General features: G+C 38.2%; 1 protein-coding gene across 3 annotated transcripts; it reads right to left on the bottom strand.

Annotated features, from left to right (window-relative positions):
* Positions 1-37,940: 37,940 nt before the first annotated feature.
* On the bottom strand, positions 37,941-90,643 carry ets1 (v-ets avian erythroblastosis virus E26 oncogene homolog 1). Of its 3 annotated transcripts, none has more exons than XM_028464612.1 (10): positions 90,544-90,643; positions 87,868-88,050; positions 81,989-82,136; positions 51,993-52,112; positions 51,210-51,410; positions 50,272-50,349; positions 47,855-48,100; positions 45,381-45,641; positions 39,231-39,349; positions 37,941-38,306 (listed from the first exon to the last, which is right to left on the bottom strand). In XM_028464612.1, exons 2-10 carry the CDS (start codon positions 87,934-87,936, stop codon positions 38,091-38,093), a joined length of 1,458 nt encoding a protein of 485 aa, XP_028320413.1. In that variant the 5' UTR covers positions 87,937-88,050; positions 90,544-90,643; the 3' UTR covers positions 37,941-38,090. The 3 variants fall into 3 exon arrangements, with proteins under 3 accessions (XP_028320413.1, XP_028320414.1, XP_028320415.1); XM_028464613.1 differs by having other exon boundaries at positions 87,868-87,966; positions 90,544-90,606; XM_028464614.1 differs by lacking the exons at positions 81,989-82,136; positions 87,868-88,050; positions 90,544-90,643 and adding an exon at positions 66,417-66,782.
* Positions 90,644-110,580: the final 19,937 nt, after the last annotated feature.

A 110,580-nucleotide genomic window follows, 5' to 3' on the forward strand; every position in this document is an offset into this window, starting at 1 on the left:
TAACTTCGGCGTTCCCTGGTGTCTTTCAGAAAACAATTAAAGAGTTACAAAGAGCTTATAAATTGTACTTTTAGCCAAAAATGCTGAATTCATGTTGGGTGTGGGATACATATGTATGTGTATATACGTATATATGCATATGTGTGTATCCTTAAAATGAAGAGTCCGTCCTTAAGACTGCTCTACTGTAAAGTGTCTTGAGATACCATTGGTTATGATTTGGCGCTATACAAATAAAAGATTGATTGATTGATTGATTGATTGATTGATTTATGTCACAATGTTTACGATAAGAAACATACCCATTTAGGTTCTAAGTACAGTACAAATGTCATTATACGTGTTCAGTTGGCGATTTTGGGGTAAATTCTTCATGTGTGTGTAAGTTTGGATTGGTTGTGTTCATTTTTGATTGTTGTGTTTGCATAGTGTATAGTTTTTAATGAGGTGTTATTTGTTACTGTTATTCCTGTTTAGTTTATTACTTTCGAAAACGGTTTTCGAAAGTATGTTGGTCAGTTGTTTGTTTGTGTGTGTGCGTGTGTGCGTGTGTGCGTGTATGTGTGTGTGTGTGCGTGTTTGTTTTTTTGTTTGTGTGTTTGTACACAATGACTTGAAAAGTTATCAACGGATTATTGTGACGTTTTTAGGAAATGTTGATGATAGGATGAGGAACAGCTGATTAAATTTTGGTGATGTTCTGACAACCATAAGAAAATATATAGATATATGTCCCATTTATTTTCCCATCCACACTGTGGAACTCCTGTTAAACATTGTTGTAGAACATAGATGACGTCATCAACAGTGATGTCATCAGTGTACGATCGTGTACACAAACAGACTGACCAATATACTTCCGAAAACCGTTTTCATTTTGGAACAGTGTCTCCGTGGAGACGTACGGATCCAATCGGTCGTTTTGGAAAGTCTGCGCTAAACGAGCGCGTGTTCATTTGTTTGCCTTTTAGTCGGTAATATAATATGTGTTAGTTTTCTCTCTGTCTTTTTTACTAATGGTTTCCTGTCTGTTTCTACACTCCATGCTTTGTCAGTATGTCAGGCTGCATCCCAGTACCCACACTATGCCCTACGGATTTCTACAGAGGTCACACATGGTTTAACACTAGAAGTCCTACAGAGGTGTCAAATGAACTTTTTACCTATAAAACCCAGAGAGGTGTCATTTGACCCAAAGAGAACACAAAAATTATTTATTTTTAATGACAGTTTGGTGTGAGAAATGTGCAAAAGAACAACTGTGATTTGTTTTCAATGGTTTTTATTTGTGTAAAAAAAAAAAACAAAATAAATAAAAATAATGATAATAACAAAGCAACTGTGCAGATATTTAGAAGAATCTCCTTCATCCTCTTATTGAGACTCGTGACATACTTGGCACTGCCACGGTATCTCTCTCCTACATTTGCCACATGTGTATTTGTGGCAATGAACACATCGCACAGTTGCGCGATTGCTCTTGCAGCAATGGTTGATCTGACACTTAGCCCTTTTCCCAGGGCCAGGTGTAGGCGGTTGTTGTTGGCGCAGTTGCTCTTTGAGTGCCTTCTTTTCACTCACATGAGAGTTAGCCAACTCTCTTGCTAGCTGAACCAGGAAGTCCACCCGTCTCTCCTGCACCCCGGTGCATGCTTGATAAAGCAGATGTGCATTGAGTGCCACCATGTCGATCATGTTGTAGAACACGGCGACTGGCCATCGCCGTGTTCCTGTGCGCACACTGTACTCCCGCACCATCTGGTCCATCACATCCACTCCGCACTTTGTGGTGTTGTATTGGGTGATGGTGTTTGGCTTCCTTTTGATGGTTTCCTCAGTCTCAACCACGCTGTGCATGCTGCTGAGAATGTAGACGGTCTTTTTTTGTTTGGGCGCATACACCGTCAGCGTGGCACCAGTGGTGGAAAACACCTAAAAAAGAAGAAATTGTTGTTATTATAGCGGTTTTAAACACAATGACACACTCAGAGGTGTTGATGGAATAAAAAAGACCAACAACATACCTGAGTGGTGAATTCCTTGCAGTCCATCTTTCTAGTTGACTGAGGAATTTCCCGGCGAATCTTGTTGACTGTCCCGAGGATGGTGGTTTTCCGGCTGAGCAGTCGTCGTGCAAGTGTCAGTGATGTAAAGAAATTGTCCGTGGTGACCGTCCTGCCTTTGTCCATAAATGGTTCCATCAGCTTCATCACCACACTCTCAGAAAGTCTCTCCTCACTGGGACGACTGGGGTCCTTTCCAAGATTTGGGAGGACATTGCAGATGTACTTTGTTTTCAAATCACAAGCCACCCAAAACTTTATGCCAAATTTGTCGGGTTTTGTTGCAATGTACTGCAGGAAACAGCAGCGAGTCTTCGATGGGAAAAGCTGTTCATCAATTGTGATGTGTCGACCAGGGTTGTAGCATGTGATGCAGTTGGTAACAAACAATCCCCACACATCCGAAATTGCAGCAAACTTATCTGTCTGCACTCGCTCACTGCGCGTAAACATGTCATCAAATCGTAGGTGACGCATGATGTCTTGGAAACGGTTTCGTGACATAATTCCAGTGATAAGTGGGTTTCCCAGGCATGCTGACCAGCTATCACGCAGAGATGGAACCTTGGTCACCCCCCTCAAAATAATAACAGAAATAAATGCCATTAGTTCATGGAGGATCATGAACCAGTCCGTCTGCTCCGTTTGCCGTGCATGCTGAATAGTCCATTCTTGAATGGGACGGAGCATGCCAACAGTAATGAAACAGAGGAAGCTCTGAAGGCGACTCCTGATTCTTCTTCTGGCCTTTGCTGTTGGCTCTCCATCTGCAGCGTACGGTTCCATTGAAGTGAAACGGAGAATTGTACCCACATGTTCTTCATGCCACACTGTGCCCTCTTTCGCCGTCTCTGTGGGCTCACTCTCCAACCAAGCTCTCTTTTCCAGATGAGGAGCAGTCTCGTCATCTGCAATTTGAACAAATTCAAATTATTCTTTTCTTCGGTTTTAAATAAAAATAAAGTCAGGAAATGAAAATAGGATGTTTGGGAAATCTAACCTGAAGACAGCTCAGAGTCCGAATCCGAATTTGGCTGAAGGTTTATGTCCTCCCCATCTGAGTCACAAGGGTTTGCATTGTTCAGGATCAATTCCAACGCTTCTTGAGTGGTAAATCTTCTCTGCATTTTGAGTAGAATAAGTGTGGAGTGTCAGCAGGTGGAAGCAGCCAGCTATTTATTCCCCACAGCACAAAAGGCTGCATGACAACAGGGTATTCCAGGGGTGTCCAATTCCGGTCCTTGAGGGCCACTAATCAGCACACCTTATTCAAATGATCATCCAGCTCTGCAGAAGCCTGATAATCATTTGAATCAGGTGTGTTGGAAGAGGTGACTCTGTTTCTTTCAATGTTTGTAGTCTGTGTTTTTTCTCCCCCAGCATCAAGCAGAACGAGTTAATAAACGGGGCATTGTGACTTTAGCTTCCAGGGCACTTCCCCCTAACATTCCAGACTTCCATTGTTAGAGTCAGGCTCTCCCCCCTGCTGATTTCTCAGGTGATTCATTTACAAATGAATAGATGCAAATTGGAGCCATCAGAGTCGTCAGTTTGGTCCTAGAGTTCATTTGACCCTGCTCTGGGACTTCTGGGGGGATATAGAAATCCCTGGGACTTCTAGTGTTAAGTGCACTTTGGATGTATAGTATGTAAGGGAACAAGTGCGCTGAAAGGGTAGAATTGGGACAGTTTGCGGTTACGTCATATACTTGAATCAGGACATCAACAGTTGTCATCATATCTCTGAAAGACAATAAAATCATTAAACTAACATAGTCATATCCTTGTGTGGAAGCATTTCAGTGGCCTGTAAAAAGTTGGTCATTTTCTCACCTGAACTGAATAAAATGAAATGCCATTTTGTCTTGTCCCTGTGAAAGATTAGAAATTGTATCAGCCATTTCATATATGTTTCATATTTTCACTTTTAGAAGTAATTTGGGGAAATGTACGGAACATAACTACATGTACCACAGTAACACAGAAATTTAATAAATGATACCTTACTTCCATCCATCCATCCATCTTCAAACCCGCCGTTTGGCTCGCGGGGGTCTGACGGTGCCAATATCCGGCTTGATACCTTACTTAGGCAAGGCAATTTTTTTTGTGTAGCGCATTTCATAAGGCAACTCAATGTGCTTTACATGATCAAAAAGTGCAGCAGAAAACATTTAACAGCTTCAAAATCAATAAGAACATTAACATCAGCAGTAAAAACATTTAAAATCATCAGTGACACATTTAAAATAATCAACAAACACATGACATCAACAACATGGCCAAAAATCTCCCTCTCAATCATACGCAGTAGAGAAAAAGAGTGACTTTAACTTTGATTTAAAAATGTTCACATAATATACTGACTTCAGCTCTGTAGCATAACAACTAAAAGCAGCATCACCATGTTTACTGTGAACTCTGGGCTCCACTATCTGACCTGTCCATCTGAGAGACCTGCTGGGTTTATACCTGACTAACATCTCACTGATGGATTCTGGACCAAACCCATTCACAGAATGTTGAAAAGACATTTTTTTTTGCCATTTTTGCTTCCAACGGGGTTTATTGTGAGTTTGTCTACCGTCAATTAAAAAAAAAAAAAAAAATGGAACGTCCCACGACAAAAAGACTCATCAAAGTCCACTTGTATGCACGCTTCACATAGGTGTGCATGAAGGGTGCATAGTGGGCGGGGCTAAAGCACACTCCGTAAGAGTGGGACACCCTATGCTCTCGCACCCTTCAGCGCGCAACCGAGGGCCGCAAGAGCGCAAGTGTGGGTACTGGGAGGCAGCCTGAGTGCGAGGACTTGAGTAGTCCCTCTCATCCCTCATGTTTCCACTCAGGTGTTCTTCATCAACTAATGATCCCCCACCACTGCTTAAGGAGCATCTTTAAATATGAATGGGCTGCTGTATTATCTCTAATTGTTCAATACCCACATGGTCCTATGTGTGTTCTTTGGTTTCTCTTGTCAGTTGATGAGTTTTTTGTTTGAACTTTGACTTAAATCAGTTTGTAGCTGTATTTTATTTATTTTTTTACTAAAAATGGACTTCTCTGAGAGCTACTCCCGCCTTCGTCTCACTCCTCTGAACGGGTTCTCTCGTCAACTGAACGACACTCTTACCTTGACTGAACATTTGTGGGGTGGGAAAAGACAAGCAGATGGCACATTGTGATAGTCATCCCCATGTTTTGTCTGGCTTGGCAGAGGATTTCCTCTGGGAAGTGTCTGACTATTGATGTGATGATGCTCCATTGAAACAGGGTGGAGTTCCCGTGCTCAACAGCTTCACAGGCAGCAGGTTAACACGCCCGTACACTGGGAGTGTGAATGCTTTGATAAGATTTTTATTGAAATTAATTTGAGGAATAAAATTGAGACTTCGAAAGGATCATTAGTACTAGATAAAGTGTTTTTGTGTGAGCGCCCAGAGGTGTTTTGAATTATGTTCTCTGGGATTGTTTTGTTTCTTGCTTATGTGTCCCATGACCCTTGACGTTCTACTATCTCAGCCAGACAGGCACACTCCATTTACACTGGTCAGTCAGTGGCCTTGTCCTCCTATTGTCTTCCATCCCACTCGTGACCCCCACACACACAACACTGCAGGGGTCTATTCCTATTTATAACGAGGAGGGCTTCCTCCTCTTGTGTTGCTGTTTGTCAGTACTTCCTCCTTTCATTCACTTACGTCTTCTCTACTTCCTGTTTGTGCAGCAGACAAATTATCATCCCAGAGGTGGTTAAATAAATGTGCCTAATTACTCAGAGTCAATGGGTGTGGTCAAATCTCTAGTGTGTGGAAAGAATCTAAATATATCCTGTGGGCAGCTCAGTCTTACATGCGAAACAGAAGCTATGTCATTTTATTTGTTTTTTGTTAATTGTTTAGAAGATTTATTTCACACATAATGTTCTGTGATAGGATGGTAATGTGTGCAGGGTAACCTTAACAGTCTGGAGTCCAGGGTATAATTGGCCTTTTATATCTCACCATAGAAACTGTTTGGCTTGCATTGTTTAGTATCATTTCTTTAGCACAACTTCAGCTCAATGAATTGACTGTTAATTGATTATTTTCACATACTGTATAAACACAATGGACTTTAAATCACACAAAAACACCAAATCAGAGTAGAGGAAAAAAAAGGGGTTTTTTTGTTACTGTGAAAACCACAAATATGTTTAACAAACCGATTTCATGACTGGGAATGCATGTATAGAGTGTAATTATCAAAAACTTATGAACAAGTTTACAAAAAGAAAATTCAATAATTTACATAAAAAGCAGGAAATGCATCAGGCGTTTTTTCACAATTCACCCAAAACAACTGTTTACAAAATATCACAATCAGATTCCAAAAAAATGATTTGTGGAGAATATTGTTATTACTATATTGAGTTACTATACTCAAATTAACCTTGATGTGACCCAGACTATGCAAAAAGGCTTCAAATCACTGCTTTTTTGAATATAGATTAAATAGTAAATTATTTACCTACGTTGAAGCCTTTTTTTTGCACCACCCAGTCTGACAATACCTGATCTAAAGGAAAGGGTTCAGGATAAACAAAAAAACAATGTAATCAGTGTGTCTCATATTCTTTCAATATCTATATTTTAATGTTTTATATATTGCTGTAAGTTATATGAATAAATAAATACGTTTTAAAGGCAAAATTACAGCCTTAAAAATGTGTACATTTATAATATTAAACTCAATTCAAATGAAAGATGTGTTAAGTGATTCATCTTCTATTAGAAAAAAATAAATGAAAACATCTGGATCGGAGGAAAAAATTAGTAAAACTGTTTTTAGATCTAGTTCATTGGATCCATATCTCTAACCTTATCGGTTCATAGCTAATACTCATGTATTGGCGATCTCCTCATTACCTGTGCAGATCCATTTCACCAATGTCTATATTTTTATCATTCTACCTCTTCCCAAACATTTCCCAGTCCCACAGGACCTATTATTTATCAGTTTATGAGCATTCAGGCCAGTGGCGTGCTTACCTCGCTGATTACACTACAATATGTGTTCCACTTCAGATGTAGAGTCCCAAGTGAGATCTTTTTATAGTTTTAAAGAAACCAACTATCCCCTGTGGACTCATCTGTGCATATGACATACTTTTCTCTATATTTAATCTGTCTTGTTTTGTCTTTTCTGTTTATTAGGGAACTTTCAACACGAATAAATCAACGTTCATACGAAGGAAAGTTTCTTTGGTCGAATTGAGGCAAACCGGGTAAAATTAAGATCACTTAAACCTCCTGTTTGGAGACACTTTTATTTTCACAAAAATCAATGATACGCTTAATTCTGCAGTTCAGTACCAAGAAACCACCAGCACAACAATTAGCTGGTGTGTGGCCACTCCAAGTAAATGGTCAACCATTCATGCATACTTGACTTTGTTGCTCTATCTATGGCAGGAAATGATGCAAATGGTGACCTGGAGAAGCACAAACATTGTATAAAGGGAGTCTCGTGAGAGTCTGGATCACAATGGATCAAAATGAAATCAGAAACAATAGAACACAAGTTACTGACAAAACTCACTGCCTTGACCAGATGCAATTGTGAGAAAAAAAGTGCCGCAGTTTGATTATTTGGCCTGTAAAGCAGTTGGAACCATGACTACAGCCCACCTGGATATTACAAAGCCTCATCATACAGGGATAGGAGGCTGAACTCATAGGCTCTTATCTCATTCCGACATCTGTTTGCACTAGGTCTTCCAGATGTTTCCTGCTTGACTTCTGCTAATTCTTAGCGAGTCCAAGGGCCGGCACACTTGTCTGTCCTCCCTGCCCACTGCTGGTGCTAGACCTTTGGGTCCCATCAAATCTGTTTACCTCAGGCCCCACACTGATAGTAATTTGGCGACAAGGCCAAATCACACTCCAAATATGATAATCCGTTAGGGGGAGAGGGCGAGGCCAGTTATTTTTAATGCAGGGCAAGTGCTCTGGCCTTCAGAAAATGCCATTAGGCCACTTTTTAATCTGTGAACCTTCCGATCCAAAAGACAGCTGTATCTGCGCTTAATGTATTTGCTGTGATAAAGTGCAGCAACAATAGTCATTCAAATCAGTCAAGTGGAAAGAATGTCTACGTGACTTCTCTCACGCTCTCTCGCTTAATTCAATAGCAACTAATATCAATTGTTTAGTATGAGGAGTTATGTGGAAAGCTGCTAATCTCTACTGTACACATTATTAGACTGCAATTAAAGACAAAGACCACAGCACTACTTGTAAATGGCCATGTGATGGACTGGTAAATGTTCTACCATGGCCTTGCACCCTGCATCGTGACTAGGGTAGTATTTGATACCTTTGGAACTCTAGAGGACAACTTGGGTGCCGCGCAAGATTGTTGACAGGTCAAACTGTACACAGTTATTTTTGCAACTACTGTAAAGCCATCAGTTCCTCCAACATTCATGGGCAAAGTAATGACTGTGAAACTAAACCCCAAACCACTTATTTTTCTGGTGAAAACAAATGTATTTGATAAGAAGCAGTGTTGTTGAGTTATCATTGTCAAACTCTTGATTATTTAGTCATAGTGTTTCAATATGGCGTGTTATGTTGTAAACATGTTAGATGGGTTGAAACTCAGCTATTCCAATCGTTTTTTTGCTATTGGCTGAAATGGAGGCAGATGATGTTTTGGAGACAGCTTTTGTCACGAAACACCACTGTTAGCCCCGGCCCTTAGCACCTGTCGACTAACTGTTGGGCTCAGCTTTCAGAGAGTAACTGGGTGTGTCTTAACTGCTCCAAAGCAATGCCTATACTCAAGGCATTTTTTAAAGAAAGTGTCTATTCGTACGATGGCGTACGGACAGCCCCCGGTGCTAATGGTACGTTTACCACGTACATGGCGTCTTAGATTTAGTGTTAGGGTTAGGGTTAGTCTCAGTCACGTGACCTAAACTGGCCAATGAGAGGGGCTGGGTCCAGATAGAATGTCGGTATATTGATGTAGCAGTTGTACAAATAGCCACAGCCTTTTTTAAATTTCCAGTAATTATTTGGATGTGTTGTTTTTAAGCTTGGAGTAGTATTCAAATCTCAAACCTTACCTATCCTTTACTTTGTGGTAAACATTGTATTAACATTCATGAATGTTAACTTTTATGAATAAGAAATCACTTTTTCTGGAAATGGTCACAAATATATATATTTTTGATACCTTTCATATTAGGACAATCATCAAATTCATTTAGGCACCATTTCAAAACTTCCAGAATTCATTATAATTATCGAATTTTTTAATCAGATCAGTGCAGGTACTGTATTTCAGTGTTTTCCTGCAGCTTGATAAAACCAAGACAGACTCCAAGTAACTATATCATCTCTGACAGATGTGGAGATGGAGGATCTCTGATCCTTCTCTTCCTGATGTGCTTTGCTTCACAATTCTTTATCTTTGCCCTTCATCCAGCTGTAATTCTTTTTCACTCTGCTTTCTCCTGCTCTCTTTCTCTCTCTCTCATCTACTTTTTAGTATCATCTTGGATGCTTTTCAGGGTGAGAAAAAACTCAGGAGTAACTGGGATTATTTTATTGTTTTAAGAAATGCATTGAAGGCAGTTGAAGTTTCTCTATTTCATACTATCTGTATTACTCCTGTGTAGCTTTGCTTTGTTAAAAATGAAATGTCTACAGTCCATAATTGGGAGAAAACACTGTAATCATGCATATCAAACTTTTATTTTGAGGAGCTTGTTCAGAATTTATAAGTGGCCAGAGACAAACATCACAGTTATCAAACCAACTATCACAAGCAATCTTTATAAAATGGGATGTGTTGCTTTAGTGTGGTCAAGATTTAAGTCATTGTGGAAAACCATGTGAATCTGCAATAATGTTTCAGATATTTTGACGTCCCCAAAAACGGATCTTTTACTGTACTCACAATTGACAACAGGCTAAGATAAACACTGGCTTTCAGGCAGTAGGATCTCTTTAATATCCTTCTACATTTTGGATGAGTTATAAGGTTATTTATAGCGTGTCCTGCGTGTGATGCTCTCCAGATCCTTTGGCTCAATGCTTTGCAGAGTGCCCTGCAGATGGTTCTTTTATTCATCTCATCAAGTTTTTTTCCCTCTATTTTCTCTCGCTTCTCTGTCATAAAATCTACTGAGTCTGTTGTCTTTTTTGGGGGGGAGAATGAAAAAGGAAATCCATCAGAGCTGCTGTAGTGCACCTTACCTCTGGGCTCATAAATTGTGAGTGCCTCAAAGTAGCAGGAAGTGAAGGCCTAATAGGGTGTATCCTCCAGGTTTCCTGTTAGGTTAACCCATTGGGCCTGGAGTATTCTGCTCGGCCAGCAAAATCACAAGACATGACCCCCTGCTGCCCCAACACTTAAAAAGAATGAGCCCGTAATGCAGTTAAGCTGTTTGATCACCAGGGAATATTTTTTTTTTAACTTCCTGGTGATCTGTCACTGTACTTCTTACACTATTTTTTACCCTAATACATTTTTTTGGGGAAAATCCTGGGCTTTCTCCATTTCAAAACCAGATTTTGAAGATAACTACAAATGCTGAATGAATAATGCATTCCAGGCAAATGAGAATGGACAGACAGTGGGGTGATAAGAATTATAAGTATAATTATTAGCATAATAAATGTTTTTGATGAAAAAACATGTTTATTTCCCCTCCATTTTTGTCCATATTAAAGACAGTGGTGTGTAACTTTACACATATAGTAATAAAAATAATCTAATTAAGAAAAACAAGCTTCTGAACAAGCTGGAATCATCAGTTTCAGGTGCTCCTCATCAACTTCAGGCAATGTGCAGACAAACATAGAAACAGAGGGCAGGAGACACAAATGAGTAAATCTTAACCAAATCAGGAGTACCAGACTCCCGTTCTCAAAACAAAAATTCTCAAAACTTTCAACTTGTTTCTTTATCTTTAAGAGTGGTTTCAAAAAATACAGATCCCCAATGGTACATTTAATATTGAATGTTTCCCAAAGCATCACTGACACTGGGTTTTTAACTACACGCTGCTTTAGGACTTGGGGGGACACATTATTCATTGTTTTCCCAAATGGTACAAAGTTTGGATTGTAGCAGTATTTGCTGTTATACAATAGGTTTTTTGTAGGATTGTTTACAAAATATGAGATGGGACATTTTTCCATGTATTTCACATTAATGTAGCTTTATTATGTAACAAGTTTAAACCTGTTTCTAGCCATCACATGCAAAAATCTGCTGAAAACATTTTGGTTTTGATTCCGACTTAAAGGCACACCGCGGACTTTGTGACCTAAAGAGTTGACCCTTATGAGTTATTTTAAATGATTCCTCAGGCCAATATACAGCGCTTGACAGTATCAATGCTCCAAACGGGGCTTCCCTCTCTAAATACCGACCATGTAAGTTTGGAGAGACGGACCGTCTTTGGCCAGGTCTGGACAATGGCTCGGATATACTCATTGGGCTAATAAGGCTTTTGCTAGTATTTTTCCGCCTGTTTGACTCCTGGTCATGGCTGAGGCAAGCAAAATGTTTAAAACTGCCTCTGAGGAGGCTAAAAAGTCACCACCGAGACCCCGCCCCCTCCTCCAACCAACCTTCCGCCAGGCGTCGGACTCCATCCCATGGCGGCAAGGCCAGGGAGTAGGGAGGGAACGTTACCGACGCTGCAAGGAGGGCCAAGCGCAGGGCCTCTAGTGGCGGGAAGAGGAGAGCGGCGGCAGCCACGCTTCGCACCCCAGCCCGACCGACCCAACTCTTAACCCTTAGAGCCAATCCTTATCCCGAAATTACAGGTCAACTACTGTCTGCATACACAATCAAAAGGAGGCTGGCCCGTCTGCCTGTTTGTTGATTTTTGCGACAGTGCTGCAATGCTTGTGGCCACTAGGGGCACTTGACGTGAAAGTTACAGGTCTAGCGCCCCTAGTGGCCAAAAGTTACACAGTGTGCCTTTAAGGGAATCACAAACTTATACTCTATACTGTTAGGGTGCTTTCACACATATAGTCCGGTAGACTCAGTGCGGTTCAGGCGGTGAATCTGCAACATTGTTGCATTTTAATTTCGTCCAGACCGCTTTCACACATTTTGCCAAGCACACCAAACTTTCTGAATGTCACGCAGGCTAAACCGTCGGTCGCCTATTGGACAGAATATTTCAGAGTTCATAGACTTCTGTCAGAAAAAATCCATTTTCCAAAGGAAATCCTCAAACCCCCCTAGAAAAGTAATTGATAATGGTTATAAAAACTGTAACCCATAAACACAATGAGTAGGGGTGTCCAAATCCGATGTCGGTCCGATATCAGCCAGAAAACGAATATCGGATTTTATCGGACTGCATTTAAAATTTCCGATAAATATTATATTATATTTATTCAGTTGTAGAATACTGTAGATATTATGTTGACGGTTAAAATGTATGTAATCAATTGGTTCATAATAAGTTTTTCTCATACCTACTGTTGCTGACTATTGTTCTCTGTTTGAGTAACATCACTGGATCAAGCCTTTTCTAACATTCCACACTGCAAAATAAGTAATACAAGTATGTATGATTTGGGATGATATCGTTTCGAATCAATATTGGTATCGGTCAATACTCAAGGCTGAAATATCGTTATCGTATCGGAAGTAAAAAAAAATTGTATCGGGACATCCCTAACCATGAGTGTGGAAATGTTTGTGATGTGTATGTCTGTGTGTTGCCGCAGGATGGAGGAGCACTGGGTGTGTGAGTGTGTGAGTGTTTGCGTTGCTCGTTGCCGTGACGTCAGTTTGCGTGACTGCTTTGTGCCACTACCATGTCACTGACAATTGCGCCGTCATATCCTATACAGTATATGATTCCTCTTCCTATGTTTTCCAAAGAAAATGTGTGAGGTATGTGTGAAAGCACCCTTGGGGATTCCAAAGAGCATTGTTATTTTGACATATGTAAAATACTAGTTTGGTGTTTTTAACCATGGTGCAGATGTCTAAGCAGGAACTTACCCAATCCACCTTTACTCTGGAGGTGCCACTAGAACGTAACTTCCTGTGGGATGCTAGTAAGCAGGTAGCAAGTGTCAAATACATTGAAAAAATGTCCATTTGTGGTCATGCTAAATGTTTAATCTCATCTATTGATGAATGACATAACAATGAATAAGAAGAGGTGAGCAACCCTGACCTTCTGATCAATAGGTTGGGGGTTTGATTCCAAGGCTATACCTGTATGTGAGTCCAATTATCCTGATATTGAAAAACATTAGGACATATTCAGAGTTAAAATGCTAAATAAATAAATTCCATTTGCCATTTATCTGTTGATTATACAATAGGTGTAACTTATCAAGGGCTCTTATTGTGAAATGACAGAAGGGGAAGTTGGTGTGGTAAATGTAGCAATTGACTTTGTATATGTATATTTGAATTCATCAATATCATACCTATTAGCACTCAGGAAGTAAAAGTCCAAAAATGAAGGTAAAATACCTAGTTCCTTACATTTTTTCAAAACAGTTGTGTGTGTTTCCAACAGACGACCAAAAAATTAGACTGGATTTTCATTATAATAATATCCGACTTTAAATGGCGAAGACGGAGTGAAAGTATAGGCAATGGAGGGAGAATAAAAGAGACAGAGAACAAATAAATGTCCCATCTGGATCCAATTCCACCTGCATGGGCTCAGATAAATATAGAGGCTGGGTGACCTCCACATCTTCAACCGACACTCTTCTTCTTCAAGAAAATAAAAGGGTGTGGGGGTGATATGTGGATCCATCTACATCCTTGATACTGATCCCTACCTCTCCTCTTCATTTCATTGGACTATCATTGCTCAATGGGTTACAGGTGTATTGTTAAAGCAGCTTGGCACCACATTTTCATTCATCACCAGCTGCTGCATTGGGTTCGGTCAGATCGGAGTTCGCCACGGTTTCATCACTGAATTGAGTTGGGCCTTTGAACTGCCGAGGTCATGCGCCTTGCGCTTCTCTCCACAGATAAAACGCTCAGATAAGACATGTTGAAAGGCTATGTTTCCAATTTGACTCGTGCCACCCTTATCCTTCTCAGCCTCTCCCTCCACATCTCTCCCCCTATCTCCCTCACTTTGTCTGTCTCCCTGTCGGCCTCGGCGCATGTGTCTGACAAATGATTGATTTTTCTGAGGAGAGGAAGGGAATAAAGAAAGTGGGAAACACAAGAGGAGAATTGATGAATTATCTCTTTATTCATCCATAGGTAAATAAAAAAACATGTCTGTGCTATGAGAGGCATAGATCCAAACCCTGACACTCACAGATGCTGCATATTTGTGTCTTACTGCCTCTGTATAGCATAGTCATAGAGTCTATGCTATATGGATAGATTAAAAAAAAATACTAAAGCCCATAATATGCGAAGGAACTAGCTCAAAGTACTAATGTCTTAATAAACAACATGAGAGGAATAAAAGCATATTTTACTATAAACTTTGGTCAATCAACTATGACTTTTTTGAGATAGCTTGATATCAATGTTAAACAGTAAAAGAAGTCTGTTTAATATCATTGTATCATCATTAATCATAAACCGTTTCTTAGTTCTTTCCATTTCCAGAGTTGAGAGTAATAGATTACAAGTACTCACGTTACTGTACTTCAGTTGCTTTTATGGGTGCTTGTACTTTTTAAGTATATTTCTAAATCAGTAATTTTACTAGTACTTGAGAATGTTTTAAAAGAAGTAAAGTAATTAATTACATTTACGTTACTAAGTAAATTACCGTATATTTTGAGATTTTTTTTTTTTTTTTTTTTTTTTCTGTTACGGAATTGTACATTTTGACAAACCTTTTATTTTATACAGATGTCTTTGTGAAAAATATATTTGGTTTCCAATTGTGCAAGATCTCATCTCCTCCTTTTTGAGTTTATACAGAGATTTATTAACAAAAATAAAAGTGTGGGGTAACTTTTACTTTGAGTACTATTTAATTGAGCTACTTTTTACTTGTACTTTAGTATTTCATGTATGACTTGTACTTGAGTAGGATATATCAGTACTCTTTACACCTCTGTCCATTTCTCACACAGCCTCAGATCCAGCTGTTTAATCTCCACACTCAACACTCCGCCCCTTCAACAGCCGCTTTCAGCTCTATAGTTTTAACTCTGTAACTCACTTTTGTAAACATGAACTTGTGGATGCAATGACTGCATTTCATGCAATTCTGCCAATATTGTTTGAATTACATTTTAAGGTGTAAAATATTCAAATTGTCTGAGAATTGAGTTATGTCAGCACTCTGAAAAGCCCAGGCGGTTCTCTTCTCACGCTCACAATTCACATATACACAAAGTTAAACATGTCTGCGCACACGAAGAAGTAGATTTATGCCAAGTGGAAAGGCCTGCCTTCGAGGACAGTCGCGTTTAATTTTAGTGTTTTTTCTTTTTTTTTTTTTTTTTTTTCAATGAACACAAACAGATACTATAGCCTCAAACTGTTCTTGCTTTCCTGACATTTTGGAATCATGGTTTGTTTGCAGTCTGGGTGGAAGTGTTGTAGGAGGTTGATATAAATTAGCTATTTTCTGCAAGCTCTTTGGAAATGCATGTCTGGATGTGAGGTACTGAAGGTTGGGGAGGCAGTAAACTCTGCCAAAAGAAATAAAATATGTTCTCTGATAACTACTGAGGAGTCTTGAGGTGTAGCTGCACCACGCTAACCATGAGAAGGGACAAATGTTATCCCAGTAGTAGTACATTATTAAGCGAATACAATTCTCGGCTGGCCTAAACACATTCAGAATCACAGACCTTTGTTTAATTTAATTTCAATATTTAGTAGTTTTTCCTTCAAAATAGTGCATTATTTTCTTTTCTCTTTGTTGTTATGTTTTAGGTGGTGCATATTTATAAAAAGGTTTTTATCCAATCTCTTTTTAACATTTACATATCTTGGCAAGTTTACAAACATCTGCTGAAGGTCTAGAGATTAAACAGTTTAAATCTTTGTAGGTTGTCATAACCTGGTTAAGAGATTATACCAAATGAGGGAAAGGGCACAGAGTTTGCAGATTATGAAGTGTGGATGTCAGTTGAATCTGTCATGCAAAGCTGGGTGAGTGCAATGCAATAACAGAACCAAAAACCAGACGTAGGAAGGAAGGTGAAGAGGAGCATGTCACAAGCAGACATATCAGAGGCAGGAACATGCTAGTAAAGAGCAGGACCAAGCTGACCAACAATCACCAACTAGATGGTGCCCAGTTACTGGCCCAGGTGATCCACATCTGGCTGGACTTCACAATCAAGCCTTCCTCTGGCCTCTTAAAGAGACAGGCAGAAGAATACATGGGCCATCAAGTCAGGACACATATATCGATGTTCACTCCATACTAGGCAAAGGAACACGAGACAATCCTTTAACATGACCAGTGACGTGCAGTCAGGGTAGACAAGGTAGGCAGTGCCTACCCAAGGGTGAATTGATATTTTGATTTTTTGTTTTAATTATAATATAATTATAAATTATTTTTTTTTCAATTTCCGACAGCCTACAGTACCTATAAGTTTGAAAGTGTCCGCATTCGCTAAACATCACTATTTCCTAACCGCTGTAAGGCAGGAGAAGGCCACACCCCTTTTGAAAAGCCCATTGCTGCTCTGCCTCTATTCCCACAGCGTGTTTTTATGTGTTTGCGCATGCACAGTCAGTTCCCCAAAATGAAAACCATTTACGTAAAAAGGCAGCTCTCTATGCTGCCTTTGGACGTAACCGCGCTATGCTAAATACTATACGTAAGTTCACAGAGCATTAGTGAATTGATATCACGTGGCCTGCTATGTTCTCTTGCTAGTGGGCGGGATTACACAACAGTCAGGATGACAGCACTAGAGATGATAAAGAAACTTCTTTTTGATGAAAAACGACAGCTTTTAAAAGATGGGAGACCAACACCTGAGCTATCAGACCTTCAGCAAAGGTAAGGTCAGATTATTGTTTGTATTTTCTACAGTGAATGGTAGGATTGGCTTTATGGATGCCCCTCACTGAGGCTGTTCTGAGTTGTTGTTGTTGACATTGTCTCCATGTTTCTGTGTTTCCAACACAAACAACAGATGAGCTGCCGTGTCATGAGATATATCTTGTTGGAGGCTATGTTAAATAATTGTTTATGTTTCTTTAATGGTGTTTTATGACGTTTACTTTGTTAGATGGCTAAATGCTTGTTCATGTGGATCTTGTTGGATTTTTCTTTCTTATTATTAATTTTATAATTTGAGAAGCGCATTGAGATGACTGTTGTAAATCGTGCTATACAAATAAAGTTGAATTGAATTGAATTGAACTGAATTAACACTTGTCAGTAGAAACATATGAAATTGTCATGGGTGTTGATATTGGTGGTCTCGATTTGGAACACCCTGCCTACCCTACCCTCGTGCTCACAGCACCTCACTGACCATGACTGATGGTTAGATGATATACCTGTAGAAACAATGACCATCTCAGCAGTCTCTGATTAGGACACTACAGGGACTGAAGAAATGTCAGATGGTTTTGGTCAGTTCAGTACGCCAACAGGAGAGACTTCAAAGTCTGATGGAACAGTTCCAACCATTAGGGTTGACACCTGGTTGAGCATAAAAGAGGAAAATTTGATCCTTGGTCAGATTGTATGACCTTAAAAATGACAAACACTGAAATAAACTGTGTCAAAGAGTTTACTTTGGATCTTAGAGTTATCGACAACTGAGGGAATGCAGCAGGTCACCTGCTACTCTGACACATTACTTGCTATTTGACTCAGCAAGTGGCAGACCCTTAGCAAAATGTAGCTTATTCAAGTGGACTACAAGTATACTTTATAACTGAGGCAGTGAACTTGTAGTGTACTTTTTATATACTATATTTTATATACTTATGAGAAGTATACTTAGCGCATACTGAAAAGTATGAAGAATAGTCTAAGACTAAGTACATTAATACTTATACTAAAGCTTATACTAGTACTACAAGTATACTAAAACTGAGGCAGTATTGAAAGTGTATTTTTGTAAACTTAAAATGACTTTATAAAGTATACTTTAATAAACTAAAATGTGGACTAGACGTATATACTTAGTACACTAGTAGTATATAGATGAGTGTACTTGTTATATACATGAAAGTGTACTTTTATAAACTTAAAATGTTCCAATTTAGTCCAAAGCAGTATTGAATTACTATATGTTCTAGTACGCTACAAGTACATGGTCCATAGTATGCTTGCTATACTTATACTCAAGGATACTTAATGAAATGAACTTCAAGTATACTACTTTTTGCTAAGGGGAGGCCCAACACAGCCGACAATAAAATTCTGAAATGGGTTCCTAGAAAAAGCTGAAGAGGTGCAAGTAACACATGGCATGTCTTAATATATGTGGACAAATCCCACTTTACATGCAGCCAAAGGAGAAAAAACTTCAAGATGTTGAGTTTCACTCATCGCAAAGTGTCTTTATCATCATGGGCAACATTTAAAACAAATCATAAGACAATGCCTTCTTACAGGCAGCACAAGCTGAGACACATCATCACCAACAAAGTCACCATACTGCACAATCCACTTTTTATAAATGAAAACATCATGCAAAAAAAAAAACTCCTGGCAGCACTCTCCGCCTCTGTAGTGGATAAAACCTGATGAAATCTGTTCACACAGCAGCTCTTCAGAAGAAACAGACAGAAAACGGTACATTTAACATCATTCTGCACGTCTCAAAGAACGCATCCTCCACTTAGCTATTGCACGTGTAACTGTGCTAGCTGTACCTGCAGTCAGCTGACTCATAGGTTTCCCCAGGAGAAATATTACTTGGATAAAGTGTGACAACGGGTGATGGAAGAGCTTTACCCCAACACAATTCCCTGCCAGTCCATTTTCACCCCAATAGAAACCTCACCATTGGCCAGTTGACAATCTAAAGCTGCCATATGTAGTGGAATTGACAGAGTTAAACCTAAGCCATGACTCAAAATAAAGTTCACTGTATCACTCTCGTTGTCGTATCCTTAAAATCTTTAGAGAGACTTTCACAACCAACAGAGCCAACCACAGCACGTGTCTGAACTGTACACCTCCTGATTTAGATTTTGGAAACACTCCCAGTGTTCAGCTAGCGACTGATCATTCTCAGTCCTCTGATTGGATGGTCACCAAGAATACCAGTCTGGGGTTTTGAATGACGTCCATATTTAATAGGATGTGATTAGCACTACAGGTTGTTCTGCTATTTGTAATGCATCGACACAATATTTGGAGCTACAGTGTTTGAAAAGGTGACTTGCTGTCAGGCATTGAAGCATGTCGGGACGATCACAGGCAAAGATGCTTTCCAAAACCTTTGCTGAGACCATAGCTGACCCACAAATTAATGAATTATGGAAACTTTCTTTCACAATGGGAGAAAAATGATCCTTCATCCTTCATTGCTGTAATAGTTAATGAAACGTGTGTAATTTGGAGGGCATCTTCTTGATTTTTATATGAAGAATAAACTGAGGGTGGGTTTGCAAAACGAACCACAAAAGACCTGGTTTGTTATAAAACAATCGGATAATAAATAATTAATACAAGTTTAATCAGGGAATCAGGAAAAGCAACGTGCAGAAAAGAACTTGGAGATAACTGTCCTCCTTGGACCACACAGGCATTTGGAATATGTGCAGTTTTTGCGATTTTGAAAATCTGTATAAAATAATTTAAAGGATCTGTAATAACAAATACCAACCTTTGGCAAGCCTTGCATGAAGTGTTTGTGTGTGTGTGTGTGTGTGTGTGTGTGTGTGTGTGTGTGTGTGTGTGTGTGTGTGTGTGTGTGTGTGTGTGTGTGTGTGTGTGTGTGTGTGTGTGTGTGTGTGTGCGTGTGTGTGTGTGTGGAAGTGGGGGTGGTAAGGGGTCATTGTCAAATCAGCAGAGCGTGTCCTCTTGGCCATTCCATTGTGTACTTGTGTGTGTCCGTGAGTTGAAATACATGTGCACGGTGATATGCATGTGTGACCACGCCAACTCTAATGCACTATGTTTACAACTCTCAAGCACGTTGCTAATGGTTGCCTTGTCAATGACCCTCAAAACAGACCTCCTCTCCCTCCGTCCTCCTCCTGCTCGCCAGGCCTTATCTCAGCTGCCACTGACGCCCACTCAATCTCATCCACTAACAGGGAGGGATGACTGAGGGTGCAAAAAAAAAGTGCTGTTACTGCTGTAGGTGCTCTTCACATGAGCAGAATTCACCTTAACTCCCCTTTAAAATTTGACATCACGTTTTTTCCTCATGAGATTGTGTTCCACACCTTGTACCTAAACTGGTATGTCAAACTCATTTTAGTTAAAGGGCCAAATACGGACCACCTTAATCTCAAGTGGGCGGCAGATTTTAGATTTTGACATTAATCTGCCCTAGTTTAGATTTCGACATCTAAATAAAATTGGACAGTATGTAAGACACAGACAATATCCAAGCATTAAGTGACAGATTTCAGTCCCTGCAGGATCTCCACTTACATTTCCTCAATTTTGTGACCAATGTGTACATAATTTGGGGAAATTTTGTGGAATCATTTGAGGAAAATGGAAGATTTTTGTTCAAATCTAGAGTTCTTTTAACAATTTGAGATTAAAAATGGTTGCCATCATGTGATATAAGCATGAGGAAAATTGAGCCCTGTAAATAATGTGGAGTTTAATTGAATTTGTGTATTTTGAGGGGCTGAATTAGTTGGTAGTTTACAGAATGGTTAATGGTTTTCTTTGCCATTTTAATTTTCTCCTGCTGGCCAAACTGGATGCTCTGAACGGCCGGATTTGGCCCCCTGGCCTTGGGTTTGACATACGTAATGAATAGATGTCACAATGAAAGTCACAATGAAAGGTCCATTACTTTGTACAGGCTGCTTTCAGCAAGATACCTAATCTTTATGTGAGAGAAAAGGATCAGGTTTTGTTATTGGTGAACTATTAGTTTCACTGTAAACTGATACTAAATGCATTAGTTGAGCTATAACATTTTTATTCCTAACTTTCAACAGGTTTGAATATTCTCTAACGAAACCAGGAAAATGCAGATAATTTTTTTTTTTTTACATAGTATTGAAATACAGTATCACACACACAGAGTATTTAAAACTCAATTAGGTGTGGTTTTGAAACAAACTAAATGCGGAAGTGTGTTAAATAAGATCGGGGTAAAAACAGATTGTCAGGAAGTAGTCATAAGTGATAACCCCAGTATTATTGGATTATTTCCAAACAAAACAGAATGTTCTCAGCTCTGACAGCAAATAAAATGTTTTGTTTTTTTTTTTCTAACGCTGCCCTTAAAACAGAATTACGTAGCTTGATTATCAAAGGTTTAAAGTGGAGAAAGACTAAAATGTTCAAACTTGTGTCAAATCAAGAATCACAACGTATTTATTTATAATCTTAATCAATGTCTAAAATCATCATCAATGTTACATTTTGAGTCAATTTTGATTTAATAATATTCAATTGTATTCTTACAAAACCAAGTGTGCAGGTTCTTTTGAAACAGTGTCTTTTACGAATATTTAATTATATGTATTGAGTTGTGTAGAATTTTAAAGGACTCCAAAATTGTCTTTTCTCTACAGTGATTTAATCTGTTTAAATATAATTGACCTTATTCCAGTTGGTGCTGCTATAGATCTGATTGATGATCTGATTTCCAGTTTGACGAGCTAGCTCTCTGTAAGCCAAAGGTAGTCGTCTATTCAGGCAGCTTTGTCAGCAATTATTCTCATTATATTACTTCTCTTTAATGACCCCTTTGAGTGCATGCCCCTATTGAGTGTCTAATCTAGAAACGAGGGAGGAAATGTCGCTTTAATGAATTTAATAGGTTCTTGTGGCTCGACTATGTTGCATAGGTTTACACAGCTGTTGAAAAAATAAATGCAATACTTTTAACAAAGTCAAACTAGATACAAAGATAAAATGATGAACTATTGGCTTTAAATGTATGTTTAAAGTATTCACGTTACTGTAATTGAGTTGCTTTTATTGGTACTTGTACTTTTTTGAGTGTATTTCTAAATCAGTCATTTTACTTGTACTTAAGTATGTTTTAAAAGAAGAAAAGTCATTCATTGCATTTCAACACCCAAATGTTACTGAGTAAAGTATTGTTTTTTTCTTTGTTTTAAAATGATTAAGGGACATTGTGAAACAATAAAAAATGAAATGACAACAATCAAATGCATCACATCATAACCGACCAATCAGATTAACAGTAATGCACTGCACCAGAAGAGCATTGAATGCTGGTTATTTTCTCTGTTTTAGAGTTAATAAATGTAGCTATATTAGCTTATGAATTTTTTTTTAAGTTTTATTTTGAATCAAATTCAGTTATTTATTTAAAAAAAATTGTACATTTTGACAAATGTTTTATTTTATACAGATGCCTTTGTGGGAAAGTTAATTAAGTTCCAATTGGGGAATATTTGGTCTTTTTAAGTTTATACATGAGATGTTTATTACCAAAAATAAACTTGGTGAACGTAACTATTAACTTTTATTTTGAGTACTATTTAATTGAGCCACTTTTTACTTGTACTTAAGTATTTCATGTATGACTTACTTATATGTATATTATTTATACAATTTCAATCAAGTAACAGTACTTCTACTTGAGTAGGATATATCAGTACTCTTTACACCTCCATCAATTTCCCAATATTGTTCAGTTTGACTAAAGCCATTTGAAAGATTCTCCTTCCACCTTGGTCTTCTTTAGAAACATGTTTGTATTTCTATACATTCGCATTAACTTCAATACCATCTCTGCACAGTGTGCATCTCATGCTTCATCTGTCGCTCTCTCTTTGTTGGGTCAGTGATGAGATGGTGAGAACAGTGGGCTGAGGTCTTTCCCAGCCACAGCCCTGAAGATTGCTCTAGAGCAAGGAATCCACCTCTCGCCCCAGCCCTTCTCCCCCCCCCATCCCCCCACTTGGCCCCCTTCCCACCAGCCCCCAGTGACGTGGGAAAAGCCTGGGAGGGTGTCCCACTGAGCGTGCTCCGACAGCCGTCCCAGGCTCCACAACTATCAACTGCAGCCCCCTCAAGTCACTCGATCACCAGTGAGGCCATGGCTGAGTTTTACAGTTTATAGTTTATTCGTCACAAGGGTTTCCTTTAAGACAAACAGACATCGCTTCACACGCTGAGGTGGGAATCGCTGTAATTATTGTTTACAGTAAGTTTTGTTGAGAAAAAATGTAAAGAGCACTGATATGTTCTACTCAAGGAGAAGTGCTAGTATTTGTACTCAAGTACAAGTTCAGGTAATCCATACACAAAATACTCAAGAACAAGTAAAAAGTAGCTGAATGAAATAGTACTCAGTAAAAGTTACTAGATACTTTCACCCCTCATGTTTATTTTTTTGTACTAAATCTTACCACAATTCCCTTGCATACAGTAAACATCTCATGCATACACTGAAAAAAGAAGAGACCAAATCTTGCACATTTGGAACTTGTATTTATTTTCCACAAAATAAAAGGCTTCTGAAAATGTACAATTCTTTTTTAAAATACAATAACACCAATTAAATCAATTCTAAATTAAAAAAAAAAAAAATGACCAGGCTCTAAGTAGAATAGCTACATTTATGAACTCTAAAAATGTGGGTACCAACATAAATAGGTAAAAACCCCAAAATGAACCAAAGAAAGTGGCGTTGATCAGAAATGGCACAACTAAGAACAAATGTATTATGTTCAATGAGACCATGAAACAGAAATAAAAAAAATATCACAAAAAATAATAATTTACTCAGTAACGGTTCAGTGTAGAAATGTAACAAATAATTTTACCTCTTTTAAAACATACTTAAGTACAAATAAAATTACCTATTTAAAAATATACTCAAAAAAGTAGAAATACCCATAAAAGCAACTCCATTACTTTCACCTCTGATGGGGGCCTATTTAAAGGGATACATTTTTCATTGAACAATAGTCCCAATCTGAGCAAATGAACACTTTAGATAATAATAATAATAATAATAATAATAATAATAATAATAATAATAATAATAATAATAATAATAATAATAATAATAATAATATTTTAACATAACAAAATGGTAGTATTGCTATTTCAAGACAAAAATGTAATCACGGTAAAAGTTAAAAAAAAAAAAAAAAAAAAAACCTCTGTGAGATGGCTACTATTTTGTTTCAATGGTTTTCACTAGGTAGTTGTTTAAAGCAAAATTTAATGAAAATGTGTTGATGCAAACTATAATCTTAAAGTTTAACCACTCCTTTGTATTTCAATAAATGCCTCAGAAAGAGCCTTAAGGCTAATGTCTCGTATCAGCTCATGGCTGAGATTGGAGGGCTGCAGCACATCGACAGTGAGCACTAATGAATACATGGTGACTTGGAGAGTAAATCCCAGGCTAGTTGCCTTTGTTACTGATAAAAACCAGGAGAGTCTGCAGAGTGTCAAATCCTGTAACAAGCCCAGATCATGCACATGCTTCGATAAAGCTAATTTTGACTCACACAGAAATTGCCTGGACAAACCCACTTCGCTCAATAATAAACCTTCTTCTTTCTTTTACACCCTATGAAGAATGTTATTGTCAAGGAAAAGATGGCACAGCATCCAATATCCACTGTTACAGAGTGTTTTTGGTAGAAGAGATCGGTCACATGTGCACAGTAATCCTAAAACACAGTAAGAGTCAAAAATGTAGGTTTCTACCGTACATGTATACATTCACACACCCTGGCTGAGCATTTTACTGTACTCATTCATTAGAGCGCTTTGCTCCCTCTGCTTCTGCCTTGCTTTCCTTATTATAGTCCTTTTTATTGTTATGTTTTTGTGTTGATTGACTCATAGAAGGACTATGTGGTTCCAGACAACCATGAGTGTACTTTATATTGCTTCTGAATCACTAAAGGGAGCTGTTTGTAGGCTATTAATAAAAAGGAGCACAGTTGTATTTTTCATCTTGTGAGGCTGGTTGAATGGAAGGTAGGGAAGGCAGGCTAAGCAAGGATATCCTTAGTGTGTGTATATGTAATAAGAAGAGGATCTGGTCGGTGGCCGTGAGAGAGCGAACATTTTGGCACTTCATCTTATGACTTCAGTCCCTCCACGACGAGAAAACACATACAGCTTTAATGATGAAAAATAACACTTGCAGGGATAGAGTAACTATGTCGTTCAGTGGCTTAGAACGTGTAAATGTCCTGATGCTGGTTATGCTCTCTAGTTTCCTGAATAGCACATTTTGGTAGATTAATATCTATTCAGCTTGTTGTTCGTTCACAGCAGCGTCTCATCGGTAGGGAATGTAAGGGTTGCAACACTTCTATTTTCTATCTCCCCCACCAGTCTACCCACAGCTCTTTTACACCTAAAATATGTGACAAAACAGGGTTAATTATGTCAGTCAATACAATTTTATCATAGTTTTTGTTTAAAAGGAAAGAAAAGGCAAATTCATCTGCGAAGCAAATTTCTTACACAAGCCAATTAGATGTGCTTTACATCATTAAAAGTAGGGGTGTCCCGATCCGATATCGATATTAGCCTGTAAACAAATATCGGATATCGGATTCAAATTTCTGGATTTTCCAATTTTTATTTATTTTTTTGTTTTTTTTTTTTTTAAGTATGTATGATTCATGCTAATATCGGATCGATATCGGTATCGGCCGATACGCAAGGCTGCAATGTTGGTATCATATCGGAAATGAAAAAGTTGTATTGGGACATCCCTACAAAAAAAATTAAAAACACAAGTGCCAAATCTTTGCCAGATATTAGCAATGATCCTGATCATGGTAAAATGATTATTCACACACTATAGGCTTGGAAGAAATGTTAGTTTTGGCCTGTTTTTGTAGCAAAATCTGGTAATGGCAAGGAATGTAGGACTTCCTACAGAAGAAGAAGAAGAAGAAAAGAAGAAGAAGAAGAAGAAGAAGAAGAAGAAGAAGAAGAAGAAGAAGAAGAAGAAGAAGAAGAAGAAGAAGAAGAAGAAGAAGAAGAGGAAGAGAGAAGCAGAATAACAACAGGTTGTCCTAATAATAATAGTATATTTGCAATGGCATTTCAAAGATTGACTGGTTCCCTGTGATCCAGGATTACTTTTGTGAAACAGGCAGTGCTCCTCAGCTGTAAATTAGGCTTTACACAGCAGGAGCAGCATTAAGCCAATTGATGTTCAGGGTCAAAGACCAACAGTAGCATCCACTACAGTATATTCAATGCAGATGATCTCCAGTGAAAGTATTTTTTTGCTTTCAAAATGGATATACAGTATGTTCTGCAGAAGAACTTTGATATTTAGAACGTAATAATCTATAGATGTTAGTGATTTTGTCTGTCTTTTTCTTCTAAAAATGGAAACAGATTAGGTTTTTCTAAAGACTGTTCTGCAATTAAGTCCAGCTGAAGCACAAAACGGTTTGTAATAACATCTAAAATGGACTTGACCAGCCTCATAACCGCCAAATGTTTTTCTCCCATGACAGTTTAGCCGTTGGGAAGACTATTAAGCCATTTGCTGCTGGAGACAACATAGAGAGCCGCACTATTAGCAAGCTTGTTCAAAGATCTGGACTGACTGCTGCTTTCTTTGTGTGTTTCTCTTTGGCTTTAGTGAATCACCGTGCTTACTTCTGAATATGTGTGGAAAGTACCTGCTATAATAAGCAGGCTTTTCAGCCGTTTGTTGACTTGTTGTGGTTGAAAGTCACGCAAACGGCAACTTAAGAATTGGCCACACAGAAGTGCCAAGCAGTGAAAGAGAGAAAGTCAGATGAAACGGGAAAAACTAACAGCAGTGGTCAAGAAGTATGACCTTTAGCACTAGTTTCTCATGAGTCGGGTGCTGAAGTCAGCAAGTTAGTTGGACATTCAAGGCGTTTATGTGTCTGTGTGAGCAAAGAGAAGAGAAGAAAAAAAAAGAAGTATATGCAGTTTATGCTTGGTAATGAAATACGGTTTGCTGTCAAGTGTCAACATATGCTGCATATGCATGTGATTTTTGATCCTAGAGTTCAAAACAATATGTTGAAACATTAAATCCATTTAAACTTGAATAAATAACTAACAGAAAGGATTTGATTGGTTGCATGTAGTGTGTGAGTTACCATGGATGCATCTGTGTGCTTGTGTGCGTGTGTGTGTGTGTGTGTGTGTGCGTGTGTGTGTGTGTGTGTGTGTGTATCTAACCTACAGAGCGGACAAAGAAAAGTGGTCTTTTCACTAACAGTGATTGGAAGCAGATGTTGGCGAAAGCTAACACACTGCAGAGAGTGTTTCGGAAAATTCTCAGGACTCAACCTTCCCATTCTGGGCCCTGGCCCATGCGGCCAATCATCACGCGGCACCCACTAGTATTCAAGATGAAAGAAGCACCCCTATTGGATGAAGATACATATGTGGGTGTTGGTGCAGATGGCCTGGGAAAGTTGCTGAATCCCACTTGACAGCGAGCAAAAGAAAAGCAAAAACATTTGCTTGTTCAACTGGACAGTGACCAAAGCCTGTTCAAATCCAGCTGAACTCTCTCTGCCTCTTGGTGCTTGTACAAGATGATAATGTTCTAAAGGCTCCAGCTATGCATGTAGACACTATAAATTTCATAAATACATTGGCTTTCAAAAGACTATTCTGCTGCCTCACAAAAAGAAGCCTAAGAAATTGACTTTTCAAGAGCGCTGACCTCGGGACTTGTTTTATTTTCAGCCGGATTCTTTCATCGAGTTTGAAGACATTTGAAATTAATTCACACATGCATCTTCACCTTTGTCATTCTCCACCTCTCGTCTCTGAGACTCTTCCCACCCTTAACCACTCCTTTGCTTCCATTCACCCTCTAACCTTCAGCCTCCAGCATTCAACTTTCCATTCCGTCCCTCATCTTTCTTTCTCTCTATCACCAAAGTAACTCCCTCTCTCCGGCCCTTTATCATCAGCACTTTGATACAGTCACACTCTGGTTCACATAGAGCCTCACCTGCACACAATGCTGCGTCGCTTTCTTTTATTGTGCCAGGCTATTGCCTATTCACTGCAACAGCACAGCACAAATCAATCATCTTTCCTAATGGAAAGTCCACATTAACATGAGAGGACACTTCATTTCCGTCCCAGAATGCCAGGTCGACTGGTACTGGAGCTTTAGCCAATGTAGATCCAGGGGCCAGGAGGCTCCTTCATTTCAGGTTAGATAGCAAGGTGATGCCGGTAGGTGCAAGGGTTGCTCTGGAAGTCAATGGTGTAATAACTGAGGATGTGACAATGGCAATAAAAATGCAAATTACAAGCCAAGACCGGGGATGGCCCGTGTCTGCCCTTATAAGCCAGGATAATACAGTCACTGCACCACCAAGACATGAGGTTCAACACATCTCAGACACAACAATGCAACGGAGATGAGAAAAGCGGGGGCAGGAGAGGTAAAGTGTGTGCACGTGTGTACGATAAGACTTTCAAAAAGTGAAAAACAACACTTTTTCCACCATTATCAATTGTTCAGGTCCTGAATATATTACCATTCTCCCAATGAGTCTTTCAAAAAGAATTGTCTACAAAAACGCCACAATGTACGTGGAAGAGTAGAAAATAAGTAATCAGCTCATTCCGTTAAGAGTTACCACTCAATTATAGTTCATTTATAATGAAACAGCATATCTTACTCGCTGCACAAAATGATTTTATTTATGAAATTATACTTTGTACAGTACCTCAGTAAACTACTAGACATTTCTAAAAGATTAAAGCTGATATCTGGAAAAATATATGTTTATGTATGATTCTTTTGAAATGCAAAAAATACCTTACTGGTCTTTTACTATGGTCCACTGCTGGTGGTCATTCATATACATTAATGTATATAAGTCCCTCCTTCGTCCTATAGACCCCTATACACATGGAAACGTGCGCCGTGATCGCACAGCCAATAAGCTTCAACTTCCTGTTTTTGAGACTGTCAATCAAAGTGAATGCAGAACTTAACCAAAGTAGCATTTCATTTGTAAAATTAGACTGTTATGGTATATTCACAGAACGAGAGTCTTTCCTGGCTCAATCAATTATTATTTACCCTAAATTAATCCAAAATGTTTTCATCCACAGTATGATACCCAAACAATCCTATAGTAAGTGTGGAAAAAAATATCAAAGTCATCAAGGTACTTATAAAATGATAATTATTTAAGTTGGTGCTTTATAAAGTCATATAATGCAAACAGAAGAAACCTTCCCAGCCTGAATTTATCCTCCTCAACCTAATAATTTGAATGCCACTAGAAGTCAAGAGAAAGTTTTACTACCTTTTATAACAAAACTTGTCAGATGAGCCGGATTTTAAAAGACTTGGTGGATATCTCTTTTGAAAATCCCTTGACACCATTGAAGCATACATTGACCTGTGAAGGACAATAGGACAAGAGAATGTGTCTTAAACTGAGCCATCAGAGTCCTCGGGGACACATTTGTCTTATTTCACAACTCTTCTGCGTAATGGAACCAGTGATTTGGCCTCTTGTGCGTCACAGAGGTTCACTTTTGATAAAAAAGGTCATTCATTTTGGTACGAGAACATACTTATCAGCCTGTTCTAACTCAAACAGAATGTCTATTAGATCCTAAATCTTTAAAGCACAGCCTGTTACAGGTAGAGTCAAAGATGCCGTTGGCAGTAATGACATCTGGCCTGTGCATTCAGTTCAATTAAGTTCTCTATCTTTACTGACATTTATTCAAATGTGAATTTTTAACCATGTCCCTCAATGTCGCAGTGTGTGCAGCCTGTCCTATATTCTCTTTCTCTCTTCTCCTCCTCTTTTGACTTAAAGGTCCCATATCATGCTATTTTTCACCCATCTTCATTTGTTCTAAAAAGCCCAAAAACATAGTATTTGAGGTTTATTTTCCCAAACTGATCTGTTTTTAGCCTCTAAAAAGTCACTTTCTGAGCAACTCCACACAAACACACTTGCTGCATATTCATGAGTGGGCGTGTCTATAGACGGGACACTGACTTCCTCATCCCTGCACGGTGACCTATTTTACTAGCTACTAAAACCATTTTTAACCAATCGTATAACATGTAGCATTTGTAAAATGTTGAAAAAAAAAAAAAATACTATATAAAATACTATATGTATACATATATTTATATATATATATATATATATATATATATATATATATATATATATATATATATATATATATATATGTATACATATATTTATATACATATATTATATATATATATATATATATATATATATATATATATATATATATTATAGAACATACCACAACCCATACACCAAATCTGCAGGACTTAAACAAATTCGTCACAATGTTTCAGTGGCAATAAACATTTAATGATGGTTAATTTAATACTAAAACATTATGAGGTGTAGCAATATGTAATTCTACTAAGTATTAACTACATCTGTCATCTGTATTTGTCTTTGTGAGTTTGAACCCTGGAAATTAAATCAGATTTTTAGACAAAGTTTATTGGTGACTAGATTCTTGAGGGCACCTCACATGGTCCAGGCCGGCTACCTGGTGCTCGCGGGCACCGTGTTGGTGACCCCTGGTGTACACAGTACCTTGTGTTCAATTCTTATGTGTGGTTTAAATGTCTCTCAAACCACGTTTTACTTTTTTATACAACCTACACTAGTATCACCCCAAAGTCATTTCCTGACTATGCTGATAAGACAGATTTGAAGCAACACAAAGACAGACAAAACATTAATAGATACCAACAAAAAGCTGTTAAAGGAATTAAAAATTAACATTTTTGCGCAGATGCCAACTAGGTAAGTAAAAACCTGTGCCAAACCAATTTCATAATGGTTTGGCACGGGTTTTGACGCCTTTTTGCTATGATGGTTATTAGGACTTTAAACAAGTTAAAGCAGACAGCGTGCACCTTTGAAAAGCATTGAGTAAAGAAAGAGGTTTTTGTTATTCGCCTTTATCATGGAAATAAGTTCTAATAACTTGGTGCAAGGCTGGGTGAATCTGACACGTATTTTAGACCTCAATCCATTAATACAAATTTTCCAGTAAGGCAGGATTTGTTATTATTAGACTATTAGAGCCTTGTGACACATGGATACATTAAACAAACTCTAGTTTGCTTCAAGAGGCACTCTTGTCATTTCACTCCATTAATATAACATGTTTGTCATTAGCACTCCTCATTAGAACACACATTATGTTTGATGATTGTGGGAAGATAAGTGGCTGACACAATATACTGTGCAATGCAACACTAAATCTCTTCTCTGACAGCCCTTGAAGGTTGGTTTTAAAAGACTAGTAGACTAGCAGGATAGAAGTATGCACTAAAGCAAAGTACTAAAAACCATAAATACACATACATGTTTGGTTGCACCACAATACTGGATAGAGTGCTTGAATAGAGAGCTCTGCAGTTAATGGTGCAAGCGTTGCCAGCTCAGGTCCCATTTACAGCATGGCAGTAGGGTATCTTAAAGAGAACATTAGCCATATTTATTATTAGAGAAAAACCTTGCCATGGGGATTTTTTTAATATGTGATAGTATTTTATTTAAAACTCACCGGTACAAAAACCTCTACTACTGTAGCTGTCTACTAAGAGACATCTTGATATACTTCTTAATACACTAATCTTTCATGTCATACCACCAATTACCAAATGGATGAGACATATACAACCCTTAAAATAGATATTGCTGTTTAAAATCTGCCAAATCAGCCACAGAGCAATTTTTTAAAGGCGTTTAAACATGAATAGGTAATCTTTATCAGAGCAGGAAGACATTATAATTTAAATGCAACAGTAAGCTGTTAAAATGTTTATATGTTCACTTTTTATTCATAAGTTTCAATAATCAGTCCCCCCACATGAGCGCATGTCGTATATAATAATGAGATACAGTAAGGACGTTTTGTATCCGTGCTTAGTTATGGAAAAAAGCTGGCAAATTTGAGCTGTATGGTGTTAATGGGATTTTACTTTTCCTTTTGTTGGAACATGCACAGTCTGGTGAAGTATTTTAAAACCTGCTGAGCGATTGCATCTGCTCTGGATCATAAGTCCAGGCAGAGGGAGGGAGGTGGAACAGGAGAGGAACCACCTGGGTAACCTCAGACTGCCCTTTTGCCAGAAACGCTACGGACTGATCCAACGGGATAACACGGCTCGAGTTTGAAAGAAGACAGCTCTATCAGGCCTGTAAAGACTTTTGTAATGTCTAATGTGAGTAAGCTAGCACCTTTTGTGCATGTATACATACCTATCTTAGTGAGGATTGGAAATCTAAAAGAGCACAACCAACTTTCCACTTCTCATGACCATTGTTGGGATATATGAAGCACCGAGTGAACACAATGGCTTGAAAGTTAACAATTAGTCAGGAAAACCTATTTGATTCGACTAGATGACAAGGTCTAAATGTCACTAAAACTGGTACCGCTAACAAAACGTCACCAAGTCGGAGGAGAAGTGCTAAACTTGCATTAAGTTAAGATATATTAGGCAAGTATAACACAAGTACATTCAATGCAAAACACCAATAAAAACCTGATATGTGTTCTTGTGGATATTTTAGATGGGCCTACATGTTTATTCATTTCGTCTAGCTGGACCAAAGTGCTGTGATGTGAGGAGCAGACGGCTACAAGTCTGCATGGAATTCACATCTACATACATTGGAATTTATATGAGGGGCTACAAGCACATGAATGAGCCCTAAAGTGTCAGTTACATTTTCTGTCACCTAATCAGAGGACCCTTGTTACAACTACAACACACCAAAGGTCACATACAGTATATTCAGCATACCATTGAAGCAGCAACATAACTTGACTATTGGAGTATGTCTCTAATATAGAGAACTGTACACTGAGTAAGGAGTTATAAACCAATATGTAGAAATACAGTATATTGATTCCGTTTGACAGACTTATAATTTATGACCCCAGCTCTGTGGATGACCTTGACTGCTCATTTTCAGTCACACTAAACTTTACTTGCCTACGTCATGCTTATACAGAATAAAATAAACAGATTTTGTGTCTGATAAAATTATTACCCAACAGAAAATTTGTGCTCAGCCTAGAAGATGCTGCTAGCTTAAAACCTGCACTGGTTAATGGAAAAATATGTTTAGACAATCATGCAGGAATGAGTCTAAATGAAAAGTTGTTGATTTTGCAACTGTTCAAGCCAGCGCAGATAGAGTGAAACTTTGTAAAGTTCTGGCACATTTGGAGCACCTGTGTCCCCCTCACAGAACGATTCCCCCAATGATCTCCTCAGCTTTTTGTCTGTTGGGGTGAGCTCCGCCCTTTTCCCACTTGTTGCAGAGACACTCTTCCTATGGAGAACAATACGACCATTTCTTTTTCACCTCAGCCACAGTCAACGCAATGATCTTCTGCCTTTCTGACATTTGTGTGCCACAGTGCCCACCAAATTACACTCACCTGCATGTGTTCACCTCAACAATGAACACCTCCACCTCACATTAAAGGTCCCATATCTTTCTATTTTTCACCATCATCTTCCATTTGAGGTTTATTTTCTCAACTCGCCTGTTTTCCAGAGTTTTAGCCTCTGAAAAGTCACTTTCTGAGCAACTTTACACAAACAGGTTGATTTGTGGCCTACTTATGCATATGCACGAGTGGGCGTGTCTATAGACGGGACACTGACTTCATCCTCCCCGCACGGTGACTTAGGATCAGAGGACGGCCCGCCCTCCTCCCACCCACTCTGTAGCAGAGCTCATGCTGCTTTATAAACACGAGACAGAGCGTGGGGGCGGGGCATTCACCGGTACATACATAAACTGTAGAAAATACATACATAGCACTGCGTGAAGGATGCTGACATGCTCAAAATTGTAGGCGTGTCTGTTTACATGTCAATCATGGCTGAGAGCTTCCTAGAGGTACGGCTTCTCCAGCTCAGTGCTGAGTCTAATTAGTCATCAAAGTGGGAACGCGTCATCAAATTGGAGCGAGGTGTTTGGGCTCACCCTGCAGAAAGAAAGGAGCAAATCACCCTCTAACTAACGACCAAGGGAATCAATGAAAAAAACTATTTGGGCATGTGTATGAAGCCCAAATAGAACTTTTATCATGTTTAACGCACAGAAATGTCGATTTAGCTTAACATGGGCCCTTTAAGTGAAATGTACGCGCCTCTATTCATGGCTGAGCAGAGGCTGGAATGTCGCTTATACACACATACGACGATGCACACATGCGAAAAGAACGTCTGCGCACACGCAGAGACAGACAGGACTGCACACACTTAGCTTGATAAACCCTCTGATTAGACCATAATCTGCTCTTTATAGAAGCACAGAGTCAAAAATGTCAACGCTGAAGAGTGGAGTTCCTGATTAGAACCGTCAATCAATGCTCACTGAGGGATGTGATTAAAGGAAACCCTCCTCCCAGCTTTCATAGCAGGGGCGGGGCCAACAGTGAAAGTTCATGACGCGTGGCAATCCAAATAATCCGTCTCAGCCAATATGCAAAATTTAAAGACTTTTACTAAAATGTTAAAAGTTGGACTAGAATCAATCAACAGCACTACTTAATACCTAAATATATATTTATTCAGTTTGGGGCTTAGTTACTCTTTAAAGTTGGTTGTGATTTATAAACGGAAACAGGCATAGGACATTTATAAATCTGAAAGTGTTTTTTGTGCATGCATTTCCTGTGTTTCAGTGTATGCCACCTGAAGTGATCTTAGCCTCCACTTCTTGGTGTACATCGTCAGTCATACGGACCAAGAAAGGAAGTATTTTTATTTAGTTTTTGAGTGTCTCTGAAATGGAGGCCTTGTTGTATTTCTTTGGTGCCCCTATATTTATTATATTTCCTCTTCTTTGCTAACCTCACTCTGGCGTCTTTCATTGAGCGTACTGGTTTTCATGTACCGTTCCCATCTTGTATTCCAGTATCTGTAATCACTATTCATGTACTGTGGATTAACATCTAGGTCTAAAAGTTCAGAAAAGTGCAGTGCAAGGAAGAGCTAAGCTAGTGTGCACAACCATACTGAGCGTATGGACAAATGAACAATTTCTCTACTATTCGCTAGAACGACTTCCAAGTCCGTTCAAAATAGTCTTAATTAGTCAAAAGCCAAATAAGTCTCACAATAATGGGAATTTGATCACATTCTCAAGATCAATTTCCCTGTATTGAGTATAGATTGCTTTACATTATGACTCTAATAAGGTGGTTTGGGCCCACTACTCCACAAAGCTCCAACACGATTGGTAACATTGCAGCAGGTGCAGCTATGTGACCATTTTCATATCAGCATATATAGCCACAGAATAAAGTAATACACAAAAGCAACACGACACACATTGCTGAATTTTTCACATATATTTATAACATTTTGAAGTACATTAAGTACATTTTAGAAATAGAAGCTACAGTTTATAAAAACCTTTCCAGCAGAAATCATTGATGGGCCAGCATCAGCCTTTTGTTCCTCTAGCAGACAGGTCCATTTTCTATATAAAAAAACAACTGAGAATTACAAAACCATAACGAACAAAAAAAAAACGAAAAAAAAAAAAAAAAAACAACTCAGACGCTACATTTTTTGTCCCACGCTACCTTAAAATTCCCATGAAAGCACCAGCTGTCTGCATTGCTTGCCATTTATAAAATATAAATTATTGAAAAATATTCAAATGTTTGTGAACTTAATACAATAAAAAAAAAAAAAATCTCATAACAAAAATAACGACACTATATAATATAGAAAAAAAAAAAAACGACAGTGAAATAGTTTTCCTTCTAAATCCATTAGGAGATATGCATATGCCTCAAAATATTGGTCTATATACACTTGCCTGACAAGGATTCATTAACGCATAAAACCTGCAGTAGATTGTAGTCTCTGACATTTACCAACAATATGGTTTCCTGAAAAAATAATAATAAAGGTGAACATTTTAACTCATATAATCAAACAAAACTGTGATGGGGAATTCGAAACTGGGAGGATTGCTTTAACAGTAAACAAATAAAAATAATTAAAAAAAACAAAACTGTTTGGAATCAGCATAAAAAGTAGAAATGTATATGACCATACAGTGCAGCTTATAACTAATCCATTTATTCAAGATCTAGTTCTCTATTTTTAATTAGGAATATTTAGAACAGTCAGTGTTCAGCCACTACAATTTTGATATCGGTCACACGAACATATACAGCATCTATTTCCTGCGCTCTCAAACCTAAATTAGTAAAAGGCATTTATCTTTGTCTTGAAGCTGTGTGCTTTTCAAATGATAGAACATTGGAAAAAGAGAACACTTTTTGAAAAAAAAAAAAAAAAAAAAAACACTAAAGAGGTTCATGGTTCCCGTCTTCAACCGCTGTGGACACCCGGAACACTGCAGTTAAAGACCTCACATGACTTTTGGTTATTATTCCTGCTTTTTCACTCCTTTTGTTTGTGTAATCTGGCTCTCAATAAAGCGATATGAAATACAATCTGTACAAATAGACATCTCAAAAGCTATTTTCATTCAAATGGGTAACATTCAGCCACTGTAAACAATAATATTGTATTCTACTTTGGCATTTCCCATAAGGCCAGTGTACAGCCACTGTTCCCGGTGCTGGGAGGAAAGTGCTGCCAATGTGCCTACAAGTAACCAAGAAGTCAATATTTTAAGATCAAACTTCACAAATACAGGAGGAATTGTATTTGGGGAAATGTGTTTTCGGAGAAAAGTAGCACACAAACCTCTAAAGAATTCACCTCCGCTCACCTCACATTCCTCTTTTCCCCATCAAACCTATAAGATTTCTCTCAGTCACCTTCCAATAAACAATCCAACAGTCCTTACTTTTCTCGTTCCTTCCCTCTACCAACACAGCATTCTGGAGCTGCTTTTATTCCAATAAATTGTGCTACATAAAGGCAAAAAAAAACAACAAAAAAAAAAACAGTCAATATTGAGCTTTTGTCCTGTTACACCATTTACCAAATAACTTGAGCCTCATTAGGGGAGACAGAACTATACTGTACTCGAGCATTTATAACTCAATGACAGTGAACTGACAAATGATGCTTCTTAATCAGCCCATTAAACAACTCTTCTCACCAATTAATCCTGAATTTCCCCAACATAGATAGTCAACAGTTTGCTAATACTGGTAGAGTTGGCAAAAAACGCATGATTTGCAGCCACAACACACATCTGGAACAAAAGCGTCAAGCAAGACGAGTCAGTTTCAAAAGCCAACGACTTCTATCACTTCTGTCGTTGAGAAACTCTTGGTATGAGTAATCTCAGTCCTCACGCCTTCGTGTGCGTTCGTTGCTTCGTCTGATTACGAATCACCACGTTTCAGCAAAAGGCTCCAGGAGTACAAAACAGCACGTCACAAATGCATAAATCCATCTGTGACTTCTTCATTGAAAGCATTACGTTGATATTTTGAGTTTTTCTAATTATGATCATAAAAACTGGCTTCATTTAAAAAAAAAAAAAAAAAAAAAAAAAATGGACCATGTTCTCTTTTATCAGCTCAATTAGATTTTTCTACCTTTTGGCAAAGAACCTGTCTGAAGTTGAACCTTTGAAATAAACTCCGCCCGATTACACTTAATTTGCCTTTGCATCGGAAAATAATATAAAATATGTATCCCACCCACACACACACACACACTGACTCATGCACACATCTCAAATGCAACAGGGTATGAATACTGGTTTTCTTGGCTTCTAGTCGGAAAGACAGGAGCACAGTGGTGACAAAGACTGCATTTGTTTAATAATTAAAAACATTTTTGGTCCCCAAAATAATGGTTTACCAACTCTATCAAACAGTTAAGACCACTTCATGAGCCTCCGTCCACGTGGCTCCTAAACCTTTGTCCCTTTCCACCTCAGTCCTTGATTTCACTCGTCCGTGTCGGGCTTTACGTCTAACATTGCGTGCAGCTCCTCAGGAGTGTAGCCCAGCAGGCTTTTTAAGTCACAGACAAAACGGTAGACGTAGCGTTTTCCAGATGTTTTATGGATGATGTTCTTGTCGTAGTAGTAACGCAAGCCACGACTCAGCTTCTCGTAATTCATCTTGGGCTTGTTTTTTCTTTTGCCCCACCTCCGAGCAACCTGAAACAGCACAGGAATTGAAAAAAATATCAGTTACATGCACATTACTCCAGTTTGAATATTATACACATTATAACTAATGTTTAGAGCAGACATTTGCAACCTAATTTTGTGCGCACCCCCCAAAAAAAAATTGTAATTCATGAACTTGGAGGTTCTGAGAATAACATAATGCAAAAAACTCCAGAAACACAGAACACGATGGCGAAATGCACAAAGTGTCAAGAAAAGTACAAAAAGTAACAAAAAAATGACAAAGACACACTAAACAATCATTTAAACACACAAAATGACTACAAAAACTATAACATACTGTATACAAAAGGACTTCAATAACACAAAATGACAACAAGAATAGAAAAATATAACAAAAACACACATAACGACTTGTAAAACACACAAAAAGGCAACTAAAATTTGCCATATTGATAAGAAGATCTACAAAATCAATTAAAAAACGTATAAAATGTCTAAAATACCAAGAAAACCCACACAAAAAACTACAAGGACAAAACCCTTTGTTTTTTCCTGTATTAATAGATTGGTCATTCTTCTAAATGCTGACACAAATGTTGATAATGTGGCCCTCGGATCAGACAATCACATTTTTGTGGCCCCCACTGTGATAGAAGTTGCCCATCTCTGGTTTAGAGTGATTGCAATCAATTGAAAAATTAATGCAGAAAAACTTAAAGTATTGTTCTAATATAATATTCCTATTGACTTGATATTTAACTTTTAAAAAAAGAAAACAAAAAACAGAAATGTAACTAAATAAAACAACGATAAGAACTAGAATCAAGACAAAAGCATCTTTTAAAATGTGACCACTTTCTCCCCAATAGAGACATTTTGCTCATCTGGCTAACTACTTAGGACCTCCCAGTGTGTGTGCTGGTGACCAGCGAGGTCACGACCTCTCACCTCATCTGGGTCAGAAAGCTTAAACTCCCAGCCGTCGCCCGTCCAGCTGATGAAGGACTGGCAGGACTTGTCGGTCAGCAGCTCCAGGAGAAATTGCCACAGCTGGATGGGGCCGCTGCCTGCGGAGCAGATGGAGAAGAGAGACACGAGGTGTTCATTTATAGAAAGCGTGTTTACAATGCTCTGACATATTGTTTCTATGTGCATGTGAATGTGGTGGGTGTAGGGTTTTACTGCGTGAGCTCAGAGGGAAGAGATTCAGTTCACAGAAATGTCTTTAATCAGTTCAAGATCCTGAATTGTTCAAATAATCTGGTAATATTCAATGACTGAATGGCTATTATTAAACACAACCTGTGTTTGCACAGTATAACAAAACAAAAAGCCTCATTAACTTCAGTCCGTGGGACTCTAACTGTTTGTGACGAAGGAGAAAGAAGTCTTTTGTGCAATAAAAAAAGAGGTTTTAAATGCTCATTCTATGGATTTATTATTATTTCAAAGTTTGAATTAATGCTCTAATCTGCGTACAACCAAAAATACTGCAGTGGAACCTAATGGCCCCAAAATACAACGGCCCCATTCATCATGTTTTCCGCTGTCTGCCCTTTTGCAGTCGTTCTGTACGAGTTTCAGACTGATGAAATCATTTTATTAAAATAAGTCACAATGCTGTAGACTAGCGTCAGTAGAGTACATTTAGGGCATTAGTACAGACTGTGCTTCTAAAGCAAAGGCAGGGACGATGCATTACAAACAACCTGCTTAAAGATGTTTTCAATAGCGTTACAAGTGTTTAATAAGAGGTGAAAGCAAAGAGAATTACTGTAGTGTCCACGTGTGTGTGTGTGTGCGTGTGTGTGTGCTACATTCTCTGCAGCACGCTTTAATCTTGTGGTTTTTCTAGCACATACACAAACCCACTCATTTCTGAGGCTTGCGCGTTGAACTCACACCTGCCTCAGCAACACATCGTCTCAGCAGAGCCCGAGCTACGTAAAGTCAGCGCTCTCGAGAGCTTTCACAAAAAAAAAAAAAAAAAAAAAAAAAAAAACAAACGCTCAATTACACAAGGCGAACTGAAGCTTTGATGGGAAACATTTGTGTGGGCAGAACATTAAAAATGTTATTTCACAGCCCTAAAAAAAAAAAACGTATGCTAAGGTTTAAGGAGGGGCATCATAACCGAACCCCGCTCAACGTTTGGAAACTAGTCTCTCTTTCGGATTGAAAGCTTCGGCACGCATTCCAAAGGTCTGCTACTGCTAATAGCAAGCACATATGAGGGTCACACACCCAACCACCCCCACCCCCCAAGCCCCGCTCTCATGCCAAACTGAGGCACACTCTAAAAGAAACATCTTACAATGTTCATGCACAATGGATTTCATTGAAATAGCACAGTTTCAGGAAAACAACTGATTACAAGTACTCACGTGACTGTAATTAAGTTGCTTTTATGGATACTTGTAGTTTTTCAAGTATATTTATAAATCAGTAATTTCACTTGTATAGTATGTTTTAAAAGTGAAATAATTCATTACATTTCTACACGCAAACAGTACTGAGTAAATTATTATTTCTTTGTTTTGAAATGATCAACAGACGTTGTGAAACATATTTTCTTAGTCTTGTCGTTTCTGATCAACGCTATTTTCTATGGTTCTTGTTAGAGTTTCTACCTCTTAAGTCATTACCCACATGGCACATTTGGCAAGGCACTGTTTTAGAGTTCATACATTTAGTTACTGTATACTTAGAGCCTGATCATTTTTTATTTTTTTTTTATAATTATTTTTGAATTAAATTCATTGGTGTTATTTACATGCACATTTTCACAAACATTTTATTTCATACAGATGACTTTGGAAAATAAATTCAGTTCCAATTTTGCAAGATTAGTTCTCTTCCTTTTGAAGTTTATACATGAGATGTTTACTGTATACGTGGCTGGATTTATTACCAACAATTAACGTGGAGGTGAAAGTAACTTTTACTTGGTAACGCTTTATAAAAACTATTTGTTACACGTGGTGAATAGATCATTAATAAACTGTTAGTTAATCAGTTGTAAATTGCTTGTTGAATATTTGCTAACAGTTTAAGGATTTATAACTGTGCCTTATCGATCACCAATAGTTCACTGACAAGCTGTTCGTTAACAATTTACAAACTGTATGTCAATGATTTATCACCATACCTTATAAATTAGTAATAGATCATGAATAAGCTATTAGTAAATACGTTATTGGGAAGTTATTCTAAAGTCTATTGGTAATAATGTACTGTATATAAGGTTTTAACTGACACTTAACAACTCATTAGAAAGTAGTTTACTCATCGCTTATTCATGATATATTACTACGATAATATATTAGGTATAGTTATAAATCATTAACATACAGTTAACATGTAATTCATTAATAACGACTTGTAAGTGATCTATTGGCCATCTAATTGCATAGTGTATATATATATATATAGTTATAAATTGCTTGTTGAATATTTGCTGACAGTTTATTAATGATCTATTAACTACTTATAATAGATAGTTATTATAAAGTGTTCCCTTTTTACTTTGAGTATTATTTAATTGAGCTACTTTTTACTTATTTAGTATTTTATGTATAATTTACTTGTACTTGTGTACAATTTCAGTACTTCTACCTGAGTAGAATATATCAGTACTCTTTACACCTCTGCATTAAATATTTGATCCATGTCAGACATAAGAAATTAATATTTAGATTTGAAAATGCTATTTTCAACCAATATCTTGCACTTTACGGCAACTTAAGTTATTAAATATTTTCTTAGCTCACTACACTTTACCCACAGTGTGTTTGCATCATGGAAAAAAAATAAAAAAAATATATATATATATAGCGAGGGCGCTTGCAGTGAGGTTCCCCGATAGTGCAATGAGGTGTGAAGTTGAAAGTCTCACAGGAAACCACAGCCATGAAAACTGGAGCCCTTCAGTTATTTCTTTGCAGCGTTATCAGGCGTTCTTTCTTCAACACACGTCATCTCATAATGAGACTACAAGGCAACGTCGATAGGACACATTACTTGCATTTCAGAGTGTCCTTCAACCGGTTTATTTCCATTTTTTTTCCCCTGAGGTGTCCAGGTAGGTGCATAGATAAGATGCACAGACAAAAGAACATCACTACCTCAATACTCAGCAAATCTTTTAGTATCTTAGGTACGGGCAAAAAAGAAGCAGCTCTGGATTTCCTTCACCTTTGGTAAAGGAATAAGAGTAACTATGGTGTCTTTCATCTTCCCCTTAAGGGCTTAAAGGAGAGCTTTTCTCCTCAGTGAGAATACAGTAAATTACTATGCATTAGGTTTCCCTGCTTTCACACAGGCTCTTTGGAGTACCGTCATGTCGTAAAAATGGATCCATGCATGTCATCAGCCCAGATTGAAGTAGTAAATGGAGTCAAATGGATTGAAAGAGGAGCCTGTGCTCCCAAAGCTTGGATTTACATTACAATCCAAACATGAATGGTACAAGATATGAACACCATGTTCGTCTCTAGATCTCTTACATACCGTACATACCATCTGCATTTTGATTATTTTCAGCCTAAACAAGCTGCAGGGATCACCCGAGCCCCTAATGGTCCAAGAGTGGCTTTTATACTGTGTCCTTCTACGCGTTATTTAATTATACTTACATTGAAACATCTTCCCAACATCAATACAAATGAATTTCCTTTCATTCTGCGAGGGGCGTTTGCACTTATAGCCCTACAGAAGAAAGGCTCACTCAGACTGAGGCGCTCACTCATGCCTGTAGACTTCACTGGGAATCCAATGCTTTTAAAAACTGTTTAGCTCTGTGTTGGCAGGTAAAAGTAGGAGGTTTTATGTGTTTTTGTTGTTGTTTTTTAACTTAAAAATTAAAAAAGAAAAACCATAAATGCCAGTATTTTACTATCCTTTGGTTTAAGACAATAACTTTAAAAGCCATAAAATATATATCTTTTAACATCGACATTTTGGGACTGTCTATAATGTTATATGAAACAAGTAGTCGTTGCTTTGTGGTCATACCAGCCTGTCATTGCCTGATCTTGAAAGCTAAGCAGGTCTGGGCCTGGTTAGTAGGTGGATGGATGGTATCTGTCATTGTGTCCTTGAGCAAGGCACTTCACCCACATTGCCTAGTATGAATGTAGTGTGTGAGTGAGTGTTTGTGGTGGTTGGAGGGGCCGATGACGCACTACGGCAGCCTCGCTTCCGTCAGTCTGCCCCAGGGCAGCTGTGGCTACAATAGTAGCTTACCACCACTAAGTGTGGAGTGAAAGAATAATCCCTTAATTCTGTAAAGCGACTATGAGTGTCCAAAAAAGCGCCATATAAAATTGATGTATTATTAATGGATGATTCGAAAAACCCACAGGAATAACAGGGCATGTTGAGATATCATTATTGCAAGTCAGCAGTTTCTTTTCCCCCACTATTAGAGAAAGGGAACATGAGCTGGCCTTAGAACGGTTAATTTTACACTTAGTAGTTGCACTAGTAATTCTATCCCATTCTATTCTTTCATTACTTTCCTTAAGACCTCTTGTGGAACCAGCTTCCCATTTGTGTTGGGGTCGGCGAGCACTATCTGTGCATTTAACAATAGGGATAAAACTTCTCAACTTGATTAGTTGTATAGTGAGGTTAGATGATCCTGAACCATTTTCTCCAATTATGCTGATATTTGCCCTTCCTGTCTCCTTCCTCTGCTTTGTTTATGGAATAGAGAGAGAGAAGGAGTCGACAACCTGAACTGCCATGGAAAAGGGGGGGGGGGGGGTGCTGGGTGGTGTTTTTCCATCAACCACTCCTCCTTGTGCGATAGCTTCCTCATCATTTGCACTTTAAGTACTGGTAGATGATGTTTAGGCAGAACAGGGACTGTTTCTGTGTGCCAATCATTTCTTTCTTCTCTGCCCAGCCATTAAAATATGAGTTTAAATAGCCCTAACCACATCCCTCTGTCAACTAGCATAATTGGGTTTCTCCTCTTTATATTGCATTCTGTCTATCGCTGCATAAATCTGGCATTGGAACGAGTGGTTCCTGATCTGTGGTTCTTTTCTATTCCAAAGAATAATAACAAAACAGTAGGTCCAAATGTATAGGGGACCCCCATTTTTTCTTTCTTTTTTTTAGAAAAATCGCAATGAAATGCCCAATCCGGATCTGATCCAAGATGAAATAACTCTAACATAACTCAGTCAGATTTCACAAAGATCAATTAAAACCAAAATATGAAGATTTGAATTTTCTCCAATGATAAGAGATAGGGATTTCTCGATTAGTTTATTGTTCTGGATCCCTTACAAAATGTAATGAGATATTTTATGGCGTAAGGTCTAAATCCACTATTGATGTAATCCTGCCGACAGAAATGAAGAAAATTTAAATTTGGTTAAATATCTGAATGCAGGCAATCAATCAAATAATGAATTACTAGAGCCACTTTAATGATATCTGTAAAAACTCAGTAGAGTTGGGCAAATAATCGATTTAATCGAATTTGTAGATAAAAACGATTTTTATTTGGCAAATTCGAGTTTAAAAAATATATATGTATTATTTTTCCCACCACAGTTTTTTCGGACTTTTTCGCATTCCGATGTGAGCCAGCCCCCTCTTTGTTTACCCTTTGAGTAGGCTGTGTGTGTGCCACAGGCATGTTTAATTTTTTAATCGCACTATGCTGAGATGCTAAGGGAAGAGTTAGTTATTTTTTTAAATTGTAATATTATATATTATAAAATATATAGTAATCTGATTTCTTAATCAGAAAATTGAAGCTACTGTGAAGTTGCTGTTGCACTTTTGCTTAAACCTGGGTTAAAGCTTGAAATTGTTGAATGATAGAGCAACATTTACTTTTGATTTTGGGATTGTTCTATGCCTTTTAACTCTTGAGGGCAATCACAGCAATGAAGTTGCACCTTTGACAATATATCTGATGTCTGCTGTCATTTTTAAGTGCATTTAAAAAAAAAAAAAAAAAAAAAAAATCGAAACTCAAATTTTTCTTTTAAAAATCAGATATTTTTTTCAGGAAAAAAATCGCCCAACCCTATCACTCAGTGAATCCAACTGTATACATCATGCCCTCTGACAACTCACCTGTGTATCCAGCCAGTGCTGCTGCTGGGATGACTGGTTTATCTTTGCTGAGGTCCGAGCGTTCCCTCACATAGTCTTTGAAGGTGCCCTTATGCTTGTGGCCATGCAGGGCGGTGGGGTAGTCCTCGGAGTCAAAGCTGTCGTACGACGGTACTCGCTGCAGACTGCTGAATGAAGACTGGCTGCTCCATGACTGGGTTAGTCGATCACAGCTCTCAAAGCTCTCAATGCTCTCAAAGGAGTCCTGGCCACCGAGCTTCCCTGAGAGAGGATGATGGGAGGATACGGTAAGAGGAGGGATTGTTGTACATCTTTAATACAACCTGATTTCCTGACCAGTAAAAACTGGATTCAAAAATTCTCTACAACAAATTTTTGTTCTGCATCTTTTCACACGTCCGTCTATCTCGGGGGTGTCAAACTCACCTTTGACCTTAAGTGGGCCACATATTTTTTTGTGGGGAAAAAAGAGCGAATTCAACATGAATTTGCCCTGGTTTGGTCATGTAAATGGTAAATTACATATAAATGATAATATCAGTCCCTACAGGAACTTCACTTAAATTTCCCTGATTTTGGGAATATTTTGAGGAAAATTTGCCAGATTTTGGAAAAATTGAGGGTTCCTTCAACAATTTGAAATTAAAAATGAATTTAAGAACTGGAAAACTGAGCCCTGCAAATATTGTGGATTTAATTCAATTTTTTGTATTTGGAGGGACTGAGATATCGCCAACTGAATTAGTTAGTAATTCATGAAAGGTTTAATGTTTTTTTTCTATCATTTTCACTTTCTTGAGAGGGCAGAATTTGATGCTCTAAAGCAGTGTTTCTCAAATGCAGGTACGTGTACCCCTAGAGGCATGCAATGGCACTACAGGGGGTACTTGAAAAAGAGAGAGAGTGGAAAATTAACCTATAAAGTGTTAGTCTTGGTCCCCCCAGGCAAGATATGACCTGAAAATCTATTCAGAAGCCACTAAATCAGTGTTTTTCAACCTTGGGGTCGGGACCCCATGTGGGGTCGCCTGGAGTTTGCCTGAAATTTTTCAAAAATTAAAATAGATTTTTGAATTTTTTTTATTTTATTTTTTATTTTAGATTAAAGCCACACAAAACAATTGTATTTTGATACTTTCACTTTGTGAATCTAGTTCAACTAAAATGCAGTAAAAATGTTCTATTTGAGCTCAAACATGATCAAAAACTAATTCTAGAAAAAAAAAATGTCTTCGGAGTCGCCAGGAATTCTTGATATCAAAATGGGGTGATGATCCAAAAAAGGTTGGGAACCACCGTACTAAATACTGTTTCATTCACTTATTTACAAAATGAGATTCTTTAAAATGTGGGTTATGACTCGTTCATTCCATCATTATGCTCTATAGTTGTTTTTAAATAGTTTTAAAAGCGTCGGGCAAAGGGGGTACTTAGATTCAGAAAAAAAGAGTAAGCGGTATTTGAGACAAAAAGGTTTGAGAACCACTGATCTAAAGGCTCCTTGAGTTTGTCACGTGGTTTATCTCATGCCATGGGGCACTTTCACCACCACACTTTTGCATTAAAAACAGAGAGCGATCTTATATTGATTAGTTATTTTTGGTCTCGCCTAACACAGGAGCAGTCTTTCAGTGGTGAGTCATTATCAGGTGACAGCCAATGTCGTACCTCTACATTTTTAGCTTGTGTAAATGATGCAACACATGGATATCAGTTGTGCTACTGAATACTTTCCCACATTAGGAGAGCAAAACGCTGGAGGAAAAAAAAAAGCGTGGAATGCAAGTTGCAATGTGATTGAACATACAACCTTGAAAGCAGATGCCAAAAGCCCCGTGGAAGAAAGCTTCCATAATGTCCATGGCGCATGCTGTTTACTTGTTCAGCTGGACATTTGGGAGACTAAATCCCAAGTTTTAAAACTTTATACGTAAACTGTGCTGCTAATTCTACTATAAACTATCACTGGGAGAGAAAAAAAACAAAAAAACAAGCTTGTGCATTTGGAAAAGCAAACATTTTCATGAGAAAACTCCCAACTTGCTGAAGAAGGATGACACCTCTATCTCGCTAACAAGAACGTACACGAGAAGTCGTTAAAGGAGGCCAATAGAAACGAAAAGAAAAGACTACACCACATGAATTGTTTTACATAAGGGACCGGCGGTAAGAAGAGAACATGCTGTGGCTTTGGTTTCTGTATTGCTCTACAAAAACAATACTGTTGGCTTGTTTTCCTAACCTAGTCTAGCGTATATACGACAGGCTCGTTTTAACCACAGACCAAGCAGAAAGCTTGCTTTTCTTCTCCAAATATCATGCACAAAGATGTGGCACAAGATTCTAGTAGCTTCAGCAAAATTGCATGCAGCGACACCCACACAAACCGTCAACATCTACACACACACGCCTTCATAGGGCAGTGAACTCCCTTAATGTGTATATTTTTTTATAGTTCGCATATGAGCCCTCACCTCTGCTGAGGCGTCCAACACACATGTTGTCGGGGGACACCACCTCCTGCTTGATGGAGAAGTATTCACCCTGCATGGCGCCCAGGGCCGTGTCTCGAAGAATGGCAGGAGGGTATTCACTCTCATACTTAAGTGTCAGCAGTTCCTCTGAGCTGATGGAATGAAGCGTTTGATAGGATTCTGTGATGAAGCCTGGTTCTGTGAACTCAGACGGAGGCACGCACTGGGCATGCTCAACACCGTAGCCTGTAGGAACCAAGGGCAAGGAGTGGAGACAAGCAAGAGCAAAAAAAGAAAATCAATATTAGAGGAGTGCAGACATTATTCCACCAATTGGTGACATGTTGGCAAATTGTTAGTGCATAAGTCAACAAGGCTTTAAAGCTGATAGCCCTGATAGTTTGTAAATAGATAAAATCATAGTGTATGCCTCATAGATCCATGAATCAAAGATCCTTTACTCCAAGAGAAAGGAAAAATGTCGAAATTGTATCTTGAAAGTTTGTTTTTGTCTTTAAATGTGAATTGAACTGAATGAAATGTATTACCATTGTTGGTATTTTGCTTTGTGTTCTTGTATGTATTAGTTATTGATTAGTTTTTTTTTTTTGTATTCTGTTTAGTACTTAGTGGGGCGGATTCACTAAATGTTTAGGGGCGACCGTGGCTCAGGTGGTAGAGGGTCGTCTTCTGATCGAGAGGTTGGGGGTTCGATCCCAGTACCTGACTATGTGTCGAAGTGTCCTTGGGCAAGACACTGAACCCTAAGTTGCTCCCAGTGGTTGACTAGCGCCTTGCATGGCAGTCCTGTCCCATTGGTGTGTGAATGTGAGAGTGAGTGTCTGAATGAGCTGATATGTAAAGCGCTTTGGGACTGCTTCAGTGTGGTTATAAAGCACTATATAAATCAAGTCCATTTACCATTAAAACGTGTGTAAACATCACTCCACGCGCTAATAAGAGGTACAAACACCAGGGAATCAGGACTGCGCGTGTTGAGCGCATCACGATGCGCCCACAATCCATTTAGCGCGTTTCCCTCTGATGAATATGTAAAGTAGGCGTATCTCTTAAGGGGTGCATAAAATGGGAGGGGGAAATGCAAATAAATTTTTGCAGCCGGCGCAATGCAAATCATCACACCTTGAACGGTTTGTGTTGACTGTTTTTGCACTGGAAAATAGTACGACTCACACTCAGATCATAGCTGCACTGAATGTTGACAGAAAACACAGCGGAGAAGAAAAAGCTCCAGTTAACCTTTTGAGTATAAGAAAATAATTAAAATTTCACTTCTTCAGATGTCATTTTGTGCTTCTGTGCACTCATCTCTCCACAGTGAACGAGTCAAATATTCATTTAAATAGGTCGGCCTCAACCACGTCTATGCTCAACTATTAGTGGCGCAATCTTAGTGAACTCTCCACAGCAGGTGAGGAAACAGTGCCACCAAAGGACTTAAGGACGCACCTGGTTTACCACCTTTTATTTCAGATCTTAGTGAATCCGCCCCAAAGACATGTTTTGTTCCTTTTGTTTTTTGTTTTCTTGTCCCTGCTCGAAAAATTCTAATAAATGAAATGAAATGAATGAAATCTCCCCTGTAAACAGACTGTTTTTTTATATTTCCAGGCATTGCAAGTCCACCACCTCATATTTCTATACTAAATTTATATTTGAGAAGGTTTAAGTATTGGATACAGTTATTTGATATTTATTGTGTGATTTGTATTTGAAGCATAATAATTCCAAAAAAAAAAAAAAAAAAAAAATAGAATTTTATTTTGTTTTTACCCAAGTTTTTTTTTTTTTTTTTTTTAAGATTATAGGCATCCCCATATTAATTCCAGGCGACCCCACATGGGGTCCCGACCCCAAGGTTGAAAAACACTGCCTTAAACAAACTAGAACAAAAAGGTGTCAAGAGAATCAGTGTCTTGCTTTTCTGGTGAAAAAAGACAAAGAATTACAAAATGAAGGAAAAACACTTCTTTGCGTTCGTTTACAAGACTCAACATCCCACAATGCAATGCGTGAAAATGTAAACAAAAGGGCATTTACAACCTTTTTTCTTTCTTTGTGAAGTAAATGATGTTTAATTTGTTGATCTTTGAGGCAAAAATTATCAGGGGTAGCAGCTTTAACTAGGCAAGAACAATCTCAACCATCTTATACAAAACAATTAGGGTGCCAATGACAAAGATAAATACCATAGATAGGTTACCCTATTTATTTATCAGTTTCAATATAGACAAAAAGCCCTACAACAACTATAAAATAACATTTTTAAAAAAGCTGTTTTTCTCCAGGCCATTTTTCATCCTGTTTTAGCTGCGACACGGAGCTCCTGGCTTCTATTTTCATTCATCAGTTACACTTTGTGTCCTCAGAGGTAGTGGAAAGTGATAAGTACTTACTGACAAAATACTCTGAGGTATAGCGGGATTCCTGGAAGTTGGAGGTCAGTCCATTGATGGGATAATGCTTTGTATCCTCTTCATGAAAAATAGATAGAGTGAACGTCAGTGACCTTGTCATTGATTTTGTGTATCATGTAACTGCATACAGCATTATCAAAAATTAATGAATGCTGCTAAATTGTTTCTTCCTGTTAAGCTCCTGTTTCTCAAGATGATGCAGACAGAATCCGTAATTCAAATATTAGTTTAGTTCAGTTTATTTGAAGAATTTGCAATCATGTTTTTTTCTTTTTACAAAACAAGTTACATTATTACACGATAATGAAAGCTCAAAAGAAGCAGGCCGAAGCAATAAAGGTTATAGGTGCCTAAACCATATTAATTATCATTACAAACATACAAAAAGCAACACATATTGTATATAAATACATTATATTGGTGTTTAGATTTATATTAATTCCTTTCTGACAATTACTGATACCCATCATCACTGATAATCACAGTACTTAATGTCTTCACATTTTTTTCAACTATTTACTTATTATTACTGCAATTATATTATAATCAAAGCTATAATCCTCGACATAATCGTTATCATCACTTTTGTTATTGTTTCTATATTCATTATTATTACCATACTAATGCTATACCTATCCCAATTAATGATAATCAACATTATTATTATTATATATTTTACATTTATTGCCTCACTAGTTCCTTGTCATTACCATATCCACTGCAGTGACTGTTCTTATAGATATTTGTATATATTTATAAACATATTTTTTATGTGTACCCTCACTTGTGTGAGGCATTACAAAGCCATGTGTTATATATTAATATTGTTTTTTTTTTTTTTTTTTTTCCGCAATGACTTATAATTACCAAAAATCAGATCTGCAAAATGTACGTTTCCTAAATATTTGTAGCCTCACCTTTCTGAAGCATTTCTAAATGCTCCCAGAGGATGTCACCCACAAAATCTGGTGCCAAATCCAGGAATCGGTCCTTTCCCATGGCGCACAGACTCGCTCCATTCATTGCAAATTTGTCAAAGTCGACATTCTTCAGGCTGAACTCATTGACCGTCCAAGTTAGCCACTCTGCCACATGGGTTTCCGTCCACTGCCTGGGATCTGAGAAGGATCGCAATTAGTGATGGGCACATCTGAGCTGCCGACACATTTACTCCAATAATCAAGCGACATTAAAGGAAGAGGTTCCCCTTTTTCTGCTAATGTCAGCTTTCACGTAGCAATCAACCAAATCCAGAGAGGCAGCAGTAGCGATTGTAAACAGAAGTGATAAGCAGAATCGTTGTTGTTAGCAGATATGGTGTGACTACAGACAGACTGACAGGCCTCCTGTTTGCAAGCAGCAGAGTGAACCATCCTTGTGGTTGCTTGATTTAACAGCACTAACTCCTTATTTTACAGTCCGTCTGTCTCTTCTTCTGAATGCTGCAGGCAGCCAGTCTGCCTGGCCTGAAATGCATGTAATGTAAAGCCATTTGTGAAATAACTGTGTCTCCTGTTCACCCGGCCTTTTTTTTTTTAAAAGAGATATCTTCCCGTAAAGGGTGCAGTTTGGGAGGCCGAAGAACGTGCATGTGATGTGATGCGATGAGGTGCATTGGTGAACACGTACTCTGCGGACCAGATTCTATCACCCTCGATGACGAGGCCAACAAATAAAAAAGCAGAATCTGCCAATTGTACCTTTGGGAATACCCAGCCGCTGCTGTTCCTTGGTGAAGCCGCTGAAAGTAGCCTTTAACGCTTGGGACATCATTTCTTTACTTCCTGGAGTTAGTAGTGGGACATCTCCACATTCTGGATCTGTCAATCAAAAACAAACAAACAAAAAAAAAAGGTAAATATCAACAAGTATTTTGAGTGCTGCAATCATTCACAAATGATACTATTTCAGTAGTCACTGAACCTGACACAGAGGTGGTGGGAGAAACAAGCCAATATGCTTGAGATAAGACACTTTTCAAAGAAATTCCACACAAAATGAAGCATCAGAGGAATATGGGACAGAAATGGGACGATATATGGAGCAACAATGTATTGTAATATCGAAACGTCACAATATCTATTGTCTGAAAATGTTGACATGCTAATAATGTATCTTGAAAAACAAATATTAAATTTGGGCTGTGTAAATCACCTGAGCTTAATGTTTTAAAATAACTTATTTAAAGTTCACGCACATACATACATACATACATACATACATACATACATACATACGAACACAACCATCAACCAAGAAGAAATTAAGAAAGTCATCATGATTAGGGTTGAGCAATATGGACCAAAACGCATATCTCGATATTTATATATATAATCTCAATAATTTTAATTCAAATGAAGTCTGACCATAAAGACGATTTAAATTTGCTGATGAAAAATGCCACAGCTGCACATTATGTGCCACTTTTGGCTATTTCTCCAATCGGGACAGCACGTGTGAGTGAGTTCTGTAGTGTGGCTTGTTTAGGGGAAGGTCTGGGTTAGGATGCACTCAGAAATCCATCTAACTGTGCTTTTCATGCCTTAATGAGAAGTAGCAAAAGCAGTCACTCTTAAAAAAGTATTTTGATACAAAACATTTAATAAAAAAAAAATATATATATGGATATAGGTTTTATTGTAATTTTCTATTTAGCCAAAATAGAAAACTTGATATATCTTGAATGTTGATGTATCGCCCAGCCTAATCATGACAGGATTTGGTTTTATTTACTTGCATGAATTGTCAGTTTGTTGTTTATTTAAAAAAAGTATATTCCTTAAAATTCCATTGAAAAGGTTATAGCACGTACTGTAAGTATGCCCAGAAATAAAGTTAAATAAATGCATGGTTATTCACCAAACGGCAATTTTTTTGGTCTTTTTTTCCCTTTTCCAAAAGATTGCATAATTATCAAGAAGCCATCATTTCATGAACTCTGTCTATCGCCCCACCTCTATTAAATAATAATAAACATGGTGTACAAAGACAGTGTCAGACTCTCAGGCTAAATCTGTCACAGCTTTCACCTTAACAGCAGCCACCCGCTCTCCCACACATGGCTGGTATTCAGGGAGGGAGAGAAGCGCCTGGTGCCCATCAATGACACCGTGACCTCATGCAGCCCCCCAACCATGCAGCCCCTACACAGTGGACCCACTGTCACGAGGGCGGGCATGGGGTCAAATATTCTGACAGGTCAAGGGTCAAAGGATGGGGTGATGATGTCACCAGGCCTGCAAGCGGGCGGCTCGGAGAGCCGGGGGTGGGCCGTCTCAAGAGTTTCACTTGGACACACAGGGGTTACTGTTCTTTGCTCACAGCCAGTGGGCAACCAGTGGGGAACAGAGCTCCCTTTGATGGGTTTAAACAGTGCCTGATGACTCGTACTCATCTAATTAAAATGACCAGACTGCACAAGTCTGGGATGAGAGGGTGAAGCATGGGAGAAGGGGTGAGACCCCAAGGCCACTGATGCTATATCAGTCCGAAGCACAACAATGACTTTTAAATTGACACAAAGAGCCACACAGTCTTCCAAATATCATAGATTTCAACCATACAACAAAGGCTAAAATCTAAATATATCAGATGAGGGGCAGTTTAACATAAAGCCATTATTTGCAGGAGGAATGCAATAACATTACGGAAAAACCATAGGAAAAGTTATCTCCACCACAATGGAGCATCTTCCTTTCATTAACTTGGATTGAAATACAACAATCAATCCTTGTTTTGTTTTGCAGTATGCCTCTGGTTGGTTCACAGTTAAACCGTCTCCCCACAATAAAAAACGATAAAAATACAGATGAGACACAAAGCCTTGCTTCAGGTTCAGTTACTTATGAGGACAATCTGTCTCACTCCTCTTGCAGCAGTACCGTTCGCCTGGACCAGATGTTCTGGCATCTCTGCCAGTTGGTGGTTTTATCTGCCAGCAGCACACTAGGGTAACATAGACTTTATGCTTGTTTTCAACACTTGCTGACGCTGCGACCTTGTTAGGAATGTAAAGCAGCTGTCCTTCTTTTTGCCCATGCAACCACTGTCTGGCTTTTGGTAAAATGAGGTCTTGTCAGAGTTTTCTTTTTTGGTTGTTTTTTTTTTTTTTTTTTGTCTTTTTACTCAAAAAAAGTGTAAAACTAAGCATATTACTTATCTATGGGGTTGGTTAGACCTTGGATAAAACTGTAGATTAGTCTGTGATAAAGGTGACGAAATAACTAAACCGTTTTTAATACATTAAAAGCAAGACTGAAGACATAGTGTGAGGTAACAGGATTACACAGAATACTATGAAGCACAACATACAGATTTTTGGAATTATGATAAAATAAATATAATTAAAATAGGATAAAAGTGTCTTTCTGTAAATGTACCCTTGACAGCAAGGTTATGCAAGTTTCTACTGGGCTGCTTTCTCTTTTAAATACTGTTTCAGTAGTGAAAACATTAATGCTGCCTTCACACTGAGAAGGGACAGTGGCTCTGATCTGTGCTTTGATGTGAAGGCAAAGGCAAAACGAGGCTGTTTATTTGAGCTGGATCAAGTGGAGTTGGCATGTACTTTCCAACCGTTTAAGTCCCTCCCTTGACGTTGCTTTCATCTAACCAAGCACCAGCATGTTCTTGCCCATTGACACTTGAAACAACTTCTGCACTAAAAACTTCAAAGACAGTCCACACCTGAGAGCATGAGCATCAACTACCAATTTCAAATCTTGATTACCGTATAAAGTCAATATATTTGGTAAGCTGCATTTGATCAAAACTTGTGGATAATATCATGTACCAAAAAACAAATAAGTTTTCCAAGTCATTCCCTTCGCAGGGTTTTTTTTTTTTTTCATTGTGGTGAAATTTTAAATACACAACAGAGGCTAATGCTATGCTGACAGGCAAATGCAAAACGCAAAGTGATGATAGAGCCATCTCCCTGGCGAGTGATCCATTTGAAAGTTATCTGCGGCAGTGCTAATGCACAATGTGCATCCATTAGACAGAGAGGCAAACTTGCTTCTAGACAATCTCTAGTAAATGATGAAGTCCTGATATGATTTTAATGCCTGTGAGTCCCATTAGATGCACACTGGTCAGTCTGCAATGAGAGTTAGAGCATCCTTAAGTCACCACTTTCCACATTAGACAGCATGGGTCTATCCATAAACTGAGTCCTATCCACTTAGCTCAAGAAATGTGGGGGTGGGAGTAAATCACAGGCGACTTTGGGGCAATTACATTTCACTGACGTGACGCAGTCGAAAATGGGAGCGTCTGCTTTAGAAAGTAGATACTGAAAGTAATTTATATTAATGGTGTTAAAAGAGCAATAAGTTAATCTTTCCTAAGACTTACAGCAAAAATGAGACTCATGGATAGTTCAGTCTAAAGATACAGTAGAAAAGTATTGATGTGCCACTCCCTTTTAGATACATGAGGAATGGATACGCTGCCGAGTGATCTCACAATATGAACTCCAGATGATTCTGAAAAAGAAAGCCGTGCACCTCAACCACGATTAAGCCGTGACCAGCCCATTTGGTAATTCTGGCTGTAAATCACACATTTAAAAAACATGTATACACATGAACTTAATTAAGAGCCGTTCCTGCCTGAGCATTAAAATGTAGCTGTGAAATAAAGGACTTTTTGTGCTGGACTGGAACTAGCACGGCTGTGCAGGGAATTTTAGAAGAGAAAGCTAATGGCAGCATCATTGATGGGTTAGGGATAGGTAAAATGAGAATGGGGTGAGTCACCAGCTTGTAACACGAGCCCATCACAGGAGGAAAGAGCCTTGAGGGAAAAGGGGGGGCAAAAACAGTGAAGGAGACAGACAACTGAATGGGAGGTTTCTTCGTCTCCAGAGTGACATCACAGTGGGATTAGTGCCATCTTCCAGCCTCTGGCAGAGACTCCGTTCATTCATAAAGCTTGGGCTGCTGCCTTCATTCAGAATGATGCAATGATCCAAGCAGAGCAGGCAAACAGACCCCACAAATAGAGACAATATGCTTTCTATCATGTCATTGAGCTATGAATAGCCATATAGACTTTAAAGTGGGGCAGGACAAAACAGTTTACAAAAACAAAGAACGAGAAGAAGATAATAGAAGCCATAATGTAGAAAACTTTAGCTCTAAAAGAATTGACCTGAAATTGACTCTATAAGTTATGGTAACTTGGATTTGAAACATATTACTCTATTGTAGGGATGTCTTGATATAACTCATTTCCGATATGATACCGATATTGCAGCTTTGCGTATCGGCCAATACAGACATTGTAAAAAAAAAAAAAAAAAATAGTAAGTATGATTATACATACTTTTTATCTTTAATAAAACAATAATGATTACTTATTTTGTAGAGTGGAATGTTACTCAAACAGAGAATAGTCTAAACTGACCCATTTATTATTAACCAATTTGTCACAAAAATTTTAACCTTCAACATAATATCTATAGTATTCTACAATTGAATAAATATAAAATGAATTGGGGGGAAAAATAAAATATATCGGAGAATTCAGAAAATTGAATCCAATATCCGATACTCGTTTTCAGGCTAATATCGGACAACCCTACTCTATTGTCCTGTTTGGAAGTGCTGTCACTAAGTGCCAGGCGTTCATAGGACTTTATCTTATCTTACAAATCTTAAATAACAGATGAAATTTTCATAGCTGTAACTTTAATCATAAATGATAATATATTGCTTATATGTAGGCTACTGTTTCAAATCTAAGAAGCTGAGGGAACACTCATGGACACGTTGTTGGGCAGTAAATGTCTGACTAAGGATCCTGGTGGACTGGTCATACTGGGACAGTTAATTTCCGAGGTCTTGTTTCAGACATGAGTATGTTTGTTAAAACCTTTATGTTTGTTTCATAATGTCGTTTCTCATCACCACTTTTAATATTTGCCACAGTTTGTGAACAGATCAGATGGATTCGTTTAGTGCTACCTGTTGGAAGTAGAAACAGAAATGAGTCTGTCCTGTCTGGAATACTATTTTTTTTGCCGAGAGTCATTTATTGCATATTTTTAATCACTGCTCTCTCCCCATCTCTTTCTTAACTTTCTCTGATGTCATTGTCTGAGTCTCCCTTCTCCAGCTCTGTCATCCTCTTCTTTTACTTTATCTTTATAATGTGATCTTTCTTTTCTTTCTTCCATTTTCTCATGTGATGCTCTCCCTTAAGTCTCTGCTCTGAGTCACAATGTTTACCTCTGGTAATGCACAAACTTGATTGTTTGAGCCGTGTCACGTGGGACGACATGAATCGCATGCAATCAGTTTGGGCGTTTTCTTGTCAGCTAGAACATTACTGTAAAGCTGCAATAGTTGTGCAGGCAAAAAAATAGAAGTGCTACATTAAGATATAATTCGTAACTTCTGTTTTTCTGTAGACCCAGATCCAGACCCACAATGGGCGCCGTGCAGCCCTGGACCCAGAATGGGGTCTGCCATTTGTGACCTCGGCTTTAATGCCTTTCCGAACAAAAAGAGACTCCAAAGAAATGAACGCTGGTCCACATACAGTGAACTAATTAGGGTTGGTGTAAAATCTGTTCATGCAATAAAACTCGGCTTTGAATATTGATGGCTTTACGTTCATTTTATAGCAAAACTTTAAAGTTTTGAGCTATATCTAAAATATAACTCAATAAATACAAGTCTAATTGTCCTCTTGCAGAAAACAACTACAACTTTTATTAATTTATTGTTCTTTTTTATTTAAATATACACAAATAATGGCATTTCAAGACTTATCATGAACAATGGAATAACGTAAAAACTAGCAGTTTAATAAATTTAAAAACAGGGCGTACAGTATCTCCTGTTGCAAATTGTGGGTCTAGGAGAGGGTACACAACCACCAATAAAAAAATATACACTTCCTGGGAATTCCTGATGTACCTATTATTAAAGCTGAGGTCTAAGGAAAGTATATAGGAGGACTTGATTGCAAGCTAACATCCTGCCATTGGGTCTTTAATGCAGATTAGCCACTCCACGACAGAACAGGCGTGACAGTGGTATCTACAAGAGCCTTTGATGGAAATTCATATCTAGAACTCTGGTCTAGGAACGCAGGGTCATAAACTCAGCCAGTATGAAGGGGGTCCATTCAGTGGCAGAGGGTGATAAAGTGGTTACTGAGGACTGTGGCAAAGCAAGAGCAGGAGGGTGGGGTGGCAGTCTGGTTTTTGAGAGGGCTGCTTGTTCAGTCACTCAAGTTGTTTGGATTTCAATAGCAATGTCAAGAAGCAAGAATAGAATTTTTGGCAATGGGATGAAGCCAAACCTGACCTACACCCAGCATGGTCTCTAGAGCATGTAAGCACACAACACATCAACTAGAGGCAATCCCAGCATCACTGTTAACTCCGCTGAACAGCGAGGTTTTCTTTTTTCTGTCAGACTTCTACCACTGACTTCTGGCTGCCCTCCTGACACACGATCCTGCGGTAGTGTAAGCTGCTTGAACAGGACAAGGCTGCTGACATTTGTCTTCAGCCATGAAAAGAGAGTTACCCAACAACATTTCCAACACAGACACACTGGTAACTGCAGTAGAATTACTCTCCAGCTTCAGCACCAGATACTATTATGTTCCCTGAATGTCATTAACAGAGCTAAAAGCTTGATGAGAATTCCTGTTGAATGGAATTTGGCTCGCATTACATTGCATATCTAACAACATACATTTGTCTATGATCTTTGACGTTATAAAGTGATTTGGGTTTGGCTCTGCCTCAAAAATTTGAAATTGAGCAACAGACAGTACTGTACTTTTCCTAGAGCCACTTATTTCACAACTTAGAAGTTATTTATTGTCTTCAGAAGGCAGAAAAATGTTTTAAGTTTATATAGTGTGTGAACAACAAATAGAAAGAGGACGGTTCTAAAAATAATTATATCTTGAAACATTCCGTGGTTGACAAAGAAACTAAATGACTTTGATCACCTTGTTTCTGAGCCAATAGCATGGTTGGAAAAATAGAGAGAACCAGGCAGTAAAAAACTCCGCTTGTGAGTACAGGTGGTGCTAGTTTAGCCATTTCCAGGCTTACTGTCCTCCCAGGATTCCTCCCAGTTGTAAACAGACATGGGATGTTCTGGGAGAGCTGTTTAGGCCTTAAACCAAACACACGACACGCCTGACAAACAGTTTACTCTCCGTGTTGCATGTTTTCCACAAAACATGCCGCCTGCCCCATTCTAGTCCAAACTGATACATTCCACAATCAGTTCTGTGGTATGAGTGTGAATTATGCGACACTGTACAAGTTCATGCATCTGCGTGATGTAGCAGATTGAAAATAGGCCAATTATAACTACAGATATGAGATGGTTGCATGTTTGAATGCAAGCTGTTGTTGCCCGACTGGTGTTTCTCAAATAAATTCTCCCTTGAACACGGTGTTTTATGTTGCATGCCTCACATTCCATCTCTGTTTTACAATTACTAATGTGCTTCTCAAAGCTTTCTGGTTTCAACTAATGGGACCCAAAAAAGAAAAGAAAAAAACCTGTGGTCCGAGTAACAAAAATGATTTCAGCACTTGATGATAAATTGCTTTTCTATTTTAGCCCTAGCTAAGAGTCAATGACCAATAAAGCTATAAAACATCTGGCTACATCTCAGTCCCTCTCTTTATTTTTCCAAGCATGAGTTTTATGAAGCCAATGTACTTGAAATTGCCTGACTATTGTATATAAAGAGTTAAATAAAGATCAGCATGAAAACGGAGTACTTTAGGATCATTCCAATAACGCTTTGATTGTGTGAACTCAAAAATGTGTTCTTGTTTTTTTTTTTTCCCCCCTCCAAATCTTTAGAGACACACACTCATACTGACGAGTCGTGACTCATTCCATCAAAGAATGACGTGACATTTGGGGATATCACACAGCTTTGTTTAATGTAGTGACCGGTCATGATTAAAGCACTGGCCATACCCAATAAAATTCCTCCCAAATGCCTCAATGCTCATTCATATTAACTACTCATGCAATGCTTTATCTGGAATTGTTTTTTTTTAAAACATCATCTCGTACAGCAAAACCTGAGAAAAAAAACTGTCAAGGAAGGAAAATCTAGATTTTTCGCAACCCGTGACTCCCCATGTTTAAGTATAAATTCATCCACCCATAGTCTATCCCAACATATCTTGTGTTGGGTCGAGTTTTGCTTGAAATACCAAGATCAGTGAGGAAATGTAGCTGTTATAGTTCCATCAGAAGAATGACCAACACAGACTTACAGTATACATCCATGCTCAAAATGGGGCTTCTTTTTGTCTTTCAATGATGCCAACCTTATAATGAGCACAACATCACAAACTAGCAACTAACCATTTAAACATATACCATCTCTGTCAATCTTTGCTTTGGAAGAACAGGTGGTATGCAGTGAATGTGGACAGACGAGGGAGTAGTTAGAAAATCGGCTGAACAAAATCACTCAAATAACCACATTCTGGACAGCTAAACATCCAATCGGGAAAAAAACCTTGTGCCCTGCGGTACAGTGGAATGATGTTCAAGACAGGCGTGTTACTAAACCAGCCCATGTTCTATTTATTAAAAAGGAAAACCATTTTTAAATATGGAAGATTGAAAAACATAGTAAGCCCCACAGATAAGATAGATTTGGTGATTAAATTAGAGTGTTGGGAGTAACATTACAAAAGTAACAAGTTACTGTGATAAATTCCTTTTTTAAGTAACGCAGTAATATAAGGCATTACTGAAACGAAAACCAGCAATATATTACTAGTTACAATCTAAGTAACGCAAGTTACATAGAGACTTTAATGAATTCCACTGATATTCCAATGAAAAAGAAAAACAAAAAGTCAAAAAAGTGTTGAAGACACCACTGTAAATTCTACCCATTTCTACGGTGTAGAAGAAGAAACCTGCAGAGCGGACTGTTGCAAATCAACGCATGGCCATGGAAACGAACTACACATTTGTAAAGTAAAATTACTCTCACAATTTCAAATTTATTCATTCATACCTAACGATATCTGAACATTAAAGCTTTCTTTTGTGTTTTTTGCTCAATAGATACATTTTTGTTTGTATATTTTTATTCAAAAGGAAAAGGAAAGTGTTTTGTGGTGTCATATTTGTAGACATTAATCTGTAATGGTATCAATGTAATAGGATTAGTATTTTAAAATGGCTTCACACCACATAAATGTGTGACAGTAACTTTAAGTAGTGTAACATTTTGGAGGTAATATTGTAATACAAATATGTTACATATTTATGCTTATAATTAGTAATGTAAAATCAAATGTATTACAATTTTAGAGTAACCTGCCCAACACTGATGCCATTTTAGTGAGCAATCAAGCCAGTTAAGGTGCTGACTAGGGGTGTGTATTGCCTGGCATCTGGCGATACGATTCGTACGCCGATACATAGGCAACGATGCGATATATTCAGATATTAAGGAATAGGACGATAATTGCAATTTTTCTGCCTGTGGATTTTAAACCAACTTTGATTTTAGTGCAACATGACTGAGATATATACCTCAAACAACAAATAAATGCAGAAAGTTAATACTTTCTTTTTTGATTTTCTTGAAAAAAACAAGCTGGTCAAAACGCCCAGGTTTCAGCGCACGTCTTTGTGCAGTTACAATGTCTCCTGCAGTGGAAAAGACTTTCCTGGTTAAAAAAAAAAAATATATATATATATATATATATATATATATATATATATATATATATATATTTTTTTTTTAAATCGATATGTATGCATTTTGAATCGATCCGAGAATCGCACGACATATCACTGAATCTATTTTTTATTTTATTTTTTTTCCCAACACCCCTAGTGCTGACAGACAAACACTAGTGGTTTCCAGTAACATGCACATGGCTAAGATCTTTTGTTTTGTCCGTGTATACATGCAGGAAAGAAAACAAGTTATTTACTAGCTCTGTCTGACTCCACCTCGGTAGGTGCTGCTTTATTATTCTTTTTTACAAAATATTTTGACCTAAAGAGTAAGATTTGTCTCTGATCTCTGTGCATTAGCTGTAGCAGCACAAAATAAGGTTTCCTTGTTCGTATTAAAGTGTGTCATGTATTTTTTTGTCTGCTATCAAGCTCCCTTGTGGCGACAGTGGAGAATGAACAGAACTCTGTGTCTGACTGAAGTCAAGCTAAAGTGCGTACCTTCACTAATAGCTTGATCGTCAATCGCATTACGTTAATCAAGCTGTAGATAGTCTGATTCCAGCTGAGCTAAGCTCTTGACATCCATTTAAAAATCCAGTTACTATCTGACTTAGCCATTTATTCGGTTTTCTTAAGTTGCACATAACCGCACTGATAATCGCACTGTGGCGTGAGAAGCAGCAGGTGTCCGGTATCATGACTCAGGGATTACAAGCTTGGAATGAGAGTAGACTCAGTATCCACCACATCAAGGTGTCATGAGAGGAACTCATGTGACAAACGGAAAGTGTGGAAGCAGGGGAAGAAAGGGAAAGGAAAGGCACAAAAATGTGAGTGGGTGGGTGTAGGATTGAAAAGAAAGGTCTGCTACATAAAACACTTGATGATTTTCTGGTCAGTGAAGTAACATGCTCTTTTGGTTATTATGATTGTTTAAACCCTTGTGAGTAAAATGTGAAGTTCTATCGATCTGGATAATAGGAAAGGCACAACAATACCTTTTATCTATATATTTTATGACACATTTACAGCCATCATATTGACCACACCTTGCAAGTTCCTCTCAGAAAACCCTCTCTCATCATGTGCTAACCATTTAACAGCCTGCTGTGCTTAAAAGCGGTACACCTTACTTTATGACTAAGCTTTACAAGGGCAGATAAAAAAAACATGTAGTGGCCAGGGACGTGTCAGGAAACTTCCTACGTTGTTCAGGGATTGAATGGGCAAACCTTCAAAATGCTAGGCGAGATATGAATGAAATGCTAACCGAGTAGGAGAACATTAATGTTATCTCAGTGCATCATTGAGCACAGCAGAGTGAACAAGATGATAGAGAAACCATCAGAAATATTCAGCAAGTCCGTAGAAATGTCCAAGCATCAAAAGAAGAGCCATTGGCCAGGCCTTTTGGCATGATAAGATACACAAGTCTGTGAACGGAAAATGTAGGTTTTGATCTCAGATATCCCAAGTTTGTCAGAATAAAACCTGACCTGTTTGAAATGCTTGGCCCGATTCAGTAAAAGACCACATCAAAAAGAGCCTGGATCACCCAAACAGTGTTTGCACAGCTGCTAAGCAGCCAAACACTCAAACATTGGCATATATTACATTACGCTACTGAGGTCCTGCTGACAAACACACTAATGCAGCACCTTGAAGCTAATGTAACACACCTCAGTACTGACACGTGTCAGCCCCCTAAAATTATGAATTAAATCACAGATCCGCTCCTAAGTGTCATACATGTGGCATGATGCATACATGGCTGGCATGGAGAAATAATCCTTTTAAGGCCTCTTTGTAGAAACATCAGACATGCCAGTTACAACAAACTTCTGTGTTTTGATCAGATAAACATGAGCCTCCCTTCAAGATCTTCCATGCCTGCCACCCAGCAGGGCATGCTCACAAACATTCCTGTCAGTCACTGAACCCCAACCAGCAGGCCTGACAAAACAGATGAGGGAAGAATCAGGGGAACAGCTTACTCACGTCGCAAACAAACTTGCATCTGTAAATAATTGACAACTTCGTTAGGTATTAAATGTATAATCTTGCTTTGACTTACGGTAACACTCCCTATGGTAAAAACATGACTCTCTGGGGGGGACTTTTGTTATGGCTAGATAACTTTTTCAATAATAACAGACTACAGTATGGGTTACCTCGGCATGTGAATTGCCAGGAGCTGACTTCTGTAAGACCGAAGAGCCGAATGGCGACCCGGTGAAACATTAGAAGCTTTGTTTGGGTGCACCTATGACCCTGGTGGAGTGTGAGCACTTACAAAGGCATTACCTCAGCTGGAGAGTGAGGCCAGCCCCCCCTCCTCTCAAGTAAATTGACAGGGCATCGACTTCCCTTACAGAACATAAAGAAATACAGTAAGGTGGGGTAAGGATGATTAAACTTGTTCAATGAGGAAGGACTTACTTTCTACACTATATACACAGTAAACTGGGCATGTAGGAGCAAAGCTGAACAACCATGTTCATTAAAACAGCTGCCATTTTTCAAGAACCATCCAGCTTGACCCAGTCCAACAGCTGGCTTTGAAACATCTTCCAATCTCCTCGACCAACTTCAAAGAAGAACTCTTCTCTGTTATGTCTTTTTGAGATCAGCAACTGTCGCTGTATGTTTTAAGTATGTATGAGAGTAAGAGGGGGCCACAGGCTAAACAAATGACCCTAAAGCATCTAACAAAGCAAAAAAAACGGCCAGCGTTGTGAAAGACTTTTTCAGGATAGTGCCATCATCAGCACAGTGTGAGTTTATGCTTGTATGAATGTATGATCTGCTGTTATAGACAGCAGGGAGAACAAGGTGAGTCTCCACTATTATTGGGTCAAACAGGGCAGCGAGCATCAGATTTCCCTGATGCATATATGCAAATTGCCACTTTTCTGATAAGATCAGCATCAGCTCAGCTGTGAACGCACAAGAGGATTAGTTAATGTAATGAGCTGCAAAATGCAAATTATTACAAAGTGCCCTCGTGTGAGTGGAACGAATGCAAACCCTGAGTCAGATTTTAAACAAAATGGAACAGCTTAGAGTAGTATCTCCAAAAGGGAAGCATCATCTTTATACGGGTCCACCTTACCTCTGGAAAACTAGTTTTAGCTACTGTGAGGAGGGGGTGGGGAGAGAAAGGAGACTGGGATTGGGATTGGAGGAGTGATTAGTAAAGAGGGGATTGATATATTGCGATATTGGAACGTCACAGTATCTACAGTCCATGATACAAGTGCTGTCGCGATATCTTGAGAAACTGCATGAGACAAAGCCGTTGCCAATAGATCTCAATTGATGCCAGAAAATGTAGAAATGTTAACATTTTTGCAAAAAAGATGTCTATAAATTAAATCTGGACTGTGTAGAGATTATAATTAAGTATAGTTCATGCACAGATGGTGATATATATTTAAGAATGTCATTGTGATGACACGGTTTGGGTTTAATTTTAGACTGGCATGAATTGTGACTCTCAGATTGGGCGTTTTATTTGCAGAGCGGCACTTTAAACTTCAAAAGTTGTGAAAATAAGATGCTTTCCTTATATGAGAACTCGTAGAAATGCATCAAAGCAATCACCTCTGAGGCAGACTGGCAGATGACAGTCGAAACATGTCAGGAGATAAACAAAAAAATCCTGAAAAACCTTTTATTTATATATATATATATATATATATTTTTTTTTTTATTTATTTATTTTTTTTTTTTTGTTACTCCAGATACCCAGAGTAAGTATGCCCACAGTTAAAGTCGTATAAAAGCATGTTTATTTTCTTTTTTTTTTATCTTATCCAAAATATTGTTACTGAGCCCATTATTATCGTCCATATCGCATCGTGAGCTCTGTCTATCATCCCACCGCTAGCGATTAGGCATTCTCTATAACACCAGCTGGTTAGAGAGCTTTAGTTGGTGTAGCTTAGAAAGCAGATAAGTTATGAAACATTAGATGATGATAGTGTGCTGGAGTAGGTCAAATATTAAGAAATAACTTTCCAAATGTATGGGAAAAAGTTAAACCCATTTCCAAAAGAAGACCTAATCATAACTTTAACGTTAAAGAAAGAAAGGGGGGGAAAATGTGTGTATGAAAGTATTGGACTCCAGGTCAGCGTGTGAAACACTGTGTAGTAATAATTCAGAGATGTACAGTACAGTCTACAGCAATGACAGCATTTTTTTCTCTGTGTGTTTCCCAAAATTGAGCAACCAACAGCGTTTTCTGACTACGGTGCGTTCAGGACGTCACGTATTTCACAGCAACTGTAATAATTACAGCCGCGCTCACAATCAACGTAAAAACCGAGAGCTTTCCAAATGTGACACGGAGACGTTAAGCAGTGACTCGCGTTTACTGTCAACTTCTATCAGACGACTTGTTTCACTCACCGTCCATCTTCTCAGCCTTTATGATGGTTAACGTCGGTTTCATATCGACGGCTGCCGTCATGATCATCAGATCAGCGTGATTTTTTAAACGCACCGTCCTTTCCTTCTTTTAATTCTATCAGCTTCCAAAAAAAAAAAAACCAATGGGAGAGGAAAATGAAGGCGTGAATGGCTCTTCTTTCAGCGTCCCGTTCAGAGTAAGTATTACTATTCGTTGTCTCACACTAGGATAAAAGACATATATGTTCCTAATCTTTCTGTTTCCCTCTCTTCGCACACACATACACACTCCCCTTTTCCTCGTTCTTTCACACACACTCATACACACACTCACTCCTTCCTCTCTCTAGCGCCGCGTTTATGGGCGTAGCGCTGCCGGATTGTGGCGTCAGCAGAAGGGGCGGAGCTAAGGCCTGATTTGCCACTTGATTCACAATTCAATTACACGCGCCCTCTCCTTCTCTTTCGCCACACCCTTTTACACATACGCACGCACGCCTACGCTACCTCCTTCGTCTTTGAACACTGTACTCCCTCAGGTCATTACATATTCCCATAAATTGCATCATCAAAGTTTCTGTAGTTAAGAAAAAAAAAAACAAAAAGTTGGTGGATTGACTATTTATAAGAGTAACATGATATACAAAGTTTACATGAAGAGATGATATAGGATAAAGGGCTCACGATAATATGGGACCATACCTTTAGAAAGGTAAAAAAAAAAAAACAGTACACACATTTATTTGACTGACTCTTGGCAAACATCCATGTACTCAGGGCAGGACCTTTTCAATCCAGGTGAAAGTATTTTAAAAAGCAAATAGCTTAAGGCCAATGTTTCCTATTTACGGTGCAAAAGGTGCCACTTAAAACACAAAAACAGAGACTGATAATTCATGCCAGACCCAAATCATGTCATCATCATGAGATTCTTCAAAAACATATTCCTATATGTGCATGAACTTTGCATAACAAGTATTATATTATGTAAAACATCAAACTAGAACTGTCAACACAGCCTTGTATTTTTTCAACTTGTCAAAAAAAAAAAACCTTAAACTTCTCAAAGACATAACAGCCATAGATTTATATGCTTTACTGAGGCAGGGGTGGCGAACTCCAGTCCTCGAGGGTCGGATTCCTGAGACTTTTAGATGTGTCCCTGCTCCAACACACCTGAATCAAATGAATGGCTCGTTATCATGCTTCTGCAGAGCTTGATGACATCACATTGGTTTCAACCAGGTGTGTTGGAGCAGGGAAACATCTAAAAGTCTCAGGAATCCGCCTCTCGAGGACTGGAGTTCACCACCCCTGCTTTACTGTGTAGCTTTAATTTGATATAAGATATTTTTTTATTTATGTGTGTGTGTGTGTGTGTGTGTGTGTGTGTGTGTGTGTGTGTGTTTGTTTGTTTCTTCATTTTCTTATCAATATCTATTTAGCTAGGTTAGGACTCCTTGCTGTGGTCACTTTTCATTGTTGAAATTCCCCATTGTTTCTTTTTGTATTTGCTCAACCTAACACCAGTCTCTATTTTGTTTTAATTTGATATCAAAGTTTGTCTGTATTGTTTTGTATTAAAACAAAGTTCAATAAGAAATAAAATATATACAGTATATAAAAAAAAAAAACAAGTCCACACTGCCCAAATTTTAGATATAGACATGTTTATATTATATTCTTTTTTTAACAATATTATCATTTCTACATCTTCTGGGAGAATTTGAGACTTTTGAACATTGACTATGTCTTCTGCAGTTGAAAAGACACGCTCACTTTGGACAAATGTAGCAGAGATGGAAAGTATGCATCACTTTCGTGATATCAAGTTGCACGACATATCATCCCACCCTTTTACTGTTTATCAGTGAATTACTAAACCTATTTGAGCAGTTGTAGCATGTCACTCCTCATGCCATTCGGATTTTTTTTAATTTTTTTACATAGAATAAGAGAGAAAGGAAATGCATGGACCTTACTGCATCTTTTGGATAAAATTCCATCAAATGTATTTTAAAGTAGTTAATAATTCAAGAAGAAAAATTGCTTGAAAAAAATGCTGACGTGAGTTAAACCAGAGTCTGGTTTTATTTTTTTGCTGGTCCAGACTTCCTCTTAACTCCCAAGTCACCCTAATAAACACCTCAAAGTATTTCCTGTTGACCCTTTGGTGATGATTTAAAAACAACCAACTTGGACACACCAGACTTTAGGAGAAAAATATATGTGGAGCATGTAAACCATGCATATGAACATAATGCCTAAACTAATTCCAAAATGAAGTCATAGACTTAGTTGTTCAATCATGAAAAATGAAGACCTTTTGTTTCCCAGAAATCAAACCAATAATTAGTTCTGCTGCAAAGAGGAAACAAAGACACAGAAAAGGCTTTTTAGCCACAGTAAGACTCTGAAAGCTATTTCCATTAAGAACCTTCCCCCATGCCAAGCAAATAGCAATAACATGTAAAATGACTATTACTTTTAACAAAAGCAAAAGAAGTGAAAGCAAAGTGTGTGTCTGTGTCAATTAAAATCCCTGCTTATTCATTTTATTAATGGTTCCAGCTTTCCATCTTCAAACCTCATAATAAGCATCCAGTCATATGACGCACTCGGTGATGAACTACTATATGATACTTCTGCATGTGCTGTGCGTATTTATGGCTAAATGAGATGATCCAGCTGGAGACTGGGGAGCCAAGAATATTGATCACACATAGATTTTTAAACCGGTGGTACTCCACCAGCTCCATTAGCAGCCCCGGATCAGGTTTCACTGGCCTGATAGGAGCTGGAGCTGGGAGGAGGAATGGTGGGTTCTGTGGTGAGAGGCTTTGTCTCATCGAGGACCGAGTGGGGTGATGGAGGAGAACAGGGGAGAAGGGTGCAGCACCTCTCACTTCATCTCAGCCAGTCGCTCAGTCAGCTTCTGTGACTGAACGTCTTTGTTTTCCATTAATGAACTCCCTTGTATCTGTCCTTAAAAAGGATGGCCGGGGTTCTTTTGTGCCTTAGGGTAGTCATTTAGGATTTAATGGTGTTGCTGACTAACGTCATGTTGAGCGCAGCTTTAGCCTTTTTTGGTTTGTTTCATTTTTTCTGTCTTTGCTTCAATCAATTATGGATCAATAAATGGCTTGGATGTTGTATTTTTCATGACCAAAGGAAACAATCAAAATCTCACTATAAATCTTAACTTTAAACTATTACATTATTTGAAGGGAAAACATAGCAATTAAACCAAAATTCAATGAATGTTAATAAAAAGTAGAATGTAATCAAAGAAGCACAAAGGCAAGGGAATGACTGGCTGCTAAAAGTGTTTAAAGTTTAGCAGTTTAGGTTGCTCTTGGAAAAAAAAATGGCAAATAAATGTGTCAAAAAAAAAAGGGAAAACCAGGCAAGAGAGGAAAGACATTCTAAAAAGCCTATATTTTAATGGTCAATTAATGAAAAAGCCAATATGTCTCAACCAAGCATGGTCTTTGTCAGGGCTAACAAACATTTGTGCTTGCTGTCACACCTACATAAAGGCATCCGCCAATTAAAATTAGTCATATGAAGCAAGCAAGGTGAGAGCCCTCCCACCAGGCTCACTAGTATCATGTATTGGCCACTCCCACACCTTTTTATGGGAGCCAATCACAGACAATGAAAGGGTGCGATAATCTATTTAACCACATTAAAAGGATCTTGAGAGTAGCCATCCAATGGGATTATATAGACTTGTTAAAACATGGTTTACTTTTAAACAATATTTAGTTTGTCCTTACAAGATGGAAGAGTGTGAAGTGAATGACTAAATTAAAACGAGCCACTGTAATTATTTAACAAAATCTAAAGATGTCAATGACATTCATTGTCTGACGTAAAAACAGACAAATATTACCATGTAGCATGTTTATAGAAAGATGGTTGGGTGACAATCAAATGACTATAGGTTTTACCGAAAGCACAGTGTTAACTTTGGTTAAACTCTAGAAACAACTAAAAAGTTGTCTTGTGCTACTTTAACCTTTAATCTTTTACCAAACGTGAGCAGTCACTAAAAGTAATGTATGGGATTTAAAGGATCAACTCTAATCTTGCCAGCCTGCTTTGTGACCCTACAATGTGAATGTCCTCAAGAGCTTTCAGCCGGCCGCTAATCTTTACCAGCGTTATGAATATACACTGAAGTCTGAATTGTGGAAAGACTCTGAAGTAGGATCACTAGGCATACAACAGCCTTTTAAGAGAAGGTTTTACTACTACATTTTGTCCAAAGTGACCAAAGTACAAAATATATTTTAAAAGTACTGTCATGCAAAAGAATCCTAGAGGGGTTAAAATGCTCTAGGATTCATTTGTCTCGTTATGACGGTATGAACAACACGCAAATGAAGTCTAGAGCGAATCAGGTAGGATAATTCTAGAGCAATTGATTTGGCCGCACTCGGAGCGTTTCCAACCAAAGTCTAGAGCAATTCAACTGCACTGTGAACACAAATGCTCTTGGCTCAAACAGAACACAGGAAGTCTCAAATATGACGTGGAGTGCACAGCATTGTGAAAGGGGCAAGATACCGGCTAGGGCACAAAACAAAACATCAAAGCCACCAAATGCACGGCAATTTGTTGCTGCTCCATTGTTCAATGCGTTGAAAGAAAAGTCGCAGAAGGCAGAATTTTCTTGGCTCTTACACACTCGCTTTGACCAACAGATGAGAGCCTATTCTTCTATTTCTGTTTGTCTGCCCAGAGAAGTCTCTGCTCCACTAACACCGCTCCCAAGCAACTAGTTCATGCAACTGCATCAAAGGCTGTTTGGAGCAGATCAAAAAGTGTGTTGTAAACACAAACCGAGCCAAATCAGGGTGATAAAATTATCAGCTGTTCTCCTCCCATTCGGAACAAGTCTGGGACTATAGCGGTATGAAAGCAACATAAGTGAACAGGCAGAAACACAGTGTGATATTCAAATGAGTATACAGGTATTGGGTGATGTGGAGAGATGTTACACGTCCTTGTTTCTCATTGGTGGTTTCTGGCCTCTACAATGGTGTCAATGGACACTTGATTACTGATGTGGATACCAAAAAGAAGAGATGAAACAAACTTTCTAAAATGACAATCAGTGTCAATGTGCATGGGCCTTTGATTGTCTTTCCTTGCAATGCACCTTAAATAAGCTAGTAAAAGCTCCAGAGCCCCTTGAAGGACAGGTGTAAAAATACATATTTTAATGGGTATATTGTATAAACAATTCACCGCACAAACACCGATTAAGTAACCTGGCAAGAGCCAGATTGATGTGTAGCCCTCCCTCTAACTTAAGTTCTCCACATCGATCTGGGTCTGGCGAATCCTTTAAGAACCAGGGAGGGACAGGAACAGAATGCCTGAAGCTGATTGGGCGAAGCGCCTGTCCACCATGATTTGTTTTAGTCAATCACATGGTAACAAATTATGATTATAGAGACGCTGCTACAACAACAACAAGGCTCCGCTGGTGAAAACGTTCTTTGGGGATAGTAATGCTGCGGTCATTATGTCGTTGAGTGACTTTTGCCGTTTTTGCGACACGAGTATGCCAGTTAAGGGCATGTTAACCATCCTCCTGCGTCGACATCTTTCTATTTTGATTTGGAGCTATGCTAATAGCGTAACCAAGCTAGTTCCTCTCCCCGCAACTGCGCATGCACCAGTTTTGCTTTGGCGCTTCTGCCTTCGTCACACCCGGATATCCCGCCCTAAACCACAACACTGCCTCATTATTTGGTTCGGTTTCAAAAGGCAAAGGTGCGGACAGCACAAGATGGATTCTGGTGTTTGTGAACACCAGGAGAATCCATCTTGCAGGCAAGGTTACTCATTAAGTGCTTGACAATGTAAATCATGCACATTAATGTTAATTGGAAATCAAACAAATGTTGGTTTGGTTCTCATTATTTTCGGACTGTTGGCTAGTTTCGCTCTTGTGGCAAGAAAGCAACGTCTGCTAATGCAGTTTTCTATCTATTCACTGCCTTCCACGTCATGTCGTTTGTCTCTCATTGGCACATCTGTGTTGTCTGCTCGTCTATAATCCTGAGATTTAACCTTCGCACCTGCTACTTTTCACAGAGTTAACAGAAAGGTTATTTGATTTGAAGGAAACTGTACAGCTGGAGAGAGTGCTATTGTCGTTGATGTTGGCAGACAAAAGCCTTGATTTGAGTATGATAAATAGTGGTTATTTTTGCTCTCAAGTGTACACAAGTCAGTAAAAACCATGTGATCTATGTCAAGCAATATGATGTGTTGGGTTTGGTATGTTGTGTGAATAGTGAGAAATGCGGCTAATAATCAATCAGTCTCTAATTTGCAGGCACTCAGACATACACACACGCGCACACACAGAGGGAGAGAGAACAGACAGTCCAACAGTAAAACAGTGGGGTCCTCTGTCTAGCTGCTCAGTCTGCGCTCTATCAGTGGTGGATGCTGTGTGAAGGTGCCACAGGCTGGATGGCCTCCTGCTGAGATCACAGGCTTTGCTGGGACAGGAGTGCTGTATCCCTGAAAGTGTCTCTGTGTCTGTGCTCATGCATGTGGGCTGGTGCACTTGTCTACACCTCACGGCTTCGCATTACATTCCAGTGTCTCTTCCGCGTGCATGTTTGTGTGTCTGTGTGTGTGCATGCGCTCCCAGCTCGCTAAACTGTGTGCATGTAAGTGCAATGAAAGTAACAGGGCTTTCCTGAACAAAGGCTCAGCTCTTTTCTGAACAATTAGTTTCGCTAAAAAGGACATCTCTTCCTCCATTAGCGGCACCACGTGCCCCCCATCACTCCATTGTGAAGATAATTCAATTATCCCCACCCCCTCAGTCTCCATGCCTCCCAGATCGCCCTCATCTCTCTCTCTCTCTCTCTCTCTCTTTCTCAGTAAAGCTCTGCTACAGTCCTTAAAGCACAAAACATGTTTGTCTCCTGTTTTGATTTATCCCTTGAACATATAATGACTTTATTTGGATGATATTTTTGTCATTTACAATGAGATTCATTACTGCACAATGAAACAAATCAAAATTTTAACAGCTCAGGGAGATCACTCACACTTTAAAGGCTTGAAAGAAATTTCCATCCCCATTATTAACAATATAGTAGGTCCACCCCGCAACCCTAGAAAAGGATGAATAGATAGTAGATCCAACATTGGGAATCCTCATTTTTTCACAAAAATCACATACAAATGTGCAATCTGGATCAATCCGGATAAAACTCCATGAGGCTGACAATAAAGACTGGTCGATTACGAATCGCGATATGGATTTTTGAAATTTTGTCAATTGATTTTCACATTTTTGAATTTTTTTTAAACTGATCCAGAATCAGTATTTTTGATCCAATTCCCTCTTATACCTTCCATGGTCTAAGCCAGATATTGTCAACTGGTGGATCAGGACCCAAAAGTGGGTCGCAGACCTGTACTGGGTGGGTCGCAGACAGCTGGTCAAAAATAAACAATGTTTCTCCTGTTGGACTTGTCTTTTATTTTGAAAGAAACTTTTCTTTTGACAGGAATGCTGTGAAATGCATGTTGCACAGGAAAATAACTGTTTTTGAAAACTAAATTTGGTCGGTTGAATTCTAAATAAAAGTGGGTTGCGATTGAATGACCGTGGCAAAATGCCGGTCCCAGGATGAGACCTTGAGAACCCTTGGTCTAAGTTCTATCTTTGGTTAAAATTGTGTCAAAATGTGTCAAAATGTGTTATGTACTTTTGAAATAATCCTGCTACTAGACAAATACATAAATAAACACCAGTGAACAACATATTACTTCCTTGACAAAGGTGATGATTTTAGCATGCTTGACTGAACTATAAACACATACAGTATAATGACACATACAAATATGACTACTCCATCCACACATACCATTGTTATTGTAAAGTCATTCAGGTTTATAGTCCGTGGATATTGCTAAGCTTTCAATACAAGCACAATAACAATAGGTGCTGTCTCTTAGGATTTATTAAAGCTCCACCTTTCCTGATGAGCTGGCATCTGTTGCGTCATCATCTGTCATTGATTGCATGTCTTTGAGAACTTTGTGTTCCCCAGCTGATATAACAATTCTTTATTAGTCACCCATTCTTTGAAGAGGAACTTACAACTTATGCTTCCTGGAAGTAAAGCCAGCAGACCTCAGACTAGGGGACATTTGGCAATCACGTGTGACAAGTTTTAGAAGAGAACATTTTCTGATGATGAAGAAATAAACTGCTTGAGTAAAATAACAGGCCAGCTTTTTAACAAGGTGCACAGCAGGAAACTGTAAGTGACGGAAAACTTTTACACAACTCTTAAAGGACACACCCTAAACAAAGGCCAAAAACATATTTGACACTTTAGATAGAGTAGAGTGGTAAATAGTTTCACACTTCTAAAAATACAACCTACAAATATAGGGTGCAGTAGTTAATTATTCCATCTTTCCACTGTTTATAGACTGAAAGCCTTTAGCCTTATTGCCGTGCATCATACCACATAGTTCAAACATAGGACCCCTCTATAGTGTAGCCCATTCCTCCACAGTTGTCTGTCGCTTTTCCGTATTACCACTCTTGTTTTGTTTTATTGTTGGAGGGGGGAAGTGTGTGCCGGACTGATTAGCATCACTGTTTCCTCTTTTCCCATAACCCCCCAGACCCCCGCAGGCTGCCTGTTTACTTTTAGAAATAAAAAATGGGCCTGCGCCCGTGAGGACGTGCCCCTCATCAGAGCTCTAACCATCTCAGAACCCCCTCCACTTGTCTCCTTTCCTCCCACCCTCCAAGTCCCAGTCCTGTGACTTATCCCTCTCCTTATCCGTCTTCTCTCCTAAACTGTATTCCACCCACTCTCGTCTGCTTTCCACCCCTCCTCTTCTAACTGTCCAGCTGTCAAATCACATCAAATAAAACCCAGGCCAACGGTCCCTGAGTGCCAGATCACAGTTGTGTCTGTGTGGACTAAATGGGAGTGTATGTTTGAATGTACTGGGAACTCGTGGGTGCCTGGGAGTGGAGGTGTATGCACGTTAGTGTGTATGAACATATATATGTGTGTGTGTGCGTGGGCTTTATTGAATGGAAGGATGCAGTAACACAACACGCACCAGGGTGCAGGGTGTGAATTTAATGAATGAATATACAGAAACCCCCTCCCTCACAACACACACACACACACTTGCATGTAGCAGGTTTTCATAATGGGAGTTTACAACAGGTCCTGTGCTGTGAGGGTTGGATTGTGAAGACTTGACCTAAGTCAGTGTAAACACTGCCATAGCATGGCTGTTGTCAGGAAGCAGTGTGTGTGACATTAGGCTTTGGGCCAAACATGCGATGGTCCTTTAACATCCAACATCCTCGCCTCACATCTGCTCTGTACTCTTTCATTCTCACACAGGCACATTTTATTTTCTTAAACAGCCGAGACGCTTACAGTGGGAAAAAGTCACTTTCAGCTGCAGCGTCCTAGCGTACCCACTTTAAAAGGTAAATAATATATATCATCCCGTAAGTCCTGGACAGTGTGTTTTGTTTCTGAGACTAGACAGATAGGAATGAAAATAACGGGCCACCTGTTAGGTAAGTTAACACTGTGTCAACGACAATACCAATGTGTTAGAGACAATTGCATTAGCAGTTTAATTTATGTTAGTTAGAACAGTGTTCCTTAAAGGGGACATATCATGGTTTTAAATCCTTTCTTTTTACATATAAATCATACAGTTGTGGTCTATATAAAGCGGAACTGCAATGCTTGGGTCTGAATTCCTCATTAATATAGCTCCACAGACCCCTTTTCTACCCCTTTTCTGATGTGCTTCTAAGAGCAACTCGTTTTGGTGCGGTCTCTTTAAATGCAAATGAGATACTTCATACCCCGCCCCCTCTCCAGATTGCAGAGGTGACACTCAGTTCAACTCCACCCTGTTCAGCCATTTTTGTAGTTTGATAGAAGAGATACGATTATGTAGCGGCGCAGAAACTTTTTATTCAGAGGTTATTTACAAAATGTCAACAACGGAAGACTTGTCCATCCAGCCTTACATGTTACAGCCAGAGTCTGACCCGGTGGAGCGAGATGAAAATGAAGATGATGAACCTGCAGAACCCTATCAAGTGAGCTAACACAAGCACCGAGCTAACGCTAGCGCCAAGCTAACGTCACGAAATGCATTTTAATACAGTCTTTTACGGAGACAAAAATGGCAAAATGAAATGACTAATAAGACTTTAGACTTAAATTAAATCACGTAGGCCATATCATCAAGGATCTAAAACGAGCACACAGCGCTAACATATGAAGACGGTGCAACTGCTAATGTTAACAAAACAATGACAGGGACGTCTTATCATCACACTTTTTAGCGTTATTTACAGCTTACCGAAGTGCTCTGTTCGTCGTCTCCAAAGACAGAAGGAATTGAACCCTCAATCAGACAAAGTTTTTCGGCAAATCCTTTATACTGGCGAAGCAGTCATCCTTGAAGTGCTTCGCGCACACAAAAATGACCTTACCCACAGATGACGGTACATTTCCGTGAAAAGTAAAACTCAACCAGACACTTCGAAAAGGTTCTGATGCTGGGAGACGGTGTAATGAAGCGTGTAGGTTACTACATCCAACAACCAAACATTTTGACTTATCCTCTCGTAACTTCGGCATCCTTGAGCTTGGACTACAAAATAAAAGCGAGAAATAAAAATGGTAGATTGCTCAAAGTGTTGGACCTGGAGTTGATGTACTAATTTGCCAGTTCCACTGCAAATACTGTGACGTTATTGTTCAAAAAATGTAACAGAGAATAGAAAAATCGAAACAGATTGAAAAATATGACCAAAACAGAATATAAAGATATCTACGGAGCACCTGAAGAGACTAATTTGATTTTTTTCTGTACTTCTAAACACTCTAAATATACAACAAAATGCATTTAAGGGCTAAAAATGTGGATTTAGCATGATATGTCCCCTTTAAATGGGGGTATGCAATGACACTACAGGAGGTCCTTGAGAGAGAGAAATAGGAAAATTAACAAACGAAAACATTACAAATATTGGATTTTAGAATGTTTATTTTTGGTTAAAAATGATTAACATAATAAAGATTGTGAAAATGATCTTGATTAAAACAAGAACTGAAAATACAAATGTCAGTCTTGGTCCCACATGCGAGAGATGACCAAATATTGTAAAAACTACAGGAATAAATTCAGACAAGAGGCACTAAATACTGTTTTATTCCACTTATTTACAATGGGATTCTTTAAAATCTCTCATTCATTCCATCATTACGCTCTATAGTTGTTTTTTCACAGCATTCTGAGCAAAATATTGTAGTCGGACAAAAGTAATACTTGGATTCAGATATAAGAGAAATGTGGAACTACTGCCCAAAAAAATGTTTGAGAACCACTGAGTGCAAAGATGAAGATTTTTTTTTATTATTTATTTATTTATTTTTATTCATTGTTTACATTTTTCTACTTAATTCCCTCTTTAGATATTTATTCAAGCACATTTGAACAATTGGTAGTTGATATCAAGAATGAAAATGACAATATGCAGGTCATTATTATTATTTTTTTTATGATACATATACATGACTCTTGTAATATCTAACATTTTTAATGGTGTACCTACACATCAAGATTCATACATACATTATATTAGGACTACATTAGACATTAATTATGTTGTGACAGGTGGGACGCGTGAGAAGACCCACTTACTTGTTATCATACACTTTACTGTATTGTGGGGAGGACTTGGAAAATTCCAGTATTAAATATGGCAAAGAATTCATCCACTACGGTAGACTTAACAGAAATTAGTGAAAGTGAAGCACTGTGAAAGAAAGAACAGGTTGTGCTGATTTTCATACAAGTCTATGGAGCATATAAGAAGCCTACCTTAAATGTCAGCTTAAACGTTTAATAACAAATTATATTGTATGTTAAATGACTATAACATTGTACAAGAAAACAAAAAGTCTATTTTTGTTTTTGAAATAGAACAAACATTTACATTAAATAGAAAAAACTAAAACCTTCCAAAAACACCTAATCCTTAAAATGTGTACATTTTTTTCAGCATTTGTCTTACTTTTTAATTCTGTACACATCCAATCATACATTTTAAAACTCAAAGAGTTAAGGTTTTTCAGCTGAGTTCTAGACTCATAATACAAAATGCTAGTAGCACAAAAACCTCAGTAGCCCTCTATGACACCCGGGGCATGAGCTAAATGACTCTAACAACATCTCCAGGTGGCTTGAATGTTCTTAGATCTGAAGTCTGTGTGGATTCAAGACATGGACGAGAGAAGAAGAGGTCAGCACTCGGTCATTATTTTCCACTCAGCGAAGTTTATGTCAGAGGTTTAATGCTGGGAGAAAAGAGGGCTCCAGAGGAGTGTTTCTCTGGCAACAAACATCAGCAAATCCCATCAGATTCTGACACACACACACACACACACACACACACACACACACACACACACACACACACACACACACACACACACACACACACACACACACACACACACACTCCTATTCTCCAGAGGCCAAACCAAGGGTTTGGGAAAAAGATGGCCGCCCTTTGGCCCCTGTCTTGCTCCCTGCATCCAGCTCAGGGAGGTGACGGAAGAAATCAAGTGCCCTCAGCCACCCTACTCCACTCATGCAGCGTATGTCTGTCGTTGCATCGATCACTCTTGAGGACTAGAAGAGGCCAGAGTCAAACAGGGAGGGACTCAATGGAAGGAATGTTCGAGTTTGAAGTAAAACTATTTTGGGTGAGGGTAAGCATATGAGTAAGTATGGAATGGTAAGCTGAGAGCAAAGACACAGGTCTTGATAACAGTTGAATAGAAAACAATGAGAAAATGCAAGTAGGACCTATCTGGTAAAGCAGTGGTACCCAACCATCACAATGCACCTTGAAATGTCCAACACCCCCTTGTAACTTAAAGAGGAAGAAAGGAAAGTTGCTCAAATGTAAATTACGGCATTTAATGTCTTTAATGCTGCGGTCACACCGGATGCGTCACGAAATGTTCGTACGTCCAGATTACATACAAAGTCAATGGATAGATGTATCCCAGATGCAAAATCTTTCCTGTGCGGTCCGATCTGCACATCAAGAGCACAGAAAGCGCGCTCCCGATTTAACGCATATCCGCACATCCGCAAGAGTTGAAAATATTGAACTCCTGCGACTGTTTCGCATGACGGAAACCAATCATAGTCTTTGTTGACGATGACGTCAACACGAACACCGGTCTGTTCACCCATTCAACCATGGAGTCGAAGCTGTGTGTGACCACCTCTAGCTGTATGACACGACCTTTATAACTGGGACCAGACTAGGAAGGATTTGGCGTGGAGGAGAATCAGCGAGGTGGTGGTAGTAGCAGGTAAAAGTTCTCTCTGTAGTTTTCATCTTTGAAAGTCAGCATTGAGCTAGGATAGCATTAGCCGCTAATCACACAGGCTTTTTTGGTTTATGTTTGTGAGAGGAGAAAAAGGAGCCCAGCTCCTCGCTTCAGCAGGCAGTGAAACTCACAGAGTTCGATGTGTCGCTGGTGGGCGGTGCTTCGCTTCTGACGTGCATATGAAGCGAATGGTGAAATTTTTTGATCCCGCGATACATGTGGAACGTTTCGTGCGGCAGATCCGTCTGGTGCCGCCGAAGATACATTCGGTGTGAATGCAGCATACCAATATAACTCCGCCTTTCCTGAACGCTGCCACGGCAAGGTAGATGCCAATTTTGTAATTGGGGGAGTAGATTGGACCAACACCAGGCCGTAATTTTTTATTTTATTTTTTTTAAATGAATAAATTATGTATAAATGTTTTATATATTCTAAAGTAGTTTTATTTTGGGAAAAAAATCCACTTTAACTTTTGTGCTTACATCTCCTTTACGTGACTAAACTTGATAAATAGGGATGAACGATTCACTCAACTCCCGATACGATTCGATTCACAATACTGGGTTCACGATACGATTCTCTCACGATTTATTTTACAAAATGGGACTGTCGACAATTTTTTTTTTTTGGGAAAAAAACTAGAAAATACGGTACTATTTTCCTTTTATTTTTCATTGTCAAAAGAATTCCTCGATAAACTATTCAAAACAATGCAATTTAACTAAAAATAAATCTTGAATGAAATAAATAAAGGAATAATACAAATGAAAATGAAGCCTATTAATTTAAATTCTGGTTCTATAATAAACTATGCAAAACTGCATAATAGTTCTTTTTCTTTTTAAAAGTGCAACTGAAAATGTATTTTTTGCCTTAACAATTGGACTTTAAAAAAAAAAAAACCGTGATTGCAATAATTTACGTCATATTTGTTTGGACCAGCAGAGGGCGCTGGTAACACAGTGGTCGGTTGGCATGCAGATATCTTGCAGTGAAGAAGAGAAGCTATGCTAGCAGACAGAGCTAATAGAAAAACGTGACTTTTACAGATATTCAAGTAATATTACAGATATTCTTTCGGTGCTAAAGGAGTAATGAATCATTTATTAACATATTTAAGAGTAGAAGGCGGCTAGAAAGAAAGTATTAGCAGACTCCGCCCGCCGCCTACACTCTGCTGGTCAAAAAAAGTACTGCGATTCAATTTTCAGAAAATCGATATCAACCGTGATACCTATGAATCGATTTTTAACTGCCTTACGATTAATCGTTACATCCCTATTGATAAAGCACACAAAAAGTAGGGGACCTTGTCTCGTGTGCAGCTAGTGCAGAAAAAAAGCAATAATTTGGCCTCCATGTCAGTAGGTGGCAGTAGATAGCCCAATACAGGTTTGGAGCATGCAGGCCTTGAGTTTGACACGCCATCTAACAGGGTTTCAGAGTGCTGGAGTTTAGACCCAAGACATATTTCATTCCACCTCTCAGAAAACCAGTGGCTCACACACTTTCTATCCTTTAGTCATTTTAAAGAGTGAGCCTATCATTATGGGCAATACAATTCACTGACTTCACAAACCATTGGTATCCCTTTCTTGTTTAAAAAAAAGGTGAAAAACACTGTACTTTAGTTATTCATCAGAACAGTGTAGACGTGTTTGTTTGGGTTTAAAGTGTTTCACAGATTTTATGCTTTGTTGCAAAATATGTGTTCAATGTTTTAAGCATGAATTGTTTCAAACGTGCGGTGAACACTGGCAAGAAACATGTAACTACACAAACTAAGACAGGTTCAGACTTAAAGTGTGAATTTAATGAAATAAAATTAAAGTTACAAAATTGAAGTAAAAAAGTTAATAAAGTCATCACGCAAGAAAATATTTGTGTGCATGTCTGCAAGTGTTCCTTTTGGCAACACTTTTGATGCTAAATATTTGCAAGATGATTCTTACTGTCGAAATATTTTTGGACACATGAGGTAAATACACAGCAAGGATGTCCAGGTTAAGTTTTAATCTCAGGGATTGTTTCAGTATGGTTAAAATCCAACCATGCCAACGTCTACAGTTTAGAACAATATATTTGAGATTGAGCAGTCCATCTTACCTGTAGCACACATCTCATGTCCATCAGGGACTTCCTGCAGAGGAATGTCGTGACAGATTAAGGGCTGTGAAGGGCAGTACTGCTGCTGAGGGTGAACTACACCTGGGAGCTGCACTTGAGGACCCACAGCTACTCCTCCAGTCTGCCTCTGGTGACAAACAGGACACAATGAGGCTTAATCAGGGTCTCAATCTCCAGTACTGAAGTACTGCTGTCCTGTTCCAAGTTTGAGATATATCCCTCAGGAACACACTGACACATTGCAAATAACTAATACTCAGGCTTTCTGCTGGAAGATGATTTTGGTATATCATTATATTCAGAAGTGCCTGAAAAAGGGCAAGAGCTCTCAGAGAGCGCAAACCCCCGCCAAGCGCCAAACGTCCTGATTGCCAGATATGAGATATTGGCAGTTATCTGGATCAGTGTATCCCACTTAGCATTACAGTATGTCCAAATGCATAGTCTACCCCATTATTTTGAATAAATTGCAAAAAATGTGCAATCTGAATAAAACTTGGTAGAGTAATTGAGGAAAATTGCGAACCAATATATACATTTTTTAAATTTCAACATTAATGAGAGATGGGGATTTTTTTATTTTTCAAACAGATCCAGAACCATTATATTGGTCTGGATCCCCTCCAAAATGTAATGGAATTTTCTATTGCGTAACGTTTATCTTTGGTTAAAATTTTGTCAAAATACTTTTGACATATTGCTGTTAAAAGTCAAACAAATAAATAAATGCTGGTGAAAATCCTGCCTCGTTGGTGGAGGATTCAGAATTCAGGTCTTGAAGGAACCTTCGGGTTCTGTTAAGTCTCTGAACCAAACAGAATTGCAATATATTGTATGCATGGTAAAAGAGCATTACACAGTATTTTTTTATATAGATAATTGGATTCATCTGCTATATATTTTTTGGAAAATCATGACTACTGTAGATTTCAAAAGGTTAAAAGAAATGCTCCTATAACCTCAATACTTAGTTTTAATGAATTCTATTCTGAAATATGTGTCCACTAAGCTCTATATATTACTTCTTAAAATTAGCAACTATTGAAGGTAAATTGCATGGAGTTTGGCTTGATAGTTCTAGCCACCATGGTCTAGTTTGAAGGGTTGTTTTGGGTTGCAACCATTATCAAGAGCATCTGTTATTATGCTTTTAAGAAAAATACTTGCATAAAGGAGGAGGAAAATCTGCCTGAAGAACTGATAACTTTCTGCGGTGGCGTCGGCCAAAGTGCACCCATAGATTTGAAAACTATTTTTGCCTTGTTTTCATGTGAAGATAACGCTTGCTACTAAATTTGTCTCCTTCAGTTTATCTGACCTGTGTTGTTTTATTTTGCTTATCACTGAAAGGGGTTAGGTTAGGAAGAGGGTGGGGGGGGGGGGGGGGGGGGGGGGGGGCAATCTAAAGACAGCACTTTATAGCTGGGACTTAAAAGATTTGAAATTGTGTGTATATACAAAAGAGTGGGAGGGACATTTAGCCATTTCCCTTCTTTTTTATTCAATTTCAAAACATCACTTTTTCTATACCTGCCTTGTTAGGGATCTTGTTCATTGTTACATAGCAGTTCACCAACATCGGTGTTCCATGTTATTTAAAATGGTGTCGAAATCATAAATTGAAAATATTACACAATATTATATCTATGTACTATGTGTATACACAAGACGTTTTAAAACATTCAGTATCTATTTGCTAGAGAATGCATTATCTCTTTTCTAATTTGACAGTGATCTTTACACAACATTCCAGCTCACTGTGATTTTTCTAACATATGATTTAACAAAAAAGTCAATATGTATCTGACTGTGCACAGTGAGTGCTGATGTGATAAGCAGCCCCTGTTCTTCACCAGTATTTATCAGATGCTTTAAGGATGGCTAACATGACCAGAGGATCAGGGGGGACAGTTTAGCAGGCACTTCAGTGGCTGAAGGAGCCATATGATTTATAGATTACACATACTCAGACTGCTTTTTGGATAGCAATGGAGATAACATCAAAAGTACAGTATTATTTTCTCTGCTAATACTGTTTGGTTCACAGTTTAGTTGACCAAGGAATGTGTTTTCCTCCTTGTTTGTTAGCTTTGTTAGCTTGATTTGATTAATGGGAGTTTCTTTGTCTGTTTTGGCTATGTGCTACAGAGTCTTCTGTTCATAACATTTGTTTGGTTTCCCAGTGTTGTTATAGGTGAGGCTAATGCCTCCAATGCATTTGGTCTCGAAGTTAAATCCTCCAACAACATACAGTAGCTACTTTTATGGAGTTATGCGTAACTCCAATGAATTGTGTTACATTTCATACTTTGATCATGTTTTAAGTTGTGTTTTTATGCTAATGTTCTGTTGTGCCCATGTCTTGTTTTCGTTGGTTTTTTTAAAAATGAGTATGCTCCCCTTCTTCCTCCTGTCTCCACCCAGGTGTGCCCAATCCTCTTGATTACTTCCCAGCACTGCTCGATCATTGTTTTGCCATGCCATCCAATACCAAACTGTGTTCAAAATCTCATACTAACGTACTACACACTCAATGAGTATATACTGTCTACTGTATACTATTAGTATTATTGGTATGGTGACCGTTCCCACTGAGGTATACTTCCAAGTTTTCCAAGACGCATTTTGAACCTGCAATGACAAAAACCCTGAAGAACTCTGAGGCTAAATATCTCTATTGATTCGCCACCTTTGAAAGTTCTGAAAACATTTTAATTGAGAAAGTGACCATGCAGAATATTAACATGTGGACATTTGATCCATAAAACACATTTCAGTCTGTCATTTCAGAGATTTTCGGAGACCTGCAATTGTGCTACTGACTAAACTTTTGGTTAACTTCAAAATAAGAGCTTTATTCAGAAAAGGGTTAAAAAACTAATGGAAGACAAGAAGAGATGCTTTTGTTTTGAAAAGGGGATGTTTGATTTTTAGCTTGAAGCTGGTTCCAGAACCCTTTTACATTCCACTCACAATGCGGGGCAGTTGAGTATGAGTAGTGTGCACACTGTACGTACTAAATTTTTGCATACTATCTAGTGCGAACGCACTACATACTCATTTTGACGTCAGACTTAATAATTATGTTGTTGTTTGTACCCCTTTTCACTGTATTTTACGATAAATTGAAATTATTCTGGACACTACTTCTGCCTCCGTCCACCTTTCACCATCAACCGTAATACTTAAATCACTCACTATTAAAAGAATAACTTTTTCCAGTTGAAATATAACATGATGCCTGTCTTCATTGCTTATGATCCTGTAATCTTAATAACACCATTTATTTATTTATGAAACGTGCTCATTCTAAATAGGTTTGTGAGGTTGATCTTTACCCACTCAAGTGTTAGTGTTGTTCTTCTTCTAGCTGCAGCAGATGCCCCCACAGGTCAGTGAAGGACTAACAGTCTATTGTGTAAACTGTGGATGATGAGCATATATTTAAGTGTGTGGTTCTAGTTTCAGACACCCATGACTTTTCAGTCTGACAGGGGCACTTTAAAAAGTTAGTCATATTCTATTGTTTATTTTAATGTATTTATTACCCTAGACTAAGACAAAAAAAAAAAAAATGACAAAAGTGATCGATAAAAATGATTTAACAATATTAAAATTAGACAAATATACTCTGGACAAAAGTAGAAAGAATTAGTCTTAGTCATACAATCAGTTCCTTCATTCACTGACCAGTTGTTTGCAGCCAGTGTCAATTTCCAAAGTTTAAAAAGCAAATGATTAAAAAAAGATATAAACACAGAATTGGATTAGGACGCAAATATTTAAAGTCCAAAACATTCCTCATGAATATTGCAAGTAACGGATATGATGGTGAATTACCGTTCAAGAAGTAAACTGTCTGGGAATCAAGAGGCTTAGTGGATCTTCCCTTCTGACAAGAAGATAAATTAGTTACCAATTATTGGTTAAAGTGGTTACAATTAATGTCCCCATTGTGGGACTAATAGTATTAAAGTACTAGTAATTATCCTATGGGAATCTGATGACTTAAGCCTTTAACTCGATACGTTTTTGTCAAAAGAGTAAAATGAGTCTTCTGAGACGATAGCTGCTGTCAAAATTAACATAACTTTACAGAAAATAAAAGGCAGTGACCAGGGTGCAATTACACACACACACACACACACGCACTCACACAGAATCCCTGTTTTGTGCAGATGTGACACTAGCTCACCTTTTGACCGAGCTGCCTCTGTATACAGTCGTCTCAATTTCAAAGGCAAGCCTCACCACCTGAGCCAATTAGGACTAAGGGAGCTGTATGCTTCCATGTTTTGTATCAGGCCAGAATAGGGTTGCCATTTGCATGTAACCTCAGTCTATTATCCTAATGTGCTGATGGTCTGCATACAAATGGAGGCATTTATTTTTTCCGCTCTTAGGCTCTCACCCTTCGAATGCTCACCTGACAGGAATCCCAATGTTCCCAGCTTCAACTGTCTTTGACTCTTTACTCAGTTCTTGCAAATTAACTGCCAAGCATAAAGGCTGGGTGGCTCAAATCTAAAAAGGTTCAATGCTGGGAGATTTACTTGTCGAGTTATTTACAATATTACCTGCTAAAGGAAAGGATGTGGTGGAACAAAGGGGATCTCATGAGAGAAGTTTCACAGCTTCAAAGAAAAATCTCCTTGTTCAACAACTGTTTTCTAACTTGCGGGAAATGATGAGGAACAGCATGTGTAACACCACTACAAAGTCAACTATGTTAAGATAGAGTGATGGAATCCAGAGTTGGTGGCACCAATCCTGTGCTCCCAAAGACATTCCTGCACCGTCATGTCTGACTAACAAATCTACACTCACACACACAGTGGGGCTGGGCAATATGGACCAAAGTATACAATATAAATCTTGATCATTTTAATTCAAATAAAGTCTTACCAGAAAGACAATTCTGGGTTAAATGTGCTGATGCAAGATTCCACAAAGGTGAAATAAACAACGCTACAGTACTTTAAGATTGGTTAAAAAAAAAAGAAAGAAAATAAAGGCGTCTAAAGGCGTCAAAATTAAATGCACAAAATGACAGCATAAACTATACAAAATTACAACAAAAACACATATTAACAGAGAAATGCACAAAAGAACAGCCCAAATACTTAATAAGACAACAAAATACACAAAAGGAGACAAAAGTGCACAATGGGATGACAAAAATACGCAAAAAACAAACAAATAAACAGATAAATACACAAACAACAACAAATTTACACAAAATGAGGAAAAAATGCACAATGGCACTTCAGAAATACAAAATAATAATAATAATAACTAAAGGACAACAACATACACAAAAGGAGAAAAAATACACAATGGGACAACAAAAATTCAAGAACAACACACATATCAAAAAAATACACAAAAGAACAACAAAAATACACAAAAGCAGGGAGAGAAAATACACAACGGGACTGGGACATTTAATAACAAATAGCTGCACAATATGTGCCACTTTTGGCTTTTTCTCCTCTAAAGGACAGCATGTGTGAGTGAGTTCTGTAGTGTGACTTGTTTAGTGGAAGGTCTCTGTTAGAATGCACTCAGCAATCCATCTAACTGTGCTTTTCATGTTCTGAGAAGTAGCAAAAGCAGCAACTCCTACAATGAGTATTTTAATACAAAATAAGCTACTAAATAAAAAAATATATATATCGATGTTGTAATTTTCTATATCGCCAAAACCGAAAACTTGATATATCTTGAATCTCGATATATTGCCCAGCCCTAACACACAGCACATAAATGCTCATTGGCTCACACCCTTTGCCTGCTGTGTGGTAGGTAGGTAGCTGACGAAGCCCTAACACAGAGATAATTTACGAGGGAGGTCTTACCAGTGCGCCCAGACGGTCACAGGGGTGAAGAGCTGGGTAGGAAGAAACTGGATCCATGTAGTAACTCATCTCAGACGGTGTGGAAGTGAGAAGCAGGGCCTGCTCAGGGAATCAGAGTAAAGAGCCAGAGCAGGGAGGGAGGAACCAGATGTGTGTCACACAGCGCTTACACTTTGTGTGTGTCTGTCAACCATGGTGTATGGTTTGTTTGTATGTGTTTGCATGTGAGAAATAATGGAAGAGAAGGGGATAGGGGTCGAGGAGAGAAAGAAGGAAAGAAAGAAAGAAAAACCACAGAGTTTGGTTTGGATGGAATTCAACTAGTTCTTTAAGAAACAAAGTAGGTAGTATACTGTATATTTACAGTGCAACTTGTGTTGATATAAAAACAGAGCACAAGAAGAATATAACAGACATTTAGGTAACATATTAATCAGTTCAGAGAATCTGGAGAAGAAAACTTTCATGTTCAATCTGCGGCTAAAAATAACTTGAGTAAATGTAGAATTTTTTTTTTCAAATTCATTTAAATTGTTGAAAAATACCTTAAAAGCATACTTTAATCACAGACATTTTAGACGCCACCTAGTGCATTGCCGTGAATCTGTCGCAATTTCCATGTCATAATACGATATATCCTGATACTAAACAATACGATATACATCGCGATACCATCAAAAACGGTATGAAATACAATCGATTTCATTTTGTTTTTATACTTCCGAGAACAAGTAAATGGTAACTAACTGTAATTCAAGTACCAAAATTAAAAACGAGTGGTATGTTTATCAAACTGTCAAATTACATTTTTCAAAAAAGTTTAACTGTTTCTGTTAAGTTCTTAAATTCTTAAAAAAAGGAAATTAAAAAAAAAGTGCAATCACGCTATAATGCATTGAGGAGTGAGGTAGTTTAACAAGGTCTGATGTGGTTCACTGACATCTAGTGACTGGGAGTTTACGTGCTATGCATATGTTAATATGTCAAAAAACATAATTTTAAAAAATCGATATGGACATTTTTTGATCAACACGATAATCGCACGGTGAAATATCGTGATAAATCACCGAATCACCACAGGAATACTAAAGTGTTCGTGACCTGCTTTGGAGTGCTGACCCAAGAGTTGAGAACCCTGACTTAAAAGCTGTCAACATAGTTCATATCTGGGAGGAGTGCTCCAACCATATTTTTAAAATGAATATGAACCTTTAACATCCAGTAAACAGAGAGTACAATTGCACAATGACAGACTGATGCACAATAACTTGTCCTCAGATGTTACATTTATTGGTATTTTGCATTGTAAGCATATATATCTTAAGTCACTGATTGTCAGTTTTTTTTTTCCCTATACTGTTCCATATTTGTTTGTGTATTTCTTGAAGTCCAAACAGATTGAAGCAATATGGTGAAAAATCATATAATTAAGAAACTGCTTTTCGAGCGAACACATTATTGCAATTATAAGTGTACATGGATCGTATATATTATTTGGAACATCTTTGATTGTTTTCTCTGTTGGAGTTTCCTTGAGTTTGTTTGTTTTGTTCCTTTTTTCTTTTTCTTTCTTGTCCCTGCTTGAAACAAGAAATAAGCAAATGAATATATATATATATATATATATATACATATATATATATATATATATATATATATATATATATATATATATATATATTTTTTTTTTTTTTTTTTTTTTTTTTTTTTTTTTTTTAATATTCAAACAAATTACATTGAAAGTCTTTTAAACTGACACACATTAGATTTGTCATACATTTAGCCCCATTTCTTTTTCCCCTATAGGTTATTTCCTTCTTTCACTAGCCTTGCCTATTGTCTTCTTTGCCTTCTACCTCTAACACTTGTTTTCTAGTTCCCACTTCACATTGTTTACTCCAGCAGCATCAGCGAGAGACTCATGGAATAGAAACCGATCTGAGGGATGGGGAGGGGGATGCTGTGTGTAATGTGTATGGGAGATGATGGGGTGGTGGTGGTGGGGGTGGGGGGGGTAGTGGCATGTTGCATACAAGACTCTTCACTTCCTCGCATTCATATGTTTCACAGCTTTAAGTGGGTTGTTGGTGGTGGTGGCAGCTGCTGCTGACATGCTGCAGGAAGATGTTTCATTCAGGGCTCAATGCTTGCAGATGTTCAGCAGCTCGGAATGATTTAGAGCTCTTGTCCCAGAAATAAGCAACCATAGAAAAAGGAGATAATACTCAAATCATATTGATGCATGCACACTCAACAACAACAACAAAAAAAAAGAAGAAGTAACTGAAATGGCATTCAAAAAGAACATGGAATTATTCTTATAATAACCTCATTTCGTTTTGGTTGTGTTTTTTCCAACCAGAGGCTGGATTGTATATGCTCCAGCATGACGCCTGTAGCATGCAAAATGAAATCATTTCACAATCATATTCAAACTCATTCCATTAAAAAAAAATATGTGCAGCATTCCACTTCATATTCGTGCAGAAGTGAAAATAACAAAGGATCCAAAATAGCGCGTCTGAGTTTGAAAAGAAAAAGGCGCGCCTCGTGTTTTATAAGGATTCCTGACGGAAATAACTGAAAGTTTGAAGGCAACACACGCAAGCGCGCACACACACGCACACGCACGCGCACACACGCACACACACACACTATGGAAAGCTTTGTACTTACAGACTGGCGGTGTGGGAAGTTTCCTGTGGAGTGGATGCGCAGGACAGCTGAGTGTGTGACAGCTGAGCGATGCACAGCAGTAGAGATGCTCTACCTGCTCCTATAGTGTCTCAGAGGAGAGGATGTATCACGCACACTTTTAGTCCCTCCCTCCCTCCCTCCATCGCAGGGTGATCCTCTCCAAATCCTGTTTTTCCTCTGCATATTGTCTCCTAACTTCACAAGCAGCTCAGGCTCACACACACACACACACACGCACACGCACACACACACACACACGCACACAGGCTTCTGCAGCAGGAAGATGCAGTCAGTCCCTGTAGTTACATTGTTTCATTCCTCCTTTTACTCTAAAACCCACAGTAGCACATATTAACAGAGGTGTAAAGAGTACTGATATATCCTACTCGAATAGAAGTACTGTTACTTGATTGAAATTGTACTCAAGTACAAGTACAAGTAAGTCATACATAAGTACAAGTAAAAAGTAGCTCAAAGTGAAATTTACTTTCACCCCCCATGTTTATTGTAGGTAATAAGTCTTGCCACAGTAAACATCTCACGTATAAAGACCAAATCTTGCACAATTGGAATTTAAATTATTTTCCACAAAGGCACCTTTAAGAAATAATTAAGATTCTTTTTTAAAAAATAAAATAACACCAATGAATTCAATTTAAAATAATAAAAAATTCTTAGTCTCTAAGCTGCATTTCTTAACTCTAAAACTAAAAACAATAACCAGCATTCAATGCTGTTTCAGCACGGTGCATTACGTGTAATCTGATTGGTCGGCTATGATGTGGTGGATTTGATTGTTGTCTGGTTGTTTCTTTTTCTGTAGTTTCACAATGTCCGTTGATCATTTTAAAATAAAAAAAATAATAATTTACTCAGTAACGGTTGGGTGTAGAAACGTAACAAATTCCACAATTTCTTTGAAAACATACTTAAAGCTGAGGTATGTAAGTTTTTCTTTGCATCATTTGGTCAAAAATCCATAATCATCTTTGAGCATATTGTAATCCAAAGTGTTCTGGGTGGACAGTGAATCTCATCTCCTTTTTCTGGCCCTGTAAATGAAGTTGGAATCTGGACAGACTGACTTTTATTCTGCTGCTTTTGATAGAAAATGATCTTGTGTCATGTTGTCCACCTTACACCTATGGCAGAGGTGTCATTTGTGTGTCGATGACGTTTTGTTAAAGAGTTTTTGATGCTGGAAGTCTGAATCTGTGAATATCTACTAACTTTATCGAACAGTGTTATGGTCCAAATTGTATCCAGATAAACTGGTGACTTTTGCTCCCGCTCCGGACATAAAAAGAAGTCACATTACTGGGGAATTGAAACGTTATTAATACAAAAATAAATAAAAACCAAAGAATAGATGTTACGTAAAACATGCACATACAGTATGTGGTGTACTAAATCTACTGGTCCATCTCATTTCTTATGATCAATTTCCATGTGTGTTGACGGCTATTGTTAGCGGTATTTATAACGTGCAAAATATTATTTTTTTTACCACCCTACAGTGCCCATCCTTTTTTTGCAAAAGTGCCAAATGGTAGAATTCTAACACCTATTGTTCCTCACACCAGCTTCACAGTTAATAGCCAGTCACCAGTTTGTTTGGATATTATTTGGACCGTAACACCGCGAAACAAAACTACAGCGTGAGCAGCATTTTACGAGCTAAAACATCCACACACTGAATGAAAACAGGAGAAGGACCAGAAAACTGCTTCACGACAGAGTAATTTGTGCATTGATGTCAGAGTCTCTAAAACTCTCCACTAACACAAGATAGCGTCCCTACATTTGTCACTATGTCTATATTGAGAAAAAAGTTGCAAAGAGCGTTCACTAAATATACCGGTAAGGGAGATTGAGTTTTGATTTTGGTTTCAAAACGGAGCGGAGAGAGGATTCTATAAACTGCACAAGTACAAGTAAAATGACTGATTCAGTGATATATTCAAATAAGTACCCAATATACGACAACAGTCTATGCCCAAATCCAACAGTCTCTATCTAAACTGGCCCTAATCTGTTTCCGTAGCTCCAGACGGACTGAATGCTCCACCTCTTCCAAACTTTACCGGTTTTTTCTACTAAACAGATGAAGTTTTAGGCAATATCTCCTTAAAGTCCTTAAAGAGATTACAACGCTGTGGTTATGAGCTGAAAAAGAAAGAATCTCTTTGTTATTAAACCCAATATTGATATATAGTTTAACAAATTCATCAATACAGGGCATTTTGTAGACGGCCACGATCTGCTGTTTGTTGTCATGGTGAATTGGCCCTCGTCAGCTTCCGTAGATTTGACTTCATTAGCAGGCTTTCGACTTTTAACACAACTTTGTATTATGAGTTCGTTTTCAAAATTTCGACTTTCATCTCGACATTATATTCCAACTTCATTCTCGACATTTAAACTTTAATATTCTTGATTTGCCCCAAAATATTTTCTCCAGCAGTTTCCGTAGTAACTAGAGTGTTTAGTTTTGTTTTGCAGTTTCTTTGTGTAATGTGGCACTGAGAAAAGATAGCAATGTTAAACTGTAAATATTATGTCCAAAGATGTTACCGCCGTTATTAAGAAAATCACTTTGATAATGAAGGATGAGGCGTCTTAGGGAGGAACAGAAATTTCTGTCAGACACAATTATGTCTTACTTCTCCAGTATTTGCTAATATAGGGAAAAGACTACACTGTGTTATAACATATGCTTTGGAGGTATGCTATACAGGACTATAGACCAGTCATGGGCAACTGGTGGCCCTTGAAAAAAAAAAAAAAAACAGAATAACAATAAAAATTCACAAAATGACAACAAAAAGGCAGAAATGACACCAAAAGTATAGAAAATATCATTGAAAACACACAAAACAAAAGCAAAAATGCACAAAAGGACAAGAAATACTCACATTATGATAACAGAGATGTGCAACATTATAAAAAACACACACACACATTTCCAGTAAATACAAATAATTACTTAAAAAATGTAAAAACAAAAAATATAAATACAAAAAATACTACAAAAATATACATGAAAAGACAGAAAAATAACAAAATGAGTCAAAAAAAAAAAACATAGAGACTGTCAACAGAAAAACACAAAGAGACCAAAAAAAAACTCTCTAAGTCAAACAAATACAATGTACAACAACATAAAGCACGCAAAAGAAAAACACACTCATGAAAGCCCATATGAATTGTGATGATGTAACTCTCAGGTTGAACGATCCCATCATTGTGGCCCCCCACTGGGGAAAAAACTGGCCCCATGTCTGAAACAGACTCTAAACTAAGTGAATGTGTGATCGATTGCTTTTCTGTGTTTGGAATGAGTCCAAATACAGTGAAAACAGTCTGGAAAAAAACAACAACATTGTTTTGTTCACTTGTTTTATCCAAATCTACCATGAAATTCATATAAAGGCATTGTAGTGATGTAAAGCAACTGTAGCTACAACAGTTTTTTGTATATGTTGTTGCAGAACGTAACTGAGAGACATCTTCTGCATATATTCACTGTAAAGGAATGACTTTCCTATCATCACCTGCTAAACCATAGCAGATGTTAAGGATCATCAGCGCATTTAGGACTGAGATTAAAGCTACGACAAAAACGCTGACCAGTCTTCTGCGAAATGAGAAGATCCACCAGTGCAACAACACAAGATCTACATCCGTTTGGCCGAGAGAGGTTTGTGATACTGAGGTTTATCTTTTTACCTATTTGTTGATTTATTTATTCATTTCCCTTCTTTTTTTTGTCACTGCATCGCTACCTAACGGCGTAGAGCTACACTCACCAACTCTCCCTCTTCTCCCCCACCCCCAACTCTATCAGTTTAACACTCAACACTTGCGAGTCATCTGAAACACCTTGTGCCTCGCGGATTATTCTGTGACCCCTGCAACATTTGTTTGAATTAGAAAGTGCACGGTTCAAACTGTCTGACAGCCACTGCTCTTACCAGTAAATCTTGACAGTGTGTGTGTGTGTGTGCGTGTGTGTGTGTGTGTGTGTGTGTAAAGAGGTAGAAGATTGGAAAGGGGGGTCAAGTCCAAGGTGAGAGGCGTGAAGAAGTACCATAAGGGGCTCAGTGGCAGGCAGTCTGCATTTTCTCAGGACCTAATCTGAATCCCTGTGCGTAATGTGGGCCTCAGGCCCCCAGGGGACACAGATGGGCAACACGTCGAGGGCGAAAGGCGAGGGTATGACTTATTGCCATGTGGAGAGAAAAGCATGGAACTGGCCCCTGTGATGAGGCCAAATTGAATAAAAGCAGGGGATGAATGTGATCCAGATCCTCAGCCGATGCCCAGGCAATGCTGTTTCAATTAGCCGGCTCACCAGTTCAAAGGCGAGGCCCTCCATGCACTCCTGCTCTGCATGAAACCACTATCATCACATTGCCCCCTTGCCTTTCACCTCCCCATTACGGTGCCCATCCTTTTTTCCCACTCAGAGCCCTCGTGCGTCTGCTGGCTGCTGCACTCATGTTTTACATTAAACAGAAAGTGAACGCTTTCGCCATCACAGACTGAGGCCATCAGTCAAACAACCTGCAGGGCTTCACCGCTTTCACTAACACTCTTTGACGAAGAGCTCCTTGCATAACTACTCTATTAAATCTGCTTTTTCCTCCGTCTGAAGATATAAATGATACTTAAAATGGTGCTCAAATATTGAATCCATCTTGCTTTAACTTTTCCTCTCTCTAAGGGATTTTCCTCACTTTGAAGCGTGCGTAAAACTGCTGTGACCTTTCATTCACAGTCTAAAAGCAGTTATTTGTCACAGTTGTGCACAATGTTAATGTCTCCAGTCACGTGGAGGTCACTTTATTAGTTGGAGCATATGTTGAAAGGTCAAATTTAAACCCTCTACCTCTTACAGAAGCAAGTACGAATTTTTATCCGACTTTTTCAGACCTGTTGTTCCATCTTTTTTTTTTTTTTTTTTAAATGTAACATTTAGAAACTTGGCGTCTGCTTTTCTTGATGGACCTCAGCTGTGGCTTTATTTAGATCAGCAGACAGAACCACGTGGCCGTCTGTTCTCCAATGTCAGCCTACATCTCAAGGAGCAGCTCCAGACTCTGAATCCTTTTGTCTTTATTCTCATTTTAGATCTCCCAAAGATAGCAATGACAGGTGATATTAATGGTCTTTTATTAGCATCATCTTGATGGCTGCAGATGTTTGGAAGCCGGAGAAAGAGCAAAACGAGATAAGAGGAGAAAGACGGCATGAGAGAGACAGAATATGGAAGTCCTCCACCCACTGCCTCTCACAAGAGATCGCCTCTTGCTTTGATAGCCTGCCCGAATCTGTTCCCCCCATAGAAACTGCCCTGCAGATGTTGTTGCTGTACACTGACTACAAAGAAGGAGCCCTTTATGAGAAGAACATCTATTTTAAGCTTCAGTATTTCCAAGCTGTGGTGCTCAGTGAAAGAAGCTAATCTTTCAGTTGCTGAAACTGTTTAATTCGCTGCTTGTTATTTTTAGTTCAAAGCTAGTTCAAATGAATAAAGTGAGCAGATCATATTTTGTGACAGTGCCAGTAACCCATCGCTATGGTGTGGATGGGTCTCTAAGCAGTTGGCATTGTCATGGGCATCGCTAATGAGAAGGAAATGGTGACGTGGCTTCAGTCTAACCCTGATCATGAAGGCTTCACTGTGTTCATTAAGAAGTGTTTGTGCTTCAGACTCTCACCCCGAACCACAGAGCAGTGACTTTGTTGCTATGTTGACTGTGAGGCAAAGGTCTTGGTGGGGGGGGGGTTATATTAGCTGTTGATATTATTTTTAATTAAAGCAGCAATCCCTCAGCCAAGTTGTCCAAACAGTTCCAAATAGGCCCTGTAAATCAGACAAACATCCTCCATATTTGATGGGTTGAAAGTGCGCACTATAGCCTCCAGATGGTTTGTGTTTCTCAAGTGCTTCGCGAGGGATGGTCGAGGACAGCGATCTTCTGTTTGAGTGTGTCTCTTGACAGAGTGAGTTTCTCCAAATCACATGCTGATACGTTGGATTTGGGCCTAGCTCGCACTCCCCCTGGTTTTTGTGTTCCGTCTCCTCCGTGTGTGGGTTTGTCTGTAGAAGATGAGTGAATGAACTGTAGACTTGACTTTTTGTCTGCCAGTGATGAATTTTATTATTGAAAGCATACACTGTGTTTTTTCCATGAGTGATACATTTGATTATGAAAAGAGATCCAGGACAGCAAGTAATGATTGTTAGCACTTTTTTAAGTGAGTTAAGAAAGAGCAGGAGACGTGGAAACAAAAATGAACGCACACATAATGATTTGCCATCACTGTGTTACTAAAAAACAATAGCTATACACTCGTTTTTTATTCAGTATCACCTCACCCTCTAAAAGTGATGATATTACCATGAACATCATCAGGAAGTAGCTATTTTTGAAAGGAATGCTACCGTTAGCAACAGAGCTTAGCTACTCGTGTGCTACTTATACAAGCTAATGGCTAATCTTACTGCTACTCGATGACATTACAGCTTGTAAATGAATGATGCCTGATATCATCTAGTGCCATTTATTACTTGTTTAATATCAATCAGGATCTGCAGTTTTATTGTATTTACTTTGCAATATTGCAAGTGATAGATCGTGGATTTGCAAGATTATAATTTCCTACCTTTCATAAATCTGCTACCCCCCGTCCATTTTTTTATTAAATACAAACATAGTTCATGCCTCATAGATCAATGAATCAAACATAATCTAATCAAAAGAGAAAGAAAAAAGATGGAAGCTTCTTGAAAGTTTGTTTCGATCTTCACCCTATTTACTCCTTTTGTTGACATTTCCGCACATTGAAATGTGGGGTAAAAATATGTTTCATTGTTATCATGATTACTTGTTTTCTTTTTTTACGCCAGACATGAAAGATAGTGATTTGTTTGACACAATTTTTGTTGAAGTGTGTTCCCAGTATTCCCTGTGATATCAGGATGAAGTAAAAACACTTCTTTGCATCTGTTAACAGGACTCCGCATCCCACAATGCAATGCTGGAAAATGTCAAGAAAGGGAGCTTTTAGGGTGGACATGAAAAGAAAATTTCAAGCTGCAATTTCAACCTTCTTCATTTATTTTTGGAGTAATGATGTTTGACTCATTGATCTATGAGGCGTCACACACTATGATTTTATCTAATAAAAAACTATCAAGGTAGCAGCTAAATACATGACTTATGTTTGTAATATGACTAGTGCCAAAACAACTCCAATCCAATACTCCACTTCTTAAAAAACACATTCATTCACAAAAACACTGCACCCATTTATAAGCTTGATCCCCCTTCCTCCCACCATCACTAACACACAATGCACCACTTCAGTGTTGTATCAAACTCGCTATTCCCCGTTGTTTGTGTCCCTGAACAAGATGCTTGTCATGTAATTAGCAGGGTAGGTTTTCAGAATGCTAGTGTAACACGCACGCTCATTAGAGATGTGAATTTGGCTGGAGTGAGTAAGGAGAGGCCTGGGGGGCATGAAGAGGGAGAGCAGACAGGGAGGCTGAGGGGGGAGAGAGAGAGAGACTAAAGAGGGAAAAGTGTGAGGAGGAGCAGCAACAAAACCTACATGAGATTTGTGACTTCACGAGGCGAGGACCATGAGAGCTGACGTGTATGCAGGGAAATTATGACAACTTCTATTACTCAACAGCTTTTCTCACTCTGTTCTCTTCCTGTCAGGGCCTTTCACTTTAAATAGCCTTAGGTTGACTTTTTCTTTCCACATTCAGAACTTGTTTCTCTCCATCCAATATAATATATTCTCAAAATGTGTCAACTCTCACCCTTCATGAGTACACATCACCTACGCAACTGCCTGTGTTGCACTTTATCTTAAGTCTCTTTGTGGACAGATGTATGCACATAGGGTTACTAGATATTTCCTGTATTTTCTATTTTTATACCTATCTAATGATAGAACGACCTTCATTCGACCTCTGTTTGTGTTGAGTAAGGACATATTAAGAAGAGAGTCATTGTTACGCCTCAGTCCAAAACACTGGATGATACATTCATCTCTTTCCAAACAAGCAGATCTTTTAGTGCAAAAAAATGAGTGCATTTGTTTATGTCCTAAAGCTCCACTCAGATATGTCTCTACTGTTCTGACTACCCAGCAGCCTGTCTTTATAGCATGGTGGTCAATCAGAGCAACTGGTCACAGGTGGAGCCCTCACTTGCAGCTCAAAATTAAATCAGCAACAAAACAAACACATGAAATAAACATCAAACTAATAAAAAGAATTAATAAACATTGTTTGTGAGAGGAATGTGCATCTTCCTCTTCAACCACTTCAACCAACGCAAAATAAACAAAAGGCAGTGGCTATCCGTACTGTTGTCTTATCAATATACCGACATTCTAGCCATACCCAGCGCTCCTCATTGGCCAGTTTAGGTCACGTGATAAGGTCAGTCATTGGCCAGATTAGGTCACGTGATAAGGTCAGTCATTGGCTGGTTTAGGTCACGTGACTAACACTAAACCTAACCCTAACCCTAAAAAATGTTGCGATATAGGGTTATAACCCTAACCTAAACCTAACCCTAACCCTAAAAATTGTTGCGATGTAGGGTTATAACCCTAACCTAAACCTAACCCTAACCCTAGACGCTACGTACGTGTACTTCAGTAAACGTACCAATAGCACTGGGGGTTGTCCGTTTTTTTTTTTTTGTGTCTTAAGTCATGAACACGATCCATTTGAATTTTATTGTTTGCTGCAAGAATACAATTGAAAAAAAATTGTGGTTTGTATCGTAAAAGCCTCCACAAGCCTGGTTCAGGTGTTCTCATCTCAGTTGTACCTATAGACCCTTTGATTGTTTGTAAACATTGTGACGTATTTTGTTGGGCGGGGCTAAGCCCGGAGGCAAAAACACAATTGTCTTGGTTTTTTCTGAGCACGAGTGTCCGGTGGAATCCTATAAAACTTTAATTTACGTCCACTAACGTTATTTCTCTTATTCTGGCAACCAAACACACAAGATGACATTCTAAAGCTGTAACATTACTTGCCTCCACAGTCTTTAGCCAGCGGCATTTTTCTGTTATTGCCTCCAGCAAGAGTTGTGACGTCACTCATGATGTGAGCCATTAAGGGTCTAAAACCTCGATACAACTGTAGAGATATAGAGGTATTTTGTAGATAGTAACAAAGAAAAAGTTTTTTTTATGTAATTTAATCTGTTCCATTGAAACTTTTTTCTTGCATGACAAAATATATTTAGTTACCTGTGAATAGACTATTGAATATTGGTTTATTTGATCAGAAAAGTGTATTATGCATAAAATAATTTTACATGTATACCAATGAGACATTTTTAGGCACAAGAATCATTTAATATGTTGAGAAATAAAGTTAAGCTTTTTGTCTACTCATGTAAAAATGTTTCTGACTTTGTTTGGATTATAAAAAGAAAAATTTTAGTTAATTAAATGTATCATGTTACTGTAATGATTATTAGTTCATTTAAAGTAGCAATGTTCAATATTTGCTTTGTGCCGATATACCAATATTGTCCAACACTAAATTTCCGATTCCCGATATGAACCGATACCTAAATACATAGACGCCCTTCTACCTAACCTAATTTTGGGTCACATGTCATATCTAATCTCCTAAAAATTAAAGCAAGAAAGGTCTGCATGCATGCGTGTGTGTGTGTTTGTGGAGCGAATTTCTCCCCGACGCTGTCATTTGTTCTGCGCAAGGGTGAGTGTTTCTTCTTTTATTATTCTATGTGAACACGGCTGATGCGCGTGCGTGTGTGTGAGAGTGCCGGAATGTACAGTACATGCTGAACGCACACAGAGCCGTTTAGAGAGAGAGTTGGACTTATTTGGTGTTGCAAAACGTTTATTTTTTGTGGTGCCTCCGGGTTCGTTTTTTTTCTCATCAACCTGTGACGGATTATATGCACACACACACACACACACACACACACACACACACACACACACACACACACACACACACACACACACACACACACAGTATCTATAATAAAAATATACTAAATGAGTAAAATAAAACAAAAAACTAAACACTAGTTTTTATACAAAAAGTACACAAAACGACAACAGAAATGCACAAAAATATACAAAAAGGCTCCAAAAACACACAAAATAACTCCAAAAGACATACATTACCGAAAAATACACCAAAAAACAACAAAAATATGATAATGACTCAAAATGCACAAAACTAAATATTTATACCAAAAATACACAAAATGACAACAGAAATACACAAAACTACACCAAAAAAAATAGACAAAATGCTTCCAGAATTACACTACAATGGCAACAAAAAACAATAATTATACAAAAAATGCACAAAAAAACAACTGAAGGATACAAAAATACACATAATGACTCAAAGGAACATACATTACAGAAAAATACACCAAACAAAAAAAATATAAAAATGAGTAAAAAAAAAACCCAACATTTATCATGTGCATGTCCCGTAGAATTAAACCAGAGAAATCACACACGCTATTTTACTTTGCACCCACAAATAAACCCCTTTATATCACTACACAGTATGCACACCTCTTTGTACATCCAACCTTCAAACACATACTCATTTGGCTATAACTGACAACTCTATTTAAGCTCCTCCCACTATATGAATACATATTTCCGACGGGCACTGTACTAGTATCTCTTTTTTTTTTTTTTTTACCTTGTCTGCACATACTGTCAAAGGTCAACACTACAAGAAGTGCAATCTTTTTAAGACAGCAATGCATGTTTTGTTATTGCAAATAGATAAATGCATTTATTTTATTGCATAAATTATTGCACTGTACTAGTATCTCTTAATGTAAATAACGGGTTAAGCCTACTTTAAAGTGATGCTCCACTGGATGTATGCCACAAATATATATCAGCTGTGCAAAATAAGAATACGTATTCAACTTCAGTAATGGAAAAAGTTCCATATATATTAGCCTCAAACAACAACACGATGATTTTTTAATATCGGTAGAAAAAACAATATTGAGAATTCATAACCTTTTTTCCTTTACCTGTTATTAAAATGACTGGTACGAATCCGATAGGAGGATGATTTGCTCTTACATCCTGATAGTGTTCACACTGATAAAAACATCAGTGCCTTAGTGTTGCTGTCGGCTTCACTCGGTTTACTCAGCATGTGATGAGGTGGTTCTTATCAGGGTGATGAGAGGGAACAACATGCTACGTATCAGTCACTGACTGCTTTTCAACAGTCTGTGTTGTGTCCAAAACCTTTTCACCGTCCGTGTCTGTTTTACTCACATTCACAAACATTCAGTCAGTCGCAGACCATTGCAAACAAAACAAAAACATTCATGTGATCCTGCAGAGCTGGGCAAAAAAATCGATTTAATCGATTAATCGAATTTGTAGATAAAAACGATTTTTATTTGGCAAATTCAAATTTTGAAAAAAAAAAAATATTATTATTATTTTATTTTATTTTTTTCACCACAGTTTTTTCGGACTTTTTCGCGTTCCGTCATTGTTGGTTACCGTAGCCCCTCTTTGTTTACATGTGTTTACAAACTTTACACTTTGAGTAGGCTATATGTGTGCCACAGGCATGTTTAATTTTTTTATTTGCACTATGCTGAGATGCTAAGGGCAGAGTTTATTTTTTTAATTGTAATGTTATATGTTATAAAATATGTAGTAATTTCTTAATCAGAAAATTGAAGCGACTGTGAAGTTGTTGTTGCACTTTTGCTTAAACCTGGGTTAAAGCTTGATTTTGTTGAATGACAGCCTCATTTACTTTTATTTTGGGATTGTTCTATGCATTTTAACTCTTGAGGACAATCACAGCAATAAAGTTGCACTTATGACAATATATCTGATGTCTGCTGTCATTTTTAAATGCATTGGGAAAAAAAATCAAAACTGTAATCAAATTTTTCTTTAAAAAATCGGACATTTTTTTTTAAGGTAAAATCATCCAGCCCTAAGATCCTGCATGTGCTTTCATTTGGGAAAAAAAAAAATTGTTTACTGAAGACCATTTCTAATCATTGATAATATGCAAGCTTTCTCCTAATTTGTTTTGAGTTTTTGGATGAAAAAAGTTCTTAGATTGAAAATCTTGATGATTCCATTCAGCAGCGACTTGTGGGATACAATCATACAGTGATATGATGCATATTTTCTATCTATCCACACCTTATTTTCTTTGGGGGTTTTTTTGTGTGTGTGTGTGTGCTTGTGTGTGTGTGTGTGTGTGTGTGTGTGTGTGTGTGTGTGTGTGTGTGTGTGTGTGTGTGTGTGTGTTAAAATTAAAAAATCTCACACATTTGAGTCACAGTTGGTGGTCCAGATCAGTGGTTCACAAACTGTTTTGGCTTATGTACCCCCTTTCTTTTATTTCGGAATCCAATTACCCCCTTTTTGCGACGACAACATTTTTGCTCAGAATACTATCAAATACAACAATCGAGCGCAAAGATGGAATGAATGAGTGATGACGTTTTAAAGAATCTCATTTTGTAAATGAGTGCAATAAAACAGTATTTAGTGCCTTTTGAGTGGAATTATTTCGATAGTTTTTATCATTTCCATTTTCATTTCCAAGACTAAACCTTGTATTTTCAGTTCACATTCTAATCATTATCATTACCATCATCATTATTATGATCATTTTTAAATGAAAAATAAACACGGTAAAACTCCATATTTTAATGCGTTTATGAGTTAATCTTCCACTCTGTATCTCAAATACACCCTGTTGTTCCATTGTGTATCCCTATAGGAGTACACGTACCCTCCTTTGAGAAACGTCGATCCAAATGGCCCCTTCTACAAAAACATGAGGACAGAAATTGAGAAAACATGAGAAAAACCAAAATTACAAATTTTACATAATATAGAATATAGAAATTATGAAACAACAGACTGTAGAAATCGATCAAATTAGGGTGAGCATTTTTTTTTCTATAAAAATTCAACTGTTTAAGAGGAAAAGTAGATCTTTTAACTAACACTTACATTTGGGGTGGACACAGTCATTCTATTCATCATATTTGTGTGTACACACTTTAATATGAATAACTGAAATGCAAAAAAATGACATACATAATTAAATCAACGACACCAGCTATGAATGTGTTTTCATGCTGTATAGGTATTTAATGCACATGACATAGGTGCACAAAAGTGCTCAAATGTGAAATGAATGTGGGAACGTATACTGTAGAATTTTCCCATCAACCCTCCAGCCAGCACAGCATAACACACATCCATGGAATAGTTTAACTTGCCAGTTTCCAATGACGTTTTCCAGCACTGGAAACACACTCATCATATTCAAGTAAGTGGCAAGTACTTCATATACAGTATGTGAGTTAATATCATCCAGTTCTTGCATTTGCAATGGATGGTGAGAGAATGTGAACACTTTTATGCAAAAAGCAAGTATTTATTAGCTTTTTCTGTGAATGGGAAGTCAGAATTAATTTGTGTTGGGTATGTCTCACAAGAGGTGTATACAAAAAAATAAAAAATACGGAGAGAATTGCTGTAAAATGGAAAATCCTGCATAGTCATTCTCGCTCCATCTTTGCCAGCCTGCAATCTCTGTTCCATCTCTCCTCTCTGTCATCTGATGAGCTGGAGTTTCATCCAGCCTCCTCCACTCACCACTCAGCCTCACTCAAACTCCCACTGCTCAGTGTGCAGCAGAAGAAGAAAAAAAAGGAGGGGGGGAGATATTTTTAGAGCCCCGTAGAAGGTTTAGGATGTTAAGTCTTTTAGTGTGCCCTGGGTTTTGTGGAAGGAAAGAGGCTGTTTTTCTTTGTGCCCCCTCTCTCACCTTCATTTCCTCCCCCCTGTGCACCCTGTGTTTGCTCTGTGAAGTCCTCTCAGACACTTTCTCCTCACCCACTGCCTCTCTTGCTTTCTCTAAACATGTGATTGTGAACAGTACCACACAGCTCTCACCTTCCCCACACGACACCTACGGATTTCTCTCTTTCTCTCATGTGTGTGCGTGCATTTCCAAGAAATTAACTGTCTGCTATCGTGCATGTTTTTGAAGTCTGGGCCTCTTATTGTCATACAAGTCATCTACTCACAAGTAAAGTTTTTCAGCACCTGTATATGGGCTATTTTTTTGTATTTTTACTCAAATTATAAACCCAAATGCAGAAATCCCCCAACAGGAGAAATTGTTGAAGACAAATACGTTATTCATCTAAGGACAATGAGACAACAGACACAGTAGTATAAAGTCTTACTGAACACACTTTGAATGTCAACTTTCTTTCCAAATTTAAATTATTTATTTTTTTATTTATTCAGTTTATTTCCAACATGGTTACATTCACTTTTTTTTACATTTTTTTTTTTTTTTTGTACATGCCGAAAAAGGAGACGAGAGAAGCAGTTTGCTCATCTAGGTCCCGTCCCCCTATTTATTTATTTATTTATTTATTTGCCTGAGGGGGACTCAACCAGTGTTAATTCTGTTGACTAAAAAATTCCGTCATTGTTTTTGTCGACTGCATTTTTTATTAAGTGACAATAACAGGACCGAATAAATAAAATAAAATAAAAAAAAAACCATGCAAATGAAAGCTGTATCAAAATGTATGAAATCCAGTCAGAATTTGGTCTTATGTATTGATCCCATCACATGATATCTGTCTGTGTATTTACAAACATTAATACCATCTAATATCAGGTTGATAAATGGCCATTAAAAAAAAAAAAAAAAATGCTTCAAATTATATTTTTACATATTTAAAATTATTTGTCTTTTTCAAATTAACACATCACACACCACACAATAAATATCAAACTACTGTTTTCTAAACTTAAACTCTCAAGTAAAAAATATATTAGGTTGTACATCTTGTCACCACTTTCTGCACTGATCCTGATTATTCTGTATTTGTAAAATTCTTTAATAAACATGATCAAAAACTAATTCTAGCGAGAGAAAAACAGATGTCTTTGGGGTCGCTGGACATTTGTGATATTACAATGGGGTCATGAAAATGGTTGGGAACCCTTTGCTCTAACATGTCATTTGGTTGACTATAACTTGACTAGAACTGAAATAGTCCTGATGACTACTTTTTGACAAAAACTAAGTTGCATTTCAGTCAAAAGATTATGAATAAAATTCAAACAAAATTTGCTGTAAAAATGAACCTGTCTGACATAACTCTGCTTTCACAGCTCAACTGCGCCCTCTAACGAGAAACAAGAGAACCTGGTAGATTTACAACAATGTAGTTTAAAAGCATTACATACATTTTTAAGAGTTTTGAAAAAAAAAAAAAAAGATTTTATTATGTTTTGTTATGTTATAAACAATAACAAATGAAGCTTTTTTTTTTTTCAACAAGCTCCAGTCCTTCATGACACACATTGTGGTCAAAGGTGGACTATATGTGATGCCATCACTGGGGCAGACATGACCACCTCCTGGCTTCTGTGCGTCTCACCAAAAGCCCTCCACCATGTGTTAACACTTTACTCCCCAGATACCCTGGATGACTGCGTCTCTCTGTCTCCCAAAGGCCTGGCGTGGAATGCTGTGGTTTGCCCAGGCAGTTTGGGGTAGTGCCCTCACTCACTCACTCACCCACTCATAAACACAACCCTAAACTAAAAGTGACTCATTCTCACTCACACTTGTGTGTTTCATTCTTTAAGGCAGTGGTTTTTTGGCTCAAGTTCCCCCTTTCTCTAACATTTGAATGCAAGTACCCCCTTTATTCGACTAACACATTTAAGACAATGTTTTGTTTTAAATTCTGTGAAAAAAAAACAACTATAGAGCATAATGATGGAATGAATGGTTTTTGGTGTCATTTTCTGTATTTTTGTTGGTTTTCATCTGTTGTTTTTATTATTCAGTATATTTTTCTCTTATTTTGTGTGTTCTTGTTGTTGCTTTTGTGTGTTCTTGGTATGATTTAAATTATTCTATTTTAGCGTGTGTGTTTTTAGTGTCGTGTGGTTGTTTTTTATGTTGTTTCTCTGTTACTTTTGTGTATTTTTCAATTATTTAGTGCGTCTTTGTTGTTGTGCTGCTGGTCATTTTTAGTATGATTATCATTTTTAACCAAAAACAAACATAAAACGCCATATTTTTATTGTCTTTTCTACCCTCTCTCTCAAGTACCCCTTGTATTGCCGTCGCGTACCCCCATTTGAGAAGCACCGTTTAAAGGGCCTCCCTGTCATATTTGTGTGTGAGGTTGTTTCAGGCCTTTTTTATTAGGCTGGCACACGTGTACTGCCATTGTTTTAGGTTTCTGGAACAGGTGAGGGACATGAGTTGTTTGCATGCTTGGCTTAAGTCAGCCTTTTAGATTGGTTTTATAATGGCTTCAAACAATCAGGCAAAAACTAAAAAAGTCTGTCATCAGTTTGAATCTATTCTGAACAAAACCTAAATCTTACCAAGCATTTCATGACAACTGTAGCAAACTCAACTTGCAGGAGTTTGTCCAACCCTCCTAAAGGCAGAATAATATTTAGCAAATCAGCCAACCCAAGCTTAAACTAGGGAGCCCTCAAGTGGTGAGAGCTGGTACTTAGTCTTCCTTCATGAAAAGGATCAATGGGCAGGCCCCCTTTATTGGATCCAGATTTGACCGTCTGAAGGCACAGATGAATGATTTTTGTAGTCTGCTGAGCAGCCCACATCGAGTTCAGCCTGTCAGACATGTCTGAGGGGGACGTGGGGGAGGAATGAAAGACTCGAGCCTCAAAGTGAAAGCCTTGCACTTGAATGCAGAACAGGGGTAAAACCCTAAACCTGAGAGCTCAGCCCGGGCTTGGAGCCTTCCAGGGAACAACCGTTTTCTTATTGAGCCGGTGGGGCCAGATCTAGATGAGAGGTGACAGGATATTCATTTCACTCTGTGTTTTTTTCTTTAAGGGCCTCTTAAAAACGCTGCTGAAGGATGAGCGGTCTGTAGATTTATCGTTCACGGGATGATTTAGCTTCTCTAAATGGCACTGTTTTCCTCTAACACGGGAGCAGGAGCTTTAGTTTAATGCTGTTCATTGGGACGACTTTCCTTTGGCAAGAGAAAGTGACAGAAACGACAATTGAGGACCTTGACACAGAGTTTGGACTGACTTTTGGTATAATAACAAAAAAGAGGTCTAGTCTAACGTAAAATTAAAGTCTTCACGACAAATGCAAATGCTTTTCCCAGCATCTATTCCTTATTCTTTCTTATTAAGCAGCACATACCAAAACGTATTGAACTTAATGACATTATTCATCTTGTCTCGACACCACATGTTTGTACCCGCTCTAAGATTATCTCCAGCAGCAAAAATACCAAGACAGAACAGATGAGGTCCAGTAGGTTGTGTCTCAGTGCTTGACTCTGAACCTGATGAGTGGCAACACCTCAGGAGGCTTTGGGAGGTCGTTCATTTATAGGGACGCTATAGCCTGTACATAAAAGCTTACCTCATAAAATCACCATCCTACTTTCATTTCATACTTCCCAATTGCTAATTTTCAGAACACACAGGTGAACTGTCTGCACTCTGTATTAGGAGTGTGACGATATCTCGATACGGCGATATATCGCAATATTTTTCCACACGATCGATTATCGATACGCTCCCGCTAAGTATCGATTTTTTTTATTTTTTTTTCAAAACCTTTTCTGCTTTTTCACTAAAACGTGCAGGTACGTCTTCACAGTAATTGTGTCACTGTTTGAACCAATATATTGTTTACTGGAATATTGCACTATAATGGTGTCACTGGTAAGAAAGACCCTATTTTTTGTTTACAGAAAGCATTATTGGAGATACTTGTTCATTTACATTGGTATGTTGACACTTATTTACAGAAATGTTGCACAACAACAGTGTCACTGTTCATAGGACACTTTTCCAATGTATTGTCTTTCAAAGATATGAAATAAAAATTGTATTTATATTTATATCAATAATCGCAATATCGTCATATCGTGAAATAATCGTTATCGTGAGTTTTGTATCACGTATTGTGAGGTAATCAGAGGTTCCTACCCTACTCTGTATTATTGTGCAAAGTAAATTGGTAGGAAAAGTTATAAATAATTCAAAGTGAAGACCTTTCTGTAATTGATGCCAACACATTTCTTATGACTGTTTTTTCTTATAAATAACATCATGTGTGATTACAGTTTCAAAGTTAAATGAAACATCAACTAAAGTGAAACGACTTCTCTTCTTTGATTCCAGGCCAGGGCCGTGAATGCCTTTTTAGGAGTGCTGCGTGAAAGATTGGATATTCTGCCCTGCCTTCCCTGGTGCCACACTGCCGTTTTCTTCTTCCCCAAGGAGCAAAAAAGAAGGGGGTTTGTAATGGGACCAATCCCCATCTCCCAATCATCTCTCAGCTGCCCCTTCAGCCAAATAAATAAGTCATTACAGTTTAGAGTAAGGAGCTTCATTTACTTTGGGCGATGTAATCACAGATGTCTGTAGGTTGCTCACATCATCTCAAATACAAAGCCTTGTTTTGGTGCAATCCCAAGAGAAGGCATTTTGAAATGCTAACATACCAGTGAAGGGAGACTGGTTGTGTATCAAAGTGCTAATGGCAGAGCTGGACTTCACATGGGGAATATTGTATTTGCAGGAGTATTATCGCAAGCAAAGAAGAAAGAAAAGAGTTGAGTTAAGTGTTTGGGTCCTTATAGTGAATACAGTAAATAAAGGCTGAATGTAATACTTTGAATTCCAACTGTTTCACTTGCAACTCAACATTGCTTTTACAGGTGATTTACAACTTTGCAATCAGTAAAACCAGCAATCATGCTGACATATCACACATTACAATGAGTTTCCCCTTCTTACTTTAGGGTGACAGTTAAAAACGCCAAAAATTCAGGAGCTGGAAATATCATGATAATACTCAAACGTTTAAATCACTTAAAGAGTAACTAAAACTCAAAACCACTTCTTTTCATTTGAAAATAAATGTATTGGGTATGAAGTAATGTTGTTGATTGATTGTTGTCCAACTCGACGTTTTAGTCAAAGTATTTTAATTTGGTGTATTGTGTGAGTGACTGCCCTCTATGGGTTGAAACCCAGAAATTACAATTGAATTTTGCTATTGGCTGAAAATGATGGTTTGGGACTTTTTGGTAGCTTCTTTAGTCATGAACCAACACAGTTGGCCACGCCCCTCCTATAAAAAACTAGCAGCGGTGGACTTTGCAATCTAGTCGGTTGTGTTGAGAGAATTGGCAATAATAGAGAGAGTTATAGTGAGTATTGAGTAGGTAGTTAACATAACAGCGATTGTTCTTTGGAGGTTTTATAGTATAGAGTGGGCGTGTCTAAATTGCTCCAGGAGCCCCGCCCACAATCAAGGCATGTTTTTACTTTTCCAGCCTAGACGCACATCAACCATAACCTTGGAGTTGAGTTACTCTTTAAGTAATCTATTTCTTTTCAGTCTGTTTAGTTTGATGATTTCTATTATTTTCGTTATTTACTAACTACTAGTGTTGTGAAAAGCGGCCCCCTGGTGGTCCTTGTGGGTACTACAAGTGTACCATTAACCTGAAGTCATACTTTTCTTTTTTTGGCAATGGCTTTGAGGACGCATTATACGAAATACAAAATATCGTTTTTTTTTTTGTTTTTTGTTTTACCAAAACTGTATTTACACTAATGATACAAGGTAATTACCCTCTAGGTCATTATTTGATTAAAAAATGAAATGTAAAAATGAATTTAAAAAAGCTAAAATAAACAACTAAAAATAACTGCCTCTGTAACCTGAAAGAAAACAATTTTATTCAATGCTGTACACCAACTTCCTAAAATCAGCTTTTGGCCTTTCACAATAATTGCAAGCCTTGTACACTTGTAATCATGAAATAGTGGGACGGCACACTGAGTTCATGATGCAATACAACAGAGTAGACAATCGTGGACTTGTGATAACATTATGATATG

The sequence above is a fragment of the Gouania willdenowi genome, chromosome 13 (genome assembly GCF_900634775.1).
Source record: "Gouania willdenowi chromosome 13, fGouWil2.1, whole genome shotgun sequence".
Lineage (NCBI taxonomy): Eukaryota > Metazoa > Chordata > Actinopteri > Blenniiformes > Gobiesocidae > Gouania > Gouania willdenowi.

Bases quoted from the DNA above. Each gene is read 5' to 3' on its own strand.
- ets1 (XM_028464612.1), bottom strand. From the start codon at position 87,936: ATGAGTTACTACATGGATCCAGTTTCTTCCTACCCAGCTCTTCACCCC. The intron at 50,350-51,209 runs GTGAGGCTACAA...TTTTTCATGAAG, and splicing joins TTTAGAAATGCTTCAGAAAG to AGGATACAAAGCATTATCCC. The intron at 45,642-47,854 runs GTGAGGGCTCAT...ATCCTCTCTCAG, and splicing joins TGTTGGACGCCTCAGCAGAG to GGAAGCTCGGTGGCCAGGAC.